This window comes from Trachypithecus francoisi, unplaced genomic scaffold (assembly GCF_009764315.1).
Source record: "Trachypithecus francoisi isolate TF-2019V2 unplaced genomic scaffold, Tfra_2.0 Contig01461, whole genome shotgun sequence".
Taxonomy (NCBI): domain Eukaryota; kingdom Metazoa; phylum Chordata; class Mammalia; order Primates; family Cercopithecidae; genus Trachypithecus; species Trachypithecus francoisi.
This window is the reverse complement of record NW_022681433.1, coordinates 482,781-611,490: the sequence shown is the minus strand read 5'-3', so window position 1 is coordinate 611,490 and position 128,710 is coordinate 482,781. Positions and strand designations below refer to the sequence as shown.

Here is a 128,710-nt window from a genome sequence, read left to right as displayed (position 1 = left end):
AGTTTAATAAACTCAAACTAAGAGAATATTCTAAAAACTGCTCCTGAAGTAGAGAAACTCTAAAATTTACTTGCAAAAGCAAATGCAAAATTGAGCCATGAGGGAGGGCATGATTTACCTAGGAAAACAACCCCAGTTTAGCAGGAGCTAACAGTAAAAACTACAAACAGCACAAGAAATGAAACCACTTGGAGGAGAATCAGCAGACACAACAATCAGGAGGTGCAACACTGAATTCCAAAGTAGCTGATCAAACAATCTGAAAGAGATTATCAAATAAGTATGGAAACTAAAATGAAAGAGCTGGGCTATGAATAAAGGAGAGGCAAGTCAAAAATAAAAACAAAACACATGACTGTAGGTAATTAACATTAAAACTATCATTAAAATGTAAAAACTCAATGAGTAGGTTAAGTAGCAAATGAAAACCAGCTCTAGAGAAAATTAGTAAACTACAAGATGTATTTGAGGAAGTAACATAAAATGCAATACAATCCAGTACAAAGAAATATGAAATAGGCAAGGGGGATTAAGGAAGGGGAAGAATAGAAGAAAACATTCAACATATATTCAACAGAATAGGAAGAAGTAGAGAATAGTGAAAATTAACAGTACAGTACACCGCTGGGCACGGTAGCTCACACCTATAATCCCAGCACTGTGGCAGGCTGAGGTGGGTGGATCATGAGGTCAGAAGATCGAGACCATCCTGGCTAACACGGTGAAACCCTGTCTATACTAAAAATACAAAACATTAGCCGGGCATGGTGGCAGGCACCTGTAGCCCCAGCTACTCAGGAGGCTGAGGCGGAAGAATGGAGTGAACCTGCGAGGTGAAGCTTGCAGTGAGCCGAGATCACCACTGCACTCCAGACTGGGAGAGAGAATGAGCCTCCGTTTCCAAAAAAAAGAAAAAAAAAAAAAACACTACAGTATTTAGGTCTGCCTAATCACAGTATTCTGCAATCCTGGACATAAGGTTTGGTCCAAGGGTGAACACATATCCAAACAAGTCCAAATAAATCCTCCCACCACCCCCCAGGAGAGATATGTGATGTTGGGAGCCTTAAGATCTTTTCACTTGACCAGGCTCAGTGGCTCATACCTGTAATCCCAGTGCTTTGGGAGGCCGAGGTGGTAGGATCACTTGAGGCTAAGAGTTCAAGACCAACCTGGGCAACATAGTGAGATTCTGTCTCTATTCTAAAAAAGAAAATTAATAAATAAGATTTTAATAAGGATCTTTTCACTGGGTTGCTGAACTGTGTGGTAAGATATAAAGTCAGGGAAAGGGTCTTGTGCTTTGGGTAGTGGGGTTAGAGAAAGGAACACCGCACCATGGAATGAAAAACTTTTCTAGCTCCTTAGCGTTTCCCCCTACACACACTCATTTCCTTCATTCCTTATGCAAGCCATGTCCCGGGAGAAAGGAAAACATTTTTGCTTAGCACCCACTCAACCAGACACTTTCCTAGGCAATGGGAATGATAATCTGAATAAGACCTGATCCATGGCGAACCTGAGTGCCAGGGGCTGGGAGGCGCCGGATGGGGCTGGACCCCAGGTCTCCTGATGTCAAATCCAGGGCTTCTCCTGCTCTCTTCTTCCCTCCTAATTTTATAGCACTGTGTACCAGGTGCGACAGTGATTGAGAGCTAAGTAAAGGCATTTTAACCTTCAAGAGACCCTGGTTGGAGTTCAAAATGAAATGAAATGCACCAGCCTCCCTCTGGTAGCCGGAGTCTCTGGCCGTGCTCTTGTAGCAGAAGCCTCTCATTTGGAACAGCTCGGACTCCCTGGGCTCTTTGAAAGGATTGGTGGGGATGAGTTTCTATGTTTTACAATTGTGAAAAAAATCCTCTGCTCACAGCCTAAGGGAGAGTGGAGTTCGGGTTGAGGGCCAAATAATCATGCATGGGACACGCAGCCAGAGTGCCTGGGATGCCAGAGGGGGGCCTGCTGAGTGATTAGGACAGGGCAGCAGACACAGTGATTCAATGGAGAGAAGGGGTTGCTGAAAATGAGAGAAAATGCCGCAACATGCAAAAGCACGGCCATGCTACACCACAGACAGAATGGATTAAATAATCAACGTAAACCTTTTGCATCTGGGTGAAACCCAAGTGAAACCAAGCAAATTAGCTCAAAAGGTTTCTGGACCAGCAACTTACCTTCAAGGCTGTTCAATATAAGTTGTTCTTTCTCCCTTAACTTCACTATAGAGAGGGTAACTTTTTCCTGATTCACTTAGGACAGTCCCAGCTTACACTTTCTGTCTCAGTGTCTTATCTCTTTTAGCATTTGTCCGAGATTTTTAAAGGAAAGTATTATGGTTAATGGTTGCAGTACTGTTAGCCAGGATGGGTTCAGCAGACTTCTGGAGCGCACGCTGTGATGTCATCCCAGAGCCTCCTCAAGACTGAAGGACTACTCCACCAGCTGCAGTGAGGGCTTCTGGCAGAGAGCCCCAGCTGTCAGCCCTCATCGGAATTGCTTCAAATGAGGAGTGTCATCTCACCCACGACCATGCCCTCTTCCCAGGGTGCCCACACCCAAGAACTGGTTTGCAGGGAGGTATAAAAGTCTGGCCCCTAGTTTGTCTAGAGCTGGCCATGTGGTTGGTCTCTGTTGAGGCTGAATCATAGGCTGTGATGGTTAATATTGAGTGTCAACTTGATTGAATTGAAGGATGCAAAGTATTGTTCCTGGGTGTGTCTGGGAGGGTGTTGTCAAAAGAGATCAACATGTGAGTCAGCGGACTGGGAGAGGCAGACCCACCCTCAATCTGGGTGGGCACCATCTAATCAGCTGCTAGAATAAAGTAGGCCGAAAAAAGGTGGAAAGAGCAGACTCGCTGAGGCATGCGGCCTTCATCTTTCTCTCATGTTGAATGCTTCCTGCCCTTGAACATCAGACTCCAAACTCTTCAGCTTTTGGACTCTTGGACTTAGACCAGCAGTTTGCGAGGGACTCTGGAGCCTTCGGCCACAGACTGAAGGCTACATTGTCAACTTCCATACTTTTGAGGTTTGGGGACTTGAACTGGCTTCTTTGCTCCTCAGCTTGCAGACAGCCTATTGTGGGACTTCACCTTTCGATCTTGTGAGTTCATTCTCCCTAGTAAACTCCCTTTCATATATACATCTATCCTATTAGTTCTTTCCCTCTAGCAAACCCTAATGCATAAGACAACTTCTCTTCCTGCCCCATCCTTCTTCCCTTCCCCTTCCAGAGGTGGTATTCCCAAGACCACTCCCTAACAAACCTCCTGTCCACCACTCTCCATCTCCAAGTCTGCTTCCTGAGTAGGCCACAGCCTGTGACAATTGCCACTTGGCGCCTTCACTTTTTTTTTTTTTTTTTTTGAGACAGTCTCTCAATCTGTTGCCCAGGCTGAAGTGCATTGGTGGGATCACAGCTCACTGCAGCCTCGGCCTCCAGGGTTAAGTGATCCTCCTCCCTCAACCTCCTGAGTAGATGGCACTATAGGTGTGCACCACTACACCTGGCTAATTTTTAAAATTTTTGTAGAGACAGGATCTCGCTATGTTGCCCAGGCTGGTCTCAAACTCCTGGCCTCAAGCGATCCTCCTGCCTCACTCTCCCTAAATACTAGAAATACAGGCATGAGTCACTGTTCCTGGTGGTGCTTTCACTTTCTGTTGTGAACTTGTCTAGTGGTATATGAAACAAGAGCAGTCAACTGAGTTCCCACTCTTGTTAAACCAGAGGATGCCCAGGGATAACCCACCTCACTTTTCCCAACCTTATCTAGACATACTATGTGGTAGACAATGATGTGATGTCCAGCTACCTCTTCAGAGGAGGACTTGAGGAGGAGGCTGAGGCAGGAGGATCACCTGAGCCTGGGAGGCTGAGGTTGCAGTGAGCTATCATCATGTCACTGCATGGCACATACCCCACTGTGGGCGGTACAGAGACAGCCTCTGGCCAAGACTTTGTCATGCCCATATCACCGCTGGACATCTTTCGCTGCCCAACCCTGCTTCTTCTCTCTTCCACAGGTATTGGTGCCAAATAAACCTCTTGGGCCCCAAACTTCTCAGCATCTGCCTCCCGAGAATCCAACCTGCAACACAACTTAACTAACACTTTCTTTTCCAGGACAGCTTATGGGGTGCTCCCTTAGCAGAGAAAGTGTGCTAGCAGCTACAGACAGCACACTCTTTTTATCTGGGATAATGGTGAGAGAAGATTTGGTGCTGTGGCCCCTGCTGGTCCCTTGATGTACCAGTCAACTGTAGTGACTTCAATTTGAGATGCCTGAAGACAGCAGGCTGCCATTCAGTGCTGTCAGTGGAAAACACAGGACATTTTAGTCTAGGTATGTATACAATATTTATGGAAAATAGAGGTCAAGCATTCCTCCCACATAGCATATGAAAAAGAGTCTAAACGCTCTTGCAACAGCAGTTTTAATATTAATGGTATGCTGTATAAATCGACAACTATTAAATAATGTTATTTGGTAACACGTTTTAACTTTGCAAAAAATGTTTTGGCATTAATGGGCTCAAAAAGTGAAAGGAAATGTGTAATGGAAAATCAAATACTTTGTTCATGAGAATGTTAACGACAAACCTATAAATTCCAAAATGTTTATCAACACTTACCCTGGGTGCCATATGACATCACTGACCACATGAAAAATAGAAGACACGAATCTGCTGAAGTATTAGTATCTACTCTCAAATACTGTGCATGAATGCGAGGACTTGACACGTGCAGACAAGGAAAGTATCCTGTGAAGCATGGCTTTTCATTTGGATCAAATGACTGCCTCTCTAAATCTGCACTCTGTGTCTCTTGTACACATACAAAAAGTGAAGTTGATGGGGTTCAGGGCATGCTGCTCCAAAATATGGCTCCTTGGCATACTGAATATTTTAAACTGAAGAAATCTGAGGAAAACAGCAGGAGCAGGAAGGTGTCTCTGACTTTCCCCCAGCCTTCTTCCCTGAAGTGGTTCATAAAACCTAGGAAAGATTTTCTGACCCTCCTCTGAAAGAGGTCATAGACTCTCATGTAAGACGTGCCCTCCCTATGCCAGGAAGAAAGGAACATCCTTATCTCTGAAAACAAAAGGTCACAGAAGGGAAACTGAACAAACCGGCCTTGCTAAGTTTCCCCAGTTTATAATGATTATGTCATACTCTTCACCCTATTATATTTCTCTGTGAGTCTCCTCTCTTCATCAAACCCAGCATAAAAATACACAGGTTTAAAAAATACACAAGTGTAACCGTTTCTTCAGGTATTTCTTTCTTTACGAAAGCTCCTATTTCATGTAAAATGTATGTTAAATAAACATGTAAGCTTTCCTCTGGGTCATCTGTCTTTCGTTATAGGAGCCTCAGCCATGAACGTAAGCTGTAGAGAGGAAAAGCAGGTCTCCTCCCCTGCAAAGCGATAGATGGTAAGGTGCTGGATCCAGCGGCAGAAAAGAAGTTTCAAACAATTAAATGATGCCACTTTTATAGAAATGGAGTCAGATGCTTCAAATTGGAAAACAGTTATTTTCAACAATGATTCCTTTTTTTTCATCCAATTCATGGTATCAAAGTAAAACATTTGGAATTTTATTTTGCTGATGGTAAAAACATCTGACGTTACTAGAGTGAGATGTCATTGTAAATCCAGTTAAATGAATCAGTGCTATCATAAATTGTTTTTAAAATTTCAAACTAAAGTTATCTTTGCATCGTAATTAAGTACAAATTTTGGTATAGCACAGTGTCATTGTAAAAGCATGTTTTTTCTAAAGAATTATGGAGCAGAAATGTACTTGGAATTAGATGTTGTGCAACACAATTTGTACTTGTACTCAAACAAGTAGTGATAATCTACCAATCAAAATGGTAGCAGTCACTAAGAATTTATCAATAATATATATACATATACACTTAAAATATCTAAACTATAGTTTTTGCAAAAATATGATTTTAAATATAAGGCAGTATCATGTGTTTTTCTCTCTTTGCTGTCTGCCAGAAGGAGAATTTCAGAAATATTTGAGCCTTTGAAGAAATAATTTGTAAATCAATCTAAGTATCTTTTTGTTGAATTCTTTTTAAAAATTAGCTCTCTAAATCTGGGCTGAATTTGTCCAAATCAGTTAGAAATCTTTTATCAACATTTTCAATGAATGGAATTTCAAAAAGCTTTAGCTTTCCACATGTTTAGACAATTGAGATTATTAGTAGCAAGTCTTAAAAACAAGAAGACACCAAAGTGTATTCCCACCAAACATGAAGAAACTAAACAAAGTATGTTAAAGAAAGTATATTCTCAATCTTGATATGGTCTACAGAGAAGGTTCCTTTCAAATGTATTAGTCATTAAATGCAAATTTGAAGAAAATATTGGACAATTTTATTTAAAATTTTAACAAAGCAAGACCATATAAGGAAAAGAAAACATTCTTTAGAAAAAGAGAATGACATGGTATTCGAGACAAATGTGTTTTAAAAAAATGACTAAAGGGGTAATTATTCTGATTACATTATTTTAAAAGTTCTACTTTTTAATATATGTAAAGAAGTTTCAAAAGTTTTCTTTGGTGTACACAGATATATGTTATTCTACTTTCTAGAAAAAAATGTTTTTGAAATAGTGTTTAAATATAATCATTTGGTAGATCCATCAATACAATAAAAATGTATTTGTCAATTAGTAAATAAATATTTCAAAAAAGATACCAGGATTTTTAGCGCTTCCTTTCACTCTTAAAAGTGTCCTGATTTGAAAGATGAATTCTATGGTATCAACTTAAAAATCACAAATAGAGAAAAGATACTTTATTTGTTATAAAGAGTCACAGCCTGTAGTGTGGCCATTCTGACAGGCTGAGAACTGTAGCTTCTGTGAGAGGCCTCTGTCGGTTAGCAGGTACTTTGAGGGAGGGAAGGATGAGACATACATGTTGTTGAACAGGTTGGCCAAATATATGTATATATTCAACAGGTTATAGGAGCAGCTATATAGTCTTTCATCCAGATATTCATGAAGGGGGAACAAGGCATGTATACTGAATAAACATGCATGTTACATGCATCTCATGTTTCCCCTGGGTGGAGACTGAACATTAAAATATATTACAATAAGCCCTATGTGTCAAAAGGTGAAGCAGGGAAAGGAAGGTACTCAAATGCACAGCATCTGTAACCCATAGGTGGTCTCTTATCAGAAGAAAGATACTGAAACCAGTCTTTCATTCAATCAAAGCTGTAGTTCTGGCTTGTGGAGCAGGGGGCCTCAGTCAGCTCTGCTGGTGGATGAGCTGCAATTTTTTAATATTGCTTATCTCAAGGCCAGTGCCTGTTTAGCTGCTAGAGAAAAAGGAAAACCTTGTGGCAGTTGGAACATAGTTTCTTCTTTAACTGTAGGAGTCCATGACTTAACCATGGTCTTCGGTCCTGTTTATAACATGGTATCTCATTGTGAAAAAAGAGTCTGTTCTGACAGTCTCGTGATCTCTATTTTAACATTAAATGCTGGTCAGATGTTGTGTCTAAACCACAAAAGGGAGGGAAGATAAAGAGGTGAGTCTGACCTCTTGTCCTGTGATGGCCAGAAACTCAGTTTTTAAAAGGTTTCTCTGGGGTCCTCTTGGCCAAGAGGCAGCCTGTTCAGTCGACTGGGGGGCTTAGGACTTTAGTTTCAGTTCTCAATAATCATCCTGGTTATACAGTCATCAGACTCACTACACCCCAAAGAAAATGAATGTTCTGTGGTTCCCCTTTCTAGGGTCTCATAGGATCAAAGTTTCCCAAGGTTGAAAGGGCTCTCAAAAAAAGATATGTTAACTCTCTTGAAGTTTCCAAATTTCAGTGTACCTGGGGATTTCCTTGAGGGCCTGTTATGCAAATTCCTGGTCCCTGGCAACAAGATTTGTGATGTAAGTCAAGGATGGGGCCCAGGAGTCTGTATTTTTTCCAAGACCTCACCCTCTCCCCAAGGGATTTCTTTAGAGATGTACCTGGTCAATTCTGAAATCAACTTCTATAAGCTTTTCTTGGCATAGAGTAGAAACCGATATCCCTAAAGTGCCACCCTCTAGTTCTAACAGTCACATAGAAAACACTGGATTTCTCTTCCCCATGACAGACCTTTAAGTATGGGAGATGACTGTCATCATTTCCAGAGTTCTATTTTATTCAGCCTAACTACTTCAGTCATTTCAACTCTTCTTCAATACACAACACACACACACACATAAACTCATACAAGGTTACTGAGGATAAAACGTATGCCAGCAAATACAGATTAGGGTGATATGACTCAGGAACAATGTGTGTGAAAAAGTTTAAAGATTTTAGCAGATAGTAAACTCAGTATGTGTCAACAGTATGAATCATTACAAGAAGAGTAGGAGAAGAGCAGGAGAGGAGGAAAAAGAAGACAGAAAAAGGAAGGACAAGAAAAAAAAATCTCTGCCTCTGGTTGTTGATGGTATCAAATGAGATGTTGATTATGCAGACTTCCCCTAATGTACTCTGCTGTCATGTATATTTCTTTGATCAAATATCTTCCACTTCCCGGAATACCAGCTCCACTCCTCCCCTTAAAAAATGAGCTATTTTCAAAATCATTTATCTTTCAAGATTCAGGCAAACATCAAGTCCTCAACTGCCCCGGGATAACTTAACTCTCTCTCCTTTGAACTCCCAGTGTTCCTTACACAGCTCATCATACTCAATTGTTTACACATGGCTTACTGCACCTACACCTTCTAAAGTGCTGCCTGCATGATTTCCTTAGATATTATTCTTATTGTTTTGTGTCTATCTGTCCTAGAATATGAGCTTCATGAGGGAAGCTTCTGTCTTTTTTAATGCTATATCTCTGGTGCCTGGAGGAGTGCCTGGCACATAGTGAGCACTCCTGGGGAAAGATAATTAAAAATGAAACGGGCCGGGCGCGGTGGCTCAAGCCTGTAATCCCAGCACTTTGGGAGGCCGAGACGGGCAGATCACGAGGTCAGGAGATCGAGACCATCCTGGCTAATATGGTGAAACCCCGTCTCTACTAAAAAATACAAAAAACTAGCCGGGCGACGAGGCGGGCGCCTGTAGTCCCAGCTACTCGGGAGGCTGAGACAGGAGAATGGCGTGAACCCGGGAGGCGGAGCTTGCAGTGAGCTGAGAGCCGGCCACTGCACTCCAGCCTGGGCGGCAGAGCAAGACTCCGTCTCAAAAAAAAAAAAAAAAAATGAAACGTCCTCCTAACCCAGAAAAGCTTTCTACAAAGGTAAAAGGAAAACAGTTTTATTATTAAATAAGCATTAAACCAGAAAGTGATGCACGTTACAGGCAATCTGCTAAAGAAATGGCAAAGACCAGAAAGAATTCTCACTCTTGTATAGCTAAATGGATACAACCCATTACCGTTAGTGAGGCTTTGCAATTTGGAGTCAGATAACAACTGAAGTTAGACCCCTCTCCTCTTAGGAAACCAGAAGCTAAAGCCTTAGCTTCCTTGATGATTACATTTAGAAGAGATGACACCCAGGTCCTTGAGGAAACACTCCAGATTGTGAGGGAGCCCAGAGGTTTGTTTAGCCACTAAAAAGATTCACTTACATAGAAAAGGGCAGGGAAACCATTCTGAAACAGAAAAAAGGAGTGGAGAAATTTCTTCACTCATTTTCAACAGGAAGATTTAAGCTTCTCATCCTACATTTTTATTTGCTCTTTCTGCACTTAATCACTACATGTTGAAAAAGTAAAAACTAAAATCAGATGGTTTTCCCTGTAATTAACTATAAACACCTAAGGGCAAGAGCTATGTCTTATTTTCCTATACAACATCAATAGAGTGTGCACTCAACTAATGTCTGTGGAAAGAAGGAAAGAAAAGGAAAGAAAGAAAAGAGAGAAGGAAGGAAGGAAGGAAGGAAGGAAGGAAGGAGAAAGATGATTTTGACAACTGTAAAATGATCTCCACATTAAGGACTAAGCATTAAGGGAAGAAAATCAAATACCAGACAGATAAGCTGGGCCTATCATAAGAATCATTGACTCTTTGTAAACCATCTCTACATGTACATTTAGTTATGCATTGGGTAATGGTTGAAGTAGATATCTAGGGTCCTTTCCAAAACTGGATTCTACAATTCCCGGGTCATGGACTTGGCTTATCTCCAGTTGGCCTGCTTTTGTAACTGCCCAGTGGGTTCTTCTTGGGCACTGCCCAGATACAGCTGATTTGTGAAGGCAGGGGAATTGCAATAGAGAAAGAATTTTACACACGTAGAGCCAGCTAAACAGGACACAGGAATTTATTATTACTCAAATCAGTCTCCTTGAAAATTCAAAGGCTAGGGTTTTTCAAGGATAAAGAGATGGGGACACAGTTAGGCAATGGGTGCTTGCTGCTGATTGGTCGGGGGTACAATCATAAAAGTGTGGGAAATGGTCCTCATGCACTGAGTTACTTCTGGGTGGGGCCACAGGAGCAATTAGTGGGTCCAAGTGGAGCCAACAGTGTCAGACATGCATAAAACTTGAAAAGACATCTCAAAAGCCAATCTTAGTTCTACAATAGTGATGTTGTCTGCAGGAGTAACTGGGAAGTTGCATATCCTGTGACCTCTGGAATAATGGCTGGCAATCGTTTATGTCTACACCTTAGCAGAATTCAGGCTTCTATCCTCCTCCTAGCCTGGTGGTCTCTCATTGGCTTTACAAAGGTGGTTAAGTTTGCAAGGAAGGTATTATCATTTAACCTATAAACTAAATGTCTCCCAAAGCTAGGTAGACCCAAGCCCAGGAACAATTAAGGGAAGTTTAAAGGTTAAAGGCAAGATGGGGGTTGGTTAAATCAGATCTCTTTCACTGCCATAATTTTCTCACCGTTACAATTTTTGCAAGGGAGGTTTCACTTTTCTCTCCTTCTCCACCTCCAAAGCTCCCCGCTCTTAAGTAGGGAGAATTCATTTGCACGTTTTTCAGAGCTCTGCACTGTAATTCATTCAGAGCCAGAACTTTCGGCTCATTTACAGCGGATGCATGCTCTCGCATAATCTCTACACCCATCTTGGGCTTCAATTTTCTCTTAACAATGTTCACTCTACCCTATTCAGTCCAAAGATCACTCTCCTTGACAGAGAAGACAGGACTAAATGGGAGGAAAGGAGTTCTGTTTTCTTCACGTCATCCATCAACATCACACCCCTGGCCTCAGGCAGCGAGCCTCTTCCTTCCTTATTCTTGCTCTAAATTTAAGAGCCCTCCATTATCTTTACTTTTTCTTTCTCTAAGCCTCAGCTCACTCTGGTCTTTGGTCCTTCTGATCTATTACTGGTCCTTGCCTTTCTTTCACATAATCTTTGGCAGCGTGCCTCTTTCCACTTTTTGGCACGTCTTTTTAAAAATCCGAGTTTCTCAGTGGGAGTGTGCAGCCACCTTGGCTCTGAATGTCTTTTCCTTTTGTCTGCAGCATGAACAACATGTGTGATTGCAAAGATAGAATTATAATTTTGAAAGCTTACCAATTCTTTTGAGTTTCCTCTTGAGAAACAGAATTTAAACAATCTTTTCTTGAATTCATTAAAACCTGCCTTCTCCAATTGTTGAGTACCTATCTTAGCACTCCAAGCCTTCTCCCTACTTGGCTAGCACAAACCTTAAAAAGACACACTCACTTCCTCAAAAGATTTCTTTGTACCATAGAAGTGAAGTGCAGGAGGCAAAATGACCCAATGGTTTTTTCTGACAATGGTCTCTGTAAAACATCTCAAGAAACCAATTAAAGAGAATGGTAGTAAACTTGAAATAAAAGGGAAAGTTGCTAAAGATATTGTGGTGGTAGAATTGATAATCCCTGCCAATCAATTATGCAGGGATAATTACAAGAAGAGAGGAAGACTGTTGAGGTCTGCAAGTATACGTAGTCAGGTGATCTAGAAAATGGTGATAAGGTAGGAAGAAAGAAGGATTAACATTTTTAGTAATGAAGAGAGGAGTTGAGAAAGTATCTTTTCATTTAAAAATAATACAGCATTTCCTTGCTACTCTCCTACCTTGCATTCACATTTACCTTTTAAGAGCACTTATCCCATCAGTTTGTCTACCACCTATCCTATGAGTAACGTGGAGATAAGAGATTTGTCCAAGGTTTCAACATTAGTGAGTGGCAGAGCTCAATTCTCATATTTTCCAGAAACCCAGTGGTTCCCCTTTTCCAAAACGCTATGGCTCATGGCATTGCTAACCCTTTTTGCCTGTAAAGGGGCAAAGCCAGCCCTTTGGTTTGCATCAGCAGCTGCTGTTGGTGGGGCTTGGGGTTATTCATAACTGATTAGCTTAATGTGATATCCTTATCCCAAGAATCTTTCTATCCTCGATTACCACACCTGGCGTTGGCCAATTAACTGGGACAAATTCCAAAACATTGAGAGAAGCTCTGTTCCAGGGTGTTTCTCCTCTCCTATATCTTGTCTCCCACTTCCGAGCAGCAATCACACTAGTCTTCTTTCTCTCTCTCTCCCTCTCTCTCGCTCTTTCTCTCTCTCTCTGTGTGTGTGTGTGTGTGTGTGTGTGTGTGTGTTCTGAGGTGAGCAGGCCTATAAAAACCTACTCCCAAAGGCCAAGGAAGGTGAGGAGCTGAAGAAAGAAGCTGACAAATCCAGATTCTCAGAATGAAATACTTAATAGGATTTATGAACAGAAGCCATATCTCAAGTGGCTGCGAATGGTGGATCCCTACACTACACTGTTGTGCCACAGACCCAGGGCTTACAAATCATAGGGAATTTGCCTAAGGGGAAGATGTATGTGTTTACGATAACATGAAGGTTATTTTGACCTAAGGGCAGGAATTATTGGTAATTACACACTCTTAACAGTAGATAAAATAGAAATTTTAGAGGCATTTTCAGAACTGGGGTTAATCAGAAGTCAACATATCAGATTAGTATACAAGATGGAGTTACTCTAGCCTCTATATTCTCCCTCCTCAATGCCCCCTAAATACATTCTCACCACCATCACCGCACCACTGTGGCTTGCTTTAAATGTCCCTGCACCCAATCCTTCACCAACCACCACCATACTTATTTCTTTCCATCTGTAAAAAATTTCCTCTTTTATCAAATCCATTCACTTACCAAATACTCATTGAATCACTACTATGTGCTAGACACCGTTCACGGAACTGGGAATACAGCATTGAACAAAACAATGTCCCTGAGCTCATGGAATTTTATTCTATAGTCTTTGAAACTCTTTATTGACCACACCAAATCTCCCTTCCTCTGAAATACTGCAATTTTGTCTTTATGGCTACATCACCATCAATGTATTTACACAGGCTAGAAATATGAAACTCATCTTCGATTCGTCAGTCTCCATGTATATCTAGTCATTCACAAAGTCCCCTGTTTTTTAATATCCTGAGAATTCCACATGCTCATTCTTTTGTCCTCATCCATACTCTCACGGCTCTAGCTCAGGACTCTCATCATGGGTCACCTTGAACTGATGTAATCACCTCCATCCTCCTAGCAGATTGCCCTGCTTCTGGGCTTTCCTCCCTCAAACCTATTTTTCTTGGGTCCACTTATGATTTATTTAAAATAAAAAGCTAAATCTAATCAGGTCCATGCCCTGCTTATAAGCTTTTAAAAGTTCAAGCTACTTGATATGGTACCAAAAGCTGTTTGTGTTATGTTTCTCGTCTCATGGCTTTGCATAGTTTCTATCTCATTTTTCCCACATTCTCTCTCTTCCTCTCTCTCTCTCTCTCTTTCTGTGTGTGTGTGTATGTGTGTGTGAGACTCATACTAGAGTTCTTTAGTGGCTGGTTTGTACAATATTGTAGCCTCCATGCCTAGCACAGTGCCTGGCCTATATTAGTTCCTTACTAGAGTTTGAATTGAACTGGGTTTTTGCTGTTGTTCTAAATTTCTTTGTGTCTTTGATCTTAAGCTTTCATATGTCTGTGTTTTCCTTCTTCAACTGCAGAGTGTGTTCCTTGTGGGGATAATTAGGGTTATTTACAAATGTTCTTGTTCTCTTCCTCCTTGGTACATTGCAGAAAATTGTAGGATTTTCTTTCCCACACTTTTTTTTTTTTTTTTTTTTTTCAGCCCAGAGGTCTTTTACTTTTTATTTTTTTAACACCTATTATGCCATGAATTCATAGGGAATAGGTTCCAGCAGCTCAGGCTCCTTCCCATTGGTCCTCACAAAGTGTGCTTCTCTGGGTGGAGCAGGCTGGCGCTTCAGCTGAACCCAGGTACCTTTCTCTTTGGCTTCTTTCTTTTTCTGATCATTTTCCTTCACGCGTTTCAGGAAGCTATCTCGGCTATCAGAGTGCTTAATGTGCTCAATACGCACATTAATTCTCTTGGCAAGAATCTTGCCCTTAACTTGTTTGTTTACAACAATGCCAACAGCATGCTGGGTAACGTTGTAGACTCTCCCAGTTTTGCCATGGTAACACTTGTGGGGCATTCCTTTTTGAACAGTACCCATTCCCTTGATGTCTACAATATCACCTTTCTTATAGATTCGCATATACGTGGCAAAGGAACAACTCCATGTTTTCTAAAAGGCCTAGACAACATATATCGGGTGCCTCTCCTCTTTCCCTTTGTGTTCGTCATTTTGGCGAATTACTGGAAGATGGCGGTTCCGGCCGAAAGGCTTCCCACACTTTTAAAATTAGGAACAGCCACATGATTTGTTCTGGCCAATGACATGTGAACGGAATTAGCATGTGTCATTTCCTGGAGAAAGCATTTCATTGCCTCGCACAGAATACTGCCACTCTTTCCTCCTCTTGGTGTATGGAAAGCATAAGAACAAACAGAGCCTTTCTCAGTCCTTGACTGACTAAGGTGAGCAGAGGTTTCTGCTGACCTGTGCATGAAGTGCAGCATGGGCAAGAAACAAGTGTTGCTAACCCAAGGAGAGGTGGGGGCTGCTTTTTGTGGTCACCATAACCTCGCCTATTCCCACCGCTCCATTGCCTGAGGACAGGACCTGTACCACTTAACTTTGTGTCTTCATTGTGCCACATTTAAAACAAACTCTCGACATATATTTAAATGTTGACTTCCGATTTTTTTAAATTCACAATGTCCAATTTCAAATATCCCTCTCCCATCAGTTTCTGCTCTCTCCATACTAAAGCACAATTTCTACTCATTTTAGCTCAACTATGGTTTCTAAAACATAGAAATTTCTAATCAGTTCATAATCTGGTGGCGGTCACTGGTGTAACGTTTTGTAGAGAACGAAATGTCACCCCTCGATGACTGACGATGATTCCTCCAGCTCAGCTGTGGTCAGTGTCCTCCAGGGACGGTGAGAAGGACTGCTCGGAGCACATGCCCTGCAGCTGAGCAGCAAAGCAAAGGGGTTGTAATAAATCAGCTTCCTAGGGGAGGTGCGTGTTGCAGTACAGCTCTCCCTGTAGCCTCTGTCCCAGCAGATGGCACGACAACATGGCAATAAATGTCATGAAAATGCTTCTCCCATATGCCTTTATATGCCTTAAAAAAAAAAAAAAACTTCACTTTTGAGTATGTAATTCTATAAGCAGAAAAAAATAATCCTCTGTGATCCTTTTTAAACTCTATTGTTAAACAAGGGAATATTTTTAAAGGGAGGAGGGAATTCCAAATCAGAGCCCCTTCCTTAAAGGAATGCCTAATACGTATTTATTCTCTCTGCAATCCTCATGGTAACTGGAGAGGCATATTCTTTCTCCACATATAAATTTTATTATACCTCACTCCGATATTATTTCATGCACATCAGCACGGCGCTAGTTTCTAGATGTGCTAGTCCACTGAGTTATTAAAAAAGAAGAGCCCACAACCTTCTATTTTCTTCAACCTGCTGATAGTTCTAACACAATTCCTTTTGCTTCCTCTGGCAGCCACACTTCCAAACACGTCCTCTCATAGCTGGACAAACAAGTCCAGCTAATTACAACCTATCTGCTTAATATCCTGAAATTTAAAATTAAGCTTGTAGGCACTGTTTTTATGATTACATGTTTTTAAAAATTAGAAGTTTTTAGCCAGAGTTATCACAGAAATTTGAATTTTAACTTGAAATTTTTGGCTTTATAAATGTCAAGGATTTTACTTCAAAATGTGTCTACAATTACTATAACTACAATGTAATTTTTCTTTTTTTTTGAGACGGAGTCTGGCTCTGTCACCCAGGCTGGAGTGCAGTGGCCAGATCTCAGCTCACTGTAAGCTCCGCCTCCCGGGTTTACGCCATTCTCCTGCCTCAGCCTCCCGAGTAGCTGGGATTACAGGCGCCGCCACCTCGCCCGGCTAGTTTTTTGTATTTTTAGTAGAGACGGGGTTTCACAGTGTTAGCCAGGATGGTCTCGATCTCCTGACCTCCTGATCCGCCCGTCTCGGCCTCCCAAAGTGCTGGGATTACAGGCTTGAGCCACCGCGCCCGGCCGTAATTTTTCTAAAGATACTTTCTGAAAGACAATCAAATCTCAAAATTAAATGTGGCCTTGATTTTTAAAAAATCAATCTAAAGAAAAAAATGCAATGTTGCCTTGGAACATAAAGTATTTAGGGACCACAAGAAATGTCTCTAGTGTGAAAACATACAAAATAAGTACAAAAAATGTGAGTTCTCAGGCCTATCCTGTGAATGGAATAAGATCTCCTGACCTGTATTATCTACAACTGTTAGCAGCAGTGAATCCCTACTGGTCTGCCCCAACCTCAATTCTTGCCTCCTCAGAAGAAATTCAACCAAAGGGCATAAGGCAGAGATACTGAGACAAGTTTTAAAGCAGGAGTGAGAGTTGATTAAAAAGTGTTAGAGGCCTGGTGCGGTGGCTCATGCCTGTAATCCCAGCACTTTGGGAGGCCGAGGCGGGCAGATCACCTGAGGTCAGGAGTTCAAGAACAGCCTGACCAACATGGAGAAACCCCATCTCTACTAAAAATACAAAATTAGCTGAGCATGGTGGCACATGCCTGTAATCGCAGCTACTCGGGAGGCTGAAGCAGGAGAATCACTTGAACCCGGGAGGCAGAGGTTGGGTGAGCCGAGATCGAGCTATTGCACTCCAGCCTGGGCAACAAAAGTAAAACTCCGTCTCAAAAAAAAAAAAAAATTAGAGCAGGAATGAAAGGAAGTCATGTACACTTGGAAGAAGGCCAAGTGAGCAACTTGGGAGATTGGGTGCATGGTTTGGCCTTTGACTTGGGGTTTTATATGTTGGCAGTCTTCTGGCATCAACGATTTCCTTGGGGTGGGCTGTGCAGTGGCCGGCCAGCACTTGGGAGGCAATGCAAGCCCAATGTGTTTACTGGAGTCGTGCATATACTTACTTGAGGCGTTCTTCCCTTACCAGCTGAATTTTCCTGGAAGGTCATGTATCAGTTAAGCTTTGCCATTTTGCCTCTTAATGCACATGCTTGAGCTTTCTTGTCCAAATCCTGAGATTTTATCAGAAGCTGCTGACCACCAGTTTCAGGTGTTCCTATCTATTGGGAGACTGCCTTTCCCTGGCACTGGCTGCAACCAATTATTATTTTAGAGAGTCAGCTTAACAACTGGCTGACCGGCCAGGTGCAGTGGCTCATGCCTCTAATCCTAGCACTTTGGGATGCTGAGGTGGGCGGATCACCTGGGGTCAGGAGTTTGAGACCAGCCTGGCCAACATGGCAAAACCCTGTCTCTACTGAAAATACAAAAATCAGCCGGGCGTGCTGGCGGGCGGGTGCCTGTAATCCCAGCTACTTGGGAGGCTGAGGCAGGAGAACTTCTTGAACCCGGGCGGCAGAGGTTGCAGTGAGCCGAGGTCGTGCCACTGCACTCCAGCCTGGGCAACAGAGTGAGACTCTGTCTTAAAAGAAAAGAAACAACAAAAAACACTTGACTGACCAATCACCTGATGATTGCCTGACATTCTTGGTGGGGGGGGGGGGGTGTCTCTCCTGGCCTGCTCCTATCTGCCTATCTACTATAATATAACTAAGCCCAGTAGTAGAGGAAATCCTTTATTTTGTTAAAATAGGGCCACTGGGTAGAGGTTGTTGCTTTGCACATTTTAAGATCTATCAACATAATACCAAGAACAAACCACGAAGGAAAAAGTGGTAAATCCAAACATAAAAGTGTTTAAAAGTTTATTAAGTATTTTATTACACATCTACATTGCCTAAGGTTTCTATAACACACACCTTACATTGGAATGATCTGTTTCTTGTTTTTATTTTCTACCAAAAAAAAAAAAAAGGACGTTAAAATTAAGTATAGAAATGGTGGAACTTTGGGATTTCCTGTCCAGAGTTATCTATGAGTCAGGTTTTATTCCAGCTGATTCAACATGGCAGATTAAATGTGAAAAGTAAAATGGTGGGCCCCCTTAGGCAGCAACTCTTCTTTCCTGGTTACCTCTGCCTACATAGACAATTGATCAAGAAAGATGTTTACACCCCCACACATATTCTAGATAGTTTTGGTCATGAAGTCACAAGTTTCCATATCTGCACAATTTTTAAAATATGGAACTACACATTTGCACAAAATCTTTGTTTGGGAGTAGGGGGCAGGCCAGGCAGTGGAGGAGAAACTGACACCAACTTCCCTGAGAGCTTCCAAAGTAAGAAAGCATCGCTTTTTCCTTCATCAACTCCTGGTTGCATGGGGAAAATGCAGCAAGTGAGGCACACCAAGCATAGACACAAAAATAGGAACACAACTGTAAGGTAGCCAGGTTGGCAGGTGTAGGGCCGAAATGGCTGCATGCCACCACGGTAAAATGTCTGCTACAGCCGCACATTTACAATCAGTTTGGTGATGTTTCCAACACAGGCTGGGGGATTGAGATTCCTCCATATAAGGCAATGACAAGGATTTCAAATGGACCAAACATTTTATATTAGTGTCAACAGCATTAACACAGCTTCATCTGGCAGAGGAGACGCAACCAAGAATATCTGCATTATTTACTCCAGAGACATTGCCTGACACCATCTGTTCTGTCAACCCCCACCCACCAATGTGGCGCTTTCCTAGCGCACCCTTGCCTAGCTCTGTGAACCCCTCAGTTATGTATTTTGGCCCAAGAATTTCAAATCCCCATGTTTTCCTGAATAGAGATTTGGAAAGTTCATTTCAACAGAGTGATTGGTAACACAGAAGATCTCTTAATGCCGCAAAGCATTATTAGTTACCCAGCTGCAAAGATGATTTGTTGTGTTTACCTTTATTCTAGGATTGAATACAATGCTTTCGCTATACAATGTGGTGGCTGGGGTATGGTGAGGTGGAGGGGACAGAGGGATTGGGCTAGATTACACAGCATAGAAAATCAATACTCTTACACTCTAGGGTCTGTGAACTGGTTCAAGGTCACAGAAGTGAATAAGAAAGCCAACTAACTAGGAGTAGGAAATAGGTTGCGCAAAGAAAAAACAAATTTCTGAAACACCTACAAACCACATATGACGTCTATATTTGTGTCTAGCTGATTTGTATACAAACATTGACCTTTCTGGAGATAAACTGTCCCCTCTGAAAATCACGGTAACACTATTAGTAAGTCAAGGCCAAAACAAGAGGCAACAGTCATGACAGTGACTATATTTCATCTCTATGGCCGGGAAAGGGGAATTAAAATGAGGCCCCTCAAGAGAGAAAACCCCAATAACTTGTCATTAAAAATAAAAATGACTGATTTGTACAAGCGTAGTTCAAAATTTATTTATACATTTGTTTAAAAGAATGTAAGACATTTTTTTCTTTTGTGCATATTTGTACCGCAGATTAAGAAAGTAGGGATTAAAATCTAAAAAGACCCCCAAAGCTTTCCAAAACCTGATCTGAGAATTAGATAAGAATGTGTCATTTAGAAAGACAAGCCTAATGCTAGCATTAGGACTAGCATTAGGAGATATACCTAATGTGAGTGACGAGTTCATGGATGCAGCACAACAACACAGCACATGTACAAAGCATATGTAACAAACCTGCACGTTGGGCACATGTACCCTACAACTTAAAGTATAATAAAAAACGAAAAAAAAATTTCATAAAGAAAAAAAGAATTCATGGGGCAGAAAATGTAAGGGGTTCTGGAAACAGAGACTTGAAAGTCCAGAAATGAGCTATAAATAAACTGCTGCTAAAAAAAAAAAAAAAAAGACAAGCCTGTAGCACCCATAGCTCTGATTAACCTGAAAGCATCAAGTGACTTCCTCTTTTTCTACCTTACCAACATTAATTACACTTCCAATTAGAAAAATAATGTAGCATTTCCCTGGCAGTAGAGATTACATGAGTTCAGTAATCAGCTCCTCCAAACATGCATAAATGAGGACAGGGAGAAGCCAGTCACTCCTGACTGCACCATCAAGTGTGTGGGCAGTTGAAATCAAGGTAAAAACAGTGAAGCTGAACAAAATCACATTAAGAAAAAGCATCTCATGAGGCTTTTCGAGGTCAGCTGATGAAGACCAGATAGGAGTCAATATTTTCTCATATACCCTGGAAGAAAAAGAAAATGAAAATTACCACAAGCAGCAAAATAAAATTCAAAGCCTTTGTAGTCAAAAATGAAGTTCCTGCAAAGAACGCTCTTACTGCATCAAGCTAAAATGACCATTTTTTAAAATTAACAACTTAAATGACCATCGAAACTATTTTCTTTCAAGTCACATTGCATTTGATTCTCAAAATAGTCTTGGCCAATAATGTAATGGTTTGTCAAGTGATGTCTTATTGGCTGTGTTCTTAGACTAACAGAGGTCACAAATAATATAGTTCGAAAATGTTGTCACCCACCTACACAGTTACAGCAAGGACAGGAAGAACACATGTGGAACAGAGCAATTTAAATGGAAATGTCTCAAGTAGGGTTACGCTGTATTATGCAGGAGAAAGGTGCCTTCTAAGAGGACCTTGAGGTAGGGAGATAGACTGATGAGTCTCCACTCACACCATGTACGAAGGGTCAAGAGACCTCCATCAAGCCTTCCACAGTGCTGGGCCACGTTATGTATGGAATACACACTATTGCTGTTTCTTCTAACACTTTGGGAAATTAAAATCTCAGATTGCCTCATTGGTCATAGGAAATGCTGAACTGCCCTTGAAGACATAGGATTAAGAGTTTCCACAGCATCCCAAAGAGCCTCACCTGCTGTATCAGAGGAAATATCATTTAAAGGGATTTTTTAAGTGACCCACCTTAGGTGCCTCAAAAAAACTAATAGAGGACCCTAGAAAAATCAAAATGTATTTTTTTACATACAAAAGCAATTATTGAAGAATAAATGTATATGTTAAGAAATATGAGAAGACTGATTTAAATTAACAATGATTAAAAAATAAAAATCAGTCCACCTAACATACACACTTATCAGAGGCCTACTGCTTAAGTGTCTATATGACATTTCAAGAAGCTGCTGCTTCTTTCCATGGCTTGGTTTTATCATAATTTCTGCCTTCCTCCTTCTTTTCTCTGCCTCTGGCTTTTTACTGGTTCTGCTATTTCCTCCAAGTCTTTGTGAGTTGAGGCATAACTTTCCTCTTTCATTCCTTGGAGGAGCTCAGTCCTCACCTATCAGTCTTTAAATGGTGACATATCCTTAATTTAATAGTAATTCTAATATATTAATATGTTGTTAATCTATATATTAATTGCGTCCACTTGTTATTTGCAAAACATGTCCTAAATAAAAGTTTATATCCTCTCTTCTTACTTTTGTATGATATTCTTTTATGAATAGATGTTTTAAAATTTAATGTAGGTATAGTTACTTTTTTGGTTTTTTTTTTTTTCCTTGGTTTATACCTTGGGTCTTACAAAATCCTTTCTCAGCTCTATTTTATAAATAGCCTGTCTTATTTTCTAAAATGTAAAAGTCTTCCTTCCTATTTAGAAGCTTTAATCCACTTAGAAATGTTATGAATTATGTCCGGACCTAATTCCATGTAAGTACTCAATGGTCCTAATAGCATTTGTTGAATGGTCTGTTTTCCCCCAGTGATGTGCTCTACCCCCTTCTGTCATACAAAAAAATTTAAAAATTCAGAAATGTTGGGTGTGCTGGTGCCAATTGCATACTGCTCTAAATACACAATTAAGTTCCCATCTATACTTCTTTATCTTTAGGAGTGAATTGGTTACTCTTGGTTCTTTGCTTTGATTACAATTTATTTGAATCTATAACTTATTTGAGAGCTCATTCCTATCTATTAACAAGGTATAACTCTTCATTTATTTATTCCACAGTATCTTTCTACAAAATTTTAGAATTTTTTTTCTTTTTTTCTTTTTTTCTTTTTTTTTTTTTTTTGAGAAGGAGTCTCGCTCTGCCACCCAGGCTGGAGTGTAGTGTAGCCATCTCAGCTCACTGCAAGCTCCGCCTCCTGAGTTCATGCCATTCTCCTGCTTCAGCCTCCCTAGTAGCTGGGACTACAGGCGCCCGCCACTACGCCCGGCTAATTTTTTTTGAATTTTTAGTAGAGACGAGATTTCACCATGTTAGCCAGGATCATCTCGATCTCCTGACCTCATGATCTGCCCGCCTCAGCCTCCCAAAGTGCTGGGATTACAGGTGTGAACCACTGTGCCCAGCCAATTTTAGAATTTTTTTAAAAGGGCCATGCATATCTTTGGTTGGATCTTTTAATTAGATTTATTTACTCCTAATGTGTAGAAATGTCGTTTTCACATATTGATCTTACATCTACTAACATTGCCAAGCGTTTTTTCCTTCTAATAATTTGAATGTAAATTCTTTTGGATTTCTTATGTAAATAATTGTATCATCTGTGATTTATAAAGGTTTTTTCCCCCTTTTCAATCTTTATATCTCTTATTTAACAGAAATGTTTTTAATGTTTTATTATTATACAGTTTTGATCCCTTTATGAGGCAAAGAAATTTCCCTTCTATTCCTAGTTTGCTAGAAGATTTTACCATGAGTATTGTAATTTAGCAAATGCTTTTTCTGTACTCATTGAGATGATCATATGGAGTTTCTTTTATAATTTATGAGGTGAATTATCTCAGTAGGTTTTTTGTTTTGTTTGCAATAAGCCAAGCTTGCAATTCTGGAATAAATCCTATCTCATCAGGACATGTTATGCTTTTTCATATTTATCCTGTCAAAATCTTGTGATTGTTTTGAATCTATGTTTATAAGTGATACTGAGTCTATTTTTTTCTATACAGTCTTTGTCTAATTTTAATTCAAAGTCACATTTACCTGCTTAATCATTTTGAATAATACTTCCTTCTTTTTAATCAGAAAAACTTTCTAGACATTTGAAATAATTTGTTCCTTGAAAGTTTAATAGAATTTTGCTCTAATATGTATAGGCCTGGTCTTTGTTTAATGGGAAGACAGTAAGACATTGCTGTTGACAGTGTTTGTATCACTTTGCACGTCCACCAATGATGTGTAAAGTACCGTTTTCCCCACAGTCTTGCCAACAGAGTATATCGTCAATCTTTTAGGGTTCTTTCCGCCAAATAATTGATAAGAAATGGCATTTTGGTCTAATTCTTTTTCAAGTCTGCTTGGTTGTCTTTCATTGTCTCCTATTTTTTGCTCATTATTTCAAATCCAATTTTTATTTCATCGAATGTTTTTTAAATTCAGTATCTAATCATTTTAGCACATGAAATCATCTGGCCCTCAGTCTGTCTGTTGTGTTTGTGATGTTGAATCACAACCACTTGTTTCCTTGCATGTGCGGTAAGTTCCAGTTATTGTTTTATGCCTGGGATACGTCAGTGAACACAACAATCCAATGGCCTCGCCCTTGTAGAACGTGGAACATACATCAATCACCACAGGAAGAGGTGAAGAGTAAACAGTCAACAAAACGTACAAGGCAATTGTGTTTTAAAAGTATGTTAGAAGTTGAAGAGTGCTATAGAAAAAGGGAGGGGAGCCTAGAAAGGGAACTGCAGGAGCCAGAGTGAGAGGACAGGCAGCAGCTTTAACTAGGATGCCAAAGTAACCTCACTGAGACCGTGGAATTCAAGAAAGTAAATGAAGGAGGACAAACCATATGGATATTATGGAGAATAGTATAGACAGAGCAGCCAGTGCTCTCAGCAAGAAAGCTGGTGTGGCTAGAGAGAAATGAAGAAGGAGAGCCAGAGGCCTAAGAAGGGGTCTGGATCATGCAGCACCTGGTAGCCTGCTGGAAGGACTTTGGCTTTTACTAAAAGTGATTTGGGGGGTGGTGGAAGCCACTGGAGGGGTATGCAGAGACAGAATCTGACTTCTGTCACTCTTGTATTGAGAACAGACTGTAGGTAAGTAATTGTGGAAGGAAGGAAACCGTCTAGGAGACTACTGCAAGTAGCTGGATGAGCACTGAGAGAGGCTGGAAGCAGGATAATGATGATGAGCATGGTGAGAAGCTGCTGAATTGGATGTATTGGGAAGGAAGAGTCAAGAGGATTTGTTGATGGCTAGCTGTGTGGGGGTGAGAGAGAGATTGCACCATTACGGAAACAGGAAAATGTGCAGATAGAGCACTGGGGTAAAGGGGATCAAAGGTTAGGTTTTAGACATGTTAAGGCTGAAATGTGTATTACATATCTTGGATAAGTAGAGATGTGTTGGGTAGGCAACTGGGTACACAAGTCTGGAGTTTGGAGGAAGGGGTCTGGGCTGGAAATAGAAACTTGGGAGTCATGAACATACAGCTAGCATCTAATTTCATAAGAATGAAAGAGGTCATCAAGGTATTAAGTGAACATCAGTTCAGAAAGTGGTCCAAAGCAGATCCCTGAGGCACTTCACTGTTGAGAGGGCAGGAAGGTGCAAGGAGTTCAGCAAAGAGGAATGAAAAGGGGTTATTACAGAGGTATATGAAAACCCAGGAGAGTACAGTGTCCCAGAAGCTAAGTAAAGAAACGGTTTCAAAGAAGAGGGAGTGATTCACCGTGACGAAGAATGGCGAGCAGTCAAAAGATGAAGATTGAGAAATAATCGTTGGATTTTGCAATGTGAACACTTTTAGTGACCACGAAAAGAACATTCTTTTTGATGGGTAGATTCTAAAACCTGAAAAGAGTGGGTTTAAGAAAAAATAAAGAAACTAGAGATAGCAAGGGTAGGCACCTTTTAATGTTTTACTCTGAAGGAGGACAGAGCAACAGGGCAGTAGCAAGAGTTCGGAAATGTGCTATCAACAGAATTGATAACTGATTTATATTTTATGCTGATGGAAGGGTTCTAGTTGAGATGGAACATTCAGCAATTCAGTAGAGAGGAGAGAGTATTATTAGAACAAAGTCCCCCAGGAGGTGCAGAAGATAAATCATAAAGCAAAGCAAGCACAGAAGTGCAGATGTCTGGAGGTCAATAGAGGTGAAGGTGGGCGCCTGAGGAACTTCCCAGATTTCTCTTGCTGCTTCTTTTAAGTAAGGAAAGCACTGATAAGCCCTTTGGACTTGGATATGCCCAGCCTACTAAAAATTTCACCCAATCATCCTTGCTATTACATCATGAGAAAACAATGCTCCTCTCTTTGATCTGAGGAATCTAAGCAGAGATTTGTGGCTCACTAAGGCCTGCCAATAGTCATTGGTGAGCCAGATTGCCACATCCTCACGTCCTCAGAAGCCTATGTGATATCCATTTATGCCTTCCCATCATCTTCCCCTCTGCTCCAGATAGATGCTTTCTAAGTTTTAAGAGCGGTTCCATAGAGAAGAAATGACAACCATACAGTGTGTTTCCAAGCCCTGACAAAATCTAAATTCCAATCGTGTTTCACAACTAAGTTATACAAGCTTGGATAATGTCTGCAACTCACAATGGCCCATTTTCCACATGACTCCTACTCACATATTGTTACAAGACAGTATGTGTACATTGCATCACACAATGCAAAGATCCTGCGTTTCAGTTATTTTCTCTGTTCCATACTGTCCCATTCTGAATGTCAGAGTGTAACAAATGAGCATATATTAGGGATAAATAGACACATCCAGGAAGCGTTCTCTGCAAATTTGCTTATGTTCAATTATCTTAAATATGTATACATTTGTAAAATCCATTCATCAATTTAAACTACTAGATTACTAGATGTCTTTCAAAGGTACATGCTATAAGATTTCTAACAGATTGACTTCTCAAACATGATCATTGGTCTGTCGAGATTTATTAAAGGAAGATCTTCTCTAGACTTTCTAGGTCAGCAAGCACTTGACTATTTTGTTGTATTTTTACCGTTTTACAGATTTCTATCTGATGTGTGTGTATATAAAGGGAGTGAGTGTGAGAGAGAGAAGGCAGTTATGCACTTGGACTTCAATTAAACTGTAAGGCCTATGGTCTTTAGTTTTTTATTTTATACACATTGCAAACCTCACAATTATATATATTCCAAAGCTTTGGTGCTCGTTCAATAATATATTGTGCACACAAAATACATTAAACACATATTACAACACAGTTGCAAGGTTTTCATCACAGAAATATGTAAGGATATTTCATTTTTTAAAAGTGCCTTTTGCTATAGGGTTTTTAAAAAATCATTTTGTAGTGAAAAATTAACTACTGGTTTCTTTGATGTGTTAGTTTGACTGAAAGAATGTATTACTAGAGAATGCTTATTATTTTTATAACCATACTTCATTTAAAATCTTTCTGAAAAAAAAAAACGTTCATTTGTTTTTTTGTAGGTCTGGGCAAGGGATGATAAAAAGCCTTAGAGTCCAGGCAATCATGCTGAAAACAAAGGGCAGGTGTCATTTTTTATTGTGATTGGCCAGAGCTGAAATCAGGACTTTCTCCCTCTCAGAAGCTATTGTGGAATTTACAGTAATCCCCCTGGCTGACTGCCCATCACACTGCTGAACAGCATAACAACAACAAAAACATAATATCTGGGGAGAAGGCCAAAACATATATTCAAAATTCTCATTGTTTTTATTCTTCAACATTCACAGATGATTTTTTTAAGAGAAAAGAAAAAAACTCACCCAGCTGTTACCGCTATTCATATTCCAACAGCCTCCAGATTGCTCGAGGCCACCTGGTTGACTTTTGCCTTGGAGTCGGTCCAGAAAAGCATTATTTACCCTTTAAAACAATGAAAAATGTGTGTGAGTAGAAAACTTGCTGCAGGGCTGAGAGATTTCTGAGAACCTAATGTGTTGTGTGAACTGACCCTGGGGATGGCTTCCTGGCTTCAGCTTACAAGAAATCTACAGACACTTCTCTTCATACTAACCATATGACATGCTATTAACCGCTCTTTACTGGAGATGGTGCCAATCTTGGCTCAAGCCAAAGGGGGTATGAGTTCTTAACCTGAGAGTTTCAGGCACTCATCTCCTACCAGTTCAGCAAGACCCTAGTTCAAGAAAGAAACTACAGCCCTCAGAGTCATGCCAGGTATGAACCTCAGAGGCTGGAGAAAGACAGAAGCCTCAGCACGAACCAAAACATGAAGAAGAACCAAAGATAGCTCTATGGCATTATTGCTGCAAGATAGATGTCCTTCCCATGTTCCCTGCACTCCACTGCCAGTCTTGCTAAAGTAAACTCCACACATGCAAAGCAGAAATGGAAGGCAGTAGGGTGATGGTTATATTATTCTATTTCTGGAGCTCGCTACCTGGTTGTTTACTTTATAATTAATCATCATAAATATCTGCTTTATGGACCTTTCTGTGTTTCGTATTTCAATTTTTAAATTTAAAATAATAAATCACAGGTAACACCATGCTCTGAGTTGCCCACGGATGGCTGAATAGAGTCAGGGACTTGGAAACTGAAGAAATGATACTGCAATAGGTACCTTATGATATCAACAGATTATTTAGGAAGTACAGAAATAAGACTATACGCTTCTTGCAAGCAGAAACACAATGCCTGGTGCACAGCAGCAAATATACATTTATGGAAGGACGGAAGGCAGGAACCAGTCACATGAGCCTCTTGTTCAGTCATGAAGATAAGCAGAACGTGGTCATGGTGACTGGCTACAGGCCGGTGACTGGGAGATTTGGGAACTTTGAGGAAAATAAAGGCTGGGTGGCAAAGTCAAAGGCTGGAGGGGGTTTTTGTCTGTCTGTGCTTGCTCAGTGCTAGCGAAGATGCCATCTTAGTTGCTGTTTCTCAACAACTCTAGGTCCCATCGGGCTGTGGTTCCACCTCAGCTATTGTAAAGCTTCTTTCCTGTCTTACCATAAAATCCATCCAAGTGCCATATTCTAGTCAGCCTGTTTCACTGCCAAGCTCCATGTTTAAGTCACCTTCTCTCAATCTGTCAGTGTGCAGATAGAATAGTATCCAACTTCGCTGGAGACTCAACTATCAAGAAAAGGAAAGTGACCCTGCTCCCCATTAAACAATACAACCACTGGTATCCTGGACTCCCTACATGCCTGGGGCTGTTCTTATCCAGTCTTTTTTGTCATTAGCAAAGATGGGTTTTCATTCAGCATCCTCCACCCCACACCCAAACCACTGGAAGGCTTGTTAGCTCTACCTCCTGAACACATCCTAAATTCACGCTTTCCTTTCCATGGATACCATTCTAGTTTAAATTACGATCTCCTCTTCACCTTGCTAGTGCTTTCACTCCCACCTTCTGTAATCTAGTCCCCATACAACAACTTTACTAGATTATGAAAGAAATCTTGTCTTCCTGTAGCTTAAAATTCTCCCATGACTTCTCATTGGTCTTAGAATAAAACTGGCTTATAAAATGTTGTGTTATCTTGCTCCTGCCTACCTTTCCTCCCTCACTGAGTATTATTCTCTTCTTCACTCACTATAATCCCATCGCATGGGGTGAGGTGTGGTGGCTCATGCCTGTAATCCCAGTGCTTTGGGAGGCCGAGGCGGGTGCAAGACTTGAGGTCAGGAGACTAGCCTGGCCAACCTGGCAAAACCCCTATCTCTACTAAAAATACAAAAATTAGCCTGGCACGGTGATGGACACCTGTAGTCTCAGCAACTCAGGAGGCTGAGGCAAGAGAATCACTTGAACCCGGGAGGCAGAGGTTGCAGTGAGTGGAGATGATGTCACTACACTCCAGCCTGGGTGACAGAGCAAAACTCTGTCTAAAAAAATAATAAAAATCAAAAATAAAATAAAATAATAAAATCCCATCACTTGGGACTCAAAAAGTCCAAGCTCATTTGCACTTTAGAGCCTCTGTGCTTGCTTCTCCCCTGTTCGTAGGCCATCTAAGTCCATGCATCTGCCCCCAGTCTCTATGTGGCTGGTTCTTCCTTTTCCTTTGATGTCACCTCTGCAGTGAGGCCTTCCTAAGTAACCTATCACCTCCAATTTCTTCCTTAATATCCTCTTGTGATATGGTCCTCACAGTACACATCACCATCTGAAATAACAGTGCCTTTGATTGTGGACTTCCATTTCTCTCCTCCAGATTATAATTTCCACAGGGTCAGGGACCCCTTCTGCCATGTTTTGCCCTATTCCCGGGACCTAGAACTAAACCTTTATGGAACGTGACCTGATAATGAACAAATCTTCCTGGCACACGTTCTTCACCCCTGAAAACAACATGGATGATGAGTGCAGACTGCAAAACAGCTCACTGGCAATTGCTCTCAATTCACTCAAACCCTGTGAAGACCGATGCCTTGTCACGAAGACACAAGGTAATGTGATTCACTTTTGAGCATCAGTTACTAAGAGGACATCAGAGTGGTTGAGCACTCTTTGATACTATAGGAGTGTCCTCAACTTGCCTATGTCCACGGCAGTGTGAGTCAGCCAGAGATAATGGGGGGGAAAGAGTTCGCTTCTCTCAATTCCTATCAAGAATCTAAATGGGAGGGAAAAGAACCAATTTCTATTTTTGTTTAATAGTTTTAGAAAGTACATACAAGCTACTGCGGTCAAAGTCGTGCTCTGGGTTTTCTTCTGAGGGTTAATTTGGATAAAAACTATTATTCAGGGATGGTTCAAGTTTGAATAAATCAATTCAGTTCATCCCAGTTTTCACCTCATGGCCCAAATCCTTTCAAGTCCTTGACCCCCATGCTCTCTCATTTCTCTCCAGAGTTTCTACTTGTCTTCTCCTACTCAAATACTTACAATGGGTCAGGTCCAGGTGCACTCAAGCTCATTACAGGTTCATTGAAGAGCTTGTCAGGAATCTCAAAGCTTTCTATTATAACACTCAGAGTTGAGTTTTCTGCAATGTGAACTTTTAAACTGTAGAAAGCACGTTGTCTTTTTGATGCCAATAAAATTGTGCCTCTGGAGAAAACCTCATTTACATCCCCTACACACATACTATATAGCTTGTGGTGTTGCCTTGAGTAAGAATGGACACAGCTATTAAGAGTTCATTGAATATGTGTTCTCACATGATAATATGGGAAAGCTCATGGCACACTTTAAAGGCAATACAAATGTAAGCTCTTTTCAAAAACTGATGAAGAGCATAAAATATATATTTAATAACTTGATCAGAGACTTCAAAACTAATTACTGAGTTTATTATCTAGAAAAATCTCTTCTTGGATTAAATTTGGAGCTATACATTTATTGGATCTATTTAAGTAGAATCAAAAGAAAGAGAAAATAACATATAGAAATCAAACAGCCCCACCAATATTTAGGTATTCAGTAGTATGGAAATAAAGAATGAGAGCCAAGATTCCTATAACAAAGAAATTATCTTTTCCACCTCTAATCAAATAGCTTGGGTGTTTATTAGGTGCCCATCAAAGATAAATATTTCAGCAATAGAGCCTATTAATGTGACACATCACTATGTTTAAGATGCTTAAAGTCTTATAGTTCAATTAATCCTCAGAAGTCCAGAGAAATAACTGGCTACTACTAGGAATCAGTTCATAAATACAATATCAAGTGTTTTATTAAACAGAAAGTATTTTAAAGAAAAAATAGGCCAGGTGCGGTGGCTCACGCTTGTAATCCCAGCACTTTGGGAAGCCGAGGCGGATGGATCACCTGAGGTCAGGAGTTCAAGACCAGCCTGGCCAGCAGGTGAAACCACATCTCCACTAAAAATACAAAAATTAGCCGGGCACGGTGGTATGTGCCTGTAGTCCCAGCTACTCAGGAGGCTGAGGCAGAAGAATCACTTGAACCTGGGAGGCAGAGGTTGCAGTGAGCCAAGATCCCACCACTGCACTCCCGCCTAGGCAACAGAGACAAAATTGAGACTTTGTCTCAAATTAGAGAGAGAGAGAAGGAGGGAAGGAAGGAAAAAAACAGTAACAAAATGACTAAATTATGGCCTACTTTATAATAAATAGTTAGCATCCTTCCCCACCACCATCTTACCCAACAATGTAGCCTAACCAACATATCAGAGTTTTGATATTTCCTTAAATAAGAGAAAAAATATGTAACTCACATTTGTAGTTTTAAAACTATTTTGACTGGACTATGGGAACAACATAGTCCAGTCAAATAAATGTGAGCCCGCCGCCCACAGTTACAGGCACCATCAGAATAGGGCACTTCCACCGAATGCTTTTTAAAGTCTCTCATTTAGAAAATGAAACCACCATAACTCAAAAACACACTTTAGTGACAGTGGGAAGGTTAAATACATAAAAGAAGCCATTCACTATCAAAAGAATTTGTTCCTTTAATTTGTGAAAACCCTTACATTCTTCTCCAAGATACTCAAGTACACCCCTAATGAACTCCAACAACCTGTGTCCCCCGTAGAAATCTTAGCGTAATAATGGCAGACAATATGGTGCTTATTAGCACTGTCCCAACAGTAACATGATATTTTACTAGGTATTCTTAAGTCTGATATTAAGATTAAGATGGGGAGTGCTCAGACTATTTGAAAATTACTTAATGGTTCTAAGATTTTTTTCTCTAATGTATTTGTCAATATTAAATAACTTTAATGAGTCTTTGAGCTTTTGTACTCAAGGGTGGGTATCTGATCATCTATATTAATGTAATTATTCTAATTAAGTCTATAAATGGTACAGCATCGTCTCAAATTAGGATGCTCTGTCCCATGGAAGGAAAATTAAACATACCTTAATTGAACACACAGCTTAAGAACATGATTCAGTTTCCTGAGTTTATGCCACCTATCCAAGAAAATTGGATATTTGTGTGCATGCACATATGTACACGTATGTGTGCTCATATATGTAGCAGTTGGCATACCTCATACATATATCACATCTCAACAACAGATTTAAATGTAATACACATTCCAAAACCATATGAATAATGTTACTGTAATGTTTTCCTAAAACGCTGTACAAACTTTGTAGGTAATTGATTTAACCAAGGATGCTTATTTTATTAGCCAGTTATACCTCCTGTGTTCAGTCTGGTGGATTCTGGCTCTTTCTTCCTCTTGCTGCTGCCGCTTAAGTTCCAGTAATTCACTCTAGGAACAATAAGTTATAAAATAATGGCTTTCAATTAACATGGTTGTACAGAAGACACCCAAATCAATTACATATTTAACCTCAACTGGTACAATATTTCATTTTTGAAACTTTTACTGAAGTACTATTTGGATGTGAAATTATTTTCTTATATACGTAGGTAGCAAATAACTGTGGCTTGGTCAAACAGAATTGCTCTGTGAGTGTAAAATTGCTAGATTAAAAGCCAATATGCATGGTCAAGATACTAGACCAATAGGTACAACACAAACAGAGAAAAATACAATGTAAGTCAAATTCATCTATGTCTTACAGAGAAAAACAAATCAAATTAGTTCCTTCAGGAATATCACACAATACTATTTCTTGGTATTTCTCTAGCATTTCTTTCCTAATACATTCATAGCAACTTACAAATAAATATTGGACTCAATCTTGTAGTGCAATTCTCTTAATAAAACATTCTCCATCCTGGAGAACAAGCAATCACCTATTATTGGTTAGTTACTTCTAATACCAGCAGAACTTTGAGATCTCTGGAGGAGATAGTTTGCTTCATATAAATCACATTATTATAACTAAATCTTTAGCTTCCAACAGTCTGCTTATCTTCTGGGAAGATGCAACTTAACTTCCAGACCCAGTTACTATGTTTACAGTATTATACCAAAGAACCAACCCCAGGATTTCTCTAATATCCAACTGTCTACCCTAAGGCAGAATAAATTTTAATCCCATTTCAAAGACAAAAAAATGCAAAGAGAAGAAAATTATTAGGCCCAAGTCATATACCAGTGCCTGAGTCAGAGAGACTTTCTGGTAGAGAAAATACTGTGTCTTAATCAACACATACCAATAAAAGGTTGCTATTGTTGTTTTAACTCCCATACTTCCTGGATGAAAAGTATACAAAAAACTTCAGAGTTCAGGTTGACATTTTATTAACTTTCAAAGACCCTCTAATATTCCACAGTCCCCCAAAATAAAAAGACTTGTTTCTTATACTGTGATATTCCAAATAAATTCCTCATCAATCCCTAAAGCACATTGCTTAACTCTAATTCCTACATAACACCAAGGGGAAATCATTGAATAATATTTGAGTTTTTGAAATCAGTGAATAATATTTGCCCACTCAATAAGCATTTATTATGCACCTAGCTGCCAAGTTTTATGCTCAAGTCTCACTCTTGCACAACAGGATCGTTTTTTAGTCTACCAAGTACTAGTACTCTTATTAGTACTACCAAGTATTAGTACTCCTTATCAGTACTACCAAGTATACTGATGTGAAAGAAGCTCCTGTCCTCTCCCTCGTCTCCACAATCATTTTCAATTCCTGCATGTGGTTTTGTCAGTAATTATCTTCTTCTTAATAGTATGCACGTTTATTCATTTCTTAATGTTTAAAAAACTGTATCATCTTTTGACTGCCTACAATGGAAAAAGATTGATGTCTCTATTACTACCTCCACCCCAATCCCAACTTCCTCTCATAGTACACCCCCAGCCTCATTCTCTTACAACATTTCTTTTTTTAACATTCAGTGTGGTGGGAGAGGGATCTAGAAATCCTATAGCTCCTCATTCAAGTTTCTAATTCATCCTCCTGTTTTCAAGTCTAGGCTTCAAAGGTACCAGGTGCCTCCAATTCCTGAACTTAACCAACTTCTGTCTTACTGCTTCTTGCAAATGAGTTCTGGCTTATCCTGCTCCACTAAATCAGTTGCCACTGACCACCTAGTTCCAGACTTAAATTTTTGGCTTGTATCTTTACTGCAGTCTACTAGTCTATTCTTTTGCTCTTGTTGGCTTATGACTTTTTTAAAAAATTCCTCTATTTTTAGTGGTATATGGGGAAAGAGTGATAAAACATAAGCAAACGAAATGCTTTTCATGTGCAATGTTTAACCAGAAAACCTTAATATTTTCTAATATAAGTTTTACCAGAATTGTATTATTTGATGTTTCTATTGCATTGACAAAAATCAGAAAAGTTTGACAGAAAACACTCTGGTATAGCATCTAAATTAGTGAAACCTAATTTGGTTTTTGGAGGTCAATTTAGCAATAAGCATCAAAATGTAAGATGTATACATCCCTTGCAGAAGTGTTCAAAGATGTATGTATATGAATATTCAGTTATATTATTGAAACTGTAAAAGTTCAGGGAAAAATGTTAATGCCCACCAACAAAAAACTCTCATGATAAGTGAGACCATCAGCACAATGGAATACAATGAAAGTTACAAAGAATAAGATGGATGTTTTGTAAGGCAGAGCGGGGGGCCTATGGAGAGATCTCTAAGATACATTAAGTGAGAGGAGATAGGTTCAGAGCCGTTTTCTTGGGATGCTTCTAAATAAATAGAAAACATATACATTCATTCATTTCGACTTTTATATGCTGGTGTGTATCCAAAACATTTAATGAAAAACTACACAAGAAAATGTTAACTGTAATTAACACTGAGTAGCAGTGCTTGAAGTGTGAATGGGCAAGAAAAGGATGCTTTACTATCTTACATAGGTTTTGTTTATTAACTTTTGAACCATGTGTATATATGATTTCCTCATACCATCAGTAGGAATTTATTATCAGTGTGACAGGCCATTTCTGTTTCCTTATACTTTCTTTAAAAATTCCAATAAATATGTAAATTTTAACACAGAGAGATATAAAAGAGCAAAAAACTACATATGAAGCTAAGAACTGTTAGGGAGGAAGAAAAGAAGATGGGAAGAGACCAACATACATCAACCTATTATGGAGGCAAGGAAAGGGGATAAGAGATAAAGACCAGGAGAGAAACAAGGACAGGAGCTGATGAGGCATCGCCATGCAAGAACATTGCTCCAGATGGCCGAAGGGAAGGTGCTGGCATCGCTGCACTCAGGATTATTATCCTATAACTAGCAAAGCATATTTACTAAGGAGAGTCTGGTTTTTCTTCCATACTAAGAAGGATAATTTCAGCTAATTAATTTGTTCTGCTGAACTGACAGCCACTGAGGATGTGTCTGCATGCCTTATAAGCATATTCTTGGTTCATTTACTGAGATCCCACACAGAAGTTCAATATCTAGAGTTAAGCAAATAAAAATAAGTTGTTCTTGTTCCAAGGACCAAGCTTGGGACATGAAAAGCATCAAAGCGCTCTAAGCAGGAGGACAATGACAACTCAATGCATATTGTCACACGCCAACCATTTTCCAGATACCTGGGTTCATGCTAAAGGTACAGATACCAGCACAGCTCCACCCTGAAGTAAATCACAGTATAATAAGGCAGACAGATCCAGGAACAGTTCTGATACAAGGTAAAAAGAAATGTGCTGCTAAACACAACTTTAAGCCACATGACATGGTAACACAAGGAAGGAATGCAAACAAGAGAAGGGTGTTCAACACTTAGTGTTCGTGCATTGTCTTATCACGGTGCTATGCAAATCCCTACATCCATACAGAGCTGCACACAAAGGAGGGTATGTTGGTGATATGATAAACAAAATACCATCTTAGAGATTGAAAGTGTGGAACTTCCTATAAACATCAGCCAAGTGGTATATGGTAAATGAGGACAACACTACAAATAGCGCCACTGCCTGTGGCCACCCGATGCAGTGCTCACCCAGGAGGGCTGCTCTGCTGGGGAGCTGCAGGATGGCACCAATATCTCTGCTTGGAGCCCAAGCAAATAAGAAGAAGAAGAGGGGTCGCCATTTCCAGGAAGAGGTTGCAAACATCATTTCTCCGGGCTCCAATTGTCTGATGGTGCCCTGTTCTGGAGAAGGGTCAACTATACAACAGACAGCGGTGTGTAAGGCTGGATGCTTAAGAAACCTGACAACGTTAGAGGGAAAGCATGCTCCAAAGCAAAGTTTCAGTGTGGTAACTGAAGGTGAACATGGGGTCATTTTAAAACCATGTCTGAATCCCAGCAGAGTGTATTCCGACATGGTTCAGCTTGACTGCTTTATGTAAACATGAAAATGCCATTGCCTGGCAGGACAAACTTCTCCCAGGAGAGCATGTTCTCTCAACACAACAAGAGGGAAAGGATAGTGGAAGCAGGAGAGTTGAGCATGAAGTCATGAAGTTCAAGAATGCCTTCCTTTGAAGGTTTAACATAGAAGAGCTTTGAGGGGCGGGAGGAGAGTTTAAAGAAGTCCTGGTTCTCAGGCATCCACAGTAATACCTTTGCCTTGAAGAAGAAAGATGGCCTTGGCTATCAAGAATGGGGAGAAAAGGCACCAGCTGCCACCCAGAATTTACAGAGCACCAACCAAATGAAGGCAAATAAATACTAATGGGTGAAGCAGAGCTTTAAAATAACACAAGTCATGTACACTCTCCCCTTACTAGCTGTTGTTTTTAATTTTTAATTTTTTAATTGACAGTTTGTACATATTATAGGATACAATTTGATATTTTGATATATATATGTTGCAAAATGATCAAATCAGGGCACTTGGTGTGTACATGATCTCATGCATTTATCATTTATTTGTAGTGAGAATATTCCAAAGCGTCTTATCTAGCTATTTTGTAAGGCACACTATCTCACTGTCAACCACAGTCACTCCACCGTATAACAGAACATCAAAACGTATTCCTCTTATCTAATTGTAACCTTGTACTTGCTGTTGCTAGTTCTATCATTTTAACAGAGAGAGAAATGAACTTCCAGTTACAATAATCATGGAATCACAACTCTATGTCTCCCACCTAAAAATATTTCCTGCACAAAATGCAAGGAGGAGGTAGGTTTCAAAACTTATCTGCACTCTTTTATGATCTTTGCTTTCATTTTCATATATGCGAGCATATTTCTATTGTGTTATTAAAATGTGGTCATAATTGCTGCATCGTATTTATTCCAAACTCCAAAACCTTCAAATCCTCTATCACTGAACAAACTGTTTCAAATTTCCCATTAATCTTATGTTAAAAATAAACAACTTTGTACATATATCTTGTGTGCATCTCTCATTATTTCCTCAGAATACATGTATACCTTTAGATCTAACATTTTTAGTTTTGGGAAACTCTTGATGTTGCCAAAGTGCCTCTCAGTTTATCCTCTCACCAGTAACAGTACTTGAGTGTTTGTGGTATATATTGATACCGACTAGTGGAAGTTCTCCTTACCCCAACAAATACATAAATTATTATTCACATTTTTCTAAAGTTTAAATTTCATTATTATTCTCTCAGTTGAAATTTAGAAACAGTGTTTTCAAATTACCTCAAATTCCACTGAAATTTATTACTAGAATTGCATTAAACTTACAAGTAAATTTGGATAGAACTATAGTTACTGAAATACTGAGTTTTAGCATTTGGGAATGTTAGCCATCTCTGCTTTATTCAGATTGACTTTTATGTATAATAACCAAAACAGCATGGTACTGGCATACAAACAAACATACAGACCAATGGAACAGAATGGAGAGTCCAAAAATGCATCCACACATGTAGAGCCAACTGATTTTTGGCAAAAGTACCAAGAACATAGGGGAAAGGACAGTCTCCTCAATGAACAGTAGTGGGAAAACTGAATATCCACATGCAGAAGGATGAAATTAAATCCTTTTCTCTCATCACATACCAAAAACAACTCAATTTGACAGCTTTCATAAAAGGCGTTAAAAAATAATCAACTCAAAATGGATTAAAGACTTTAAACGTAAGACCTGAAACTGGAAAAGTACTAGAAGAGAATACGGGGGAGGCTGGGCACGGTGGTTTATGGCTGTAATCCCCACACTTTGGGAGGCCGAGGCAGGCACATCACCGGAGGCTAGGAGTTCAAGACCTGCCTGGCCAATATGGCAAAGCCCCGTCTCCACTGAAAATACAAAAATTAGCCAGGCATGGTGGCACACACCTGTAATCCCAGATACTTGGGAGGCTGAGTCACGAGAATTGTTTGAATCACGAGAATTAGCTAGGCACGATGGTACACACCTGTAATCCCAGATACTTGGGAGGCTGAGTCACGAGAATTGTTTGAATCCCAAAGGCAGAGGTTGCAGTGAGCCGAGATGGTGCCACTGCACTCCAGCCTGGGTGACAGACTCTGTTTCAACAAAAAAGAAAGAAAAGAAAAAGAAAATATTGTGGAAAAGCTCCATGACATTGGTCTGGGCAAAGATTTTTTGGATAAGACTTTAAAAGGACAGGCAACAAAAGCAAAAACAGACAAATGAGATTACATCAAACTAAAAAGTTTCTACACAGCAAAGGAAACAATCAATAGACTACAGAGACAATCTACAGAATGGGAGAAAATATTTGTAAACTATACATCTAATAGGGGGTCAGTACCCAAAATACATAAGGTACTCAACTCAATAGCAAGAGAACAAATAACCTAATTTTTAAAATAAGCAACAAGGGCCAGGCACAGTGGCTCACGCCTATAATCCCTGCACTTTGGAAGGCCGAGATGGGTGGATCACCTGAGGTCAGGAGTTCAAGACCAGACTGGTCAACATGGTGAAACCCCGTCTCTACTAAATATAAAAAAAAAAAAAAAAATAGCTGGGTGTGGTGGTGGATGACTGTAATCCCAGCTACTCAGGAGGCTAAGGCAGGAGAATCGCTTGAAAACGAGAGGCGGAGGTTGCAGTGAGCCAAGATCATGCCATTGCACTCCAGCCTGGGCGATAAGAGCAAAACTCCATCTCAAAAATAATAATACAAATAAAATAAAATAGGCAAAAAGCTTGAGTAGCTATTTCTCAAAAGAAAACATGCAAATGGCCAACAGGTATATGAAAAAATGCTCAACGTGACTAATCGTCAGGAAAATGCAAACTAAAACCACAATGAACTATTATCGCACCCCCATTACAAGGGCTATCATCAGAAAGGACAAAAGATAACAAGCGCTGGCAAGAATATGGAGAAAAGGGAACCCTTACATGCTGCTTGTGGGGGTGTAAATTAGTACAGCCATTATGAAAAGAGGTATTAGGTTTCCTCAAAAAAATTAAAAACAGAAGTACCATATGATCCAGCAATCCCACTACTGGGTGTCTATCCAAAGGAAATAAAACAAGTATGTCAAAGAGATATCTGCACCCCCATGTTTATTGCAGCACTGTTCACAATAGCCAAGATATGGAATCAACCTAAGTAAGTGTCCATCAATGGATGAACGGATAAAGAAAATGTGAGATATATACACAATGGAATATTATTCCACCATAAAAAGAAGGAAATCTTGTCATTTGCAACAGCATGGATGAACCTGGAGGACATTATGTTAAATGAAATAAGCCAGGCACAGAAAGACAAATACCACATGATTTCATTTACACATGGACTTTAAAAAGCTGATCTCGTAGAAATAGAGTAGAATCGTGGTTACCAGAGGCTGGGGTGGTTAGGAGGAAATGGTGGGGTATGGGGAGATACTGGTCAAAGGATATGTAATTACAGTTAGATATGAGGAATAAATTCAAGAGGTCTATTGCATGATAAAGTTAATGACAATAGTTATAGTTAATGACAATAATGATCATTTATTATATTCTTGAAAACGCAAAGAATGTTAAGTGCTCTCACCACAAAAATGGTAACTGTGAGGTAATGCATTTGTTAATTAGCTAGACTTAGCCATTTCACAATGTTTAAATACTTCAATATATTATGTTGTACATTATTAATACAAATAATGTTTTGTCAATTCAAAATGGACTTTTGTGGATTCCAGGAAAGTTTTTAATTTTTTTTAGCTGTTGAACAATTATTTATATAGTTGCTTTTTGATTAGATCTTTTTGTCCCATAATGTATTTTCTAATTGATTTTTGCTTGTATTTGAGAAAGTTGTTGATTCTTGTATATATTTTGTAACCAATTCTCTTCTTCTTCTTTTTTTTGAGACAGAGCTTCACTCTTGTTGCCCAGGGTAGAGTGCAATAGTGCAATTTTGGCTTACTGCACCCTCCGGCTCCCAGGTTCAAGCGCTTTTCATTCCTCAGCCTCCCAAGTAGCTAGGATTACAGGTGCCTGCCACCATGCTCAGCTAAATTTTAGTAGAGATGGGGTTTCACCACATTGGCCAGGCTGGTCTCGAACTCCTGACCTCAGGTGATCCACCTGCCTCGGCCTCCCAAAGTGCTGGGATTACAGAAGTGAGCCACCACGCCCAGCCCAACTATTTCATTAAACTCCATTCGTTCTCATTTTTCAGTTGATTCTCTTAGTTTACACAGGCAAATTGCTCCCATCCATAAAAAACAACCTACTTGCAATAATTAGAAAAGCTCCTTTATTGTTGGTTTAAAAATATCCAAACGTTGTTCCATTCAGTAAAAACAGGGTTTTTTATTTTTATTTTTATTTTTTTAGTTAAAAAAGTAAGTTTTCTATCAAATAACTTTGAGTAGCACGAGGTTGGAATGTTCAGAATAATATTGGGTAACATCCATTTTATTAGGGGTTGCAAACATCCTTATGTTGTTCATAGTTTTAGTATTTCACCACTGAATATAATGTTGGTTATTGGTTTAGAAGACTACACGTTTGTTAATAAAATATTATTTTTAGTTCACTGAAGTGCTTTTTAATTGACAGTAAAAATTAAAATGTATCAATGTCTTTTTGTGTAACTAAAGAGATAGCCAAATATTCTTGTCACATGACCTATCCTATTGCAGTGATAAGATATAAAACATTTTAATACACAGCTAGTTATCTTTGCACTCCTGGAATAAACTCCACTTTGCCTTGGTAAATTGCTATTGAGAGAAAAATTTCATTAACTAGAATTTTCTTTCAGATGTTAATCTCCATCTTTATGATTGGTCTTCCTGTAAGAGAGCGAGAGAGAGGGAGAAGGAGAGTGTGTGTGTGCGCACACGTGCGTGAGTGTGCACATGCTTCCTTTATCAGATTGTGACATCATGGGGATAGTGAAATAAAATTCTAAAATGTTTCGTCTTTTTTCTTACTCTGAAATAATTTGTAAAGCATAGGGAAAAAAATCTGTTCCTTGAAAATTTGAAGGAACTTGCCTCTAAAATTATCCAAGTTCAGTCTCCTGGGGGAAGTAATTCTCAGAAAACTTCAGAAATCACTTGCATTTTCGTTGGTCTTTATGAATAGAGTTATATATTTTCCTAGAAAATCATTCACTTAATACAAATTTTTAATTTATTAGCACAGCATTGTCTACAGTAACACAATTTTAATCTTTTCCAAATCTATGGTTCTAGTCCCTCATTTCTAATGCTGTGTATTTGCATTTTTACTAATCTCTTCTTGATTAGACTTACCAAAGATGTGTTCATTTGTTGACCTTATCAAAGAACAAGCTGTTGGATTTTTATAACAGCTGTTTCTTAGAGTTTTATTATTAATTTCTGTTCTTATCTTAATTACTTTCTTCAGGATCATTTATTGTTTTTGTTCTAAATTCTTGGATTAGATGCTTAATTCATTTATTTTCTTTTTTTAGTATTGAATGGATTAAAATGTTGTCATTTTCTTTGAGTACAGCTTTACATGAATTTCCTACAAAAGGCTCTCCCTATAATTTTGTATGTGTTCTACAATAATAATTTCCTGTCACCCAATCGTTTATTTTCTGACTTCCAGTATTTTACTGATTCTTGTATATATTTTGACTATAAAATCAATGACTTTCTAAATGACTATAAAAACAATAACCATGCACAATATGCACAATCAATAAGTGCAATCAGCTTATCAGATATTTTAAGACATTTCTGAAAGAAAGAAAGGAGACAGGTTACATTACAAGGTAAAACCATCGTGCAGGATAAATTGGAGCTAAGTCCACCTGCTTCTGAAGGAGCTCCAGAAGGGAATACTGGGACAGTCATTAAGATGATCAGTTAGGGCCGGGCGCGGTGGCTCAAGCCTGTAATCCCAGCACTTTGGGAGGCCGAGACGGGCGGATCACGAGGTCAGGAGATTGAGACCCTCCTGGCTAACACGGTGAAACCCTGTCTCTACTAAAAAATACAAAAAAAAAAAAAAAAAAAAAAATCTAGCCGGCAAGGTGGCGGGCGCCTGTAGTCCCAGCTACTCGGGAGGCTGAGGCAGGAGAATGGCGTGAACCCGGGAGGCAGAGCTTGCAGTGAGCCGAGATCCGGCCACTGCACTCCAGCCTGGGTGACAAAGAGGGACTCCGTCTCAAAAAAGAAAAAAGATGATCAGTTAGGAAACTGCACTGAGAGTCGCTTGGTGGTGGGTTCTTTCCCCTCCCACACTTGCACTACATAGTAGGCAGCACCATCATGGCCCATAAGGTAAGAAGTGAATGGGGAGAGCCATGGCTGGGCTCAGGGAAACAAGGCAACGGCCCAAGTACCTACTGACTGTAAGAGAACACGAGGCTACTCCACACAGAAGACAGGCTCCTACATACCTCACTCAGCAGCATATCCAAACATACATATAAGGAGATAAGCAAAACCAAACATTTGAGAAAGAATTCCATGGGAGATAAAGATTAAAACAGAAAGAAAAAAAAACAATTAATATGGTCAATAGAAAACTTTAATGTTTGTATAGTCACAAACATACAAACATTGAGTAAAATGAGATGAGAAAGAATACTGCACTTACAAAGCAGAACACCGCTACTTACCAAATCAGCAATCGTGGTAAATAAACATACTCAATATGTGCCAAATAATCAGAATGAAAAGTCAAGAAAAAAATTTAGTGAGCAGGATGATCTAGCTAAAGCTTTCTTCCAGAATCCAATTCAAAAAAAAAAAAGGCCAAAGGGATAAGAAGTATAAGAAAACAATGAAGGTATACACAGAATAGATATGAAATGTCCAAAGTCCATCTGATAGATGTCCCAGAAATGGAGAGCAAAGACAATATGGGTAAAGAGACATAAAAGAAAATTAGGAAGAAAAAAGGAAAACTGAAGAGAGACATGTATTTTCAGATTAAAAGAGACAACCAAAGGCTATGCAAGATTAGAAACAAAAATAGAAACACTGAAATTTCTTATAGTACAGGAAGGGGGAGGGGAGAGAAGAAAAAAACAGTAAATAAATGAAACGGAAAATTCAGTGTCAGTAAAAAAAAAGAAAACATAACTAATTAAAAGTAAATCATGTAGTAAGAATACGAATACATGCAAATGTGTTAGTAATCATAATAAATGAGAACACATCAAATCTACTCATTAAAAGATATTCTGAAACTAAGTAAAAGGAAAACCAGACTTTTTTTTTCCACTCAAAATCTACTTCAAACCATGACACAGAGACGTTAAAATTAAGTGATTAAAGAAATGTCATGTAAATGCTAACAATAACAACAACAAAAAATTGGTAGAGGAATTATTAGAATCAGACAAAATAGTCAAAAAAGAAATCAAGCTGACAAATCATTAAATGCAAAAAGTAGTATACTTCATATTGATAAAATCTATCCTCAAAGGTAGGTTCCCCTTAGTCTCATTGGTCAAAACTGTATCACATGTCCACAGCGAAACCAATCACAGTCAAGGAGAACGGAATTCTCATGAAGAGTTAGACCACTTGGGGAATGAATCCTGGAGCTGGGGTAGAACCTGCCTTTTCTGAAACACAGTTCATGCAAAGTAGAACGGATACTTGAAGAAAAATCAGAACTGTAGAGAGGCAGGCAATCAACAATATTTGATACATCACTCTGGAATTCTCACAACACATAATTTATTTCCTTGCAGCATTAGGGTTATGGTTTGGCTCTGTGTCCCCAGCCAAATCTCATGTTGAAATGTAATCCCCAGTTTTGGGGGAGGGACCTGGTGCAAGGTGATTAGATCATGGAGGCAGATTGCCTCCCTGTGTTCTCATGATAGCGAGTCCTCAGGAAATCTGTTTGTTTAAAAGTATATAGCACATCCACCTTTGCTCTCTCTCCTGTTGGCCATGTGAAGATGTGCTTCCTTCCCCTTCGGCTTCCACCATGATTCTAAGTTTCCTGAGGCCTTCCCAGCCACATTTTCTGTACAGCCTGCAGAACTGTGAGCCAATTAAACCTCTTTTCTTTATAAATAACCCGGTCTCAGATAGTTCTTTATCGTAATGAGATAACTAATACAATTAGTTACTACAAATAACTACAAGATGATGAATCACTATAAAATTTACAAGTATAATATTGTATTTGTTTGTCTCCTTTTAATTATCTACCTCCTCCATTAAAATGTAAATTTCGGGAGAGCTGGAAACTTGTCTATCCTGATCTTAATTATAGCTTCAGCGACTTGCACAAGGCTCAGTATAAAACAGGAACTCAATACATGTTTGCCGATTGAATGAATGAATGAGTGCTGGGAGAGATTACTCTGAGACAGATCAACCAGAAAAATACAGTTAAAAAAAAAAAGCCAGAAAAGGAAAGCTTTAAAGTGCTGTTAGTGTAACAGAGTTCAGGGAGAAGATAGGAATTACAAAAAGACCACTAAACTGTATGTTCAGAAGGGATTTTACATTTAGGAAGTAATTTCAGTAACAGCATTTGTGAATATAAACCAGATCATAAGGAATTAAGGAAGAAGTGGGTAATAAAGAAGTGGTACAGTAAAATTACCTTTGTCTTTTTTTAAATTTGCTAGAAGCAGTAAAGGTAATATCTCTGAGGAAAGCAAAATCAAGGAAGGGGTTAGCTGGTTTATTTTAGAATGGTGAGATGAGATGAGTTCACGTGTGCTCTATCATCTTCTTCATGACCTACTGGCACCAATCGTGGCATATTTCTGACAAAAAAAGGAAGTATCCAATGGAGAAGAATGTATTGAAGATATAGAAAAAAGAGGAATTACAAATAAATTTCTAGAAGGAAGTGAATCACATGTAAAATATTTAGAGTTTAAGCTTGAGGAGGCTCTTTTTGTCCCCAGAGCCATGAGTAATTAAAAATGTGAAAGTCAGAGAGACACACAGAACAAAACTTAGTGCTTTCACCTAAACTTAACCTAGATTATTTACCTAAGAATTATTCTGTAGTAGGTATCCAATAAACATTTGTTGAATGAATGGAATAAACAAACACATAAATGGGTGTAATGATAAAAATGTATTGTTTTGTATCTTCTTATAGTAAACATGATCCTCCCATTTTCTTAAGGTAAATAATTCAAGTGATAAGGAATGAAAGGTTCTACAAATAAAGAAATGCCTTAGGCTGGGTGTGGTGGCTCACGCCTGTAATCCCAGCACTTTGGGAGGCCAAGGCGGGTGGATCATTTGAGGTCAGGAGTTCGAGACCAGCCTGGCCAACATGGTGAAACCCCGTTTCTACTAAATATACAAAAATTAGCTGGGTGTTAGTGGCATGTGCTTGTAATCCCAGCTACTTGGGAGGCTGAGGCAGGAGAATCACTTGAGCCTGGGAAGCGGAAGTTGTCGTGAGCCGAGATCACACCATTGCACTCCAGTCTGGGTGACAGTGAGACCCAGTCTCAAAAAAAAGGAAATGCCTTCAATGAACATTTCCCAGCAACAACACATCAGGCAAAACAAGAGAGAAGCAAAAGTAAGGTAGAATAGATGGATGAATATCCTTGTGTAGTCTACTGTTACTGAAATCCCTAATGATGAAATTATTTATATATTAAAGTTATTCATTTTACTGAAAGCTACAGTAAGTAAAAGGAAATCATTTATGTAAAAGGATATATAATAAAAATATGGTCAATCAATAACCAGAAAATATGTATATATCAATATTTATCTAAGCCTAGGATAAAAACAAGATTAAGAAATAAAAAGTTTAATTTTCACTATTTAAAATAACTGCTCAACCCGAAAATTAAATCCCAGATCTAGTATTCTAATTTGTTAAGCATTCTCTTTGTCAAATGTTCTACTTTTAATAGTTTTTATGTTCCAAATATATATACCAAACTTTTAAAAATGCTATTTAAAATCCACTAGAAGTTATTTAAAAATAAATCATATCTACAACTGACTTTGCAACATTCACCTTAGTATGCTATGTACATCACAATTTTATGTTAAGTTAAAAGCTCATGGAAACAGATGAACACCTTTATGTCGTTTGGCAGACCACTAAAAGTACAACATGACTATGTACCAGATTTAGCTTGTACTTGTTAACTACTAGAATCTTATCATAACATTGCCTATTTAATTGTAGATTTCAAGACTAGGATCTAGTCAAGACAAAAAGATATTTATTAAAAGAAAAAAAACACTAAGGGATAAAAGTGTTTCATGGTTCGTCTTTGCTTACATAGGAGCTAAATAAGTAAATTTACAACTGACATGATTTCTTTCAATGATTTAATGATGACCTGTGGTGCACAAAACACCCTAGTGACACATTTATACCATATGCTGGGTGAAACTATGAATGAGAAAGGGGTTCCACGCTGTTGGGAAGAAGATAGCACTCAAAAGGGTCAAATTCTAGCAACATCAGTTAGTACAAATAGTTCATTTTTCAATGGAATTTTTACACACAATTGTTGTAATAAATTACCTTGTTGGGGAAAGACAAAGAAAAAATAAATTAAACCAAATCAAGGAAATCAAAATGGGAGCTAGAATTCTAGCTAATTATAGAATTGAAGATATAGATTTGAGAAATGTTCTATAAGAAATAGTGACAGGATTTGTCAACCACTAGTATGGCAAGAGGAAAAGTTGGAAAATAAGAATGTTGGGAAAGATAAATTATGTAGTTAGTTGCAGCCCCACCCCACTGCCTTTCTTTCTTGTTTAAAGGATCTGAAATAAAGTGGCACTTTGGAGCTAACCATGGGTCTTTCTCGTCATTCTCATTTCATGCTGAGGAGCTTCTGGCCTATTAAAAGCAGGTATGACCGCCAAGTATGCCACTGACTATTTTCAGTTACCATACCAGAAATTTCATATTGTAATGAAGATTATTCTTTAAGCACTTTTCTTAGAACACTCGGCATTCATTTCACTGATTTCCATTGCTCAAAACATATGGAATGCCTCACATATTTTTATACCTGTGTAGTATAACTTTGTTTTAATGTATGTGTATAACTATTTTTAGTGAATATTTATGCCAGTTTCATAACTTTGCATCCCTACTCTCTTATACATTATCATATTCTCTGGATACCATCTCTAAGTTTATGTATCTTTGGTTTAAAAATAGCAATGATGGTGGTGGTGTTTTGTTTTGCAGATGAGAAGTTCACCAGTGCTCTATCACCTTCTTTGTGACCTACTGGCACCAACTATGGCAGATCCCCTGTGACTCCACGAGGCTAGGTACCATGAAAGTTTTGACCAGAAGGAGCTACCACCATATTCTTAAGACACATCCAGAAACTCACCTTTTACCTTCAATGCTTGTATTCTTGTTTTCAGGATTTTCATGTTTCTAAATCTTTCTGTTCAGAAATTCTTCAGAATTATCTAGTACCTCAAATAAACAGTTAGCAATAACTAGTAGGGGCTTGTAAGTACCTTTTGATGTTGTTCATCCTTCATCTTTTGCAATTTTCTGTTTTCTTCTGCCTTTAGAGAATCTCTATAAGCCCAGCTTCTGGCCTGTAAAGGTACAGAGAAAGAGAGAGAAAAAAAAACAATTTGATAGGATAAAGTATTGTCACAGTACACCAAGCTGCCTACTATGGGCCTGGTGCTAAAAACTCAGCCTCTGTACTGAGCATATAGTAAGCTCTCCATACACACTTGGTTATTGAGTGATTTACGCAAATGTCTGAAAATGTCCCTTGGGACATACAAAAAGAAAACAAGTGTAAGCACAATCATCCTGCACATTTGAAAGGATGATCTAGATGTTTGTTTAAGCTTTAAAAATATCCCCTCAGAGATAATCAACATAGTTTATTCCTTCTAGTGGAAAGTTTAGGACATTTTCCAGAATATTCCAATTAGTTGATCAGTCAATATTAAAGACAAGCAATAGTGGCACTGTCTTTAGAAGAACTGGCATGTCTACTGCTCATTAATGATATCTGATTAAGCAGCTTGTCAACTAGTGGTTGATACCATATAATTTCAAGGATACATATTTTCTAAGTGCTTGCATCCCTCATCTGAATGAAGCTTATTTCTATTTCTGAAAAGCAAAACAAAGCCTGTTCAGGAACACATGACACCAAAGCCTTTGGCAAGCCAGCACATGCGGGAGAATTCAGTGTCTCTGACCCACCACACCAGAGTTCCACACCCGGGCATAGTGACCGTGTGTTCTGAAATTTATGGTATTTCAAGTGTTCTGTTTATTTGTCATATGCTTTCTCTCCTTCAATTGATCTGCAGCCCCAGCTTCTGTAAGGCAAAGAGCTAATGCTTAGGAAATTACATGGATCTCATAAAAAACTACCAGCAGCATCATGGCAGCAGGTTACATATTTCAGACCTAGTTCTCAGGACTAATAACCCATAAAGTTCAGGTAGGCTGGTTCCCCCTTTTTCCAACCTACATGAACTTTCATATAACTTGTCTCAAGCACTTCTTAGTTCACTCTCCCATTTCTGTCACTATAAAAACCCACATACCATCAATTAATAAGAACCACTTCCCAGAAAAAGAGAGAAGCTTTCAAAATAGTATCATCTATAGCAGTGCCAGCTGGAAAACTGGAGCTTCATGTGTTCAGAAATCCCTGGTTTACCCAAACCCTGCTGCCTTAGGCAGGTAAACATACATCCTATGACTTTCTCTTATTTGCATCCTAAACTCAAGGGGACTGTGCTAAGACATAGAAGGGGAAAAGTGATTCTCTGACAATCCCTTCTTTTTATTTCTGATAACCCCTTCTTTTTATATTAGAGAAGGCTAGTCTTTATCACAAATATTCCATATAAGACTTAGTGAAGAAGGAAAGAAGGGAGGGAGGGAAGGAGGGTGGAAGAGAGGACAGGAAGGAAGGAAAGGAGAGAAGAAGAAAGGAAAGAAGACAGCTTCTACTCAAGATATTAAAAGGTAGAATAAGGCCAGGCGCGGTGGCTCAAGCCTGTAATCCCAGCACTTTGGGAGGCCGAGACGGGCGGATCACGAGGTCAGGAGATCGAGACCATCCTGGCTAACACAGTGAAACCCCGTCTCTACTAAAAAATACAAAAAAAAAAACTAGCCGGGCGTGGTGGCAGGCGCCTGTAGTCCCAGCTACTCAGGAGGCTGAGGCAGGAGAATGGCGTAAACCTGGGAGGCGGAGCTTGCAGTGAGCTGAGATCTGGCCACTGCACTCCAGCCTGGGCGACAGAGCGAGACTCCGTCTCAAAAAAAAAAAAAAAAAAGGTAGAATAAAATATTTAGTTAATGCAAAATTACAACTTGAATGAGGTATCTAAATTCTATCTGAATAGCCTCCCTTTAAACTTGTCATTTTGTCGTTCTTTTACTAGAATACACGTCTTAGTTTTTGACTCAGGAAAAAAGTGGTTCTTAAATATCTTATTATTAAATAAGGTGCCTTATAAAGGTCCACAGAAACTGGGAAGTCACATGGCATCTGAACTTATGAAAAGTTCAGTTACTTGCAATCCTAATGCCTGCTTACCCAGTTGTGATACCTAGGCAGGACAGGAAGTTTCTGTTCAAAAATAATAGAAGGGAATAAATTGATCACTACTTTTCTTAGCTCTAAACACCAGAAATTTCTAAGTCACTGTATTCACATAATTTTTCTAACACTGAAATATTCATTTAATACAATATCAATGCTATATTTTGTCATTCAACCAAAATACACTTTTATCTATCCTCCCCAAAAGTTATGCTTATAATGTACTCGTTCAATTAACAGTCTTTAAGCTCCTCTGTGCAAGCACTGTGTCAGGACACAATTCCAGACCTCAAGCATTTATAGCTTAGTGTGAAAGTCAAACTAGAAGATTAAAGGTTACAGTACAGCATGATAGGTATTATGATAGAGGAAGCCAAAAAGAAGGATATTTAATTAAACTAGATTGAGGACACTTTCCAAATCAAGTGAGACTAAGTTATATTTCAAAGAGTCAGTAGGAATCAGACCATGCAGGGAGAAGAGCACCAAATGAGCAAATGGAAAATAGCAGTGCATGAGTTTGCTAGGGCTTCCATAACAAAGTATTACGATACTGGTGGCTTAAAGAACAGAAATTTACTATCTTATAGTTCTGGAGGCTAGAAGTCCAAAATCAAGGTGTCTTCAGGGTCGGTTCCTTCTGAGGGTCATGTGAGAAATATCTGTTCCAGGCTTCTCTTTTTGGCCTGCAGACTCCATCTTCATTGTGCATGTCTTCATATCCTCTCCCTTGTAGGCATGCTTCTGTGTCCCGATTTCCCCTTTTTATAAAGACATATTTCATAATGAATTTGAACCCACCTAGGAGCCTCATTTTAACTTATTTCCTCTGTAAAGATGCTACCTCTGAATAGGGTCACATTCTGAGGTGCTAGGGGTTAGGGCTTCCACACAAATTTTGAGAAGTGTGGGTCTCAACCCATGACAAGCATTAAGTTCTCCTTTCAAGATTGTGGAGTAAAGATGTTTCTGTTCCATTCTCCCCAAAATTACCCTAAACAGGGCAGAAAATGAAATATACACAAGCTCTATCTTCAAAAACCAAGAGATCCATATTCACAGAGGAAAATCTATGAAGACAAAGTAGATAAAGAAACAGTGACTTAGAGAGAAAAAGAGCAAACCTGAAGACTTACTGGAAGGGGCCAGAGGACACCCATGGGGAGCCAGTTCTCTCCACAGAGCAACATGAGGGCCCAAGAAATGGATGCATCAGCTGTTGAGGAAGACAGCTGGGTAACAGGCAGGTAAAAGAAAGGAGTTACTAGACAGTCTCAGTAGAAGCCTTTCACCTCCATATACCTGCTCCTGCCTTGAAAATGCCGGTGCTAATTCACCCAACACCAATAGGAAATGAAAAGTGTATTTTCTGGAGAAACTAAACCAGGCATACATGTAAAGACAGCAGCAGTGGACAAATGCCAGGCAGAGAATGAAATGACTCTATAAAGTACTGCATACTGACCAGTGAGCCTCTGAGTCCCTCTCTTTGAAGTTGTCTTCTGCTTCCTGTACTGTTTCTTCTGAGGTAAGAAATGATACATATATATAAGAAATGATATATATATATATATTTTTTTTTTTTTTAAGTAACAAAGAAAAAAGAAGGAGTTTGGAGAGTTTTTTTTTAAATCTCCCCTTCTTCCCCCCAAAAAACCCAAATCAGTAAAATATTTAGAAGATAAAGTCAAGAAAATACGCCAAAATATAGAAAAAAGATACTCAAAGATAACTTACAGGAGAAAATCTCTAAAGTTAGAAGATAAACCCGGGAGGTCTACAATTTGAATAATAGAAATTCCAAAAAGAGAAAATGAAGGGATATAAATCAAACAGATAACACGAGAAAATCATCTAGAACTAGAGATGAATTTCTAGATTGAAAATCAATTTAAAAAAGACTTTCACACTAAATCACATCATTACAGAATGCCAGAAAAAGAAAAGATGATACTAAAGTATTTTCAGGGGAAACAGAGAAAATCCCCCACATAAAGTCTGAAATTCACATGGCCTTGGATTTCTCAGGAACCAGTACCCAAAGTTAGAAGAGCAATGCCTCAAAATTCTGGAGGAAAAACATGTCCGGTTTGGAATAGTCATCAATAAAAATGCAAGCAAAGTGTGACAGCTGAATAAAGATAGTTTCAGACATGGAAGGACCTGAACATGTTTACCTTCCATGTGTCTTCTCTTGGGAAGCTACTAAGTAATATGCTCCACCAAAACAAAGAAATAAAGCAAGAAAATAGAAGAAATGAGGCCCAGAAATCAGAGAACCCAACTTAGGAAAGCAATAAAAGCAATTCCCAAGATAACTTTAAAACAGTGGTTCTCAACCTTGGCTGCACATTAGAATCACCCGGGGAGCTTTTTGAACCCCTGAAGCCCAGGCCACAACACAGCAGGCTCTCTGGAGGTGTAACCCAGGTGTCTGTGATTTTTAAAGCTCCCTAGGTGAATCCAGTGTGCAGAGGAGGCTGAGAACTATTGTGTTAAAGGAAAGTCCCAGAACAATGGCTGTGCACCAGGCCTACAAACACCCAGGACAGGTTAAGGCAGGAGGAAAGAGGGATCCAGGAGGGAGAGAAAAAAAAATCGACAAGTTATCTGACAGGTGTAAGTTGGAAAATTGTTTAGAAATCTGCATCAAGAGGCATTTTGTAGAACAGTCACAAAAGCTGTCAGAAGACAGTCAAATGTTCAAAGGAAACTAAGAAAACGCTAAAATAAAATATGTTCAAAGAGTTTTACAGGAAGATATAACCAGAGTATACCAACTAGCTTGGCAGTGAGAAAATGTTTATATAGTCATAAAAGGGAAAGCTCAAATTACTGAATAATTATAAGAATGAGAGGAAGAAATGAGTTAATAAGGTCTAAAATTGATTAGTCAAGACATACCAACACATATTAACAGATATTCAGAGCTAACTAAGAAAAGGGGTAGTGGGTTGCATAATGGCCCCCCAAAGATGTCCCAATCCCTGGAATCTGTGAATGTCTCTTTATATGACAAAAGGGACTTTGCAGAAATTAAGGATCTTGAAATGGAGAGATTAGCCTGGATGGTGCAGGTGGGCCCATTGTAATCACAAGGGTTATTATAAGAGGAAGCCAAGAAGGTCAGGGAGGGTGCAGAAGGGTTGGGTGAGATGGAAGCTAAATTGGAGCAATGCAGCCATGTGCCAAGGGTTTGGGGTGACAGGGGACAGATGCCCCCTGGAGCCTCCAAAAGAAACCATCCCTGTTGATAACCTCATTTTAGCATTTTAAAACTCATTTTTATTTCTGATTTCCGGAAGTGTAAGAGAATAAATGTTTGTTCTATTAGGTCACTACATTTGTGGCAATTTGTTACAGCAGCAATGGGAAATGCTAAGTGTTCCAAGTGTTGTGGTGGAAGTGGAATTCAAGTGGAGGAAAGGGACACATCATATTTTATTTGACTTCTTAATAAACGAACATGTGACACATAGATAAAAATTACAATAACCAACCCACACTGAGTGCTCACAGTAGTGTGAGAGAGGACAGCTGGAGTGGCATGAGCTATAGAGCTCCGGCCCTCAGACACCAACATGCACACACATCTCCTATGGATTGTGTTAAACGCAAGCTCTGATTCAGGAGGTCTGCAGTGGGGCCTGAGATTGGTCTGCATCTAAATCTTTGCTCCTGATTTCAAAACCTTTGCTTCCCCTTGCCTTGCTTGCAAAAGCTTTGCTTCCTCTTACCCCTTTGCAGAAGCAAAGATTTAGACTTGAGGCCACACCTCCAGACCCTAGAGGACTAAAAAGGGGCCATTCTAAAGAAAGAGACAGAATCGAGAATTGAAGGAGAGAGGGAGGGACAGAGAGAGGAAAGAGGTTTGTGCCTAAGCTAAGACATTTTGATTTTATCCTTGAAGATATGGGGGACCACTGAATGAGTTGGGGAAGTGAAACACCAGGATGAGATTTTTTCACATCGTTATTCTTTGTTGAGGAAGTAGAGGCATAAGGCCAGGTGCGGTGGCTCGCATCTGTAATCCCAGCACTTTGGGAGGCCAAGGGCTGGATCGTTTCAGCCCAGGAGTTTGAGATCACCCTGTGCAATGTGGCAAAACCCTGTCTCTACAAAGACTACAAAAGTTAGCGGGGCATGGGGGTGCGTGCCTGTGGTCCCAGCTACTCAGGAGGCTGAGGTGGCAGGATGGCTTGAGCCTGGGAGGTGGAGGTTGCAGTGAGCCAGATCACGCTACTGCACTCCAGCCTGGGTGACAGAGTGAGACTCTGTCTACCAAAATTTTAAAAATAAAAGATAAAAAAAAGTAGGGGCAGCAAACCAGAGACTAGAAACCATTTCGCATTTAACTAGAAATATGCAGTGATGGTCGCTGAGGGAGGTCTGATGATGCTGGGACTTCTGCCTACCCACACAATACAGAAAACTGCATTAATCCACATGTAAAAGTGCACCCTGTAAATATCTCTTGTCTGAAGTCCTAAGCCAAAAGGAACTTTCTTGTAACCACTAAAGGATTTTTCTTGTAATCGTTTACATTGACATAATTTTCCAGTATTTATTAAATCCCAATCTGCCAATGGCAGATCCATTTTTAAAGGAGAAAAGTACAAGAGGAAAAATCTTAGGAAAGTTACATTAGGTAGTAAAATTAAAGTATTAAAAATATATATATGAATTCCTCCAACTCATCACACCCCATATAGATGGGAATCACACAGCGTTCACATTCTATACGTTGACCATAGCTAAAGTAAACTGCAGGTGTCCTCTTTTTCCAAAGAAATGTTCTTCACAGAAGTGCAATGTACATATTTGATTTTCCTAAAGCATTAGAAATGGTTCTGCAAAGCATTCTCAGAAGAATTCTATGCATATGGATTAGACAGAATGAGAAAAGTATAATATGGGTAAAAAGTCAATTAAATATATTGAACACTGAAACCGTATTAACAGTTTGGGGTCAAAATCAGAGCAGCTATTGCATGCAGTTTAGAAGGAACCATCCCGGGTCCAATCCCACTTCATATTCTCTATTAATAGCTCTGAGGATCCTATGACAAATGCGCTCATCAATCCATAGAAAATGCAGCTCTGGGAAACATTGCTAATGCTTTGGATGACAATATTAAAATTCAGGATGATCTTGTTAAATTGAAGAAATGAGCCAAAATCAATAGAGCAGCACACGCAGTTCTACCAGGTGTTCCACATCATAGGACACAGGGAGCCCTCAAACGGAAAGGAAGACCAGCCTGGTAGGCGAACATCCAGTTGGTAAAGCTATCCAACTCCTGTTCTCCCTCTCCCTGCCTCACAGCCACAAGGATATCCAGACGGGTGTTTAGGGTTGTCATCTACACATGATTTAACTCCACTGCCTACAGCTCTCAACTCTTTCCCCCAGAGCCCTGCAGTGAGGGAAGAGATGATGGATTTCCTTTAATATAACTTGTAGGGCCCACACTCACGAATTTAGACTTTAGAACACCACATTAGAAGCAGAAAAAAAAAAAATAGGAAACAACTAAAGGTTTCTAAGTAGGAGTATAATGACCTCTTCCTAAGGAGTGTCATAATATCTTCCTGACATTTAAAAACACGGTCTCTATTGAGAAAGGGGTAAGGGGAGATGAAGATGAGGGTTGTTTAACAACTGATTTAGCTACCCAAACCCTGAGAAACCTGAGACTTTAAGAAACTTAAATTCATCTTTTCTTTCAGCTACAACCCTTACCCAGAGTCATCCTTAATAACACTTACTTTCTTGTCCCCAATTAGCAAGTCAATAACCAAGCCTTGCTGCTTTCACCTTGTAAGCAGTTTTCCGACCTGCACTCTCTTCTCCATCCTCTCCCCTGCTGTCCTGGCTGAAGTCTTCATCATCCTTCACCCAGACTGACACAGAAGTCTTGGGGGGCCTCTCTGCTTCTCTATTCCTTTAGAGCCCTCCTTCGCAATGCTACCAATGTGATCCAGAATGAAAACACAAATCCAACCTTGAGATATCCCTGTTTAAAAATTTTCAATACCTTCAGTACTCACAGAATGAGGTTTAGGTTTTCCAAGGTGGCATGCAAATTTCTGTGGTGGTTTTCTACCAGGAGCACCACGAGCACGCAGTATGCAGGTATTTCTACATGTCTCATTGGTAAGCACTGTGTGGGGGCATTTCTAGATGTCTCAGTGTCTGGGTGGCTCTATTAGCCCTTCATGCCCAGGGGCTAGGGATACTAAACATCCTGCAGGATTCAAGACAACTCACACAATGAACTGTCCCATCTGAATTTCCAGAGGTAACACCATTGGGAAAGGGTCCTCATGGTTCCTGCTCACTTCTATATCCTACCAGCTCACTTTTCTGCACTGCGGCTACATAACTCTTCTTCTGCAACACAAGCCATACTTATTTCTCGCATTTATATCTTAATTCTTGCTGTATGTATCTTTATTAATTCTGATACCTGGAAAGACTCATCACTTTACTGATTCATAGTTTAAGCTTCTGCTCTGGTGTCATTTCCCAGGAAGCATCTAACACACATGGTCTGACTTAGATGCGTCTTCCTGATAAGGCAGTAGTGCTCTCTTATTGTGATATGCTCTGTGCTCAGCAGTTTGCTTTAAAACCAATGGAGTTCTCCTTTACTAAGCTTCACTGGGCAGAAACTGTAGGCACTCAGTAGGCCTTATATAGACCTATGAATTTAAAGAATGGAAGGATGGAAGGATGGAAGGATGGAAGGATGGATGGATGGATGGATGGATGATTGGATGGGTGGATGGGTGGGTAAATGAATGATTGGGTGAGAGGAAGGACTTCTCTGAGGCTATTTTAGTCCAGGTGCCCATAAAATAATACAAGCATTATTTTATAGCTCAGGCAACAGTTGAGGTCAAAGTTTCGGATCAGGTCATCTGTCTTTAGTTCCAGCATTCTGTGATGTACAAGTCACTCTATATCCCTAATCTTCAGTCACTAAATACCTCTATAAAATGTGCCAGGCAGCACCCTGCATAGCATTTCACTTACCCATGTTGAGGATTGTGGGCCACAAACAGCACTTTGACAGGCACTTCTGTCTGGCGATTCTACGTTCAATTTGCTCAAGAACTCAGTGGTTTTGCTACCAGGAACACAAACAGGTGTTAGTGCATTCACAAAAATATGAATATAATTCTTTATTGTTCCTTTGGATACTAACCTAGACTTATTTGGGTGATGACTAAAATTGTCCTCAGCAGAACAGAAAGTTACGCTGAGAACAAGGTGTAGTAGAAATCAAAACAGAACACGATTGCAAGATTGCATTCTTCAAGAACAATATTTCAAAAATATAAAACTACGTTGATGAAATGTGAACTTATGGCCTCATTTTTTCCACTTTGTATTACTGACATAAATACAAGTCCTCTCTCAGAGCACATTCCACCGCATAGGGCCCTGATTTCCTATCTGAACATTTAATGCTTAACACTCAGACTTCAGGGTGGAGCTGTGGAACATTCACGCCCTACAACATCCTGCTTCACACCAGTTTTACATTCAGCCCTTTACCCTCTCATCTCATCTCCCTCATGGCTTTGACCGCTGTCAGGATACACAGAACCTCTAATCCAGTAGCTCTTTTCCATTTATGGATCACAGAGCCCTTTAGGACTCTGAAAGCAAAAGTGGACCCTCTGTTAACAGACATATACACACACACACAGACACACACACACACACACACACACACAGTCCTTTGCATTTTGTTTCAGAGAGGGGAAAAAGCCTCCATAGAGGTTAAAAAGTGCTGCTGATTCTAGACTGCATTTCTAATATCTCTTTTTAGCTCTGAAAAATTGACCTAGAGGCCGGGCGCGGTGGCTCAAGCCTGTAATCCCAGCACTTTGGGAGGCCGAGACGGGCGGATCACGAGGTCAGGAGATCGAGACCATCCTGGCTAACATGGTGAAACCCCATCTCTACTAAAAATACAAAAACTAGCCGGGCGAGGTGGCGGGCGCCTGTAGTCCCAGCTACTCGGGAGGCTGAGGCAGGAGAATGGCGTAAACCCGGGAGGCGGAGCTTGCAGTGAGCTGAGATCCGGCCACTGCACTCCAGTCCGGGCGACAGAGTGAGACTCCACCTCAAAAAAAAAAAAAAAAAAAAAATTGACCTAGAAATGTCCTCAGTTTAAATAAGAAGCTCTCTGATTTTATCTTAAAAATCCAAACCACCACCCCAATTTCCCCTCTCACTTATGCCAAGTATAGAACACTGGAATTATTTCCTAGCGCTTACCCTCAGTGCCTGGCCCGTTCTGCCTACCCTTGATTAATTTCTACCCCTTTGTCCTTTTCTCATGTAATTTGTGGGATTTTTATCTCTTCATTGCACATTCACAGCCACATACCTCATTGAGCACTGACTTATATTGCACCAGACTTGTGCAGCCTGCTCCCATCTCCCTCCCTCCCTCCTGCTAGCCCTCTGCTTCCCCCTAACATTTTAAGCCCAATGCTAAGATCTGATTCATCAAGTACTTAGGACATGGGCATCAAAGGAAATGCAAAGTATTTGGTAAGAATAAACGGCATCCAGTGTAGGGGGAAAACAAGGAATTAGAAATTAAACAGGTGCCAACATCACTTCAAATAATTACTTAGGTAGAACATGGCATTTGAAAAAGGTCAGAAGCTTGATCTGGGGAAGGAAGAAATAAAAGTGAAGCAACGTACAGAACCCTGGGAAACATAACCCTGAGAAACATTCAGCAGTTGAGACGAGCAGCCTTTCCATTTGTCTTGGATTACTTATCTTGCCCAGAATAGACAAGGAGACTAATGAAGTCGCAGGGTCTGGAAGCTGCCCCACTGTCTGGGGCTTTATGAAGTCATCAGTCAAAGGTATAAAAAGGAGAGTGATGCCGGAAGTTTGGATGAGATCTCTGAATATCCCGAGTGCAGACCATAGGAGAAAGCAGTGAAAAAGAAACACTGTGACAAGCAAGGAGGAAACTTCAGACCAAGCGGACAGGCAGCCCCTCAGTTTACTGACTGCTGCATCTTACCTGCCAACACCAAGCACAAAGCTGTCTGCATAGCTAGCCTCTACCTGTGGCCCTTGTGCCAATTATCACGACCCCACTCATGCTGCAGGATATAAAGCAGAGCGACAGGTCACAGGACTGCCAGAGGAATACAGGTAGGGGCCTGCAGAGGATGTGGATTACTGTCAAGTGATCGACTATACAAAGGAAGTCCCATTTTACTACACTAACTCGTATCTTTCTACTATTAGCATTAGTCCGCGGTATATAATAAAATTCCCATATATTGGCTGAACTGAAGTGGGATCCCTGTAGGTAACTGTGGTTATATTTAACAAAAGATGTAGAACCTGTTTGAGGGGCAAACAAAGGAAAACCATCCTTGTGGGAAGTCCAACTGGACTAAGAACCCTGGACTCTCGCACTATTTTCACTTTGCTCTTCGGGTTTCTTCGTATTAGAACTACTGTGACTCTGCAGCCTGTTGGAGAGGGGTGGTCCTCTTCCACTTTGTCACTCTGATACAAGCATAAAAGATTTCTTCCTCTATTCTCCATAGAACAAAATAAAATTTACTCATGTCGAACTTAGGATTTTTAAGGCTCCTTCCTGCTCATTCTTACGTTGATTTCTATGGCACATCCTCAAAGGTCTCTTCAACAAAATCTTGCCTCAACAGAATACAGTTGTAGCAGAGACTGCTAAATGGTCATGAAAATTTACATTCTCCTCTTCTGGCCACACAACTTAGCTACATTTCCTAGCCTCCCTTGCAGCTAAGGTTGGCTATATGATTGAGTCTTGACCATTGGAATGTGAGAAGTGATGAATGCCACATCCAGTACTAACTTATTAGAAAATTCCCATGCATGTGCCTCCATACGTTATTCTCCTGGCTGGAACAGAGACAGCCCTCAAGGAAATGTTGGAAGTTGTGCATTGAAGGTGGTGGAGTCTCTATCAGTTTTGGTTCCTAAATACATGAGTGGAGGAGGCTGCCTTTCAAATCATGATACAATGATATTTTAAAAGGCAGTCTATGCTTTTTGCAGATTCACTTATAGGTAGTAAAATTAGAAGCACTTGCCAAGTGAGAAGAGCAGCTCCTGGCATCTAGGAATTGATCTGATGCTCACGTCTAAATCTCAGTGTTATTATAAACTGATCTGATCCGACACTGAAGTTAAGCCTTGTTCCACTGTTGGATGTAAATAGTCACACAGAATATCCACTTCACACAAGGTCATCATGCAATCCACAAAGTACCAAACATCATCTCCTCTAAGTGAATGACTGCTACTTCTTCACTAATTACAGCTTCATAGTCACTCTAGGTCCTTCCCATAGGTAAGATTTATTGAGACACCCAATCATAAAATTGTCTCCACATTCTGATGGTGCCCAGTCCAGAACAACTCCCTGCCTCTGTAGACCCCCCCAAAATTACCCAACCAAAACACAAATCCTGTAGTAGGGTCTTTCTAACACTTTCTCACTGAGATAACTCAGCATTCCCTATGGTATGCATTTTCCTTTGCTGCAATGGGTAATAAACCCAACTTACTCAACTACAGGTATGTTCCTGGTAGTTTTTGGTTAAAGCACATTGACAAATGTTACATACCAGGACAGTGGTTATTGCTAGGGAAAGACAGAGAAGGAAAGGATGAGGGTGGAGGGATAGCTGTCTCTGTAATATTTATTTTTTTAATTAACCAAATATAAGCAATATCTTAACAATATGGCCTTAGTGGTTGATACATATTTTCTGTGTGTTTGAAATGTTTCTCAAATAAAAAGGGAAAAAAAACCACACAAACTATGGTGGTGTTTACTAGGGAGACTTGGCAGATCTCATTCCAGATTTCATAGAACAATAGTTTCCAGAATGCCAGTGGGAAGACCAGTGTGGCGCTGGCTACATGAGAATCACCTGTGGTGCTTCCTAGACATTACTGGACTTAAGCCCTTGACTCTAATTCAGCACGTCTGGAGTGGGATCCGGGAATCTGCATTTCTTAAAAGCACCCCTGGTGATGGTAAGAACTACTACAGTAGTACAGATGGATATTCAATGTGCATAATTATCTTAAGTCTACATGATTCTGACTTATGAATAATTCATGTTATATAACACACTTGGAAATAAAACCTCAGTGTGTCTTAGGAACTGTACAATCTAATAATGCATTCTACATGTACTTTGCAATAGCTTCACAAACCTGAACTTTGCCGCCATGAGGTTTAGGTAAGTAATCATTCGTACAGGCATGCATGTATTCATGCAGGCAACAAATATTTCCTGAGTCTCTGCCATGGGCTTAGCAATATGGGTTATAGGACAATCTAAAGAAGTATTATTTTGCTCGAGTCAGTTTCACATAACTGGGTATGAGCAAATGACATTCACACACCTACAAGCACTCACAGAGCCTATGTAAGTAAGAGAGTGAGAGAAAATCCATTGGGATACACAAAACCGGTTTAAGAGATCACAAGAACAAGATTTACAAAACAAAACATGAAAGTGAGTAGTAATGCTGGGAGAACTTTGTACTTAATCAAAGTAATCAACTTATTACATAAACTTTAAGGAATTCTTTCCCTTCATTTATCTGGTATTTAATAATTTAATTTTTAGTTGCACAAGTAATACATAAATATGAGTCAGAAAATAGAATAGAAATTAGATAAAAATATAAAGAAAAAAGTGAAGGTCCTATTTAACATCTCTGTCAACCTGACTGCTTTCCCCAAAGGACATCATGAATTGTCAAGTATGTATCCTGATTATTTTCTATTAATTGATAAATATCTATTTAAAATTACATACAAATGAACAGTGATTTACCTTGGGGGAAGTTAATTAGGATAAGGCAGAAAAGGCTGGCTGTTCTCTAAAATGTGTTTGTCTGCTTCCTGGATATATAGCTAGACTACATTTCCCAGCTCCCACACAATTAGATGTGACCTAGGAGCATATATCTGCATTCTGGTCAATGAAATGTGAGTAAATGTATGGACCAGGCTGAAGTGATCCACATCAATAACCTCTCACAGGATTCTTAATACTCTTTCCTCCTTCTAACTGATGATGGTGAGCTTGCAAGGCATTTGCGAAAGATGGTAGAGTCACCTTTTGCCTGAAGCTTTTAATGCCAGGGGGCAAAAGCTAACCTGACTCAAACATCACCCCGGATCATTCCACAAGAAAGATATAAACTTCTTGTTCTTTAAGTCACCAAAATTTTGGTGTTTACGTTTTTTAACTACAGCTTTTCCTACCCTAACAGATTTTTTTCTTTAAGTGGGATACTATATTTTGTTCTGAAAATAGATGTTTGTCATCTAACCATATCTTCAAGATTTTTCCATATTTATAAATATCTATCTTATTTCTTTTGGCAGCTGACTGGCATTTTATGATATGGGTATAATACATGTAACATTCTTATGGATGGATATTTATGGTTTTTTCCAGTGAGCATCCTGGTATATACATCTTGTTCAAATACATAAATACTTTTCTAGGATATAAACCTAGAAGTAGAATTTTATTCTAATATAGGTTCACATAAATAGATATACAAATTTTTGTTTTTGTTTTTTGAGACAGGGTCTCACACTTTTGCCCAGGCTGGACAGCAGCCTTGACCTCCTAGGTTCAAGTGATCCTCCTACATCAACCTCCCAAATAGTTGGGCTACAGGAGCACACCACCATGCCCAGCTAATATTTTTTTAGAGGTGGGGTCTTGCTGTGTTGCGCAGGCTGATCACTTCTGGCCTCAAGTGATCCTCCCACCTCAGCCTCCCAAAGTATTGGGATTACAAGCATGAGCCACTGCACTCAGCCTATGCATGATTAAACCATGCTTAATAGTGCCAAGCTGATCTACACAAATTTATATATATTCACCAAAAGTTAACCTTATGAAAGTGCCAATTCAGAACCAAGGATAACCTCCTTTAAGTACTAGTCCTATCCTGTCTTGCACATTCCTATTTATCTCCGTCACCTCCGAGTGTCCCAGTCTCACCAATCATTCAATACTACTCAATCTCTCAATCCCACACTGCCCAGTATGTCTGCCACTTAAGCCCCCACATCTCCCTCTAGCCTTCCAAACCTTTCCGGGGGGCAAAAATCTCTTTATCTTTAACCAAGAGTTAACAACTCAGGATTCTTAACTTCATGTCAGAAAGTGTCCCTCAAATACAAAATGACTATTAGGCAAACACCCAGGTAAAAATAAATGTTGGCAAGATCCATTTACAAATGCTAAAATCACTGGGCAAAAGTTTGCAGATAACAGGATATCATATAGTCTTAAAGTATCTCTCCCAAGACATTCATCAACTGCAAAGAGAAAAACAATAACTTAACAGTGGAGAGCACCTTACCAAATGATCCAAGTAAATATCACCAGTGATAAGGATACTGACCATCACGTACCCTCTGATGTGATGCACTGAGAAGGACACAGCATCACTTCTGTAATTTTCTTGTTGGAAATTATAATTTCAAGCTATTCATGAGAAAACATCAAACAAACCCAAATTGGGGGACATTCTACAAAGTAATTATCCAGTACCCACTGCAAGTGTTAAGGTCATGAAAGAGAAGGGAAAAAAATGAGGTACTGTCACATATTGGAGGAAATTAAGGAATCATAATGACTGGATGTTTTATGTGATCCTGAATTGGATCCTGAAATAGAAAAGGAGCACTGGAGGGAAACTGATGGAATGTGACTAAGGTCTGTAGTTTATATTAATAGTATTGTACCAATGTTAATTTTCTGATTTTGATCATTGTACTATGGCTATATAAGATATTAATGTTAGCCAGATGAAGGTTTTATTGGAAACTATTTTTCTACTCTTTTTGTATCTTTAAGTTGGAAATTATTTCAACATAAAAAGTTTAAAAAAAAAGAGTCGGCTTCACTTCCCCACATTGTCTGAAACCTGACCACCTCTTGAGAACAGTACTTCCCCCACCCCCGGATATGGAGCTATTTTACTTCTCATATACATATTCCTTGGTGCCTGAAAGTGAAGCAGACATCCTGTTTGCTCCCAATCTACTTCCAGACCATTACTTCCCCCATCACCTGCAAAACATGTTTGCTCCTATAGTTCCCACAACACAGAATATACCATCCTCTTTGCCATTGTCATCCTTCAACCTTCTGGTCAACTATCTCTCATTTGTTTAAGATTTCAGTCTTTGGTGCACCCAGGAGGCGTGGGCATCACGTAATTGGCAGTTGGTCAAGGCTGGTGCCAGACCCAGCCTCCTGAAGGAAGCATGTTCTGCATCTTTGGGTGCTACTCGCCATGTCAAGCAGACACTGCTGCCCAGGAGGAGCTGCTTTTTGAATTCTCTGTGAATGTTGGAAGGAGGAACACCAGAGCTGCTGGCTGAAAATTATCCAAACAAGAGGAACACCCCCCAGCATGGACTTCCTGGTTCTCTTCCTGCTCTACTGGCTTTGGTGCTAGTTGGTTATGTTATGACCTGTTTTTTGCTAGAAAACCCATGATTTGAAATGCCTGGTCAGGGCAGGAGCACAGATATTTTCCTGTATAATTCCAGAACGTGTTCAGAAAGCCACGTAAAGAGTGCTTCATTACCTTTTCCATACATGAAACCATACCTTCATTATCCTTCACCTGGTCTTGCAAGGGATGGTGAATGCTGAATATACCTGGGAAATACTTGGCTACCATCAAAAGCTAGTTCCATATTACCTTCTTCTGCCCTATCTGCTTCTGATTGTAGACCCGTTTATTTCCACCCTAACTTGTGTAACTGATTCTGGCATTATAACAAAAAGCAAATGAATTATTTCTTCAAGTTTATAAATTCAATGAAGTGATGTTTCTAAAGAGGTGAGGTGCTCTACTTATGATTTACGAACACCAGCTTGATCTAAGCACTGACTGCCGTGTGTGCACCGTTTTGATCATCATTGGGTTTGGGTGAACAACTACATCTGGGCTTGGAACGCCAGTTATTAATACTTTCTCATCTACCTCTTGATGTTGATGGCCTCGGCTGCTGCCATGGCCATTGTGAGCAATGCGTTTCTGGTCAACTTGGTGGTATTGTTGGATTTGCACTAGACTTACACTGATGACCTTGGACACTTCCAGTTTATGGACTTGATTTTTCTTATTCAGTACCTGTTCCAGACCTTTCCAACAATTGTCTTCATGCTGGGGTTGTGGTTGGGGAGGATGTTGTAATGGTCCTGAGCTTCCTCCTGGGTGCTTTGCTCTATACCTGGTTGCCACCAACCAGACTGCTAATGAGTAGTACAGAGGGGACTGGGTCCCATGCCAGCATTGTCCCCTCACGGCCTGGCCCCCATCAGGAAAGCCCTAAATCTACCAGAACATTCACTCCCATGGGCTCTGGAGCAATCTTTGAGAGATCTTTCTTTCTTTTTTTTTTTGAAACGGAGTCTCGCTCTGTCACCCAGGCTGGAGTGCAGTGGCCGGATCTCAGCTCACTGCAAGCTCCGCCTCCTGGGTTTACGCCATTCTCCTGCCTCAGCCTCCGGAGTAGCTGGGACTACAGGCGCCCACCACCTCGCCCGGCTAGTTTTTTTGTATTTTTTAGTAGAGACGGGGTTTCACCGTGTTAGCCAGGATGGTCTCGATCTCCTGACCTCGTGATCCGCCCGTCTCGGCCTCCCAAAGTGCTGGGATTACAGGCTTGAGCCACCGCGCTCGGCTGAGAGATCTTTCTACCTACCATTCCATACTATGAGAGAAAGAAGAAAGAAGAATGGAAGGAGTGTTACTGCCTTTTAAATATAGTATGCATTTATTTATTTTTTAAAAACCCTTCAGCCTTCCTCCTTATCTTGACTACTGTTAACATGGATATCCTATGTGCTCTCCCCAACCACAAGCTGTGTTTCTTGATTTCTTGGTCTCCGGTAGCTCTTCTTCACTCTACCTCAGCCACACTGCCAGGGCCGTACCCTTGTCATCGTTGTCATGAATAAATGTCCTCTCTCCAAACTATCTGATAAATTCCATTCCTGAATACAACTTTGTCAGTCCATGTTCTTCTTTCAAGTACTATCAATATAACAACATTCCAGTCTTCTGGGATTTCCAAACCACTGATTCCCCACCTCTTTCTAACCATCAGTTCCCATCTATTTTAATTCTTGTGTAGCTTAGAGCCCATAGTCCAATTTTTAAATCTTTCCCTTATAAATTCCTTTCTCCCTTTTCTCCCTGCTTCCATCATATATGTCTGGAAAAATCTCAAACTTCGATCAAGCCAACCATCTGCCTTCTCTGAGTCTGCACCAGAATAAATAAACAAACAAACAAACCAATCAATCAAACTTGGGAAAAATAACATATCTGGTGTTTGGAGATGGGAGGTATGAAGAAGGATGCAGTGGTGATGTAGACTGGCTTCAAATGAAGTCCATTAACTCTAGCTTCATCCTACTGAATTCTACTACTCCATTTCACTCATAAATTCTTTTTTTTTTTTTTAATTTTTTTTTTTTTTCTTGAGATGGAGTTTTGCTCCTGTTGCCCAGGCTGGAGTGTAATGGCATGATCTCGGCTCACTGCAACCTCCGCCTCCTGGGTTCAAGTGATTCTCCTGCCTTAGCCTCCTGAGTAGCTGGGATTACAGGCACCTACCACCATACCTGGCTAATTTTTTGTATTTTTAGTAGAGACAGGGTTTCACCATTTGCTCAGGTTGGTCTCAAACTCCTGACCTCAAGTGATCCACCTGCCTCAGCCTCCCAAAGTGCTGAGATTACAGGCATGAGCCACCATGCCCAGCCTACTCATTAATTCTTCTCCTGTACCTTTTGTTTGTTCTCAGTTCTCAGCTGACAATCTTCTCGTATTTCATTGAGAATAGAGAAATAAGTCTTTCATCTTGCCAACACAAAATCTTTAAGTCTTTCTATATCTATACCTATCTTCCTTTAACAAAAATGTAAAGAGTGCTTCCTCAATTATAATAGGGGAAGTACTCTCCTTTTAATCACTGACTAATCATTAAGCATTGGTTATGTATACTCAGGAACCTATTCATATATTCTTTCTCAAGTTTTTTTCTTCTGTCATTCCCTTGTGTCTAGTTTTCCCCTCCTCTTCTGGATCATTTCTATCAGCATACAAACATGACCCATTTCAGAAAACTTTTGATTCCACAGCCTCATCCAGTTACTGCCCCATTTCATTGTTCTCACTTTCAAATTATTCAAGAGTTATTGCTAAATGTCAAATCTATTCCCATATCTCCATTTACTCATGAGTCCAATTCAATCAAGCTTCAGCCCCATCATCATACCCAAATCATTCCTGTCAAGATCACAGCCATCGTCACTGGTCCTCCTCTCATTTGACCTTTCAACACTGGTGGAGAATTGACTAATTTCTCCTTTCAGAAACATGTCTGTCCTGTTTTCCATGATATCACACTCTTGATTTACCCAACCTCTCAGATGTCCTTTAGTATCTACCTGAACTCTACACGATAGAGATCCTCTGTATTTGGTCCTGGGTCCTCTTCTCAAACCTGCAATTTCATCTTAAGTGACTTTATCCATTTTCATGGCTTTATATTTACATGCTAATAATTCCTAAATTTATATTTCCCACACATCTGCTCAGTGAGACCAAATTCATGTGTACAACTGCCCATTTGATATCTCCAAGCCATCTCAAACTTAAACTCTTGATATTCTTCTAAATATATAAGCTTAAACTTAACTTAAACTCTTGATTTTTTCTTCCCAAACCTTGGTTTTCACCTAGTAGCCCCCATCTCAGTACACGGCATAACTACACCTCCAATACTTCAAGTCAGAAACTTGGGAGTCATCCTTGATTCTTCCTTCTTCTTCATCCCCAATATCAATATGTCCTACTGAACTTACATACAATATGTAGGTATAGTCATATGTCAGACATACTGTGAGTTTGCTTCCAGACCACTACAATAAAGCAAATCAAATATTGCAATAAATTGAGTCACATAAATGTTTTTGTTACACTGTATTGTAGTCTGTTAGGTGTGCAATAGCATTAGGTCTGTAAACATGTACACCTTAATTTAAAAATACTTTATTGCTAAAAATACTAACATCTGAGCCTTGGGTGAGTTGTAACATTTTTGCTGGTAGAGGCTCTTGTTGATACCTGCTGACTAATCAGGGTGGTAGTTGCTAAAGGCCAGAGTTGCTGTGGCAATTTATTAAAATAAGACATTGAAGTTTGCCACATCAATTGACTCTTTCTTTCATGAAAGATTTGTGTGTAGCATGCAATGCTGTTTGACAGCATTTTACCCATAACAGAACTTCATTCAAAATGGAAGTCAATCTCTTAGACCCTGCCACCACTCTATCAGCTAGGTTTATACAATATTCTAAATTTTAAGTCATTTAGTCAATGTTCACAGCATCTTCATCAGGAGTAGTTCCCATCTCAAGAAATCCCTTTCTTTGCTCATCCATAAAAAGCAACTCCCCATCCATTGATGTTTGATCCTAAGATTGCAAGAATTCAGTCACATCTTCAGGCTCCACTTCTAATTCTAGTTCTCTTGCTATTTCCACATCTGCAGTGACTTCCTCCACTGAAGTCTTGAGTCCATCAATGTCATTCATGAGGGCTGGGATCAACCTCTAACATATTCCTGTTAATGTTGATATTTTGACCTCCTCCTGTGAATCACAAGTGTTCTTGATGGCATCTGGAATGGTAAATCCCTTCTAGAAGGTTTTCAATTTAGTTTGCCCAGATCCATCAGAAGAATCGCCATCTATAGCCTTGAAAAAAATCAATTTCTTAAATAATAAGATGTGAACATCAAATTTCTTCTTGATCCATAGGCTGCAGAATGGAGACTGCATTAGCAGGCAGGAAAACATTAATCTCCTTGTATATCTTCCAGGCATCTCAAACTTAGCATGTCTGTCCTTGAACTTTTGATATTCTTCTTCCCAAACCTTGGTTCTTGGTTTTGATATTTGGTTTAGAAATACTGCCAAATATCCTAATAGGTATTAGAACAAGGTTTGGGAAGAAAAGTATCAAAAGTTTAAGTTTAGATATGCTAACTTTAAAGTCCTGGGAAATATACAAGGAAATTAATGTTGTTTTCATGGGTGATTAGGTGCATTGTCAGTGAGCTGCAATATTTTGAAAGGAATCTTTTCTTCTGAGCAGGTCTTATTAGCAGGCTTAAAATATTCAGTAAACCATGTTGTAAACAGAGGTGCTGTCATTTAGGCTTTGTTATTCCATTCATAGAGCATACACACCATTTAGCATAGTTTTTTAAGGGCCCTAGGATTTTCAGAATGGCAAATGAGCATTGGCTTCAACTTAAAGTCACCATCTGCATTAGCCCCTAACAAAAGTTAGCCTGTCCTTTGAAGTAGGTATTGATGTCTCCTCTCTACCTATGAAAGTCCTAGATGGCATTTTCTTCCAATAGAAGGCCATTTCATCTATATTAAAAATCTGCTGTTAGGCTGGATGCAGTGGCTCAACCCCTGTAATCTCAGCACTTTGGGAGGCTGAGGTGAGCGGATCACCTGAGGTCAGGAGTTCCAGACAAGCCTGGCCAATATGGTGAAACCCCTTCTCTACTAAAATACAAGAAATTAGCCGGGCATGGTGGTGGGTGCCTGTAATCCCAGCAACTCGGGAGGCTGAGGCAGGAGAATCACTTGAACCTGGGAGGCGGAGGTTGCAGTGAGCTGAGATGGCACCACTGCACTCCAGCCTGGGAGACAGAGCAAGACTCTGTCCAAAAAAAAAAAAAATCTGTTGTTTAGCATACACATCTTCATCAGTGATCTTAACTAGATCTTCTGGATATCTTGCAGTTTCTACGTCAGCACATTCTACTTCACATTGCATGTTTATATTATATTATGGAGCAGGCTTTTCCTTAAACCTCATGAACCAACCTCTGCTAGTTTCTAACTTTTCTTCTGCAGCTTCCTCATCTCTCTCAGCTTTCATAGAATTAAAGAGTGTTAGGGCCTTGCTCTAGCTTAGGCTTTGACTTAAGAGAATGTTTTGGCTGGTCTGATGTTCTATCCAGACCACTTGAACTTTCTCCATATTAGCAATACAGCTATTTTGCCTACTTATCATTCACATGTTCACTGGAGTAGCATTTTTAATTTCCTTTGAGAACTTTTCCTTTGCATTCACAACTTGGCTAACAAGTGCAAGAGGTCTAGCTTTTGGCCTATCTTGGTTTTCAACATGCCTCTGCACTGAACTTAGTCATTTCTAGCTTTTGATTTAATTAGCATGTTTACCAGGAGCACTTTCTGGGCCCCAGGGCCTTCTTAGTGAATCTTATGCATCAAGAAGAGGTTCTCAGGCTCTATCACTGGGGGTCAAGACTGAAGTTGGCTGCTCACTTTCCCTAAGTTTTTCCTCTGCTGTCCTTGTTGGAGTTACACTGTATTCAGCATCTCTTTCCAAACACTATCCTAGATCTCTTATGTGCATTATATCAATTAATCTTCTTCTGAGTTAGCAGCTATTGTTACCCCCTACCCCAGGCTATATGTGAGGAAACGAGGCCCCAAGAGGTTAAATAATGTTCTATTAATGAGGAAAAATGTTGTAATTTAAACTCAAGCAGTCTAACCCCCAGATACCCTGCCCTCCCAAAAGGAAAACATGGATGGTACTAGGTTCCAGTGATAAGAAAACCAAGTGAAACTATTTTGTAAAAAGGAACTAGTCAACTTTTTTTTTTTTTTTTTACCAATTATTAATTGCATACAGAGAAAGACAAAAACTGGCCTGGCCAACCTACAGAACAGGAGAAAATTGTTGCAATCTATCCACCTGACAAAGGGCTAATAACCAGAATCTACAAAGAATTTAAACAAATTTACAAGAAAAAAACAACTCCATCAAAAAGTGGCCAAAGCATACGAACAGACACTTCTCAAAAGAAGACATTTATGCAGCCAACAAACAATGATGCAGCCAACAAACAAACAATGAGCGTTTATGAATAAAAGCTCACTATCATTGGTCATTAGAGAAATGCAAATCAAAATCACAATGAGATACCATCTCATGCCAGTTAGAATGGTGATCATTAAAAAGTCAGGAAAAGGCAGGGCGCGGTGGCTCAAGCCTGTAATCCCAGCACTTCGGGAGGCCGAGACGGGCGGATCACGAGGTCAGGAGATCGAGACCATCCTGGCTAACACGGTGAAACCTCGTCTCTACTAAAAAATACAAAAAACTAGCCGGGCGAGGTGGCGGGCGCCTGTAATCCCAGCTACTCGGGAGGCTGAGGCAGGAGAATGGCGTGAACCCAGGAGGCGGAGCTTGCAGTGAGCTGAGATCCGGCCACTGCACTCCAGGCTGGGTGACCGAGCGAGACTCTGTCTCAAAAAAAAAAAAAAAAGTCAGGAAAAAACAGTAACTGGAGAGGATGTGGAGAAACAGGAACACTTTTACACTGTTGGTAGGAGTGTAAATTAGTTCAACCATTGTAGAAGACAGTGTGGTGATTCCTCAAGGATCTAGAAACAGAAATATCATTTGACCCAGCAATCCCATTACTGGGTATATACCCAAAGGATTATAAATCATTCTACTATAAAGACATATGCACACATATATTTATTGCAGCATTGTTCACAATAGCAAACACTTGGAACCGACCCAAATGCCCATCAATGTTGGTCTGGATAAAGAAAATGTGGCACATATATACCATGGAATACTATGTAGATATAAAAAATGGATGAGTTCATGTCCTTTGCAGAGACATGAATGAAGCTGGAAACCATCATTCTCAGAAAACTAACACAGGAACAGAAAACCAAACACCGCATGTTCTCATTCATAAGTGGGAGCTGAACAATGAGAACACATGGACACAGGGAGGGGAATATCACACACCAGGGCCTGTAATGGGGTGGTGGGCTAGGGGAGGGACAGCATTAGAAGAAATACCTAATGTTGATGACGAATTGATGGGTGCAGCAAACCACCATGGCACGTGTATACCTATGTAACAAACCTGCACATTCTTCACATGTATCTCAGAAATTAAAGTATAATAAAAAATAAAAATTAAAAATAAAAAACTGGTCTGGCACTCACAGCTAGGTCTTGGTGTTCTCCTGTTGAAAGTAATCAATGTCACATAATGTCAACATCAGAAGAGGTCATTGTGACTATAATAGCTCATAACAAAAACAAGATCACTCTATAACATGTCTGAACACAGAAAAATACATGGACCTTGTACAAACTACAAGAGTGACCAAACATCCCAAAATTATGGCTAATATGAGTGACTGCTGCTTTTTTATCAATTACAGCATGAGTCTCACTCTGGTCTTCCTTCCTTCTAGATGGGATTGATTAAGATACCTCATCATAGACCTATCCTTGCTTCCTGATAACATTCAATACAGAGCAAAGCTCTGCTTCCTTAAACCTTCCCCTAAATCACCTATGTGTTAGTCCATTCTCACACTGCGAATAAAGACATACCTGAGACTGGGTAACTTATAAAGAAAAAGAAGTTTAATTGACTCACAGTTCCACATGACTGGGGAGGCCTCACAATCATGGCGGAAAGTGAAGGAGGAGCAAAGACACATCTTACATGGCAGCAGGCAAGAGAGAGTGGGTGCAGGGGAACTGCCCTTTATAAAACCACCAGATCTCATAAGACGTATTCAGTATCACAAGAACAGCAATGGCAAAGATCCACTCCCATGATTCAATTACCTCCGACCAGGTACCTCCCACAACACATGGGAATTACGGGAGCTACAATTCAAGATGAGATTAATGGGTGAGGACACAGCCAAACCACATCAACATGACACAGACCCAAATGCTATAAGTCCTTTCTGACATCTAAGATGACCCATGGTTTGCCATGGTGTGGCTAAGGAGTCTGGAATTCATTTTATAGGCAGTAGGAATAGGAGATAATCAAATCTGTTTGACCAGTAGAGTGACATGAACAAAGCTGTGTTTTAGAAAACTAAACTTGACAAAACATGTAAGACAATGAAGAGACTGGTTGCAAAGATAGTAACAAAGTCATTGCAGTAGTTCAGGGAAGACAAGGAATCACAAAAGACACAGGCCATGATTCAAGTGGCATGTGATAATACTGACATCAGGGAAGTGGCAGTAGGAATGAAAATGAGGTAACATACACTAGGATATCTGCAGGGAGAATTGATAGTGGGTAGAGATTTTGACATGGTTTTAACCATCAACGTAATTTTACATTCAATAGGAATTCCTCTGACCAGATTTTTCATTAGCTGCTCAGTCTTATTCTGAACAAAATAGATATGAGATTTTTGTGTCTATAAGTTCACTTTATTAGCATAAGATAGAAAGTTATGAATAGGATGACTTTCTATTCACCTTACCTGGATTATAAAATTCAAGGTTGGATTTAAGCCTACCATATGGATAAGGGATCAACTGAGCCCTTAAGTGTCTTTCAGAAGCTCCCATGAAGGGCATTAGAAGTTTTGTGAGCATATTGGAAAGCAAACTTGGTGCCTATGTGTGCATATTCAGCAGACTTGCCTGGATTCTCAGCTCTAGGAGACTAAAAAAGATGAAGATGTGCCCCATAGGAACTAATCACACTATTATTCACATGGAAGTAAAAAAGATGCACGGTTTCAATGGCAAAAATGAAGAAAACTTCCCAATATTATAATCGACAGGCTGAGCACAAGGTGGTGCAAGGCAATTTAGAAACAGGAAGGCCCTATTTTGGAATGGGATTGGTTCCAAGAGCTTTTCCAACTGAGATTTTTAGAACTGAGCCCTTTCTCCCCTAGAAATAATGCTGGAAATTGTACCTAGGAATCAAGTGCAGCCAGGAGAGGTCACAAAAGCCCATCTATCCTACAGTAAGTTTAATTATGGTACTAATCCATGTTGGGCCTGGGAAGAGGAGGTCATTCATATATGCTGATCACAGAGAAAGCAGACACATTTCCCCAGCTTTACTTTTGCCTATTCTAGCAAAATCTAGATCTTGGCAGGAAGAAATAGAAGTCAACTACCCCAGTCTTTCTCTCTGAGCTGTCTGTCCTACCCTCTCCAATAGTCCTCTCCACAGGTAGCCTGTGTTTCTACAGTGCTCACCACCCCTACACCCTACTCAGATATTCCTGGCCGGGCGCGGTGGCTCAAGCCTGTAATCCCAGCACTTTGGGAGGCCGAGACGGGCGGATCACGAGGTCAGGAGATCGAGACCATCCTGGCTAACACGGTGAAACCCCGTCTCTACCAAAAAATACAAAAAACTAGCCGGGCGAGGTGGCGGGTGCCTGTAGTCCCAGCTACTCGGGAGGCTGAGGCAGGAGAATGGCATAAACCCGGGAGGCGGAGCTTGCAGTGAGCTGAGATCCGGCCACTGCACTCCAGCCTGGGCGACACAGCGAGACTCCGTCTCCAAAACAAACAAACAAAAAAAAAAAAAAAAAAAAAAAACAGATATTCCTGACCTTCAAAGTACATATTATGCTTCTCAATTACCTATTTTCCCTAACCTCCCAAAATCTCAAGACCTAGATTTAGTTGCATCACTTACTGTCTCTGTGACTTTGGGAAATTTTAATTATCCAAGCCTCCACCTATAAAATGGAGATGATACATCCCTAATAGGGTTAATCTGAAAATTAAATGAAAAAAAGCCTATATGAAATGTGCCAAATATTGAGCCTGACATTCCACAGGTTCAAAATTACTTAGCAGGTGTTTTTCAAGCTTTTAAAATAATCTTTCTTCTTTAAAAGTAAACTAAAAAAACACAAGAAGCAAAGAACAAAGTCATCCACAAGCACAAGCAGTTGTAAGTTTGACATGTCCTTCTAGGTCCTGTGTGTATACAGAAACAATATCCAATTTTACAGGATTGAGATCTTATCCTATGTATCATGCTTGTTCATACCATGAATATTTACCAATTGAAAATGCCAAAGTTATATAAGTATTTTGATAACCAAAAATACACTACACGATCTCAATCTGTTAGAAAAAAGAGAAAAGAATGTAGGTGGAGCTTCCAAGATGGCCGAATAGGAACAGCTCCAGTCTACAGCTCCCAGCGTGAGTGATGCAGAAGACAGGTGATTTCTGCATTTCCAACTGAAGTACCAGCTTCCTCTCACTGGGGCTTGTCGGACAGTGGGTGCAGGACAGTGGGTGCAGCCCACGGACCATGAGCCAAAGCAGGGCGAGGCATCAACTCACCCAGGAAGCGCAAGGGGTCAGGGAATTCCCTTTCCCAGCCAAGGGAAGCCGTGACAGACGGCACCTGGAAAATCAGGTCACTCCCACCCTAATACTGCGCTTTTCCAATGGTCTTAGCAAACGGCACACCAGGAGATTCTATCCCACACCTGGCTCAGAGGGTTCCACGCCCATGGAGCCTTGCTCACTGCTAGCACAGCAGTCTAAGATCGAACTGCAAGGCTGCAGCAAGGCTGGGGTAGGGGCGCCCACCATTACTGAAGCTTCAGTAGGTAAACAAAGCAGCCAGGAATCTCGAACTAGGTGGAGCCCACCGCATCTCAAGGAGGCCCGCCTGCCTCTGTAGACTCCACCTCTGGGGGCAGCGCATAGCTGAACAAAAGGCAGCAGAAACTTCTGCAGACTTAAACGTCCCTGTCTGACAGCTTTTGAAGAGAGTAGTGGTTCTCCCAGCACAGAGTTTGAGATCTGAGAACGGACAGATTGCCTCCTCAAGTGGGTCCCTGACCCCCGAGTAGCCAAACTGGGAGGCATCTCCCAGTAGGGGCCAACTGACACCTTATACAGCCAGGTGCCCCTCTGAGATGATGCTTCCAGAGGAACGATCAGGCAGCAACATTTGTCATTCTGCAATATTTGCAGTTCTGCAGCCTCTGCTGGTGATACCCAGGCAAACAGGGTCTGGAGTGGACCTCCAGCAAACTGCAACAGACCTGCAGCTGAGAGTCCTGACTGTTAGAAGGAAAACTAACAAATGAAAGGACATCCACGGCCGGGCGCGGTGGCTCAAGCCTGTAATCCCAGCACTTTGGGAGGCCGAGACGGGCGGATCACAAGGTAAGGAGATCGAGACCATCCTGGCGAACACAGTGAAACTCCGTCTCTACTAAATATACAAAAAACTAGCCGGGCGAGGTGGCGGGCGCCTGTAGTCCCAGCTACTTGGGAGGCTGAGGCAGGAGAATGGTGGGAACCCGGGAGACGGAGCTTGCAGTGAGCTGAGATCCGGCCACTGCACTCCAGCCTGGGCAACAGAGCAAGACTCCGCCTCAAAAAAAAAAAAAAAAAAAAAAAAGAAAGGACATCCACACCAAAACCCCAGCTGTATGTCACCATCATCAAAGACCAAAGGTAGATAAAATCACAAAGATGGCGAGAAACCAGAGCAGAAAAGCTGAAAATTCTAAAAATCAGAGCACCTCTTCTCCTCCAAAGGAATGCAGCTCCTCACCAGCAATGGAACCAAGCTGGATGGAGAATGACTTTCATGAGTTGAGAGAGGAAGGCTTCAGAAGATCGCTAATAACAAACTTCTCCGAGCTAAAGGAGGATGTTCGAACCCATTGCAAAGAAGCTAAAACCCTTGAGAAAAGAATGGACTAATGGCTAACTAGAATAAACAGTGTAGAGAAGACCTTAAATGACTTGACGGAGCTGAAAACCATGACACAAGAACTACATGACACATGCACAAGCTTCAGTAGCTGATTCGATCAACTGGAAGAAGGTGTATCAGTGATTGAAGATCAAATGAATGAAATGAAGTGAGAAGAGAAGTTTAGAGAAAAAAGAGTAAAAGTAAATGAACAAAGCCTCCAAGAAATATGGGACTATGTGAAAAGACCAAATCTACATCTGACTAGGGTATGTGAAAGTGATGGGAAGAATGGAACCAAGTTGGAAAACACTCTGCAGGATATTATCCAGGAGAACTTCCCCAACCTAGCAAGGCAGGCTAACATTCAAATTCAGGAAATACAGAGAATGTCACAAAGATACTCCTCCAGAAGAGCAACCCAAGATACGTAATTGTCAGATTCACTAAAGTTAAAATGAAGCAAAAAATGTTAAGGGCAGCCAGAGGGAAAGGTCGAGTTACCTACAAAGGGAAGCCCATCAGACTAACAGCAGATCTCTCAGCAGAAACTCTACAAGCCAGAAGTCAGTGAGGGGCAATATTCAACATTCTTAAAGAAAAGAATTTTCAACCCAGAATTTCATATCCAGCCAAACTAAGCTTTATAAGTGAAGGAGAAATAAAATCCTTTACAGACAAACAAATGCTGAGAGATTTTGTCACCACCAGGCTGCCTTACAAGAGCTCCTGAAGGAAGCACTAAACATGGAAAGGAACAACCGGTACTAGCCACTGCAAAAACATGCCAAATTGTAAAGACCATCCACACTGTGAAGAAACTGCATCAACTAATGAGCAAAATAACCAGCTAACATTATAATGACAGGATCAAATTCACACATAACAATATTAACCTTAAATGTAAATGGACTAAATGCTCCAATTAAAAGACACAGACTGGCAAATTGGATAAAAAGTTAAGACCCATCAGTGTGTGGTATTCAGGAGACCCATCTCACATGCAGAGACACACATAGGCTCAAGATAAAGGGATGGAGGAAGATCTACCAAGCAAATGGAAACCAAAAAAAAAAGCAGGGGTTGCAATACTAGTCTTTGACAAAACAAACTTTAAACCAACAAAGATCAGAAGAGACAAAGAAGGCCATTACATAATGGTAAAGGGATCAATTCAACAAGAAGCGCTAACTATCCTAAATATATATGCACCCAATACAGGAGCACCCAGATTCATAAAGCAAGTCCTTAGAGACCTACAAAGAGACTTAGACTCCCACACAATAACAATGGGAGACTTTAACACCCCACTGTCAACATTAGACAGATCAATGAGACAGAAAGTCAATAAGGATATCCAGGAAGTGAACTCAACTCTGCACCAAGCGGATCTAATACACATCTACAGAATTCTCCACCCCAAATCAACAGAATATACATTCTTCTCAGCACCACATCGCATTTATTCCAAAATTGACCACATAGTTGGAAGTAAAGCACTCCTCAGGAAATGTAAAAGAACAGAAATTATAACAAACTGTCTCTCAGACCACAGTGCAATCAAACTAGAACTCAGGACTAAGAAACTCAATCAAAATCGCTCAACTACATGGAAACTGAACAACCTGCTCCTGAATGACTACTGGGTATATAACAAAATGAAGGCAGAAATAAAGATGTTCTTTAAAACCAGTGAGAACAAAGATACAACATACCAGACTCTCTGGGACACATTTAAAGCAGTGTGTAGAGGGAAATTTATAGCACTAAATGCCCACAAGAGAAAGCAGGAAAGATCTAAAATTGACACCCTAACATCACAATTAAAAGAACTAGAGAAGCAAGAGCAAACACATTCAAAAGCTAGCAGAAGGCAAGAAATAACAAAGATCAGAGCAGAACTGAAGGAGATAGAGACACAAAAAACCCTCCAAAAAATCAATGAATCCAGGAGCTGGTTTTTGAAAAGATCAACAAAATTGATAGACTACTAGCAAGATTAATAAAGAAGAAAAGAGAGAATAATCAAATAGATGCAATAAAAAAAGATAAAGGGGATATCACCACCAACCCCACAGAAATATAAACTACTCTCAGAGAATACTATAAATACCTCTACGCAAATAAACTAGAAAACCTAGAAGAAATGGATAATTTCCTGGACACTTACACACTCTCCCAAGACTAAACCAGGAAGAAGTTGATTACCTGAATAGACCAACAGTAGGCTCTGAAATTGAGGCAATAATTAATAGCCTACCAAGCAAAAAAAGTCCAGGACCAGACGAATTCACAGCTGAATTCTACCAGAGGTACAAGGAGGAGTTAGCACCATTCCTTCTGAAACTATTCCAATCAATAGAAAAAGAGGGAATCCTCCCTAACTCATTTTATGAGGCCAACATCATCCTGATACCAAAGCCTGACAGAGATACAACAAAAAAGGAGAATTTTAGACCAATATCCCTGATGAACGTTGATGCAAAAATCCTCAATAAAATACTGGGAAATCGAATCCAGCAGCACGTCAAAAAGCTTATCCACCATGATCAAGTGGGCTTCATCCCTGGGATGCAAGGCTGGTTCAACATACACAAAGCAATAAATGTAATCCAGCATATAAACAGAAGCAAAGACAAAAACCACACGATTATCTCAAAAGACGTAGAAAAGGCGTTTAACAAAATTCAACAGCACTTCATGCTAAAAACTCTCAATTATGTATCGATGGGATGTATCTCAAAATAATAAGAGCTATTTATGACAAACCCACAGCCAATATCATGCTGAATGGGCAAAAACTGGAAAAATTCCCTTTGAAAATTGGCATAAGACAGGGATGCCCATGCCCGCTCTCACCACTCCTATTCAACATAGTGTTGGAAGTTCTGGCCAGGGCAAACAGGTAGGAGAAAGAAATAAAGGGTATTCAATTAGGAAAAGAGAAAGTCAAATTGCCCTTGTCTGCAGATGATATGATTATGTATTTAGAAAACTCCATCATCTCAGCCCAAAATCTCCTTAAGCTGATAAGCAACTTCAGCAAAGTCTCAAGATACAAAATCAATATGCAAAAATCACAAGCATTCCTATACACCAGTAACAGACAAACAGAGAGCCAAATCATGAATGAACTCCCATTCACAATTGCTTCAAAAAGAATAAAATACCTAGGAATCCAACTTACAAGGGATGTGAAGGACCTCTTCAAGGGGAACTACAAACCACTGCTCAACAAAATAAAAGAGGACACAAACAAATGGAAGAACATTCCATGCTCATGGATAGGAAGAATCAATATCGTGAAAATGGCCATACTGCCCAAGGTAATTTATAGATTCAATACCATCCCCAACAAGATACCAATGACTTTCTTCACAGAATTGGAAAAAACTACTTTAAAGTTCATATGGAACCAAAAAAGAGCCCACATTGCCAAGACAATCCTAAGCCACAAAAACAAAGCTGGAGGCATCACGCTATCTGACTTCAAACTATACTACAATGGTACAGTAACCAAAACAGCATAGTACTGGTACCAAAATAGAGATATAGACCAATGGAACAGAAGAGAGCCCTCAGAAATAATACCACACATCTACAACCATCTGATCTTTGACAAACCTGAGAGAAACAAGAAATGGGGAAAGGATTCCCTATTTAATAAATGGTGCTGGGAAAACTGGCTAGCCATAGGTAGAAAGCTGAAACTGGATCTCTTTCTTACACCTTATACCAATTTAATTCAAGATGGATTAAAGACTTAAATGTCAGATCCAAAACTATAAAAACTCTAGAAGAAAACCTAGGCAATACCACTCAGGACATAGGCATGGGCAAGGACTTCATGTCTAAAACACCAAAAGCAACAGCAACAAAAGCCAAAATTGAGAAATGGGATCTAATTTAACTAAAGGACTTCTGTAGAGCAAAAGAAAACTACCATCAGAGTGAACAGGCAACCTACAGAATGGGAGAAAATTTTTGCAATCTACCCATCTGACAAAGAGCTAATATCCAGAATCTACAAAGAACTTAAACAAATTTATAAGAAAAAATGAAACAACCCCAACAAAAAGTAGGCAAACTATATGAACAGATACTTCTCAAAAGAAGACATTTATATAGCCAAAGACATATGAAAAAAATGCTCATCATCATTGGCCATCAGAGAAATGCAAATCAAAACCACAATGAGATACCATCTCACACCAGTTAGAATGGCAATCATTAAAAAATCAGGAAACAACAGGTGCTGGCGAGGATGTGGAGAAATAGGAACGCTTTTACACAGTTAGTGGGACTGTAAACTAGTTCAACCATTGTGGAAAACAGTGTGACGATTCCTCAAGGATCTAGAACTAGAAATACCATTTGACCCAGCCATCCCATTACTGGGTATATACACAAAGGATTATAAATCAGGGTGCTATAAAGACCCATGCACATGTATGTTTATTGCAGCACTATTCACAATAGCAAAGACTTGGAACTAACCCAAATGTCCATCAGTGATAGACTGGATTAAGAAAATGTGGCACATATACACTATGGAATACTATGCAGCCATAAAAAAGGATGAGTTCATGTCCTTTGTAGGGACATGGATGAAACCATCATTCTGAGCAAACTATCGCAAGGACAGAAAACCAAACACCGCATGTTCTCACTCATAGGTAGGAGTTGAACAATGAGATCACTTGGACACAGGGTGGGAAACACCACACACCAGTGCCTGTTGTGGGGTGGGGGGTGGGGGGAGGGATAGCATTAGGAGATATACCTAATGTAAATGACAAGTTAATGGGTGCAGTACAGCAACATGGCATATGTATACATATGTAACAAACCTGCACATTGTGCACATGTACCCTAGAACTTAAAGTATAATAATAACAATAAAGAAAAAAGAATGTAATCACATCTTTCTTGAGACAAAACTTTCATAGAAGACAAAAATGGACACAGGCCTCTAGATAAAGGTATTGGCAGCGTTCCGATTAAAATACAGCATTCCCTTAACGCTCAATTTAAAATGAAACATAAAGCAACAGAGTATATTAAGCATAATGTTTCTAGGAAAATTATCAGATCTACATTAAAATATTATCAAGAAGATATGTTTCTATTTAATTACTTAATGTATTCCTGTAATACGACCAAAAGAGATACAGCTACCTCAATGGCTAGCATCAAAACGTAAATATGAACACATCTGCATGCATCTCTCCCTTTTTATTTCATTCTGCCCCTCTGCTGCCAACTTAAAGATCAAGCCCTGTCCTACACTGCTCAGAAGTGGTTTAACAATTCCATGTCCAACATGCATCTTTTTTTTATCAATTATAACCCAAAAAAAAACAAAGTACAAATTGGCTAATTCACTAGCTCTACTTTTTTCACACATTGTTACCTCAGGACATCTATAAAGCTTAGATATTGCAAAATAATTAACTTGGTCCACAATAAACACAGGCACTTTACTAAAAATGCACATATAGACCTATGGTTATAATCCAAGACATTCTTCTATATATGGAGATACTAGCAAAAAGCCCTTTCTTTCACCCTCTTCCACCATTCTAGAGACTAAGTACAGAACGACATCTAGCTCCAAAAGGCAGGTTAACAAAGGTCACTCCCAGAAGACAGGACTTCCTAAAAACTAACAAAAGGACATTTGAAAAGGAATTATTTTACTACCTCTACTTTTAACAAACTTTTAGCATTAGGACTTGTTTATCCTTTGATACACACCAACGTTAATTAAAATGCACATGTAGAACGATGGTTAGATAATCTGAAGGAATCTAACTCGCAGCTTCTCTCAGCATACTTGCTCCTCCCTGCACCTGCCACCATCCAATGAACAGTCAGCACACTCTGCAAAACACCAAGCTGAATGACACTGTTCCCAAATCCAACCACTCCTGTGAAATAACAACAACAAAAAATACCTAATGGATATTACTTTTGTCTTCTACTTTTAACGTGTTGTGCCTTTTTAAACATCTCGAATGACTAGCTGCTTTAAATAGGACTTAAGTTTTCCACTGCAGAGACTAGATATGAAATAAGAACCCATTTGTCCAGTATGTACACAATACATAAAGTATAGCAAAGTTAAATGACATGTACATATCATGCAGGGTGACGGATTAGCTGAAATTTTCTAGTATGTACTAGCAAAGCAAAACACCTTTTGCAACTTCTTCCCTCCCACCTCCCTCAACCCAACAAACAAGTACTGAGAGTAGTATATACTGTTCACAGAGGTGGTTTAACAATTCCACTTCTGAAGATAGTATTTCCCATTTGTTTTTAAAAGCTATTTACAAAAAGCATTATTCTAGTAGTCCTACTTTTAAACATACCACGCACTTCTAAGTATACAGAAAGACTAGATATTTCATATAAGAATTATCCAATATGTACACGGCACTGTTGAATAAAATTGCACACACATAACAATGATTAGAATCTCAGGCATCTTCTAAATATGACCATTTGGGCCTTGAACCATTCCCTCCTTACTTCCTTCCCTCTGCCTTCAATGCAGTTGACAAGTAGAGGCCATGTATAATGTTTAGAGATGGTTGAACAAATTCATATCCAGAAGTGACTTACAGAAGACAAGCTTTCCTATGAATCTCAAAACAAAGTATATGGAATGTACTGGTTTTACCAGGTACTTTCTCATGTACTGGCACCTCTTTAGATGTTGCAAAATTAGGACTCATTTGTCCATTATATACCCTATACACATAGCAAAACTAAATGCACTAAACATACAGAAAATGGTGCTGAAAATATCCAAATATAAACACTAGCATTTTACCTTTTGCAATTCCTTCCTTCCCACCTGCCCTAAAGCACTGTACAAGTATGGATAGTAGTATACTGCTCAGATATTATTTATCAATTCCACTTACAAAAGAAGATATTTCCTATCCATTGTAGCAAAAATATATTTAAAAAGCAATGTTTTACTACTTCTACATTTAACATTTAACTGGCACTTCTAAACATCTAGATAGCCTAAATATTTTAGATAAGGGGTTAATTTGTCTACTACATATATAGTAGTCTTGAATAAACTGCACACATATAAGGATAGTTATAGTTTGAAAACGCTTTCAAACTATAAACATTCTGGACTAGAACTCTTTCCTCCCCCATCAACTCAATAATGCTCAAATTTTCCGAAGACAGTATTTCCTAGGAATTGTAAAACAAAATTTATACAATATATTAGTCTACAAACTCTACTTTTGTCATACATAGGCAACCTCTTTAACATCTAGAAGGACTAGATGTTATAAATTAGGACTTGGTTGTACTTTATATCAGGGGTTCCAAAACCCTGGGCCAGATGGGTACTGGTCTGTGGCCTGTTAGGAACTGGGCCCACAGCAGCAGTGAGGGGGCAGTACCACCCGAGTGCCACCTCCTGTCAGAACAGCAGCGGTATTAGAATCTCATAGGAGCAAAAACCCTATTGTGAACTGCGCATGTGAAGGATCTGGGTTACATCTCCTTATGAGAATCCAACGAATGCCTGATGATCTGACGTGGAACAGTTTCATCCCAAAACCATCCCCCTTGCCCCATTCATGGAAAAATTGCCTTCCACAAAGCCAGTTCACTGGGCCAAAAAGGTTGGGGACCACTGCTTTATACACAGTATAAACACAGATAAGTAAAACAACACTCAGAGACATAAGGGACAATGGTTACTCTTGCCTCACTATGGGCACATGGGCACAGATGTCTTTCCACTCCACCTCCTCCCTCCTCCCCTGAAACACAATGTTGTATTACTGAAGAGACGGTTTGGCCAGTCCCCACTAAAAACATTTCGTATGAATATCAACAAAAAGATATTCACAAAATGTGTTATTTTACTACCTGCACTTTTAACACATATCAGGCAGTTCAGAACATCTAGAAGAAAACCCAGACATTTCCAAAATAAAGTTAAAAAATGTACTTAATATTGCCAACCATGTATACAGTAGTGAGGAATAAAATATACACACAAAGCAATGGTTAAAATATGAAAATGTCTCCTAAATATGATCATTCTGGCACGGAGCCTTCTCCTCCTCTTTCTCAGGTCTTCCACCCCAAGTCCTCTTACCCACTGAACAAATGTGGACATGTCATCCCAATGTCACTTGCAGAGGTGGTCTCACAAAATCATTTCAAAAAGTCATTCCAGAAGACATTTTCTATGATTTTTTTAAGAAGTGAGCATTTGCAAGATGTGTGATTTATGACTCTTTTATCATAATTTAGCAAAACCTCTTTACATCTAGAAGGGCTAGATGTAGCAAGTGTTCTTTTAAAAGTTTGGGGAGGTCAGTTGAGAGCAGTTTTTCCTATTACATACACAGGTCTTCTACACACGGCCAGTACATCTTTCCAAAGACCAGTGGGCCCTTCCACTTGCCCAAATGTGGCTTATTATCCTACCGTTTCTCTTCTGATATGAAGGTATGGTAGATAGGAGATCAACCCCACCTGGTGGCTTCTAGCAGTTTCATCCGTCAGGGCTCTGCTCACCTTCTGGACCACTAAGGCCTTGCTTGGTCTATTGTCATCAAGAATGAGGCAGGCCTCACCCAACTGGGACAGAGTGGTCACCCCAGGCCTCGGTCCTGCAGGGTTCTAGGCCTACAGAGGTGGCAGTCGGGTCCATCTGCAGACCTGCCTTCCAGGCCTTACCCCACAGCGCTCTCCAAGATGTTCCCACAGCTGCCAGGCTTCCCACCCTACACACCAGCACCACCCACAGGGGCTGCATCCTGAAGGCTTCGTCTAGGCCAGGCAGGGTTAGGCCAGGAGGCCCAGCAGCCAGCTGGGTCTGGGCTGACCAGAGGCGGCTGCCTGATGGTCAAAGAGGTGGAGTGGAGAGAGGGGTCCTCCTCTGCATCAAGGCCTGGGCCCTGCTGGGGCACAGCCACGGCAAGGGCTCCAGGTGCCTGCAGGGCAGAGGTTCGCTTGTCCTTGGACCTCAGCTTTCCTGGGAGGGCCATGGGGGAAGTGGCCATGCTCCGATTCTCACCAAGCTCTCTGCAGGAACTCCAGAGTGGCTTCTTTTTTTTTTTTTTCAGCGAGACAAGGTCTCGCTCTGTTGTTCAGGCTGGAGTGCAGTGGCATGATCATAGCTCACTGTAACCTCAAATTCCTGGCCTCAAGCGATCCTCCCACCTCAGCTTCCCAAGAAGATGGGACTACAGGCATGCACGACCACCCCCAGCAAATTTTTGTGTTTTTTGTAGAGATGAGGTCTCCCTACGTTGCCCAAGCTGGTCTCAAACTCCTGACCTCAGGTAATCCACCCATGTTGGCCTTCCAAAGTGTTGGGATTACAGGCATGAGCCACAGCACTCAGCCTCATAGCAGCTTCTTATTACTTTATTTGATTAAAAGAACAAAGCACTTTGTAGTTTAAAACCATATGAATATATAATCTGTTACATTTAATGTGTAAACAAAAAATAAAATCCCAAGCGCCCCCAACAGACTGACTGGATCCCCGTGTAGCCAAGTGAATTCCAGAAAGAAAAACTAAAAGAGAAACTAAATTGCAAATTCTAAATGCTCCCTCCCTTTTGGAGTTTAGGCACAACTAACCAGTACATTAAAATAGACATCACAGACTGCCCTAACAGACTCCTTGTGGCAATAAGATACCAAATTCCAGCCTGACTCTGGTACAGCATCACATGACAGATAGCAGACTCTGAAGGAAATAAAATACTTTACCCCAAAATATATTTCTTTGACATATTTTGAAATGGCCCTGTAAAGCTGTCTTTTGTGGGGTAAATTTGCATCTATAGAGACACTCTTACTCCTTCCAGGTCTTTCCCAGATCAAGGAGAGATAAGTGAGAATCTGATATTTTTAAGGGTTGAAAAGAGAGGCTTTGAGCCAGGCACGTGGCTCATGCCTGTAATCCCAGCACTTTGGGCGGCCGAGGCAGGTGGATCACAAGAGGTCAGGAGTTCAAGACCAGTCTGGCCAATACGGTGAAACCCCATCTCTACTAAAAATACAAAAAATTAGCTGGGCATTGTAGTACATGCCTATAGCCCCAGCTACTTGGGAGGCTGAGGTGGGAGAAATCACCTAAACCCAGGAGGCAGAAGTTGCAGTGAGCTGAGATTGAGCCACTGCACTCCAGCCTGGGCAACAGAATGAGACTCCATCTCAAAAAAAAAAAAAAAAAGAAGAGAGAGACCTTTCTTTTTTGGTCATCAAGTGGTTATTAGACATGAATTTTAAATTGTTAATGTTTAAAATGTAGCCAATTCTTATATCTCTAGAAAATTCTTAAAAGAACACTTTTTCCTAATACCCACATACAAAATGCATCTGTCCTGCTTCACTCACTTTCCTACCCTAGCTGGTTAAATAGACTCAAAATTTATACCTGTCTTAACACTCATCCAAAAAAACACAATTGGAAAGATGACTACACCCCACCAACAACAACAACAAATTACCAATTAAAATTTAAAATGTTGAGATTTATTTTACCCAATATTTTAAAGAATCTAAATCATAAAATCCTATGATTTTTTTAAAAAAAGGCTTATCAACTGTTACTTCACATCTTCTAATAGAAAAGTCCACCCAAAAGTATCACACATGAATTTTTATAAGTAGTAAATAATTACAGAGACTAAAAATAACCTTGAAACTTAGACCAAGGCTAACTGCCGATTTCTACCCTGTTTTCAGGCTCAAGAATCCTAAAACTAATTCTAAATTGTGAAATTGGAGTCTGTCCCCAGCCAGAGTAGCAGACTTAATGCACCATTAATCTGTTCTGCTCTCAGCCGCTCATTGAAACAGTCACAGTCATTCGATTTTTAGGGAAAAGACAGTACTGCAAAAGTACATTCCAGAGGTCTTTCCATAAAAGCCATCCTGTGTGCTCCATCTGCATGTGCAATCTGCTTGTGTATTTTCAGCCAGCTTGCACGGGCAGATTAATGCGTACAATTAGAAAGCAACCTCACAGGCATTCGATAAACTGCCTTCATTATTACACTCAGGAGAGTCCCTTTGGATGTCAATAAAAGCCTAGTTTTCTGCCTGTTAGCTAAATAATTGACAACACTAAAAATAATCAGAAGCAAATGAATGAAGTCAAGAACAAGGTGTTAAGAAAGAGCACATTAAGATTCTCATGGTGGTGCCCCAGGTTGCTATCATGAGCTTTTTCTCCAGCAACTTGGATTTACAATCCGCTCAAGTCCATGGTTGCCCTCTCTACAGAAAACAATACCATTTCTGGTCTGCTGTGCGAATCACACATTGCAGCATGGTGAAGCTAGCAAAGTACTGACTGGTTTGAAAGAATTTCTTATGTACGTTTCTATTTTGTGTTCCTTCGTTTGACAGTTTCAGGAGAAACTAATTTGGGAGGTGGGGGTAGGCAGTCTGGTTGGCCTGGCAAAACCTTTGTGATGTTAAAAATTCAAAGAGCTGGCTGGACGCGCGGTGGCTCACACTTGTAATCCCAGCTCTTTGGGAGGCCAAGGCAAGTGGATCACTGTAGGTCAGGAGTTTGAGACTACCCTGGCCAACATGGTGAAACCCCGTCTCTACTAAAAATACAAAAATTCACCAGGTGTGGTGGCATGTGCCTGTAATCCCAGCTACTTGGGAGGCTAAGGCAGGAGAATCGCTTGAATCCGGGAGGCGGAGGTTGCAGTGAGCTGAGATTGAGCCATTGCACTCCAGCCCGAGCAACAGAGCAAGACTCTGTCTCAAAAAAAAAAAAAAAAAATCTAAAGAACTTCCCTAGACTTTCTTTTCCACCATAAACTGATTCTAAGAAGGTATGACAAAGACTTGTCATATAGAGGATCCATCTTTTCTAAATCTCTTTTATATTTCTAACTATACAATTGCTGCTTATTTCATGAGCTATTGGTCTTTTAATTTCAAAAGTAATTCAAAACACAATACTCTTTCAAAGAAGAACCTCACGCATATACCTCTTCCCGTGTTTCTCAACAGGCTTTAAAAATCAATTTGAGATCCTTCTCGTTTTTAGCCAACCTCTCTTTTTCCTAGTTAACTGGGACTTTTACAACAAGCAGAAGAAAGAGCAAGAGTGAAATGTGCGTGTAATTGAATTCAGCTCCACTGATAGTAGGCTGGGTGGCTGAGGGCAATTTTTTTTTTTTTCTTTACAGAAAAAGGGTGATTGATCTTCTGTATTTAGTTGTTTTACTAAGACTCAAGAAGCTAGAACTATAAAAGAAAGGAGGTTGGACGCACAACTTCTAAAGTTTTTTAAAACTTCAAGAATCTCTTATCCTTTACTTTGCCATATTTAGAACTCTCCAGAGAATGAACCCATTCAACTATCTAGTCCTGTGCCCAAGGCCCCTCACTGCTAAGTAGATCTTCCCTCTTCTGATGTAAAACTAGTATGCCATAGGACAATGACATTTGTTCTCATTTGTGACTCTAGGCTACCAAAGTTGAGAGGTGAAGTCAGCTGAACTTCTGGGTCGGGTGGGGACTTGGAGAAATTTTCTGTCTTACAAGAGGATTATAAAATGCACCAATCAGTACTCTGTAGCTAGGACTGTAAAACACACCAATCAGCACTCTGTGGCTAGCTAGAGGTTTGTAAAATGCTCCAATCAGTGCTCTGTAAAAACACACCAATCAGTGCTCTGTGGCTAGCTAGAGGTTTGTAAAATGCACCAATCAGCACTCTGTAAAACGGACCAATCAGCAGGACATGGGCAGGGACAAATAAGGGAATAAAAACTGGCCACCCCAGCCAGCAGTGGCAACCTGCTTAGGTCCCCTTCCACACTGTGGAAGCTTTGTTCTTCTGCTCTCCACAATAAATCTTGCTGCTGCTCACTCTCTGGGTCTGTGCCACCTTTAAGAGCTGTAACACTCACCACAAAGGTCTGCGGCTTCATTTCTGAAGTGAGTGAGTCCAAGAACCCACTGGAAGGAACCAACTTCGGACACAAAGCCACCAGTCTAGCCCCTAATCTCTCTCAACTCTTCAGGCTGAGTCTCGAAATAAATGCTCATTCATTCTCTACCCATGAGAGGAGAGGCAATGATAAATTCACAGCCTTCATCTAATGCCTCCCTCCCACCATATCTCTGCAAGACAGACAGTTTCTCCTGGTGCTTAGCTCCTTAGCTTCCCACTAGCTCCTCACTCAAACGCCTTCCTTAGAAGAAGAGTAGAGAGAGACAGGCTAAGGATTCTGTGATGAAAATTAGAGCAAGGCTCCTTTTAGCTAAGGAGGATGACATCACTTACCAACACTTTCATCCTACCCAATCCCATCTCCCGTCTATTTTCTGGCCTGGGTAGCAGAAACACAGTATCTAACTTGCTAAGGACCAAGCAGAGGGTTGAGAAACTTCTCTTCCATTCCTGCCTCTGAATCTTAAAGCAAGAAAGGGCTGCTTATGATAGAGGCAGGATAATTTTAGTGGCATGAGAAATCAGAGGATACTGTGCTTAGAGAAGGAATATGTTGGAGGGTGTCACAAATACGCTCACCCCGACATGTGAGTGCTCTTAAATTCTGCAAACAAGGAACAACAATGGAGCGAGGCAGGCAGTGAATATTTCATATGAAAGTGGAGCGCCCACTACTGGTTCTAGTGGGACCAGAAATTCATGTACAGCCTCCATAAAATAAAAGTTATATGAGCCTACTCAACAAGGGCCTCTGTAAGAAGGATCGTTTCAAGTGCCTGTAATAGGCACTTTTATGTCATTTACATATTTTATGTAATTCTTGCAAATGGCCTATAAGATAGATACGATCTCTATTTAAGAAAAAAACAAAACAAAAACAAAAAAAAAACGCTGACATTCAAAGAATTTTAGCGGGTTGGTTGGTTCTATTTCTACCACATTTAGAATTAACGTAGAGCCAGAAATAGGATTCTTTGGTTTTTTTTAATCAATGTGCAGGTAACCTGGCTACCAAGAGTTAGGACATGAGCTTACCCTTAAAGCCTACATAACAAAGTAGATTGTGTTATAAAGCACGTAGTAGTTGCCCTGTATCTATTAGCTGCTGTTGTTCACAAATCATACTGCAAATTACCTTGGTGTATGACCACCAGTGGAGAGTTTTGCCAATAACTACTAAATGATTTCTCAATTCTTGTCTAGAAAAAAATACAGGTGTATAATAGCCTTCAGTCCATTAGATAAATCCCTGGTCAGTTTAGATTCTGCTTAGGCACTTCAGTGCAAACACCCTGTTCCTTATATTGGTATCCTGGAAGTCAACATAAGCAGAAGTACCTTGGATCACCAAAAGATCAAGTCTTCCAAGTTATTTATAATGGAAAATTTCTCAAATTTAGTGTTATTGACTACTAAAGGATACTGTGGTGAGTAGACATGACTCCCACCTTACTTACACGGTGACAGAGTTCAATTACATAATTAATATAATAGCCAATAACCCAATACCAGGTGTTTTGACAAGTTACCATCACCTGAATTTAAAACCTGTATGAACAATCTGCCTATAAAGGCACAAAGTTCTGGAAACATTAACTTACTATTGTTGATGTTCTCTAAATGCTTCTCTTCTAAGGTTTTCTTGAAGTCTTTTTTTCTCCTCCAGTTTATTGCTCTGAAATTGCAAATATCAAAACATAACTTATTAAAGATGCTTTAAGCAGAGCCATGATGCTAAAGTTACCCAAGGTCCAAAATCCTAAGGTTCAAGTGGCCTTGATAGTCTAATACAGTATCCTGCCAGAGGCTCCAAGATGGTATTCCCTGTCAGACCCACGGGCACTGGACTGAAAGCCAGGAGCTCCAAGTTCTTTCCATAGCTCCCCTCTCCCAACTTGATTGGTATAATCACAGAACCAGTATTTTGCGTTTTTATTCTTTAGTTCAAATGATAGCAACATTTATATTTTAAGCAGTGCTTTCAAAATGTTTTAATGAAAACATGAAATTTCCATACCAAGTATGTTAAAGTAAAATTATAATAAATGGTTAAATAGCTCATACAAAATTTATATATATACTCAAATTCTACTAAAGTATTCAGGAAAAGATTTTCAATAAGACAACCCAACTCCCTTCTGACTTAGAATCAGATACTTAAAGCTGTTGAAGGACTGAACAGCACATGTCATAAAAGAAGCCATCCACTTGAATAGAAAATAGTTTTTTGTTTTTTTTTTAATTAGCTGTTTGGAGAGCCTGGAGATAAAGGGCTTCATATTTGATATTTCTGTCACCATGGCTCTGGCATATTTTAATCCAATTTAAATAATCCAGGAACGTTTGCTTTTTGCTCACCATGACACACTGTCATTTTTTAACTTGCTATGACCTATGAAAAACAAGTAAAATTCCTAGACAACAAATTTAATGGGGAGTTGAAACACATTCTACTATCCAGGAGGATCATGAAGTTTTAAATGAATCCAAGAGAGACAGTAAGCAGCTGGGTTTACTTTAATAAAAAATTGGATTTGCCCAGAAGAGGACCTGTGAAAGGAGAATAATGGAAACCATCACTTTCAAGCCCAAACATAAGTCTGGTTCCATCTTTCAAAGAAAGGAAAAAACTGCTTGTATTGTTCATTTCCATGAAAGTCTTCATTCACTTAAAACTAATTACTAGTCCCATTTTGAAAGGCAAAATGGATGATTTCAGTTTCAGAAAAAAACTAAAGGAAATTTACTACAGTCAAAGAGAATCAATTATAAGGCAAGCAACTGGATTATTAATGAAACACAGGATTCTAGGAGGCAAACTAATGGAAAATGATAAAACCAAATAAACATGATTCTAGTCTAGGAAAAAATCCTGACTCATGGGCACAAAAGTGTTCCATTGTGATGAGTTCCCTGCCCTCCAGGGTGGGGACTCGGGGGGTTGTGGTGGATCTCAAAGAGTGAAAGACAGCAAACAAGCAGTAAGTGTTGATTACACCAGTATTCAGAAAGCTACTCAGAGAACAGTGATAAAGCCACAAAAACAGCTAGAGACAAAACGCTGGATTCCTTTAGCGAGGTCAGAAGTTAAGACCACTGGTTTTAACCTTTTCACTAATAGATTCCAACTCACAAACAGTCACATAGTAGCTAAATTTTATCCAACAAAAGTCTACTTATGGCAGGGCGCAGTGCCTCATGCCTATAATCCCAGCTCTTTGGGAGGCCAAGGTGGGCAGATCACCTGAGGTCAGGAGTTTGAGACCAGTCTGGCCAACATGGTGAAACCTCATCTCTGCTAAAAATATAAAAATTAGCCAGTCGTAGTGGCAGGCACCCGTAATCCAAGCTACTCGGGAGGCTGAGGTAGGAGAATCACTTGAACCGGGGAGGCGGAGGTTGCAGTGAGCCAAGATCACGCCATTGCACTCCAGCCTAGGCAACAAGAGCAAAACTTCATCTCAAAAAACAAAAAACAAAAAACAAAAAAGGTCGGGCATGGTGGCTCACGCCTCTAATCCCAGCACTTTGGGAGGCCGAGGCGGGCAGATCACGAGGTCAGGAGATCGAGACCATCCTGGCTAACACGGTGAAACCCCGTCTCTAGTAAAAATACAAAAAACTAGCCGGGTGTGGTGGTGGGCGCCTGTAGTCCCAGCTACTCAGGAGGTGCCTGTAGTCCCAGCTACTCAGGAGGCTGAGGCAGGAGAATGGCATGAACCCAGGTGGCGGAGCTTGCAGTGAGCCGAGACAGTGCCACTGCACTCCAGTCTGGGTGACAGAGCAAGAGTCCATCTCAAAAAAAAAAAAAGGTGTGTTTATGCCTCAGAAGTTAATAGTTGATGGAGAAGTATTTTGGGGGGAAAAAAAGTAGTAGTAGTAGTATTTCTGGAGTAGTTGAAAAATTATATTCAATCCCTATTCATATCAAATGCCTGTTACATGCTTGGTACCATGTTAGATGCTGGGAATACAGCTACGAACAGAGCAGTGTCCATTCTGGAAAACGTTACAGCCTCGCTGGGGACACAGACAGGAAAGCAATGATGGCAGCGTGCTAAATACGTTAGGGGAGAGCAGTTTGCAAATAACATAGTAAGAATGTAGAAAAAGCACTTAAATGGATTGTCAGGAAATGCTTTCAAAAGTTCCACAGTCACTCAGTGGCTACTTAGTGTTAGACTCCATCCTGAGTACAAGAGCCAAGAAGTTGAATAACACTGGGAATACGGTTTCTAACTTCAGGTAAGCTGCATGTTATGAGGGTGCTTCCTTCTATGGAGAGTGGACTCACAGCTTTCTTCATATTCCCCAAAAAGCTGATGACTAAATAAAAGGATAAATACCATGGATCTAATGAGAGATAGAAACTCTAAATACAACCCAATCTTAAGCAAGAGTGTTTCAGGAGGAGGAGAAGGTAGGAACAGGGTTACTACACTCCATTATATGGGTTGTTCAGGCCAGGGGGTCCCAGCAGGTGGCAGGGGGGTAGGAAAGGAAAGATAGAGCCACTGTTCACCTCACCAAGATTTGTACTGCAGCATGTGGCTGCTTCAGTACAGAGGAGGTATGTTTTTGTGTGTCTCACAAAGACACTATCTATCACAAGTCTGAGCACCCACAGAATTGACTGCCTGAATGGAGAACTGGTCTCTAATTTGCACAAAGGCAACCATGGGCTGGTAGTAACCCAGGATAGGAAAGGGGTGTTCCCAGAACTTACATTTTTAATGTACAAAGGCACAAGAGAATATGTCAGCTCAAGGAAACCCAAGAAACTCGTGGATAAATTGAACAATGTGTATGGAGAGAGGAGTAGAAGATAAGGTTGAGAAAGTAAGAAGGAATAATTATATAGGAACGTATGTGCCAAGTAAAGGAGTGTGGACTTAATGAAACCCAACAGTAAGCCATTATATTAAGCAGGAAAGGAAGTGGCTCACTCTTATAACAACACGGAGGTTAAACTGCAGCAAGGGCCACAGATACACGAGAACCCCTGGGGTGATTCTCACAGTAATCTAGGCCTTAAATTATGAGCCCCAAGTTAAGTCAGCAGGTATAGGGGAGAGAGAAGAAAGGACAGTCTTGAGAAAAACTTAAGGGACAGAAATAATAGGAAGTATGCCGATATGGATATGGGATGAGTAAGAAAAGGAGGAAGAGTCTAAGATTACTATCCTTTAAGAGCATCAGAATGAACTTATGAGTTCAATTTTGAATTTATTGGATTTGAGGTATACTTGTGAAATATTTAGGGGGAAATATCAAGCATGCGGTAAAATATATGGTTCTGGAATTTAGAAATATGGTCTGGCCTGAAGATATGGACTGCAGAAATCAGCACAAACAATAACTAAATCCTTCAATGTGGAATTTTTCACCTAAGGAGAGGGGGCCTAGGCCCAGCAGTATCAGAGGAAACCAAGGGATGGGATCTGGTAAGCATCAAGAGTGGAAAAACGAGCAGAAGGATCCTAGGGACGTTCAGGAGGGTGAAATTTGAAGGACAGGGTACTTATAATCATTAATATTAAACTTTAATTTTATTTATGTATTTATTTATTTGAGACAGAGTCTTGCTCTGTCATCCAGGCTACAGTGCAGTGGTGCCATCTGGGCTCCCTGCAATCTCCGCCTCCCAGGTTCAAGTGATTCTCATGCCTCAGCCTCCTGAGTAATTGGGATTACAGGTACATACCACCACACCTGGCTAATATATGTGTTTTTGTAGAGATGGGGTCTCGCCATGTTTCCCAGGCTGGTCTTGAACTCCTGGGATCAAGTAATTGGCCTGCCTTGGCCTCCCAAAGTGCTGGGATTGCAGGCATGAGTCACTGCACCCAGTCTTAATATTTAGTTTTACACAAAGCAAAAATAAGTGAGGAATTTAAGAATCTTTCCTGGGTTCTTTTATTTCTTTCTTTTTAAGAGCTGGGGTTTCACCATGTTGCCCAGGCTGGTCTCAAAGTCCTGGGCTCAAGCAATCCTTCCTTCTTGGCCTCCCAGTGTCCTGGGATTACAGGCATGAACCACTCCACCCAGCTGGATTTTTCAATTAAGAACACCATTGGTGATCTTAGTTAGATTAGAATCAGAGAAGCATTAGAAAGAAAAGCCAAACTCAGCCTACCAACAAATGAGGAATCGGAGAAGGAAAGGAATCGGAGAAGGTAAATTCTTAAGCTAGCTGAGCCATGTATCCCCTGGGGAACTTTTTTTTTTAAATAGAGATTCTTTGGTTCAGGTGATTGTTAGAGAGTCAGTCCACAGAGTGACATTTGGGAACCAAATGTGGTAGAGGAGTCTTTGAAGAAGTTTGAACCATAATGCTTGGGACAGAGGAGTTGAAAGCAGACCACAATACAGAAAATTTGTTTTTACTGTGAGAGGTTTGAGTAAGATTAAATCCTAAGAAAGAAAAACAAAACAAACAACAAAACCAGAAAGTGAGAGGAGAAAGGAGCATAACTGATGAAGAAGCAAGGTCCCTAGGGAGATAGGAGGGAAGATGACATGGTGAACACAGGTGGAAGAATCCATGGTACCAATGAAGAAAGGGACCTTCTGATTCCTCCTGAGATAGGATGGGGGTATGTGCAGCAAAGGGAGAGTAAGAAAAGAGAAAAATAAAGATACTTAAGGCCAGTGACCTTTATTTCCTGTGAAGTAAGAGACAAGGTCACATGCTGCAAATGAAAGAAAAGTATAAGAAGAATATAAAGCCAGCAAGAATCTTGGTAATTGGGGTTGGTCCCCAGTTACAATGCAAAGAAAAAAAAAATGCTGGGCATTGGGCATTGTGAAAGACCCAGCTGAGATGAAATCTCAGAAATGCGGTGTGGCAAAAGAAAAAACAAAAGTCACATACGTTTTTCTCTCCAGCAAACTCATTCATGTGGGTTTAGTAGAAATGAAATAATTGAACCCATCCAATTCATGCATAAAAATAATAATACTCTCTGTGCCTCCCTTCCAAGAGGCTGATATAATAGATTCCAATGAGATAGTGTTAAAGCACTTCTTTACATTTATAATTAGGTTAGGGAACCTTTACTGAGTGCTCACCAAGTGCTAGGTATCGTACTAAGATTTGCACATATTACATCCTCTAGTCCTGCCAGTCTCATTAATACATTATTATACCCACTTTACAAATAAGGTAAGTGAAGCACAGAGAAGCTATCAGCCTACACTCTTAGTACCACATCTTTATTTCAGAGATATCAACATTACAACATTATGGAGTTAATTAGTGAGATCCTATTACATTTCAATGACCAAAGGTTTAATGCCTCCACCAATTCATCTACAAAGAAATGCATGATGTAGGAACCACATTTCTTGGAAACACTGATGTTACCTGAAAGTTTTCAGAAATGGAAATGTTTCCCAGTTTATATAAACAACATTGAAATAATTTCCTCAATGTTGAGTTTACCCCTAAAATTGTTCTTAAACTGGTAGCCCTTACTACTTGCTTCCTAGAAAGAAGAAAGCAACAAGTGTAATTCCTTAACATGTACCTGTATGCATCTCTGCATCTAATATGCAGAACTTATTTTCTACCAGTTAGTTCCTACTTCACCATATAGCATTAAAACTAACTGTGCTTCTCAGTGTCTGCATAAAACACTGTGACTTCCAGTGCTTCAAATGACTTTGGCAGCCATAGCTTACTGGAAAGAGCAAGGAAAGGTGTTGCAAGTCACTCAGATCATCAGCTGGTTTCCTGAATTCTCTGAGGTTATGATACCAAGAGGTTGGCGGATCAAATGAAGTACAGTTGGGCCTCCTTATCTATGAGTTCCATATCTGCTGACTCAACCAACTTCAGATGGAAAATATTCAGGGGATGAGGAATAGATGGTTGCATCTATACTGAATATGTAACACTATTTTCTTGTCATTATTCCCTAAACAATACAGTATAACAACTATTTACACAGCATTTATATATTAGGTATTATAAATAATCTAGAGATGATTTAAAGTATACAGAAGAATGTACATAGGCTATTGTAAATACTACTCCATTTTATATAGGATTTTGGTATCCATTGTGTTGGGGGGTGGGGGAGGCAGCAACCAATCTCCCATATCTAAAGGGTGGCTGTATTTGGAAACTATATAATACTGCATATTATCTCAAACATATGTAGATCAAAAGCAGAATAAGATGAACCTAGGAAATAGAGTCTTTAGAATGGAGTTAGAAGATTTTCATATTTCAGGCTTGTGGGTATCATGAAAGTATGGGAAAATAAAATTATTATTTATCATGTGATTATGGGGGGAAAATGTGATTTACTCCCATAGCACTAAATATGGGTGAAATGCTTGCTGTGGGGAGTTAGGAAAATCTGTCTATTTATGCTGAAAGAACTAGTGGCAAAACACTTGCATCTGGTAGACTGCTTTTTTACTCTAATGCTCTAATGTCTTAGAGACATTGTCTCTGCTTTATAGATTTCTTGGAAAAGAAATCAATGCATCATTATAAAACCACATAAGTAGTATTAGTTTCCTATTTCTGCTGTAATAAATTACCACAAAGTTAACAGCTTAAAACAATATAAATTTGTTATCTTACAACTCTGGAGGTCAGAAGTACAAAATGGGTCTCAACGGCCTAAAATCAAGGTGCCAGAAAGGCTGTGTTCCTTCTGGGGGCTCAAAGGAAAATAATCAATTTCCTGGTCTTTTCCAGCTTCTAGACGCTACCCACATCCCTGGGCTAATGGCCCCTTCCTGCATCTTCAAAGCCAGCAGTGGTGGGCTGAATCTTTCTCCTGGTATCATCTCTTCTTTCTCTATCTCCCTCTTCCAATTTTAAGGACCCCTGTGATTATATTGGGCACCTGGATATTGCAGGATACACTCGCTATTTTAAAGTCGGTTGATTAGCAACCCTAATTCCACCTGTGAACTTAATCGTCTTACCCATGTAAGGAAACATATTCCTAGGTTCCAGGGATAGAACGTGGACATCTTGGGGTGGAGCATTATTCTGCCAACTACATGAATTATAATCTATTTTTAAATCAATAAATATCAAACACACAATAGGCCAGCTATTTCCCCAAATCTTTGCTCTCCCTAGCCCTCTGAGACTTGTCTTTAGAATGTGGATGGTAGAGGAGGGTAAGAAAATACCTTTTCCATTTAGTGCTAAGCAGTGGTGTGCTGCTCAACATTTAATCAGGTCTAGCAGGTAGGAGGAGGAGGGGAAATTAATCTGTAGCATTTACTGATTTCCACATCGTAAATATTTTCCACCACAGTCGGTTTTAAGCTGACAATGATGAAGCCAAGTAGCTCAAAAAATCCTGAAAATGTCACAATTCTCACAGTACAAGCCAGTACAAGGAAGCTACAGCACATCACTCGAAGTATATATACTGTGACAGACTCTAGTCTAGGGAATGCAAGTTACATTCCTGAACTGAACACAACTGAAGTATACCAGTGCTGTCTCCAAATTTCTCCTTTTACCCATAGGATTAACTCTTCATGGGCCCGCCTGACATGACTGAATACTAAGGAGCTGGTTGACTTTCACACCTTTCTGACTATGAAGGATTAAAGAACATGCACAAATGCCGGCAAGGAATCCAGTCTACTCTTCCCTCACTAAATGCTGCACACAGAGATGATGACCAATCAGAATGAGACCCAATGTCCCCTGACTTCTTTTGGGAGAGAAGGAAATGAAGGGCAGAAGGGGACCAGCGGCCAGTCGGGGGAAAGTCAGAGACAAAGCTAGGGGCTCTTGGGCGACAGTAGGCTGCTTGGATTCTACTTGGCTCAGAGTTTTCTGGGCAGCCGCCACTTGCCTAGGGAGGAGGGCAGCGTGTTTGCAGGCTGATGTCCATGTGTGTGTTTGCTGTGCATTTTAAAAAATAAGTGCTCCATAAGCACAGCCATTATCACTTCCCTCAGCCATTTCTACACTGGCAATGTGAAATATGACATTTCTAGATGGCTAATGTCCACTTTTCTTATCTGACACAAGCTACTAACTAGGCTCACATTTAACATGAAAAGCTACAGATACATCTACAGCAGGGAAGGCTGGGATCATGGTGGCAGTGCAGGCCAATCAGCCAGAGAAATCACACCTGTGGAAGAACAAGGATGGGTCACTCCTTCTTTTGCAAAGTCGTTTAAATGAATGCTCCTTGAGCTTTTATGTGCACAAGAATTACCTGTGGAGCTTGTTAAAATGCAGATTCTGATTCAGTAGGTCTGAGGTAGGGCTAAAGATTCTGCTCTTTTAACAAACTCCCAGCTGATGCCAATGTTGCTTGTTCAAGGGCCATATTTTCAAGGGGAAGGGTCTACACATCAACTCTCTCTCCCCATCTCTCTCATCCTGGCAAATTTATGCCAATAGAATTACAGTTATCATGTTAGGAAAGGGAAAGAAAAAACACCACTTTTAGACAATGTTAAAACCGTTTAGGCCAGGCATGGTGGCTCATTCCTGTAATCCCAGCACTTTGGGAGGCCAAAGCAGGTGGATCCCTTGAGCCCAAGAGTTCGAGACCAGCCTCGGCAACACGGTGAAACCCTGTCTCTACAAAACACACACACACACACACACACAAAATAGCTATAGTGGTATTAACCTGTAGTCCCAGCTACTCAGCAGGCTGAGGTGGGAGGATTGCCTGACCCCAGGAGACTGAGGCTACAGTGAGCTGTGATCACACCACTGCACTCCAGCCTAGGCAACAGAGTGAGACCCCATCTCAAAAAAAGAAAGAAAGAAAACAGTTTCAACCACACACATTTATGAATAGTGTACACTATTGACCCATGAAGAAATTAGCTGTAGCTGGGCGCGGTGGCTCAAGCCTGTAATCCCAGCACTTTGGGAGGCCGAGACGGGCAGATCACGAGGTCAGGAGATCAAGACCATCCTGGCTAACACGGTGAAACCCCATCTCTACTAAAAAATACAAAAAACTAGCCGGGCGAGGTGGCGGGCGCCTGTAGTCCCAGCTACTCGGGAGGCTGAGGCAGGAGAATGGCGTGAACCTGGGAGGCAGAGCTTGCAGTGAGCTGAGATCCAGCCACTGCACTCCAGCCTGGGCGACAGAGCGAGACTCCGTCTCAAAAAAAAAAAAAAAAAAAAGAAATTAGCTGTAAATGACCCACATGCCAGCCAGTTATGGGCATTAAATGACAACGAATAAATGACCTTTAGGACACGAGGTTGCAATGCAATAATTATTAAGGGTCTGTAAGCCTCTTCACCCTGTTCCTGGTGATGACTTAATGACTGTCTTTGTTCTACCTGAAATACAGAGTATGCTCCATAAAGGGAGGACCCCTCTAAAACCACAAGACCTAAGCATGAATCTTCGTTTGAAGGATAAAATGGAAGGGAAAAAATTGGATGAGGAAAAGAAGGGTGGGGAATAGAAACAGAGAGAGAGAAAAAGATGGGTAAATTTTTAAAGTTACTGTAATGAAAATCTTCCACAATGAAACTATAATTGTTGATCAGCAAATGTGAACTAATCCTCCTCCTCCTCACCTTCTCTCTCTGAATTGCCTTCATTTTTTGGAGTTCAGCTTCTTCAGCTTCCTTCTTGATTCTTACAGATTCTTCTCTTTTTAGCTAAATTGTATTGAAATTACAGAGAACGAAAACAGTTACCATTTTTCAGTCTGAACTCGGGAACACAAAATTATGATGAAAGGCAAATTACAGTATTGTTTGTGCTATACCTCACCATGATTATAGGCTGTTACTTCAAGCTACTTAGATCACAGAGAATGGCCAGGCTACATCTTCTGCCCGTGAAATTTCTTTGTGTTTCTTCCTTGGTCTATCTCTTTTTCAATGTCTCTGTCTTTATCTACCTCTGTCTCTCTCCCTCTGTCTCTCTCTCTCTCTCTCTCTGTGTGTGTGTGTGTGTGTGTGTGTGTGTGTGTGTATTGGGGAGGGAAAAGGGAAAATAATTTTTCCTGATTACAAAACTCAGTGTTCTTTGTAAAAATCACTGGGAATCTTAAATCTTTTTTATACTACTTCCATGACTGGCATTCAGTAAACAAATCCACATTCTTAGAACCAAAACATTCCAAACACAGTAGACTTTAAACTATAGTTAAACATAGTTAACTTAAATGAGAAAAATAATTCCCTTAATAGAGGGTCTTACTGAGTGATAAAGGGCTTGGGTAAGAATTGAATGTATCCATCTCTTCACTTCTCACTTCGTGAGAGCTTTGACTTTGAAAGCTGCTGTTTGCAGTTGGTTGGAAGGTTTTACGCTTTTGGTAAAGTTACCGTGTTATTTCACGGTTACTTGAAAGAGCTGGTACTCATATTCCTTACCAAAATTAAACTAAAAGAGATGAATTCTGACCTTTTGCTGGTATTTAGATTGCATCAGCTGGAGTTGTTGTTTCTGTCTGACTTCAGTTTCTGACTGGCTTCCACCTTAGGAAAAAAAAATCCACAAAGGTGAAACATAAATATTAATCTGAAATATCAGCCATCGAGGACTAATTAATACATAATAAATCTGTAACATGAGTTTCCTTAACGTTCTCATGCTCTTGGAAATAAGAACATAACCAGTTTTCCTAATAAGACCTTAAAGAAGAAGAATCACTTGGAAGAGAGAACTGGACAGAAAGAGGAGGCCATAGTTTTAAAACAAAAGAGCACTTTACTAAGGTTTTCCAATCATGTAGGTATTAAAGTTTTCACTTGGATTGAAACCATACCTAAAGGTCTATGCTAAATAGAAGAAATAGTGCCTGTCTTGGAAATTGTAGAATATTCTTCCTGCTTGAATATGATCATGCCTGAACCTACTAAAGACGGTGATCAAAGGTGCTTCTATTGCTTTTCTTCTTCTAACTCCATTGCTTTATGTTCAAGCAGCAAGGCTCAGGAAGCTCTCAGAGGTCTTGCCACTAGACAAGTATGTAGTCTTTATAACCCAGTTTCTAAAAATACAATGGGAATATTCTACTTAGTAACTGATCATCAATCCATACTATTTATTGTTCTTTCCTTATATAGTCAAAACAAAAATGTGGATGTGAGATGATTTACTTGCTCTCTCTTAAACCTAAAAGAATTTGAGGCAGCTTGACAATCATCTAAGAATTGCTGTTTAGGGAATCCTCAGTGTTTATGCAAGCTTGGTGTGCGTATTATAAAGATTCCTTTGAAATAATTCTCTGGTGCTTTGGTCACTAAAAGTGTCAGCTCTCTGAAAGATTCACTCTCACAGAAGATGCATTAAAACAATTTGTGTTCACTATCGATCTTATCATTGAACTGAGAAAGATGCCATAGGGACTTTTCTTCTGAGATCCAAAAGATAGGCCTGTTTGCTGTTGGCTCTTTGACTGCTATTGTGGGGAACGGGGGACAGTGAGGAATGTTGACGCTTTTCTCTAATGTTACAGCAACTTTTAGTATCTCCTGCAACCATTCCAATATTGTAAGGGGTAGAGAAGTAAAGGAGGAGTTGAAAATTCGAAGAAATGGAGAAAGTCAGATGTTTAAGTATTTACAAGTTTTGTTCAAAACTCAAAGTTTAATACATTCTAGAATTTTCTTTTCTACCCCCAAGCCCCTCCCACACACACATACCTGATTATCCCTAGATAATGCATATAACAGGAAGTCAAAATGAGAATCCTGCTCATTTTCTGCTAAGACTTCAAGACAATAGATGCCAAGCACTTCAAATTCCAAAGTGAGGTAATGGCCCCTCAAAGCAGGATCTGCAAGGAGGTAACTGAAACCTACCTTGGGGAACCTTAACTAACTTCACCCTATAAAAGAGGTTGGTCAGGCCAAAGGGAAGCAGAAATCTGAGGAAAGATGTCATTCTGCCTCTCTTCTGTGTTTTGAGGAAGGAGAAATCTTCACATCAGATGAGCAGGAGAGGTTGAATGAAAATCAGCTGGAGACCTCAACCTGCATTTTTACGAGTCTGAGGATCCTAGTGGATTCATGCCTAGAACAGTTAGAGCCTAAAGGTATAAGGCTATTGTCAGTTGGCCACTGAGATGAGTCCTCAAGAAGAGGTAGCTACATTATACATGGCCCGTATTCACAGTTGATGAAAAGAAAGAATGCACAAGTATTTCCTGTACTTTTAATATTATTCTCATGAAAGAGAATGCCAACATAAAGCCATCTAAAGGGACTTGCCTATGAGGGCCATGTCAAGAACAATGGAACCCTAAAAGGAGTCTACCAAGAGCCAACAGTGAGGCCAAGCCCTGCTGACAGGAAAGGAAATCATATCAGGGAAATCCAGGTGGGAGATGGGTGGCAGAGAGTGGAGGAGGCTGAAAAACTCAAAGAATCCCAAGAAGGAGAATGAGCAGTCAGCGTAAACCGAGGCTCAAAGAAACCAGGATCACTGCACTATGAACTCCGACCTCTCTTATCTCCACTTCCCCCTTCAACCCTAGAAAGGTCAGAATCTGGGAACAGAGCAGTGAATAGAGAAAAGTCCAGCCACACCCTGTTCCACTTGCTAGATTCCTACCTGAAACAGGCCTGGGTTAGAGCAGGACAGCAGCTCTCATCTCCATTAGTAACAGAATTTTGATCAGTACCTAAGACTGAACATTAATTACTGAAATGAGACTGTTCTGGGCCTAGAATTAGCTAGGTCACTCTACTGTTTGAGAAAGACCAAAAAGCTTTAATTTTTTACAGCATCCAAAAAGCCTGGGAAAGACTGGTCTCACATAGCCAATCTCAGGGGCCAAGTTAGGAGATATTAAAGCTGTTTTCTGATTGTATCCTTCGAGTCTTGCTCATATGCACAAAGGAGGCACTTGAGATTAGCCCGTTTCATGAAATACAATGGGATGATGATAATATTACTATTACTTCCTCTCATTAAAAAATTTCCAAATTAGATTTTTACCTATGTTCTCATGTTCTTGGTGGGGTGGTGGGGGGGTCGGGTGAGGGAACTTCTCTAAAACTGTTGCAACAGAAAGTGGCCCCTGACACAAGACATGCTTGTATTAACTAAATCTGTGGACACTGTGTGTCCAACCCTTTAAATTTTCAGCTGCTGCTAGAAGAGAAAAAGCAAAGAAAAGATGTGAATGATTCCCATTAGGTGGCATCCCCTCTGAATGATTCAAACACCAGCAAAGGCAGCCCAGACAATTCATCACACTGGCAGCACCTGCTCCAGAGGCCCAGAGGTCTCTATCTGTAGAATAAAAACACAGGTGATGTTTCTCTTCTACCCACCACCGGGTTTCTAGCTCATTCTCATCTTCCTCTTGGAACTGACTCTCCACTCCTTTTCTTCAGATTAACATTTAACTGCCATGATTAATATGCTCGTGCTAGCATTTACTCCCATCCTGACTAGTGCTGTGACAGGGCATATGCAGTGCCCCAGGTAAGCTTTCTTCAGAGTCAATCATCTAAGAGGCTCTAAATTATTTGGCAATTAAGCCATCACTGTGTTCCCATAGAACTCTGGCATTACAGGTTTGCTACTTGCAGAAAATCAGAAAAAAAAAAATGTGTACATATATATATACACACACACACACATTAAACACATTCCACCCAAGCAGCACAATGACCAAACAAACTACAATGGACATTCACAGACATATGCAAGCTAACAGGATCCATAGGTGGCCCCACCCTCCCGCATTCAGGCAGTGGCTGTGCTTGCTTACCCAGCCGCCTGGGCACCAGGTGAACTGGTTTAGCTCTGTTCTGCTCCTTCCACTTCTCCAGGTTGGCCAGCTCCTGTTCTGCAACTAAGCCAGGTGAGAAATATCAAATCGTCAGTTACTAGACTTCTAAAAGAAAACCAGTCCCTTCGAAGCATAAGAAACAACTATTAGAAGGCAATTAACTACATATGAGCACGAGTGAGCAAGACTTCCAGGTTAGAAACACAATATTCAGCCCTGACCCCTACGTGTCACCCTGGGTCGGGGCCTGTGGCACTTCTCACCAAGAATCAGCACAGAGGGTTCAAATTTGAAAAACCACCTGGGCTCCTACTAAAACAAAGAAGTCTAGATTTTCCTACCATTCTGGCATTTTTAAAACTCTGTATCAAGTTACTTTTTAAAGTTTCCTATAGAAAATGTGTGCAAAACTAGAATATTTTCATGTCAATAAGAACTTTCCACACACAGGTAAACATATCCCCAGAGAATTCTGATGCCCATACTCGCTTTATGTTCAATGCTCCCCAAGCTTACTGCAACTCCAGGGAGCGAGGGCTCGGTGCCACAGGTGGGGACCCTAGCTCTGGTTTCGGGCACTGCGGACCGCCATGCAGAGTCGGCTTCCTGGGGAGCTGTGCTCATTTCCTTAATGTTCACTGTGCACGACAGCAGGGGGCGCCAGAGAGAAACTAGTTCTGTCACTCCAGCGCCTTCCCTTATCTCCTCATGAGACCTGTTTCAAATGTCCATTACTAGAAAAACAAATTCTGAAACATTTCAGAATCCAGACCACATTGAGACTTAAGCTCCTGTTAAGTATTTAAATCAAAAACTTGTAAAATACCAGATCGGCTGGAAGTTCCCGTAGTCCCTGCATGGCTGTGATTGTCATATTCTGCACTGACCCACTGTCCCACCCGGAGCTACATGTCTGGTGGGGACTCTTTAGAGCGCTTTTTCCCTTTTGTGCCTTTCTGTCCATCATTAGTCATGAAGTTAAATTTCGTACCAATTATCTAATAAAGGAGACCATCGAATTTCAGCATAGCCCCACAGCTGGACTTGAACAAGCCTACTATTTCTTTGTGAACTAAATGAACTTTAGTTCTCTTCCACCTCTAAAGCATAATGCTGTAACTTTAAATAGCAGCATTTATATTTACCGTACATCAATTAAACATATTATGCACACATTAAGTACAGAGAGCACAAAAACGAGTAAGACGTGGTCCCTGCCCTCAAGGAGGTTTATTGGCAACAAGTGTAAAGTTGTTCAAGCCAGTAGAAATCCAGGATCTACCATCGTGTCATCAGTTCTGTTACTAATGTAGAGAAACAAACTTAGAAGTGTTAATAGAATATTTTTAAAGGTATAATCAAAACTGCTGATGTTTAAAAAAAAAAACTTTATGAGATTTGGTGAGTCTATATAAATCAGAAAATAAAAATACTTCACACCAAAATAAACCAATTGTAAAAAGAGAGAAGCATTCTGAATGTTAAATGAATGGCTATACATACTTCTTTGTATCTGATTTCTCCGGTTTACATTTGGTGCTATCAAGGTATATGCACTTGTGCTAAAAGGAAGAGAAAAAAAATGCTTGTTACCATGAGAAATTACCAATGCATATAAGCCACTAGATATTTTTCCTTCTATTATACTGTATTTATGATCATTACCATCAAATAGGCACCATGAAAGATAATCTTCTTAAGACCCTGGTCTGTTATCTGGGACCTCACAATCTTGATGTCAAAGTAAAACAAAGGACATGACCAAATATGAAAATATAAAAAATTCGATGAAGAGTGACGAGTGACTAGTGGGTATACTGTTCTTGTAGGGCTCCACCGTTCCTCTAGGTGGTGCTCGTGAGTAAATTCCTTTAAGATTGCTTTAGATTGGCATTCTCTTCCATGTGACCACACCGAGGTACAGGAAACATTGGCACATTTTTTGTTCCCACAGACTGAGCGTAGAGGCCATTTGCAATGCAGCCACCTCCTCTTGATGACCTGAGTAGCTAACTGGCTTTTAGACTTTGACTTTTCTAGGCCTATGTCCACTGGGTCTCTTCTTCTAGGGACACAGGTTGAGCATAATCAGGGCCTCGGAGAAGCAAAGAGTCATTTCAAACAGGAGGATCAGGGAAGACTTTTTAAGCAAAAATATTCAACTCTATGACACTAGGAAGCTATTAAAATATTGTGAGCTTTTGAGGGCAGAGAGTGTGCTTGATTGATGTGTATTCCAACCCCCTGGCACAGTGTCTGGCACAAAGACACTGGCTGCTTGATAAATGTGGGCTGAATTAAAATAAAATGATGCTACAGACCTAGCCTATGAGTCTGTGTTGGGGTGGCTCTTTTTTGAGATGATGCATGTGATCCCAAAAGAGCATGAATACTCCGTTAAGCAAAAATATAGCACAGCAACAGACTGCAGCATATGTGTAGGTACAGTTTTAAGAGAAATGCTGTGGATAAACACAACCAGCTTATAACTGTAGGATTTAAGGGGGGGGGGAAATCCACCCAGATACTCTTGGAAGTCTCTCTCTTCTACCTGAATACACCATTTCAAAGGGCAAATTAGCAAAGATTGAACGGTAGAAGCCAAAAGCACTGATCAACAGAAGCCATTTCCTTCCTTATCTTATTATTTTTCTAGCAGCTAGCCTTCAGCCAGCTTCAAACTGGGCTTTAATCTTAGACTTGCAAATGTGAGGTGTGCAACAGCCTTTGCATGCAAATGAGGCTGCTGGATGCCCAATTACCTAATGTATATCAGCAGACGTTGCATGTGTAGCCTAGCATGCATACAATGTTATGAATACAAAATTAGGAGGCTGCCACTGGAAATTAATCCCTTGTCCATTGCATATTCTTTGTACACCCTAAGAAACATTTTTCACTCCTGAATTGCCAGTACTTTATAGGAGCTTGGAAGCTGCAATCCTGTGGGTAGTCTCTGGAAACTTGAATATGGTGCAGTGGTGAGCCATTCTACAGAGACTGAAAGCTGAAACATGAGATACTAGATGTAAATGCCCATCATGAAATTGCTACACAATCTTCAATGTCTGCTAACATTGTGATATAGAGCTTTTCTCTATACCCCAGATTTGACTATACTCCAGATCAGTAGTTCTAATTCAGTAGCTCTGCGATGGGGTCCAATAACTTACATTATTAACGAGTTCCAAGATGATGCTGTTCTTGATCTAGGTACCACACTTGGAAAACCACTACTATAGAGCAATCAAGCTATCTTAGAACACTTAGGATAAAAGAAAACTTAGGGATTCATAAATCACTGGTAAAGACAGAGGTTGAATCTCAGACCAAAGATCACCAGGTCAACTGAGCAACAGTGATGAGACTCCACTGTAGGACTTTTGACTTAGTTATCTGTCTGCAGCTAACTTTTCAATTCAATGTGCAAAGCATAAAATATGACCATCCTTTAACTTTAGCCCCTTGATAGACTTCCAAACCATGCAACCTACTTAACTGAGCACTTGTGATGGATTTATTACATTAGGGGCTTGTAGAGAATGAGGGGAGATTCCAAAACACGGATACTAATCACTTTAACAGAACTTACACTTTAGTTAGGAACAAGTCAAGAAAACACCAAAGCACCCCACGAGAATATCCAACCACTCAACATGAGTTCTGGATGGGGAAAAAAACAAAAAAAGAAATAAAAAATAAATTAAAAAAGAATATCCAAACAAGTCTTAAAGTGGGATGATGTAAGTACTCAGAGATCCAAAACAGTGGAGATTCATAGAGACCTCAGAGGAGTAAAAAACCGAATAGCACGAAATAAGAATAGCAAGTTGAGGCTCAAAGAATAGGATCTGAAACAGTAAAAGTGTTTCTTTGCCACGACTTTGCCAAAAGCAGCTTCACAGAGAATTTTCCAAATCCACAAGTCTCTCTTACAGAAATTTTGCAAAAGGTTTGGAAAGAAAAATCAATTTGTTTGTAAAAGATTGTAGTCTACAGTATCTAATCTGGTTAAGTTTTTAACTCTGACATCATACTAGAATCTTCTGTCTTAGGAATAGGACTTCAGTCAATCTACGGCCAATGTGTGTAGCCTACAGGTATCTAATAGAGAAACGTAAAATAAAGGGAAAGAATTAGCTCTGAATTTAGAGGGTTTTTACTTAAAGCATTTTAGCATAAACCCAGGCAGTGGTCCCAGTAATAAACATTTTACGTACATTTTATGTGAATTCCTCGGCAACCATCTTAACAATATTTTATTGACTGAAAATGCCAAATCTAAAGCATGTTATAATAGTCCCAAGAAAGCATTGCCAAGTAAATGGTAAGGAACTTAGCTTCTATTTCTATTTCTTAACATAGGAAGAAGAGCTTAAGTCAAAGGATATGCTTTTTATTTTTTAATATCATGTGTCAGAGTGTAATGCCTTCGTAGATACACATATTCATCCCTTCTTTCTTAGCTTCTCTTGACATGAATAGCAAGTATAATTTATTAATGTTTTCAGCCAATTAGTTTCTACCCACAGCAAAGGCCTTTGCTGTTTTAACCTATGTGCTATCTCTTTCAACAGCCTGACTCTCAAAGCGGCTGATCTAGACAAGTCCAACAACCAACATTTCGTATTCTCGTCATTTCCTGATTAAGCAACATTCAAGCCACTGAAATAAATGTATATATTTGAAAATGAGTCTCCTTAATTACCTCATTGAAATTTAATGAAATATCTCAATTTGTAAGATTGTTTTCACTTTCCAACAGCGCACATCCATGAGATATACTAAGGGAGAATATGTGAAAGAACAGACAAGATAAAATGTTTTTCTGCACCACAAGTAACATAAAATAAAAAGATATTCAAGAAATGTTTGGCCAAGTGCAGTGGCTCATGCCTGTAATCTCAGTACTTTGGGAGGCTGAGAAGGGTGGATCACTTGAAGTCAGGAGTTCAAGACCAGCCTGACCAATACGGTAAAATTCTGTCTCTACTAAAAATATAAAAATTGCCGGGCGTGAAGGTGCATGCCTGTAATCCCAGCTACTTGGGAGGCTGAGGTAGGAGAATCACTTGAACCCAGGGGGCAGAGGTTGCAGTGAGCTGAGATCGTGCCACTGCACTCCAGCCTGGCTGATAACAGCGAAACTCTGTCTCAAAAAAAAAAAAAAAGAAAAGAAAAAGAAAAGCAATGTTTTCCTTGTGAGGTCTCTCGAGTTACACAACTGCATCTTGTGTGTACATTCTTGCACAATTTTTATAACCTTTTATCAACAAGTACTCTGAAAACAATGTTATGTTGACGTTATCAAAAATATCTTGGCTGGCTAAAAGTATTACATAACTATATCCCCTGGTGTGTACAAACTGCACCAGATGTAATTTAAATTTCTAATTAGGAACAACACTGGTTTGACTGAAAAAGAAATGTAGTTAAGAGCAAAAGTTCAGAAAGAGAAAATTAAGTGAAAACATAATTTCAAGCAGAATAGTAGACATGTAAAGTCTACAGTCCTACAAAAAGTTGGTTTGAAGTTTTCATAGTTCAAGAAAATCATATCCTTGGGTATACATAAATTGAAAAAAAAAAAAAAGACTTGGGGATAATCAAAGGCATTTGGATACTTACCTTTCTAGACAAGACATTCCATATTGGTTTTTGTTACATGACCTTCAATGTAGGAATCTGAAACTTACTGTTTTCAGTCAACACTGAGTCAAAACTTTTGAGGCATTTAGGTTTCCAAAAGTTTTTTTATACATACATCAAATTCCCAAGAAAAATAGAAAACGACAAGACCAGGCTGAGCGAATCGCCCTTGACCCCTAAGCCTATATCATACCATCCCTGATCAAGTGTTCCACATCTCCAGTGTGGAAACGTTTATGAATTGTCTTTGGCCTCAGAAACTACAGAGGCTAAGACACTCTATGCACACCCAAGAAGCTAATGTGTAATTGATTAGTTCTTTCATCAATACAACTCATAGCTTCTGTTGGAGGGCCGAATAGCCACACAGCGGGTAAAGACAGATAAATAAGCAGAAAATCATCAAGGCCTTTGTTTATACGATGTCTTTATGAAAATTAGAAGCACACACACCCAGGATCCATGGCTTAGTGAGACATTGTAAATTCATGCAAACTAGAAAAAAAGTGCTGCTTCTTTCAGGTGGAGGTAAAGAGACATGGTTTGGTATGTATCTCAGCCACAAATCACACCTTAGCTAGGCAAGTGTGTGTAGTCACCAATCTGCGCAACCATATAGAATGGACCTGAGATGATGTATTTCTTCACTTAAACACACACCCATAAGTAAAAGCCACACACAAAAAAAGTTAGCAAGAAGGAGTCACACTAAAAATATAAAGAGTGTATACGAAGTACAATATTGTAGAGACTCACCATCTTTAAGAGGCCAAAAACCAATGATGGGACTATCATTGATATGGACACCAATTGGTAGGTATACTTACAAAATGTCTTGTAACTACTTCCTCAGTAAAAATAACTATAAGAAATTCATATTTTTAAAATAGAGATGTCAGTTCTGGGATTTGATTGGATTCTACTTACAAGCTATTAAGTTAGCCTGTTACTGTTTCACAGACACTGGCAGAAGACATGAAATTCCTGGATCAGAGACAAAGACTTTATTACTCATGGCACAGTAGGCACCATGAGCAACAGTTTATTTACATCTATTCTCTCTGGCCTCCAATCTTACGGTGGGAGCAACAGGATGGATGCTGCACACATGGTGTGTTGGCATTGCAGCTGAGGAAATGCTTGGGGAATACACCATTTTTATGGCAGATAGTAAGTGAGCCTGGTCTTTGTCCTGGGAGAACAAACCTCATCTCTCAAGGTTCCCAGCTAAATAAACAACTCTAAGAAATAGGTTAAAGAGTGGCCTTGGCACATCCAACAAAACATAAAAGTACAAGAGGCCCTGGGGGACTCTCTTTTCCAGCAAGAGATTATTTAGTATTAACATTCCTATTAAGAATGGCTTAATGATAAAGAATTTGATATTTGCAGAAAAACCACTTACTTATGAAATGTGCTATATATTTTCTCTTCCCATTATTTTTATTAATAGACTTAGAACGGATTATGTCTATGTCTCAAGCATTACTCAAGGTTATCTATAACTTAAAGAAAAAAAAAAACACAAATGCAAGACATAGTGATGTATTCCAAAATCTGTACATAGAACATTTAGAAATGAAATTCATGTTTTCTTTCTGATTTTGAAAGAAACACTTGTAAAGGAAAATTCAGAAAACTTTTAGAAACATTAAAAAGTCACGCATTATCCCACCTCTCAAAGACCACAATTACAATTGTATTTGGGTGAATTTACTTTTCATTTATGTTCTATACATATAATTACACAGTTGCAATCATATTTTAAGTACAGTTATACATCCTGCTTTCATTTATAAGTGGTTTTCCTGATTATATATGTAACATGCTTAACGCTCAATGGCTACATAGTATTTCATGACATTGGTGCATCATATAACCACTCATCTATTGCAACTGTTTCAATTATTCACTATTACAAATAATCCTACAGGATGTACAAAGCATAACACTTTCAACAGAACATTATCCAGAAGAAAACGCTAACAGTCCTCTGAAATCAATACTCTAAACAGGTATGTGGGCTACATTTAAACTTTTCTTCCTAAGATATACTATTTACATTTCAAAAATCTCAGAGACAACATAATCACATGATTAATTTCCACTCTCATGTTTGAATCCCTTTATTCTTAAACCAAAAGAGCTGTAGGCCCTACCCAACATTCACTCTCACTTCCTCCTTACTAACAGCACTTTTGTATTACTCAGACAATGTGCCCAACTGAAAGACTACAGCCACCAGCCTTCTGTATAGTTAGGTATAATTATGTGATTAAGTTTGAGAAATTGAGATATAAGTGGAAGCCACTGAGAGGGATTTCTAGAAAGACTCCTTTAAATAGTGATAGACAATAGAAAAAGCTGTTTTGTTACTTTCCTTCTTCCCAGAAGGTTGAAGTGGTAGCTGGTGCTCAAGCAGTCAATGAGGCACCAGCATAAGGAAGACATGATCAGGAATGGCAGAGCAGAAAGACAGAAGCAGTCTGGGGCTCTGTGACCATGAAAACACCACATCAGTGGTAATCTATTGCTGTACTGCCCAACTTCAAAGCCTAATTCTGTTATTTCCTATCTGTACAACTTAGAGCAAATTATTTAGTTTTTCTATTTTTTCACCTGTAAAATCGGGATAACACACACTTCATAGGATATAAAGTGCTGTGAACCCCGAATATCTGAGGCAGGCCTCAGTCAATTTATAAAGTTTAAAGTTCGGATGCGGTGGCTCACGCCTGTAATCCCAGCACTTTGAGAGGCCAAGGCGGGTAGATCACGAGGTCAGGAGATCGAGACCATCCTGGCTAACACGGTGAAACCCCGTCTCTACTAAAAATACAAAAAAAAAATTAGCCGGTGTGGTGGCGGGCGCCTGTAGTTCCAGCTACTTGGGAGGCTGAGGCAGGAGAATGGTGTGAACCCGGGAGGCGGAGCTTGCAGTGAGCTGAGATCGCTCCACTGCGCTCCAGCCTGGGTGACAGAGCAAGAAGACTCCGTCTCAAAAAAAAAAAAGTTTATTTTGCCAAGGTTCAGGACGCACCCATGACACAGCTTCAGGAAGTCCTGATGCCATGTGCCCAAGGTGGTCAGTTTGGTTTTAGACATTTTAGGAAGACATGAGACATCGAAGAACATATGTAAGATGAGCATTGGTTTGGTCTAGGAAGGCAGGACAACTGGAAGCAAACGTGGGACAACTCATAGCAGGCAGGGGGCTTCCAGGTCATAACAGAGAAGAGACAAACAGTTGCATTCTTTTGAGTTTCTGATTAGCCTCTCCAAAGGAGGCAATCAGATACACATTTATCTCAGTGAGCAGAGGACTGACTTTGCATAGAATGCAAGGCAGGTTTGCCCTGAGCAGTTCCCGGCTTGACTTTTCCCTTTAGCTTAGTGATTTGGGGACCCCAAGGTTTCTTTTCATTTCACAGTGCTTAGAACAATGCCAGAAAATAACAAATATTCTATTATAGTTTCCCATTATTTGTATTAGATCAGCCCTAGACCACCTACCTTCAGACTTATTTTATGGGAGAGAAATAAACAAAGACATAGGTACTTACTTAAGATACCTAAGGGGACATCTATTGCTTTGTATGTAATTATAATAACTATATATAACATATATGACATCTATTTTAGATGTAATAAAACTTAGCCCTGAATCACCAGGACATCTCCTTTCTTCATGCTGTGACTGATTCTCTTTGCTGCCTCTTCTTTCATAAATATATATCATTAAGTTTCTTTCTTTATATCCCTGTTTCTGGCTCTTCCTTTTAACAACCGTATCCTGGTTCCTGTTTCTTTCCTTTGAATACTAAGGACCACTGCATGAAACAAAGTAGTATTTATAAATAATACATCTTAAAAATTAGTACATATTTTTTCCCCTGTAAATGGTAGCATGATTCTGAGCCCAGGCTTTTTTCACTAAATTATTTATTAAAGAATAATGTACCTGCAGAAAACGGCACAAATTTTAAGCATACAGCTTCATAAGAAAAGCTCTTTTACATTCTCCAGGTTCCAAAAGAGAAAAGGAAAAAAATAACAAGAGGCACAATAAGTTTTAGAATATCACCTAAAAGTATTATATTTCCCCCAATGTCTTAAGAAATTTTAAGCCTAACAAGTAAATATTATTAAAATGAATACCCATATACTATTTACTTATATTTACCAATTGTTAAATGTTTTCCCACATTTACTTTTTCTCTTTTAACGACATGAAAATAAGCTGCAAGGTCATAACACATCATCCCTAAATATTTTAGCATGTATCTCCTAAAAACAAAAGCAGTCTCCTACTTAAACATAATATCATTATCACATCCAAAAAATTTAACATTAATATTGCCTAATAGTCTATATTCACATTTCCAAATTGTTTCCATTTTAATATTCTTCCCTACCTTTACCTCATCCTAGATCCAGTTATGGATTACACATTTTGTTTGACATGTGTTTGTAGACTCCTATGTGTTTATTAGATCAGACAATTTCATTGACTTTTTTTTTTTTCTTTCTTTCTTTCATGACTGACATATTTGAAGAGTTCAGGTACCTTTTCTTATAGAATGCTTCACAATTTGGAAGTAAGGAAATGATTATTTCCTCATGATTAGATTAGGTTACACATTTTTAGAAACAGTACTAGATAGGACATGTTATCCAAGATGCCACTGTGAGAACAAAGGTTGTTTCCTTGTGCAACTAAATAATAAGCCAATGTGAAAAACATTGTGAAAAAAATATGATGGAGTGTAATCACAGTTTAAATATGATGGAGTGCAATCACAGTTTAAAACAAAGATTAGAAAAAGAGTATCTGTTCACCTTCCACTGGCAATAGAAATCAAAGGGCATTGTATTAGTCCATTCTCATGCTGCTAATACAGACATACCTGAGACTGGGTGATTTATAAAGAAAAAGAGGTTTAATGGACTCACAGTTCCACATGGCTGGGGAGGCCTCACAATCATGGTGGAAGGCAAAGGAGAAGCAAAGGCACGTCTTACATGGTGGCAGGCAACTGAGCACGTGCAGAGGAACTGTCCTTTATAAAAGCATCAGGTCTCGTGAATCTTACTCACTTAAGAGAACAGCATAGGAAAAACAGCCTCCATAATTCAATTACCTCCCACGGGTCCCTCCCATGATACATGGCGATTATGGGAGCTGCAATTCAAGGTGAGATTTGGGTGGGGACACAGACAAACCATATTAGGCATCATGGCCCTAAGGTTTTCCACTTGGAATAAAGAGTCACAGAGTGCAACCTGTACTTTAGAGATGTCTTTACACTAAACTCTTTGAAATGTTTATTTCTAAGGGTCGAAATAGCAGGGGACTTTCACATTCTGTATTATTTTTGAAATGCTTGAGTTTTGATAACAAGCAGATATGACTTTACTTTTATAATCAGAGAAACATATTCCAAAGATTTTTAATAGAGAAATATTTAATATAAAAATTTCTTAAAGCAGGGGCTCAGCTTTTCTTACAAGATTAGGTAGCATAGGTTTCTGCTCTCACTAGTAAAACAAACACTGGGCAATACTAGCCCTTGAGTTTTAATGATGGTAAATGTCTTCAGTTTTTCTACAGGACTTTAACAGATTTCCTTTTATGTCTTCCTATTTGCAGGGGGTGGGGGCCAGGGAATTACAAACATTACAGAACAAAGGAGCCATCATCAGCCGATTCTCTGATATAGAATAGACCCTTCAAATGCAGTCATTTCCATTTGATTATTTTCTTTCCTCTTAAGCTTTTGTTTCAGATTCAAATACATTCTGAATAGATGCAATTAACCTTAATATGTATAACCTTACAGCACTCTACTGACTTTGAAGTAAGTAACCTTACTGTGTAATTGAACTAAGTTTCTTTTTTTTCTCATTTCTGCTATGGTTCTACTGATTATTATAGGTATTATGTGTTTTCAAGCTTTCATCATCCTGTTGGTTTATTGTTTCACCATTCCAGCTGTCGAAGACTTTTTGAGCAACTCCCATTCATTTTTGATATTGTATTTGAACAAAAATGATTGCTCCCCAAGCCTTGGCAGACCACAAATGCACACCATACTGAGGAATGGAATCCAGTGCAGAAAAGTTGGAAATTTCTTCTATACAGGACCGTAATTTCTACCCTCCTGCACAAACAGGAATGTAAATTTGATCTAATCAAACCAAAATTTTTTTTAATTTTCATCCACTCTCTCTCTTCTGTTATGCATAGAACTGTGCTTTTCAAACTGTAGGAGGTAATCCTCTAATGGGTCATGAAATCAATTCAATGGATTTATTTTTAATGCACAAGAATAGAAACGGTCAGAGTACATCACATATAATAAAGGTGAAAATTGTTTTGTGTAATTTTAGTTATATATACACTAATATATACTTAGTCATGTACTAGCTCGTGATGTCAAATGAATTGTTCACTGTAGGCTATGATCAGAAGTCTGAAAAAAAAGTCACTGGAAGTTACTATGTTGTTGAGGTTGCACAGTGAGAGTGAGATAACTGCTCTAATGTCAGAGATGGTTTTGTTTTGTTTTGTTTTTTAGACGGAGTCTCGCTCTGTCACCCAGGCTGGAGTGCTGTGGCCGGATCTCAGCTCACTGCAAGCTCCGCCTCCCGGGTTCACGCCATTCTCCTGCCTCAGCCTCCCGAGTAGCTGGGACAACAGGCGCCCGCCACCTCACCCGGCTAATTTTTTTTGTATTTTTTAGTAGAGACAGGGTTTCACCGTGTTAGCCAGGATGGGCTCGATCTCCTGACCTCGTGATCCGCCCATCTCGGCCTCCCAAAGTGCTGGGATTACAGGCTTGAGCCACCTCGCCCAGCCTGTCAGAGATGTTTGAGCCAGAGAGACTCCATCTTGAATAGGGGCTGGGTAAAATAAGGCTAAAACTTGCTGGACTGCACTCCCAGACAGTTAAGGCATTCTAAGTCACAGGATGAGATAGGAGGTTGGCACAAGATACAGGTCATAAAGACCTTGCTGATAAGACAGGTTTCAGTAAAGACAGCTAAAACCCACCAAAACCAAGACAGCAACGAGAGTGACCTCTGGTTTTCCTCAATGCTACACTCCCACCAGCATCATGACAGTTTACAAATGCCATGGCAACATCAGGAAGTTATCCTAGATGGTCTAAAGAGGAGAAACATGAATAACCCACACCTTGTTTAGCATAAAATTAAGAAATAACCATAAAAATGGGCAACCAGCAGGCCTCGGGGCTGCTCTGCCTATGGAGTAGTCATTCTTTATTCCTTTACTTTCTTAATAAACTTGCTTTCACTTTGCTGTATAGACTTGCCCTGAATTCTTTCTTGTGTGACTTCCGAGAACCTTCTCTTGGGGTCCGGATCAGGACCCCTTGCCAGTAACACTAACGCCAGGCTACCAAGCTCACCCGTCATTTGTGAAAAGCAGCAGAACAAAGGGAATCCCCAGAGAAACTTTTCTCCTGCAAACTACTTCTCTATTCAAATCATTTTAAAACTATGGTGGGGTTCACGACATGTTATCCCAAAATTTGGACTTTGGCATTTGAGAAAACAGCAAAAGCAGGAAGGCCTCTCTGACCTTCTCCCATCTTTCTCCCCTGAAGCAAGCCATAAAAAATTTCTCTGACCTTCCTCTAAGGTAGGTCATAAGATCCTCATTTCAGAGGGATCCTCCCTCCTCCCTAAACCCATAGGAAACGAATGGAGACATAGAGACACAAAGAATTTGAACAAACAGGCCTTGCTACGCTTCCCCAGTTTATGTCATTAGACCATACACCTTTTTACCAATCATACTTCTATACACTATCCACTCTTCATCAAACCTAAGCATAAAAAGACACAGTTTTCCCTGGTTCTTTGAATCTTCATTTTTGGAAGCTCCTTTGCCCTATAAAACTTATGTTGCATGAATGGGTATGCTTTTCTCTTGTTAATCTATCTTTTTTTTATAAAGATATCAGCCATGAACCTAGGGATAGGTAAGGAAAGAAATCTTCCCCTCTCTGCAACTGTAAATGTCACATTACTGCTTCTATATTATCACTCCCTTTAGCTTACAGAACTTCTCTTTTCTTAAAGTCAATATAAAACAATGATAGGGCTGGGCGCAGTGGCTCACACCTGTAATCTCAGCACTTTAGGAGGCCGAGGCAGGTGGATCACAAGGTCAGCAGTTCAAGACCTGCCTGACCTGCATGGTGAAACCCTGTCTCTACTAAAAATACAAAAATTAACCAGGCACGGTGGTGGGCACCTGTAATCCCAGCTACTCAGGAGGCTGAGGCAGGAGAATCGCCTGAACCCGGGAGGCAGAGTTTTCAGTGAGCTGAGACCGCATCATTGTACTCCAGCCTGGGTGACAGAGCAAGACTCCATCTCAGGAAAAAAAAAAAAAAATGATGATAGGACCTTAGCTAGCTGCACTATCACTCCTTCTATCTATCCTCCCTCTATACATCATATTCAAGATCCAGAATTTGGTAGATAGACGTAGGTTTGAATACTGGTTCTGTCACTCAAAAAGCCATGAGATCTTGGAAAATTATTTTATTTTCAAGACTCAGTTTCTTCATCTTTAAGGTAGCAAACGGCTTATCATGAAGAAACTATTCCATAATGTACCTGACATACTTAACACAAGGTCTAGCACATGGTTAAACATTGAAAACACATGAGCTACTAAATGTTATTTTGGTTTGTCTCTCAGGGGTACCCAGTTTAATTATTCCAGCTCATAACAAATTTACTTCATGCTACAACAGGATTCCAATGCTTCATTACATTTCTCATTTCAAAAATAAGTCAAATAGTATTAGTATTAGTATCTGGTAATCATTGAGACAGCTACCCAGCTCATTGAGACATGTCATTAGTAAGAGTTAAATACTATCTGTTGCTTTATAAACTTTCTGCATGCTGAAGATGGACTTAAATAATCCCCTAATGAATAACCATCTATATTGAGCCATCACGAAGATTGCTCATTACAATCAGTCACAGATACTCTCTTCCAATGTACTATTACTTCATAACATTAAAAGGAACTCCAGCATTATTCAGTTCTCTATTTCCAGGGAAGAATACTAGCCCGATGCATTCAGGCCACTTAGCATCTATAAGCAGAATTTTATTTTCTCATAATCATATAGAGAAGGAAATTGAAAATATGGACATTGCAGTGAGGAAGCAATAGTGAAAACAGTTCTAATATACTCTAATAAGTTTGTAAAAACTTGCACTTAATTTCAGAATATTGTATGTGGCTTATTCAGATGCAAATAATGTGAGTCAAAATGACTTAAGTTCTGTCTTAGACATAAGAAACCATACTTCAGGATTTCAGAAAACAGACACTAAATAGTGATATTTATAAAAATTTAACACTACAACTTAGTGACTTTATTATTGTATATCCCACCTTGTATTCCATGTTATAATTACAGAATACAAAATTTAACAATGCTTTTTAAGGAGAAAAGAGAAAACTCAGGACTGGCCATGAGGAACTGCTCTTACCAAACCATCACTGATTCTACTTTTATCTCCCTTGAGAGTTTGGAGATGAAGAGAAGGATTACAAAGATTATTTCCTTCCCTCGAGCATAACAAACTGGTGGGACGCATTGAGATTGGATCAAGGAAAGTAGGAAATGTGTTTTCTGGGCCCTAAAGGAGGAAATGAGAAAAAGAATGGGTTTCCCCAATCTGCATAGATAGCATGCCATCAACAGACATAAATAAGATGTCTAAGTGTTGAGGTTGCAGTAGGTTGTTTGAGACTGTATTAGTTTGAGTTCTTCAGAAGCTGACACCAAGACAGAGTTAGACATGCAAGAGATGGATAAGGAGGAATGCTTGTGAAGGATGAAAGGGGGAACAGGGGTAGGCAAGGAAAGCCTTGAGAACAAGACTGGGTCTGATTCCTATTGCCAAAACCTAAATAAAAGACAACGAGAGAGGCTCTCCTAAAGAAAATTATATTTATTCTGGATTGAGCATTGCAATGGGAATACAGTGGGTATATTCAGGAAAGCAAAGGAAGACCAGGGTTTTTAAAGGAAAAGTGAGGAGGGTGATATAAGTTGTTTGAGACCAATATCCTTGGCTACAAGAATCAACAAGGGTAGAATCAATCCAAGGTTGGACAGACAGTTGCTAGGCAGATGCCCTTGCAGAAGTATTTTTTAAGGTTGTAGCTTTTGTGCAAAGTTGTAGTTTTTGCAGAGCCTTTTGTGAGAGTTCTTGTTATCAGGCATATGTGCGTGAGAATCCTCCCTTCATGGCCCCAGCTCCACATGTTTGACACAAGTGACCTCATTTTGAGTCTGACAACTTTCATTCTATGAAAGGACGGAAGGAAAGAGGATTGAGTAGCAAGATCCTCAGAGTGTTACACAGTTCGGAGAAAATCTTGGACAGGAATATGGGGAGTCTTCCAGCAAAAGTTGCCTAATAGAGGAGTCCCACATGGGCCAGGAATAGGCTAGCACTAAAACCATCCCAAGAAAATTGTATAAAATTGAGCAAGAGAAAAATAATAAAATGCAACCGGGCTTGCAGCAGCAATCATTAAGCCAGCTTGCCCTTTGGTCTACTTCCTTGTAGCCGGTTGCTGCTCGCTAGCCCAGCTGTGAGGTGTCCAACGGACAACCCCAGATTTTCTAGCCCCTCACTCTCCATGAATCCCTTTAAAAACCCTTGCCCAGTACCCGTGGAAGAAACAAATTTGAGGCTTGAGAATTCCTGTTTCTTCACTGAGAACGTCATGATGATTAAACTCTTCCTCTGCTGCAAGTGCCATTGTCAGTGTATGGGTCTATTGCTGCACAGAGGGTGTATAAGCCTGGCAGTTCTGCAACAGCACTGGCACCCTGGAATGCTCAGTCATTGGCTGGGACGAGTGCGGCACAAGCCAGCACTCACAGGCAAGGTATAACGGATCCAAAAGGGTGGCAGCTGGGGCCGTCAGCTGACTATGCTCCCCACTGTAAGTTCTTCTGAAGACAATCTGAACAACAAGTTTCTCTGACTGTTCAGAGGCCACTTAAACTCCTGTGATATAATAAAAAATAAATATTTGGTCATGGTCTCTGGTTCCAAGTTCCCAAAACCCTTGGGATTCCCAGAGTGCTGTCTACTGTATGCTAATGACTGTTGGTGAGGTCCCTAGACAGCTAGCTTAAGAACCAAGACTGGTAGCTAGAAAAACCAACCAGGAGATTGGAGGGTTAAAACTTTCAGCCCCATCTCAATTTCTGGGGAGAAGAGGGGTCTGGAGATTTAATCACCAATAGCCACTGGACTTATTCAATGATGCCTAGGTAATAAAGCCTCAATAAAAGTTCTTGAACTATAAGGTTTGGGGGTCTTCCAGGTTGGTGAACACATCAACGTACCTACCTAGAGTATGGAAACTCTTCACACCCCACCACCTACCCCTTCATCCCCCAAGAGATGCCTTACGCATCTCTTCCACTTCACTGAGTTGTATCCTTTATGATAAACCTATAATCATAAATATAGTAATTTCTGTGAGTTTTGTGAGTCACTCTAGTGAATTATTAAAACTGGGGAAGGGGAGATGCATGGGAACCCCCAACTTTGTAGTCTGGTGGGGAGACATACAGGTAGCCTGGAGATTCCATTTGCAGCTAGTGTCTGAAGTCTGAAGTGGGGGGTCACTTTTGCAGGACTGAGCCCTTAATTTGTGGGGTCCACACTAACTCTGAGTAGTTAGTGTTAGAACTGAACTGTGGGACACCTAGTTGGGGTCAGAGTTAGTTGGTGTTAGAATGACATATTTGGTGTCAGGAAAAAAAAACAACACGTAACTCCTAATGATCCTGTAGACCAAAGCTCAAACGTCACATCTGAGGAAAGATCTTCCTGCTCCCAAGACCAGCTCAGACCCTGGCTTTCCTTGCAAGCTTGTCCAGCCCAGGGCCCACAAGGTGCATGTAGCCCGGGCGGCTCAGGATGGCTTTGAATGTGGCCCAACACAAATGTATAAACTTTCTTAAAACATGGAGGGTTTTTTTTGCAATTTTTTTTTAAGCTCATCCGCTATCATTAGTGTTGGTGTATTTTATGTGGGGCCCGAGACGATTCTTCCAATGTGGCCCCAGGAAGCCAAAAGATTGGATACCCCTGCTTTATAGTATACATATTTATTCACATTTTAATAAATGTCCGTTCCATCAATTAGACAGTAAGCTTCATAAGGGCTTATTTTTTGTTGAGTAGTTATTTGTTCCTAGTTTTTTTTTTTTTTTTTTTTTTTTTTTGAGACGGAGTCTCGCTCTGTCGCCCAGGCTGGAATGCAGTGGCCGGATCTCAGCTCACTGCAAGCTCCGCCTCCCGGGTTCACGCCATTCTCCTGCCTCAGCCTCCCAAGTAGCTGGGACTACAGGCGCCCGCCACCTCGCCCGGCTAGTTTTTTGTATTTTTTAGTAGAGACAGGGTTTCACCATATTAGCCAGGATGGTCTCAATCTCCTGACCTCGTGATCCACCCGTCTCGGCCTCCCAAAGTGCTGGGATTACAGGCTTGAGCCACCGCGCCCGGCCTGTTCCTAGTTTTTAATTAGTTATTTTAAGCTAGAGATCCTCTCATTCCATGGTGGTTATGAGGATTGAGAGTCAATATACATAGTGTGCTTCTACATACTAGGCACTATATAACTGCTATGGTTATCACTGCTCATGTTGAAATATCTACAATACTAATACAAAGTAGGCCACAAAAATGTTAAGATTAACATAAGTTACATACAAATTCAGCTCAAGTTAACTATAAAATAAAATTCCATATTATAGGTTCGTTTTCAAAATATCTTTTTATTTTCTTCAAACAGCATCAAGCTAAAGGACCAGGTATGGTTGGACAAGTACAAGAATGTGAACTCAACCCTATATTACTAGCACAGGCAAGACCTCATTTCCCAGAATTGGATAAAAACTAGGTAAATGCATGTCTTTGTCTTATATTTATCTAGAGGTGATATAAATAATGTAAAATATTTACAAACAAGCAGAACATTAAGAGGAAGGATAAAGGTTTACTTTGGATTAGAAGTTTGTGTAAGCTTTTTTCTCTTTTAATTTGTGTAGATAGCTTTGATATGTAAAGACAAGATAAAAATCACCAAGTAAAACTAATTGGGAAACCCAGTATGAATTAGTAAATACTTGTAATAACTTAAATCCAAATTCCATCAAGAACTCAATCTTGTCTGAGAGTCTATCAGAGGTACTCAGAATCATTTAATATATTGATAGCCATAGATTTTTACTAGTATACTTTGTTTCTATGCAAGTAGGTGGTTTATTTATTTATTTATTTGAGACAGGGTCTCACTCTGTTAACAGCCCAGGCTTGAGTACAATGGTACAATCATAGGTCACTGTAGTCTTGGAGCTCCTGAGCTCAAGCTATCCTCCTGCCTCAGCCTCTCGAGTAGCTGGGACACAGGTATGTGCCACCGTGCTCAAAAAAAAATTTTTTTTTTTTTTGGAGACAAGGGCCTCCCTATGTTACTCCTGGACTAAAGCAATCCTCCCACATTGGCTTCCCAAAGTGCTGAGGTCACAGGCACAAACCCCTGCACCCGACCACAAGTAGGTGTTTTAAACCAGTGTTTTTTCCGTGTGTTTTTAACAAGGCGCAAACACTCGACTTAAGGGTGACAGCATAGTACTTTACCAGGCATAAAGTTATGCTTTACACATGTATATGTGGAAAAATTAAAACCCTATGAAGTTGTTATTGTCTCATATTAAGTAATGAGGAAACTGAGGCATAAAGTAGCTAAGGATTATGTTCAAAGAGCAAGTGATGGCATAATCAGAACTGAACCCAGGTCTACCCGGCATCAGAGGCCATATTCCTAATCCCCACACTGGGGCTGCAGGAGGAAATTAATGGAAGGATGCACACAAAACAAGAGAAATCTTTTACCATATAAATAATTTCACATTATGAGTAGACAAATGAAGCTGTACTATTAAAGCACTTAACTCTATCCTCTTTTTTTTTGTTTGTTTGTTTTGTTTCGTTTTTGAGACAGAGTCTCACTCTGTTGCCCAGGCTGGAGTGCAGTGGCGTGATCTTGGTTCACTGCAAGCTCCACTTCCTGGGTTCATGCCATTCTCCTGCCTCAGCCTCCCAAGTAGCTGGGACTACAGGCGCCCACCACCACACCCGGCTAATTTTTTGTATTTTTAGAAGAGATGGGGTCTCATCGTGTTAGCTAGGATGGTCTCCATCTCCTGACCTCGTGATCTGCCCGCCTCGGCCCACAAAGTGCTGGGATTACAGGCAGGCGTGAGCCACCACGCCCAGCCTCTTTATTTTTTTAAATCAGAAAGTGTTTCTAATTTTTTATCCCCAAAATAAATAAAGATTTCTTTATTTTGGGGCAGCGGGTGGGCAGCTAATTCTACTGAGATATGCGCCATTCATTTTCCTTGGTTTTCCAACTCCATTAAAGGAAACAAGTGAGAAAGTGAATCTAAGTAACTAATGGAGATGCAACAAAAATTCAAAGTTGTCCCAACAGGATCTCAGACATCAAACCCCTAAAAGGGAATATATAATTCTGTACTTACTGCAACTGGTTTAGATGGAAAAAAAAAAAAAAAAAAGGAAGACTCAGTGAGAGATAACTAAACACTTCCTGGTATTTTTTAATGGTTTATTTGAAAGTCTTTTTAGGAATTGCAAAATAGGCCGGGCGCGGTGGCTCAAGCCTGTAATCCCAGCACTTTGGGAGGCCGAGACGGGCGGATCACGAGGTCAGGAGATCGAGACCATCCTGGCTAACACGGAGAAACCCCGTCTCTACTAAAAAATACAAAAAACTAGCCGGGTGAGGTGGCGGGCGCCTGTAGTCCCAGCTACTTGGGAGGCTGAGGCAGGAGAATGGCGTGAACCCGGGAGGCGGAGCTTGCAGTGAGCTGAGATCCGGCCACTGTACTCCAGCCTGGGCGACAGAGCGAGACTCCGTCTCAAAAAAAAAAAAAAGGAATTGCAAAATAGTGTGCAATGAGGTCTTCAGGGTATTAAGGCCTGCATAACCCATCCAAAAGCTGCCTATTTCTGAGCAGTTTGGTCTAGCAAGATTCCGGGGTAATTACAACCAAATAAGAACATAGATGCAACAGTTAATACTTATGTGATGATATGAGCTTGAAAATAAATGGTTATATCAAAATAAATGCTTTTTAACAGAAAAAAGTAATGCAAATCATGTTCATCATCAGCTATTCATGGACATGAGACCGTATGTCTGTGACCTTTGTTACTGTTAAGTACTATAGCTTGTAGATATGCGGGTTACTTGAAAGTTATGGGCTGCTTCTATTGTGGCAAGACACCAATTATTCTGAGGAGGAAAGAAATGCAACAATCTCTAATTGATTTCCAGATTATCCACCCCATCTAAGGGTAAACCTAAGCTGAATAATATTAAAGGCCTGGTACTTTTAAAAGCTAAGGGATGAAAGAAAATCTACTGTTTATTGGCCATAAGGTTATATACTGTTTCTTAGCAACCAGGGTTTGTCTTTCGTAGGACTAGAAGTCGATGAAAAAGGAGACACTAAAAATAAAACCATTTGGACAGTTCCAATTCACAGAGGCAGCACTTCAAAGGCAGTGATGTTGTGATAAACCACACTGCTGAGTTAAAGAAGTTCACTCCTTTGGCTGGAAAGAGAGGCTCATGACACTTGCATAATAAATGTGTCCCGGATACTCACTGCAGTCCCTGAATCAAAGACCAGGAATAAATGCTACCTATCTGTTCTTGGATAGAGCACATATCAACATCAGGGACAAGAGTTACTACGGTCACTGACCTCCTCACTCACTCAGCTCCACTCCTCTGGTTGTAAGAGGCTAGTTTATCTGGGAGTCTTGTTGGGACACAGGCTTGCTCCTACCTAGAGGCAGAATTTGAATCTTCTACCCCATATCACATTTCTTGTTGACCCTTACCTGTTAGTGTCTGATATAGTAATTCCATTTAGGGCACCAAGTTTTGTTTTTTTTGTTTTGTTTTGTGTTGAGACAGAGTCTCGCTCTCTTGCCCAGGCTGGAGTGCAACGGTGAGATTTCGGCTCACTGCAACCTCCGTCTCCCTGGTTCAAGCGATTCTCCTACCTCAACCTCCCAAGTAGCTGGGACTATAGGCGCGTGTCATTACACCCAGTTTATTATTTTATCTTTAGTAAAGATGGGGTTTCACCATGTTGGCCAGGCTGGTTTTGAACTCCTGACCTCAGGTGATATGCCTGCCTTGGCCCCACAAAGTGCTGGGATTATAGGCTTGAGCCAATGCGCCTGGCCCGGCACCAAGTTTTTAAAAAACAGTAAGGGAAAAGTTATTTCCATACTGGTTGGAGTATGAGCTCTGGAGATACCTGGAAAATGACATCTTACTGGATGCCTAGGCAGTTGCTACACACCCACGTCTTTCAATCCTGTAGCCAGTCACAAAAGTCAGAAAAGTAGCGTTCCTAGAAAGAACCGGGCTGGTTATTTACCAAAGGACTGCAAACTAGCAAACTCTATTTATAAGGCAAGGCATGGATGCTTTCATTTAAGCAAATGAGCTTTCATTCAGTCAAAATCCCTGTTGTTGGGCCCCTGTGGCTTCAAACTCCAAGGACCAAGAAGGTGCTTGTATGTTTGGGGCCCGGGCTCCCGCCCCGAAGCCAGGTTGTTAAAATACTCACTGTCTCTGGCCCGCGTGCACGACGCTCTCCCGCGAAGGGCTCTCAGGGACTGCCTGCAAACCCTGTCTCTGGTCTTCCAGCGGGCCCAGCTTCCCGTGCCGCCCATAAGGGTCCCGGGGGTCCTGGGTCGGGCGGGAGCCAGGGGAGGCGCCGATCCCGGAGCTCACCACTCTACTGCGTGTGTACATGGTGCACAGCCCGCGGGTCCCGGGCCGCCGTCGCTGCGGGAGGGATGCGGCTGGGACGCTTAGCGAAGTCTCCAGACGGGATTCCAAAGTGCAGAGGCAGCGGTTTTAACAGCTGAGTTTCGGTTTCTCAGAATCAGCAGCAAACTGCGCCCGCCCCAGAGAACTTCCCCATCTATTCTCCACTGAGGCCCCCTCCGACCTTATCGCGGGTTCACAGCCCAGGAGGTTGACTTGAGCGGGCTTGATTGGCTACAGGTGAGCAGGTTTAAAGTCTCACAATCACCTTAGAGGTTAATCAGAATAACTGGGATCAGCCACGGACACCTGGTGACCGATTAGCCCGCAAAGTGACTACAATCCTGAAAGATACTTGAGAAACTGTTTAACAGGCAACTCTAATTTGAGGACCGCTGGATATTTGAGACTGTAAAAAACATATTAACCTTAAAATACCAGGGATTAGGTCAATAACTAAAATCATCTCAACAAAATGTCGCCTTTTATCAGTAATGACTGCGGTGTGGCTGTTACCAAGGCACATACTTTCAAGTTAGAGGAAATGGAAACTGAAATCAAAAGAAAACAAAACCCCACAAAGCTGGAGAAGTAAGCTAAGGTAGACGTGATTCTCCAGGCAGCCTTGCTAAGTAATTGACTAGACATTCGAGAACTGTTAAAAAAAAAAAAAAAAAAAAGACCTGCTCTGTGCAGAACAGTGTGCAATGGTGATGTGGGGACATTTTAAAATAAGGATTTGTAAGGCT

The 128,710-nt window shown here is 40.1% G+C and overlaps 1 protein-coding gene and 2 pseudogenes across 1 annotated transcript; 1 reads left to right on the top strand and 2 right to left on the bottom strand.

Moving 5' to 3' along the window:
- Positions 1 to 14,116: 14,116 nt before the first annotated feature.
- On the bottom strand, positions 14,117 to 14,644 carry LOC117096635 (annotated as a pseudogene).
- Positions 14,645 to 18,116: 3,472 nt separating this feature from the next.
- On the bottom strand, positions 18,117 to 128,426 carry EPSTI1 (epithelial stromal interaction 1). Its single transcript, XM_033234065.1, has 11 exons — positions 127,759 to 128,426; positions 106,847 to 106,905; positions 105,323 to 105,406; positions 102,001 to 102,074; positions 101,163 to 101,246; positions 91,216 to 91,289; positions 56,952 to 57,045; positions 47,841 to 47,924; positions 32,306 to 32,379; positions 26,980 to 27,079; positions 18,117 to 20,507 (listed from the first exon to the last, which is right to left on the bottom strand). The coding sequence occupies exons 1-11, from the start codon at positions 127,944 to 127,946 to the stop codon at positions 20,499 to 20,501; spliced, it is 924 nt and encodes a 307-aa protein (XP_033089956.1). The 5' UTR covers positions 127,947 to 128,426; the 3' UTR covers positions 18,117 to 20,498.
- On the top strand, positions 64,349 to 65,391 carry LOC117096310 (annotated as a pseudogene).
- Positions 128,427 to 128,710: the final 284 nt, after the last annotated feature.

Bases quoted from the DNA above. Each gene is read 5' to 3' on its own strand.
- EPSTI1 (XM_033234065.1), bottom strand. From the start codon at position 127,946: ATGTACACACGCAGTAGAGTGGTGAGCTCCGGGATCGGCGCCTCCCCT. The intron at 105,407-106,846 runs GTATGTATAGCC...CACCTGGCTTAG, and splicing joins GAGAAATCAGATACAAAGAA to TTGCAGAACAGGAGCTGGCC. The intron at 47,925-56,951 runs GTAAGTGAAATG...GTACCTTTACAG, and splicing joins GCCCACAATCCTCAACATGG to GCCAGAAGCTGGGCTTATAG.